This window comes from Triturus cristatus, chromosome 1_1, assembly GCF_964204655.1.
Source record: "Triturus cristatus chromosome 1_1, aTriCri1.1, whole genome shotgun sequence".
NCBI classification, from domain to species: Eukaryota; Metazoa; Chordata; class Amphibia; order Caudata; family Salamandridae; genus Triturus; species Triturus cristatus.
Window position 1 is genome coordinate 840,513,754 of NC_140579.1, and position 144,179 is coordinate 840,657,932.

Sequence of the window (144,179 nt, forward strand, 5' to 3'; positions counted from 1 at the left end):
CTGACATATTTTTACCCAAGATCCTCAGTTACCCATAAGATGCATTCCGGGTTTTTAGCTCGAACACAGATATACCTGCCTGTACCACCTATACCTTTTGACAATCAGCGTACAACTTATGCACCAATTTCTGTGGCTTGTGAAAATGCATCCGATTGGGTCACTGTACCTTCTAGGAGCCACAGAAATGGTTTTAGGAGGACAGACTACCGGCCACCATTTACCCCGTTGGAAGTTGCAAATAGATTTGATGCCTTTTCAGGCTTTGATGATTGCGATTGACAGGGGGGGTTCCTTATTAATAAGCCCACCACTATGGAGCATCAGGATGAGATCATTGAGTCAATTTCTCTGGTGCAAACGTTTTCACCAGAACAATCTATTCATCCTGTAATTGCTCCTTCTTTTTCCTTTGACCAGCATGTACCGTCCCATAAGCCTGTATCTGCACCAGAAGCTGGCTCTGCCATGACTAACGACCTCTTTGGTTCCTTGCATAATGATCCAACTAGTCGAGATCTAACGACTACCCACGTCAAAATTCTTTCTTGGAATGTGGCAGGACTTAAGAGCAAATTACCCATTCCTGAGTGGGGCTCTTTTATGGCCCTTCACGATATGTGTATGCTACAAGAAACCTGGGCACTAAAAAATAGTTCAGCCCAGGGATTTGCTACATTTGATATTTTGGCCAATAAGGGCGAGAGGGGCAGACCTGCGGGGGGATTGTCCATATGGGCTGGCACGCACTTGGGAGTCAAGGCAACACAAATTAGTACTAATTCGCCAGACGTTCAGTGCGTATTGCTATCTATACCAAATGGGTCAAATATCGCCCTGTTTAATGTATATTCAAGACCAGTCAGGCGGGGCCTTGTGTCAGAGGTTATTGAAACTTTGTTGACCCTTATTCAGTCAATGGACCCTTCTAATGTGTTAATTCTGGGTGGTGATCTCAACTGTCATTTCGAGCCACTCATGGATTCAAATATGGGTGGCTCGGATGACGTTGATTCACTGTGGGCTATCCCTCAACCATTGACTTCTCGGGTCAAGGCTTGGACCCCTTTAGTTTTACAATTGCAGTCATTTGTGCTTACAACCTCATTACGAGCCTGTAATGGGAGGGTCGAGCCCGACAGACCAGGGAAAGCAACATTTTATCGGCTTATTCAGTCCTCAATAATTGATTACATTTTCTTGGAGGCTAGGCATTGGGATAGGGTGCATGAGTTCAGAGTTATTGAAAGAAGTGACAGTGATCATAATGCCTTGGTACTCTCACTCAAGATGGGGAGCTTCGGGCTTAAATGCCAAATTTCGGATGATCATTCTGCCACTGTGCCTTTAATCATAACAAACTGTAGGCGCAGAGTTAAATGGCCAGATTTCCAGATGTCCGCTAGCAAGCTTGCTGCCTTATATAAGACTATTATCCCATTTATTGAGGAAATGGGGAAGTTCGGTCATTTAGGCAGGGCATCTGAAATTCATATCAACTTGGTAGCAGCAATCAAAGATACTCTCTGTCCTGAGAGAAGGGTTACTCGCCCACGGACTACGCCTCTCCAGTGGTACAATGCTTTATGCCGGGCTACTAGAAAGGCACTCTTTAGAGCTTTAAAAACCAACAATAGGGAAGCCGTTAAGGCACATCGTTCTGCGTACAAAAAGGCACTTAGTGACGCAAAAAAGGAATGGGAAGTTGCTAAATGGGAGAATCTGGGTTCTGCACTTGGTAACAATAATTCCAAACTATTTTGGACCGTAGTAGCAACTGGACTCAGTGGGCATACCCCGGTTCTTGCCCCCAACATCGCCCCTTCTGTTTGGGAAAGCCACTTTTGTGCCCTTTATGGCACTTCTGAGTCTGGTGGGATGGTTGTTAATACCATTGAATCTCAGCAATCCCATAGTGCTAGTGGAACTGAAGAGTATGTACGGCCAATTGCCGTCCGCCCATGTCTTTCCACAGATGAATTAATCACCCTGCGTGAGGTAGAGATTGCACTAGGAAACTTGCTCCCAAACAAGGCTCCTGGCTTGGATAAACTACCAGGGGATCTGTTTGGGACGCAACCAAAAATCTGGGCCCCCTATTTAGTCACCTTATTTAATGGTATCCTGCAGGGGGACGATCTCCCGCCCACTTGGTTAGGAGCAGAAATTGTGCCGATCCTAAAAAAGGGCTGTCCTTTAACCCCCTTCAAATTATAGACCCATCAGCCTAATTGATACATCACAAAAGCTGATGGGGAGGGTTATCCTTGATAGGATCCTTGGGTGGATCGAGGAAAAGGGGATACTTTCCACACTTCAGGCAGGATTTAGGTCTGGCACTTCTACTCTGGACCAGATATTTCGCCTGCAGGTCCTGTACTGGAAAACAGCTAAGGTGGAGGGTGGCAGCCTCTACCTTGTGTTCGTGGACCTGCGGGCTGCCTTCGATCTGGTCCCACGTGGGAAACTCTGGAGAGTGCTTGCGGATATGGGTCTTCCACCCTATTTGTTAGCTATTCTCTCGAGGTTACACCTAAATAATTTTGCGCAGGTAAGGTGTTTTAAAAGGAGATCGCCAAGGGTGCGTTTTGGCACCTACCCTTTTCAGCCTTTATATCAATGGCCTCATAAAACACTTGAATGGAGTGATTAATAATGACGCCCCTAGACTGGCTACAGGTAGAGTGCCCGCTCTGATGTTCGCGGACGACACACTTTTGTTGTCCAGAACATCATCGGGCATTCAAAATACTCTTGATGGTTTTGTAGAGTTCTGCCATCTCCGGGGGTTGGAAATCAATATAGGAAAAACAAAGTTCATGATTTTCAACCCCCCTAAGCGCACACGTCCTAATCCAGTACTTTATAGTAGCCCCCTGGAAAGGGTTAAAACATTTATCTATTTGGGCGTTACCCTTACAGAGAAATTTGATTGGCATAAGCAGATTGCTAGATCCACGCTTAGGCTCACTCAGTTAGCGGGGGGACTAAGCAAAGTTTTTAAGGAATCCACCTTCAGGCCAGTCTCCCCCGCACTTAAAATATATAGCCACCAAGCAAGAACGGCAGCAACTTACGGGGCTGAACTCTGGGGGCACAAGCAGATCTTGGATCTTAAAAGGGTGGAGCAGTCTTTTGTCAGAAATTTAATTGGTCTACCGGCTAGTACGCCTTTGATCCCTCTCAGATTCGATCTTGGGTTGATTCCAATTGAGGAGATCATAAGCGCTAGACCAATTATGTACTGGAAAAGGTTGTGGTCTGTTTCAGAATTGGCTGACTATAGAGTGGAATTTTCTGAGATTTGGCCTATTCTTAGACATAAAGCGATCCCTTGGCTTCAGCATATCAGTACAGCTTGTACTCGGCTTGGCTTCTCCGGACTATGGGATAGTCCGGAGACTAATTGCATTGGGATATCTAAGAATATACTCCTTTCTCATATTCATATGCTAAACCATCAGATGTTAATGAGCTCTACATCATTAGGTAGGCTATCATCTGAGTTCCTCTTAATAAAAACAGAGCCTAAGGCCGAGGAATTCATGGATTTAATTGAACCTCCAGCTGCCTGTAAGCTGTATATCCAGCTAAGACACGGCACCCTTCCCATAAGGTCTTTCACTTCTAAATGGACCAAATCAAACACTGTAGCTTGCCCTGCATGTACCTACAATATTGAGAATATCTCTCATGTTTTGTTTTTCTGTCCTGCCTATTCTGCACTTAGAAAACGTTGGTTGATCCCTATTTGCAGGAACTTGGGATTCCTGCATTTTACACAGGCTTGCAGGATATTGACTTACGATACCCATCCTCCTATTGTGTTTGCAGTTTCTCGCTTCCTGTTGTATATGTGGCGTAGTAGGCAGAACTTTTTAACTTAACTGTTGTATTTATTGCTTTATCTTTTTTAATGTTTCTTGTACTTTTTATGGTCTGTAGACCGAAATAAAGTTATTACAACAACAGTATAAGAATCAAGGGGGAGGAGGGTGTTGTGATGGTGCTCAAAGGCCTCTCAAAGGGTATGTCTGCTAAGTGATGCCAGTCTACCTGCTGTCCCTAGCGCTCCGTGCAGCATCAAAGGTGGTTTCACATGACCCTGAAGGCCTCTGAAGCTTACCCTCATTTTATCACTCTAGAACTGGCCATACCAACTCTTGCATCATCCAAATCTCATCTAGTTTAGATGTAGCTAAATAATTGTCTTACGATATCAACACCTTGCATCCAGTGCTATCATTAAAATGCTGTTGCGCAGCACCTAAAAGTCATAGGACTTGCTTTCAACCACTGCTTTAACTTCAATTCTTTTTTATATGAAATGTTCGTACTTTTCCTCAATGCAACAACTTGACATTAAGTGCATATTAGTATGGCACGCAATTGTAAAAGAATTGGCCCAATGTGGTGTACACATGCTTTTTATGGGGCATAATTTTTATATAAGGACTGTTGGTATATTCAGATATCAACCAGAGCAACTCTCTGACCCCTAAGGTCCATAGTATTCTTGCTAGATTCTCCACCCCAATCATACTTCTGGGGACATCTGCTATCTTCATAGCAGGTTTGTCCAACAATCTACAGCACTCAAAGCCTGCCTTCCACTGACCCAAGTTGGGAGCACAAAAGGCTTTATAGGTGTATGCTATGTCCCTTTTGGTGAAAATCAACCCTTAGCCTGATAAAACATTTTGACTAGAGGTTTGAGAAGCTCTTCTGCTATGTTCAGTAGAGCCCAGAGAGTGGAAAGGCCAATCCACACCTGTGTAATTCCCGTGACGGTATTCACCAACTCACCACAACATTTTTGCAGTGAATCACATTCACACACGGAGTGCAATAACTCTCCCTAGCCCTGCACCACATAACAGGCAAGCTGGAGATGCCTCAGATGTCTCATCTTTCAAAGGAATTCTGTAGTAAAAAGTACTTGATTTATTGAACTGTATCCGTTTGGTGAATGTCAATAAAAAATATTTTTTTAAAAGGTACTTGAAGTTAGAATTTAAACTGTATACGTCTGAATGTATCCACAATGGCACTTCCCCCCCTAAGAGCAATAGGGCCTCCTCCCATTCGCCATCCTCAAGCCTCCCAGGTCATTCTCCCAGCTATGCCTCAAAAGTGGAAATGTATCAGGTGAGTGTATTACAAATGTTTTATAGATCAGAGAGATCTTCTTGGTGGACACAGGGGTGAGTTTAGCTTCTGAGGGGTTGAATGCGGAGATTTCATCTTAGTTAGTCAAATAACGACCTACTGCTTGTCCTAGTTGTAAGTAACAGAAGAACTGTGTTTTCAGCAAACCGAATTTCTTTTGAAGGTTGGTAAATTCTTTCATGGTCAGGATAGTTAATATGTCCCCAAGGGTGGAAATACCCAGTGTATTCTATTCTTCAAAGTCTTGAAGTCCAACTACCTCTGAAATGTAGGAGTTTACCCAATAGGAGTGTCTGCTCCGTAAACATCTCCTGCCATCTCATTTCTCGAGTAGTTCTTTCATATTGTGTTATGTTACGTTAAATTTATTTTGTATAGCGCAAAATCACCTTCAGGCCTCTAAGCCCTTTTTAGGTCTCGCCTGAGCCAGCGCTTTAGCGCTGCTCTCGCGAGAGCTTTTGTAAATAGGGGATCTGGAAGTGCAAACGAGTTCTTTCAGGCCTCCAAATACAGTGCATGTGCGCCGGGCGCGCGCACCATTTGGCAGCCTGCACACCATTTGCTTTCACTTTCGCGGCCGCTTTGATGTTTGATCGCGATCACGATCACTTTCACGGCCGCACGGCCGCTTGTTCAAAATAACCGTCATGTAGCTTCTTCCAAGGGCTGGCCGCATAGATTATACTACCTATGTATTTAGATTGTACTAACTTCGAGGGATTTATGTTATGGACTTTCTTGTTTGATTGCATTCTAAGATAGTAATGCATTGTCCATTAAGTGCGCATCTGTATATATTATGTGCATATGTCGGAAAAGTATTAGAGGGAGGACTTCCATTCTTTTCTTGATTACATCGATGGATCACATGGCTTGATTACATTTCTGATTCCAACTCCAAGAAGAATTAGTTTACAAAAGAAATTCATACGCTGACAGTAGGCGTTTGCGTTTTTTGTTGCTTTTCTTTTTTTTTTTTATGACCTAAGAGCCAAGTCCAATGCTCATTTTGAAATAAACCCAGGCCCAATCGACAACAACGCCCTTACTGTTTATCAGGGACAGCTAAATGAAATCCAAATGGCTATTGCACAAAAGCACAGAGCTTTGGTGTTTGTTATAGACATGTTTTCAAATTTCCAAAAACTGATTGAATACTCGTTACAATGATTGTATTTGAAGCAAATTTCTTGGTTCATTGGCAAATAACTGAGTGGCTATAACACGAACGTGCCAGCTGGGTGTGTACTTACCATCAAGAGGTGAGGTACTGTAGAAGGATAAAAGACGCATGCCCCAGCTCACCCTTTGAAGGGCTCAGATAACCTCCCTTGGAACGTTTCACTAAGACTGATACCCCCCCCCCCCCCCTTCCGCCCCCCATGAAGTGTTGGGCGTGTGCTCCGCTGCACGCCTTCCAGATAGCAACACAGCCAAGGATAAGCTGCAGTCACACCTGGCATGGCCTGCTTTTCTCTCCCGCCTGTGTCCGCTGGCCAAGGCCCCCTCGCAGGCCTTCCAATAGCAGTAGCAGGGGGTACTGAATGATCTTTTGAAACGATAAAATATAAACGAACTATTGGGAACTGCTAGGCTGCGTTTGTTACAGCGCATCTTAGTTCTAAATTCTATGACTGTGTATCTTTACAGGCTACTGCATGGCTGGTATGGGGGGTGTACTTTACTGCGAGTTATTTTGTTTGAATATGTAGCCCTTTGCCGCTCTGACTTTTTAACTGCACACGCATATCGTCATCTCTGGATTACCTTTCGTACAGAACGCTTAACACATGCATGTACATTTCCTCCTTTGAATGTGAACCGATACCACAGTGGGCCGTCATTTTATTTCCTACCATTTACTATGATTCTTTAATGCGACATGAGAAGACACGTTTTTTTAACCGGCAGTTGGTAGTTTACGACACGAAACTTGACGCCAGACTGGGCAAGTGGATTCGGGTCCCATATCGAAAAAAAAAAAATCAATGTCGGGTTTTGTAGACATTACCCCCAAGACAGCAAAACACAGCAATGTCTCCTAAAGAGTACAGTGACTACAAACTAATATGAACGTCGCTCCCTTTTCCTAACGGTGTAACTTCTCACACACACACACACACACACACACACACACACACACACACACACACACACACACACACACACACACACACACACACACTCTCTCTCTCTCTCTCTCTCTCTCTCTCTCTCTCTCTCTCTCTCTCTCTCTCTCTCTCTCTCTCTCACTCTCTCACTCTCTCACTCTCTCACTCTCTCTCACTCTCTCACTCTCTCACTCTCTCACTCTCTCACTCTCTCTCACTCTCTCTCACTCTCTCTCACTCTCTCTCACTCTCTCTCACTCTCTCTCACTCTCTCTCTCTCACTCTCATATCCTTGTGGGGACTATGTGTGAATACCTGCCTTGTGGGGACTAACCTTTCCCAATGTTTTTACAACACACTAATAACAGAAAAATGTTAAGAAAAAAATCAGGATATAGGATCCTGCTTCAAATTTGCAAATATATTGTTTTTTAATCGTGCGCACAGCACCATCCATGTGGGGACTTGAACATGTGCTACCATCCTTGTGGGGACCTAGTCCGTAACACTATTTTTGATTGAATACAGTCGAAGGCACATGGCTAAATGTTTATTTTATCAACAATATACACAAACAACATTATAATCTATTCTTATATGAATTGTTGCATATATACTAGGGGTATACATTAAGACAGATTATGTTGATGTGCCAGAAAATATCTTATAATGCTTAAAGAAAGAGACTTAAAGCTGTATTTTACCTATTTATTAGTGCCTAAAATCTTAGGAGATAAGGTAACTAACACAAAGAAATTTACATATCAAGTGGAACCCAGAGCTTGATTAGCTGCTTACATTTTTCCCAAAATAGATGTTCAAGTCCCCACAGAGATAGCGGGTGAAGATCATTGTGTTTAAGTCTCCATAGAAATAGTGTGTACATTCAAAGCTTAAATCCCATTATAAAGAGTGTGAAGCTAATGATGTTCAAGACCACACAGAGGTTGTGTGTAATTATAGGAATGCTTAAGTCCCCACAGGGATAGTGTGTTATCATAGAGATGTTCAAGTCCCCACAGAGATGGTGTGTTATTATAGTGATGTTCAAGTCCCCACAAAGATAGTGTGTTATTACAGGGTTATTCAAGTCCCCACAAAGATGGTGTGTTATTATAGCGATGTTTAAGTCCCCACAGAGATAGAGCATGAAGGTGATTGTGTTTAATTCCTCATTAAAATAGGGCCCGATTCACAAAGGTAAACTTAGACAAAAAGTCTAACTTTACTACTTTTACCAGTATTGACAAAGGTAAATTTAGGCCAAGAGTCTAACTTTACTACTTCTCAATATTTACAAAGCCCCATACAGAGAATGTGAAGCTGATGATGTTCAAGTCAAAGCAAACACAAGGAGATGATAGACGGAGTGCTGAAACTTTTCAGTCACAGATCTGGGTTGAATCCATCTTCGTTCTTTAGCTCACTTCACCACCCCACTTCACCACCCCAGTTAAGACCCAGCTATATGCAAATCAGTCTTGACCCTGTACCTCATGGGAACAGTCCAGCCCAAACTGCCAAGCCAGGTCTTCCCTGGACCAGAAACAAGTATCCTGGGACCGGTTTCAGGTAACACCCCTCATTAGCCAGGCTAGCTTGAATCCAGTGGCAAAGTGAGCAAGGGACCCACGTCTGGGCATACCCTGCCAACTAGGGCGAACAAAGCAAACACAAGGAGATGATGGACGGAGCGCTGAAACATTTCAGTCACTCATCCCCAGTCACAGATCTGGGTTGAATCCATCAACGTACTTTAGCTCACTTTGCCACCCCAGTTCAGCTATATGCAAATCTGTCTTAACCCTGTGCCTCATGGCATCCCCTGGTGCTTCAAGTCAAAACAGAGCTTGTTTTTAATTGCAGGAACGCTCAAGTCCCAACAGAAATGATATGTTTTTATAGTGATGTTCAAGTTCCCACAAAGATAGTGTTTTATTATAGCGATGTTTAAATCCCCACAGATTTAGTGCATGAAGATGATTGTGTTTAAGTCCCCATTAAAACAGGGCCCAATCACAATGGTAAACTTAGACAAAAAATATAACTTTTCTACTTTTCAGTTTCAACAATGTAAACTTAGACCAAAAGTCCAACTTTACTACTTATCAGTATTCACGAAGCGCCATACAGGGAATGCGAAGCTGATGATGCTCAAGCCAAAACAGAGCTTGTGTTTAGTTACAGGAATGCTCAAGTCCCCACAGAGATGGTGTGTGACTATAGTATTACCAAGGTTGCCAAAGAGAATGTGTGTGATTATAGACATGCCCAGGTCCCCACAGAGATAGTGTGTGATTATAGAGATGTCGATGTCCCCACAGAGATAGTGTGTGATTATAGACATGCCCAGGTCCCCACAGAGATAGTGTGTGATTATAGAGGTGTTGAGGTCCCCACAGAGATGGTGTGTGACTATAGTATTACTACAGTAGCCAAAGAGAATGTGTGTGCTTACACACATGCCTAGGTCCCCACAGAGATAGAGTATGATTAAAGACATGCCCTGGTCCTCACAGAGATAGGGTGTGTTTATAGACATGCCCAGGTCCCCACAGAGATAGCGAGTGATTAATAGGATGCACAGGGATAGCACACAGTTATAATGCGTGATTATGGTAATGTACAAGTCCTCACAGAGATATTGTGCGATTATAGTGATGTTTATGTCCCCACAGTGATAATGTGTGATTACAGTCAAATTCAAGTCTCCACAGTGATGTGTGTAATGATAGGTATGTTGAAGAACCCATACAGATCGTATTAGTCTGGTGGCTTATTAAATGGAGTAATCCACTTGAGGGATATGTGTTTGAATCCTGGTGTTACCACTCAGCCTTTATTCCTTCCAAGGTCTATACAATAAGTATTATTTACTTGGATAGCAAAAAACATATGGTATTCAGCAACAAGACACCCTCAGGTGTGAATGTGCACTTTATATATGCACATTAGATGAGATGATGTGATAATAGTGGTACTCAAGACACCACTAGAGATAGACTGGAATAATCTTCAAATGCAGCATTAACTGATTTAAACTGTGTTCATCCAGGAATGTTTACACTTCGTTAAAAGTCCAAGTATCAGAGTTTTCATTTTCTTTTCTAGCCCCCATCTTATCAACTCTAGTCTCCATTAAGAAGATAAAACTGTATTTCTGATTGCAATAAACTCCCCATACTGATTCGTTCTGACACTTTAGGATTATTACAATAGAGAAATTGATTTAAGAACTGGCGCATCTTTATAGTTTTTGTCTCTATAATTCAAAAATGAAATGGCCCTCTCCTCATAAAGCTCTTCTCTCTTTCAAAGTATTCCTTATACCTGCTCTTGGGGCCCTTTCTAGGCTCACACTCTATAAATACCTGTATAAATATATGTCCTCACGAATGCTGCTCTTGAATGAAATTGGATAATTCCAGAGATTTGAGTGCTGGTCCATTCTTCATGTGAAAAGTGGTATTTTTGGATTGTTGGAGGGGTGATGTGGCATCGCCTCAAACATATATCTATCTATCTATCTATATATATCTATATATATATATATTCACTGAAAAAACCATAGGTTTCACACATGTTATAGTTAGCTGTACATTTTACTGATAAAAAACCAATGAAATTCCCCCGTTATAGTTACTGTAGGCAACTATAACTCACGCGACCGCAATCCTCTGCTGATGCTAATACTGTATTTAGACACTTATTTGCCCATGTCTTCTTCCATTAAATTTTAGCTATACATATATTACAAATATTTTTTTTTCATAAAGACACATATGTCATCAGCAGAGGATTACGGTCGCATGAGTTATAGTTGCCTACAGAAACTATAACGGGGGAATTTCATTGGTTTTTTATCAGTAAAATGTACAGCTAACTATAACATGTGTGAAACCTATGGTTTTTTCAGTGAATTTGCAAGGTTTTTTAAATGCTAATTCCTAACTATAACGTGTGTGAAACCTATGGTTTTTTCAGTGAATTTGTACGGTTTTTTAAATGCTAACTTACTTTACGCCATTCGTGGCGTGCGCGCCCAGTTAACGCAGTTCGTTCCGTGCGCACACAGTGCGCTTCGCGCACCGTGCGCGCACAGTGAGCACGCGGTGCGCTTCGCGCACCGCGCGCCCACTTTACGCAGTTAGTGCCATGCACGCACGGTGGTCACGCGGTGCGCTGCGCGCACCGCGTGCCCTCATTATGCGGGATGGGCCATGTACGCACGATGCGCTTCGCGCACCGTGCGCACATGGGGGACATATTATGCGCATCGTTGCGAAATGTTTTGTTTATTATTTTCATTTAACATATATGCCATGCACAAATGGTGCCCTTCGGGTACCATTTGCACATGGGGTGGGGAGAGTGTGCATAATTTTTTTGTTTTTTTTAAAATTTTTACCGTACGCGTACGGTAAGCGTAATCGGCGATTTTTCGAAAAAAAAAAGGTTTTTTTGGGCCTTGGGGGTTGTTTGGGGGCCCGTATATCACTGCTGGGTGAATATTATATCAATATACTGCCCCTTTACACATTTTTGGGCTTCATTTATGCTGCCCCACTCAGAGTGCGAGAGAGAAAATGGCGGCCGCCGCTTCCTGGTTTCGGCCGATTCGAATGTTTACTAAGATCTAAGAGCCAATCAGAATCGCGCTCGCGCACGTCACCGTACGCGTACGGTAAGCTTACCGTAAGCGCACGGTAAGCGCACCGTAAGCTGTCACAGATATATATATTGATTTAAAGGCTATTTTCTCAGAATCTACTGAACAGATTTACACCAAACCTACAAAAGGCACTTCCTTGACCTGAGGACTACATCTCTGCCAAATTTCAAGTAATTCTGTTCAGCCGTTCGGGCTGTAGCTGTGTCTAAAGGTCCTATGGAAAAATGCATGGGAAAAACGCGTTTTGGGACCCCCCTTTTATCTCAGCCCCCGCTTGACGAATCCCCCCGAGACTTTCAGGGTAGGAGCGGAGCGTAGCGCCCCACCTATTTTGAAAAATTCGCGAGGATTCGTCGACCGGCGCAAAAGTTATTCAAAATAGAATGTTGCGGATTTCCTATGGAAACGTGGTCCTAACTATAACTACATACTGGCGACCGCCAGTAGGTAATATATATATATATATATATATTCACTGAAAAAACCATAGGTTTCACACACGTTATAGTTAGGAATTAGCATTTAAAAAACCTTGCAAATTCACTGAAAAAACCATAGGTTTCAGACATGTTATAGTTAGCGGAAATTTTACTGATAAAAAACCAATGAAATTCCCCCGTTATAGTTAGTGCAGGCAACTATAACTCACGCGACCGCAATCCTCTGCTGATGCTAATACTGTATTTAGACACTTATTTGCCCATGTCTTCTTCCATAAATTTTTAGCTATACATATATTAGAAATATTTTTTTTTCATAAAGACACATATGTCATCAGCAGAAGATTGCGGTCGCGTGAGTTATAGTTGCCTGCACTAACTATAATGGGGGAATTTCATTGGTTTTTTATCAGTAAAATTTCCGCTAACTATAACATGTCTGAAACCTATGGTTTTTTCAGTGAATTTGCAAGGTTTTTTAAATGCTAATTCCTAACTATAACGTGTGTGAAACCTATGGTTTTTTCAGTGAATTTGTACGTTTTTTAAAATGCTAAGTTACTTTACGCCATTCGTGGCGTGCACGCCCACTTAACGCAGTTCGTTCCGTGCGCGCACGGTGCGCTTCGTGCACCGTGCGCGCACGGTGAGCACGCGGTGCGCTTCGCGCACCGCGCGCCCACTTTACGCAGTTAGTGCCATACACGCAAGGTGGGCACGCAGTGCGCTACGCGCACCGCGTGCCCACGTTACGCACCGTGCGCACATGGAGGACATATTATGCGCTTCCTTGTGATAGGTAATCTGTTAAATTTAATTTGTAAGTGATGACAATAATATGCCATGCACAGAGAGTGTTTTTTTTTTTTATTAAAATTTTTAGCGTAAGCGCACCGTACGCGTACGGTAAGCGTAATCGGCGAAATTTTCAAAAAATAAACATTTACCGTTTTTGGCCTTTGAGGACTCAACTAACATGGCTATGTGCATGGGCGCTGTCTAAACAGCCCCTTTATATGTTTTTTGCCTTTATTTACAGCCCCCCCCTCAGAGTGCGAGAGAGAAAATGGCGGCCGCCGCTTCCTGGTTTCGACCGATTCGAATGTTTACTTAGATGTAACAGCCAATCAGAATCGCGCTCGCGCACGCCACCGTACGCGTACGGTAAGCTTACGGTAAGCGTACCGTAAGCTGGCTCAGATATATATATTGATTTAAAGGCTATTTTCTCAGAATCTACTGAACAGATTTACACCAAACCTACAAAAGGCACTTCCTTGACCTGAGGACTACCTCTCTGCCAAATTTCTAGTAATTCTGTTCAGCCGTTCGGGCTGTAGCCCTGTCTAAAGGTCCTATGGAAAAATGCATGGGAAAAACGCGTTTTGGGACCCCCCTTTTATCTCAGCCCCCACTTGACGAATCCCCCCGAGACTTTCAGGGTAGGAGCGGAGCGTAGCGCCCCACCTATTTTGAGAAATTCGCGAGGATTCGTCGACCGGCGCCAAAGTTATTCAAAATAGAATGTTGCGGATTTCCTATGGAAAAGGGGTCCTAACTATAACTACCTACTGGCGACCGCCAGTAGGTAATATATATATATATATATATATATATATATATATATATATATATATATATATATATATATATATACACATAAACCTTGTTTAACAAACTTTAAACATTTACTGTGTTTAGGAGCACAAAGTGGATTTCCAGAATGGAGCTAGCAGTCCTTTGTGCAGGAGTAGAAAAAAATCAGGTTGACAGTGGTACATCCACCATTTTATGGGAAGACACATTCTCAAAATGTGCCCAGGTGAAACATGGGAAATTTTCACAAAGTTGAAACATCTATTTGTTCAGCCTTTTATATTTGGAGTGTAAAATAGATATTCTTAAACAAGGCTTAAACTTTCTCAAAAGTGCCAGCTACAAAAGACTCTCAGCATTGATGGTCTCGCTATTTGAAGGGCAAATCATATACAAGAGTCTTACAAATTGTATTCCTGAACTGAGTAATGTAAGAGTAGAGAAAGTCACTTTGCTGACATACTGCTGTCTTTTTCATGGGAATAAAAACCTCAGAATGTGCCTACTTTAATTATAGGAATATTCCACAATGTTAACAAACATTTTTGAGGAGTGAGCCCAAATGTTGTACTTTGGTGTGTGTGGGGTATAAAACTAGGCTACCTAAAACGAGCCGTTGAATCCTTTGTTCAGGAATAGAGAAGGACAATTTGATAGTCATGCACTAGCTGTTTTTGTGAGAAAAGAAACCTTAAAATGTGCCCAAGTTAAAGATAGGAGTCCTTCACAAAGTTGAAAAACGTGCTTTTGGCAGTGGGCATTTTATACATACAGTCTTAAACACTAAGGACCTCATTTATGAAAAGTGTTGCATCGCTGCGTGAAAGCAGCTATGCAACACTTTTCAGTGCGCCCTCCTTGCGACATGATGGATGTGCCGCATTTATTGTACGGCACAACCTGTCGCGAGAAATGGCAGATACGTCAGGAATCTGACTTACGTGTCGGCGCGAAACTCACGCATTGCTGGAGTTGTGTCGTAAGCATGATGCAACTCCAGCAATGCATGGGGGAAACCTATTCGCATTGCACTGTGACACCCTTATGCCCTCTATGAGGCAGGTGTAAGGTTGTGACGCAGTAGCGTCCTAGAACTGGCACAGTGAAATCTGATAGATATCACTGTGCCACTTCTACAAGGCTTTTTGTGGGGGGACACCCACTCTACATACATTATAACTGACGTATCACTTTGTAAATATGGTGCAACATGGCACATTATTTATGCCGCTCAGCCTCACAAAAAGTGATACAACGGCGGGCAAAAGTGTAGTAAGGGGCTCATCAATAAGCTCCTCATTTTGCAATTAGGTTTGTGGTCCCTTTGTGCCGGAGTAGAGAAAATGACTAATAGTTCTGTACCTACACTTTTCATGAGATAAGGGACATTTTCAAATTGGGTACATGTTAAATATGGTGAATGAAACAAACATGGATTTCAAAATATCATGTGACATATATAATGAAGAAAATTGTAATTAATATTGTGTACTTTGGTATACTTGTAATAAATATATATATATATACACACACACATATATATTTATAATACTAGTAAAAATGTCATTTTTAAAATATAGTTTGCAATTTTAAATGTGTAATTGAATTTTTACATACAGTCTTAAACACTAAGGGCCTCATTTATGAAAAGTGTTGCATCGCTGCGTGAAAGCAGCTATGCAACACTTTTCAGTGCGCCCTCCTTGCGACATGATGGATGTGCCGCATTTATTGTACGGCACACCCTGTCCACCCTGTCGCGAGAAATGGAACATGGATTCCAAAATATCATGTGACATATATAATGAAGAAAATTGTAATTAATATTGTGTACTTTGGTATACTTGTAATAAACACTGTGTGTGTGTGTATATATATATATATATATATATATATATATATATATATATACACACACACACACATATATTTATAATACTAGTAAAAATGTCATTTTTAAAATATAGTTTGCAATTTTAAATGTGTAATTGAATTTTTAGAAGGCAATTAGATGGATCTGGTGGCTCAGTGGACTAATGTGTCCACTGCATGGCCCTGTGTTCAATCTCATGGTAATAGATTCAAATCCCGGCGGCTCCACTCAGGCTTTCAACCATGAGGTCAATAAAATGAGTACAGGCGGGTTACAATAAACATCTGTTAGTGCAGAGGTGCCTAGGGGTTAATGTGCGATCTACAAATACCTCTGCTAAGTAGATTGTAATTTAGTAGCGGGATATTGGGTTTTTGGGGGAATATGGTGGGAGGTTATTTACATTTTAACTAATTATTTTTTAATTTTAAGTAATGTAAAGTAAAATCAGTATATAAATGGCTAGTATGCAATGTTTTAATTCTTTAATTGTTCTTTCATTTATTTGGGTTTAATTTCAGATTTATGATTCATATTTTGTATAGTATAATTAGTTATAGCTAATTTAGCAGCATATCAGTTTGTAGGGGAATAGGGTAAGAAATGATTTCAACAAAAATAGTTTTCTTGATTATTTGTTATTTAAATACTTAATTCATAAATCAGAATTTTGTCATTCAATATTTAAAATGAAAAAATATTTTTATTTAGACTATCCAAGAAATAATTAGTAATATATATCAGCAAGTGTATATTACATTTATTATTTATATATGTTTCATTTATTTTAATTTTATTATTGTTTTATTTATTTTTTAATTTATCTTTTTGGTGTTTGTGGTTTTTCCGGTAGTAGTGAGAGAAGTGAATTCTACGTATGTTTATTTAAATATTTCATTTAATTATACGTTTATTTTGCATATTTATAATAAATTGTGCATTTTATTTCAATGTATACAATATATATTTTCTAGTTTAACCATGATTAATCATTTTATGTTTTTAGGTATTTAAATATTTTTTTTAATGACTGTATTGGAATGGTATATGTAGCCTTTCTGAAGTCCAACACTTTCCCTAATGTTGCTTAAATTGGAGTGGGAACAGTAAATATAGTCCATCCAATTCCTATGCTTTCCTTAATATTGAATTTGACATTGTGTGCAAACTAAGAGCATTCTGCTTACCGCAAGGCTGCGGTGATTGAGGCTTGTGGCTCTCTTTCCGGACTCACTGTCATTTTCGGTCCTCTGGGCTCCCGTAGGCTGGAGTAGGGATGCCATCTTGGCCTGCAGTGCTCTAGTCACGCAGGCTATAAAAAGAGAAGCCTGGCGCGACCACGCGGCTGGCGCACCAAAGGCAAGCCCTGTCTGTGCCCCTCGTCGCCGGGATGGTACCAGGGGCCAGAAACCCTGCCGATTGCAGGCCAGGTCTGGTGCAATATTCTGCAAATAAGCCTCACACTAAACCACGAGCGCAACTGTCTGTATTCGGTTCAGGTGGAGCTGCGACAAAATTCCTGCAAGAGATGCTTCTTTATGCTATGCCTGATAATGGTAAACTCCCCTGACAACCCTAAGAAAGGCCAATTTTTCCTATTAAATTGTCGCTCCCTCCCATAGCACAGATTTGAAATTGCAGACCTGATTGTGGAGGGACAGATGACTGCCCTTTTCCTAGTAGAAACATGGCTTCATGCGCAGTCCGCCCTAGACATTGTAGACGCGGTTCCTAGGGGCTATGTAATAACCAGACTGGATAGACCTCTGGGGAGGAAGGGCGGGCTGGCGGTTATACACAAGCATCAGCTACAAGTGCTCTCTCAATGGCCTGTTGATTTACAGGCCACCGGGAGTAGCTGCCACGTTTATCTCAGCACTTCTGGTCATGATTCTGTCGTTTACCATTCAGCGGTGAATTTTGAGGGTTTAGTGTGGGTGTGGGGTTCTGGGTGGAAAGGGTTTTTTTTAGGGTTTAGGGTGGGTATGGGTTTTATGGGTGGCAAGGTAATTTTTATCATTTAAGATGTGTGTGGGATTTTTGGTAGCAAAGGATTTTGTAAGATTTACAGTGGGTAAGGGAAATATTATGGTTTATGTTGGGTATGGGTTTTTGGGTGATGATGATTTTTATTAGGGTTTAGCATTTGTATGGGTTTTTGGGTGGTAAGAGAATTTTAAGGGTTTTGGGTTGGAATGGGTTTCCGAGTGGAAAGGCATTTTTAGGGTCTAGGGTGGATATGAGTTTTTGGGTGGCAAGGGAACTCTAAGAGATTTGGGTGGGATTCTGTTTTTACATGGTAAGGGAATTTTTAAGGTTTAGAGTGATGATAGGTTTTTGGGTGGTATTGTTTTTTTTAAACATGTTTTAGGGTGTTTATGGGTAGTTGAGTGGTAAGGGTTTTTTTAGGGTTTAGGGTGTGCATAGGTTTTGGGTGGCAAGGGAACCTTTAGGGTTTAGGATGGGTATGGTTTTTTGGGTGGTAATTAATCTTTTAGGGTTTAGTGTTTGTGTGGGTATTTGGGTGGCAAGAATATTTTTAGGGTGGACATGGATTTTTGACTGGCAAGGGATTTTGAGGGTTTAGGATGAGTATGGGTTTTTGAATGGTAAGGGATATTTTTTTTTTTTTTTTTTTATTGGCATTTTCAAAAACAACCAAAATACCATACAATACAACCAGCTGGCATAGAAATCAATATAGGAGTGAACAAATCACAATCTCACAATTGCACAAATATGCATAACAAAAAGAAACATGTGTCTCAGTAACCCACCCCCAACATAGAAATCAACGGGCGACCTTCGCCCAAATAATATTGTAGAAGACCAAATGTGACGATCATAAGAGCCGACTTCATGAAACATCCCGGAGAGGGTCAAAAAACTCAACCCCGACAGGCCCTTCCCACCTGATCTACTAATGGCTATGCCTCGGGGATGGGGCCAGCTGGCGTCAACGGGACATGACCATCTCCCGGCAGTGTCTCAATCATGGCCTCCCCCACAGTCGACTCCTGCTGTCTTTGGAGCCATGCCAAAAATGGCTCCCATATATCACGGGGTCTGGAAGGCATTGGCATCAATTCCCAGAACACCCCCAATTGTGTGTACCCATACGTGACATCTCAAACCCAATCCCTAATGTCAGGCACTCGTCTTCTGCCACAATGAATCGCAACTTGCCTTTTCGCAAACAACAACAAAAGAGCATGCAACTTACGCAGTTTGGGTGGTGTGTCTTTAACATATTCCAAGAGTCCCAGAGCAGGGTAGGGGGCCAACGATATATTCAGGATAGAATTTATGGAATCAAAAACCAACGCCCAAAATCTAGCAATCTTGGGGCAGTCCCATGCTATATGCAAAAATGCAGCTGAGTTGCGTCCGCACCGCCAGCAGTTATCAGTGTCACAAATACCCATGTGATAGAGGCTAACTGGTGTTCTATAATGCCGATGCAAATACTTAAAATGTATCAGCCTCAGTTTGTAGTTTGGGGAGAGTTCAGTCAGCTGCCCACAGCAGAAGCTCCATTGTACATCAGAGGTGTCGCGAGATCTGCATTCCAGTTATTGAATGACGGGGGAACCACCAACGGGGCAGTGTCTTGCATGCGTGTATATAATTGCGTAATAAGTTTACGTGGGGATGGAGTTTTCAATAATTTTTCCAAAGCAGGTAACTGCGGCGGCACCTTTGGGAAGCCGTCCCATAAGGACCGACATGCTGCACGCACCCTGTGGTACAGAAAGAGTTCCGCAAATGCCACCGGTTTGCCCTCAGTCGCCTCGGGGGTAGGTCTGAACTCGTCCCCAGGGTGTAAGTCAGCAAAGGTGATAAGGTTCATCTCCAGAGCTCGCGATTTACTAATACTGTCCTGTATGCAAGGCAGCATTGGATTCTGCATCAAAGGAATCGAAGGAGCAAACAGCACCGGTATTCGTGCACACTTGCGCAACTCCTCCCACACCCAACACAGCGTTCCAGCAGAATCTATAGCTCCTCGGGGGCGGCGGGCTTTCTGATATAATGCCACATTAAGTGGGATGGGGGCTGTAGGAGAGTAGGGTCTGCTATCCTATGGTCACCCCAAATTTTTGCTTTTTGCTTCACTGGTTTTTGACATATTGAGGCTGTGGGCCTGCTAATCAGACCCCCAGCCTGCTGTTCTCTCTAACTATATTGACACTATGCACCCTAGGTGCATAACCAATTGGAAGTGGATCACCCTGTGAGCCCCTGTACCAGTGTACACTAGGTACCCAGGGCATTGGTGTATCTAAGGCCACCAAGGGCTGAAGCATGTATTATGCCACCCAGGCTTGGCCTAACAAATTTGACACAACTGGCTGATCACTCAGCTGGGGTAAGTTGGTGTAACCACCTCTTACTTAGGTGTAGTATACTTATACCTAACCTTAAATGGGACACATGTTAACCTATAAGTCACTCCTATGGCAGGCCTTAACAATCCTGAAGGCAGAGTGCTTGGTTCCATGTGAGATGGTGCTCTGGCATGAGCTGAGCCTGTCTGCAGTGGTCGGAACAACTTCCTTCTACCGTTTCCAGATATCGTCATACCATATACTCTTAAGTGCATTATGAACCTCGAGGTTAAATGCTATCTTTGGTTTGGCTTTATCAAAACATGTCGAGTAAGGTGTCATACGAATTGGAATACTAACCCCTCGCCAATTCTGGCGACGGGGTTAGCATTCCACCCTTCTAGAGGGACACGACATGTACAGTACCTGAAACCCGGGTAAAATCAGACATAGCCTCAGCTCCACAAAATGGATGCTGCCACCACAGACACAAGTCTGCCCTCCTGCTGCTGGGAGTCCTTCCAGCCTGGGAGACGTGGACCAAGGGTTTCCTGCCAGGGGAGGTGCGAGCACCACCCCAGACAGGATTTTGTGTATTGGTCAGGTAGGGCTTGAAAGAAACCAGACATGCCTGAGGCTCACAAGGAGCCTCGGTGCATATGCCAGTTCAATCTGGTCCTGGGGCACACCAGCCCCGGACCTGGGGCGAGCTGGACAAAGGATTGGGGGTGTAACCACCCCCCTTCCTGGTCCCACCCTTAGGGAGGGACCTAGCAGGTAGTCCGGCCCCTAGAATCCGCTTAAAGGTAGGAGCTGTGTCCTAAGACTTCAGACATCCTGGAATCAACTTAACTACAAGAAGAAGACGGGAACTTCGACGCTCTGCCGCACAGAGGACTGAAGAGAATCTCCCCTGTGGTCAGGGAGTGACCACCTTGCTAACGCAAGCACCATCCAGCGAATCAACATCTGCTTTGCCGCCGCCTCCTGCCGGAGCCCGAGCCCAGAGACTGACAAGACCTGGACCTCCAGACCTCTCACCGCCCGATTCACAGTCCCTGAAAAGAAGGAACCCGTGGAGGCACCGAGACACGTGGAGCCAGCCATCTTGAAAAGACCACGACAAGCTGCAAGCGTGACAACCGAGGCTCCCTCCAAGTTGTGCTTTGGGTCCTGAGAAGCCCAACACCCGAGCAGCAACTGCACCAAAGGTGAGCCCTCCAGCATCTCCACGATCTGCGTGGGGCCCTTCTGCATTTTGCCACTCGACGCGCCTAACCGGTTGCTGGCCCGTTGGCTAGTGGCCATCTTGGCGATGAACTTCAAGAAATACACCGCTGGTCTGGTTGCTTCAGACTGGCCCTTGCTCCCCTCCAAAGGAGCAGTCCCTCTGACCTTGCTGGTCAGAGCAATCAGCCTATTTTGTTCTCCACATCAATTGCTTTTGCCAAGGCTTGTTTGCTTCGATCAAGTCGCCGACACCGCCGACAGCGAGAGCCTGCGTGGGACAGCTCGTGACCTGGCTCCTGGACGTCGTCAACTTTCAGGGACCACGTGGCTGCAGAGACAAGCTGTACTTTTCCTCCTGTTTGCACCCGACATCGCCTGGTACCCACCTGGTGCCACGCTGGTCACTGGCTAGTGACTGTGAACACTGTCCCCTCTGCTTACAGGTCTTCTACAACTCCGATCCACCCTTGGATCCACCGCATCTCTTCCGGGCCGACCGCCTGCAGCACCTTTGTCTTCAGGCTCCATTGAACATATAGAAGAAACCCGACGCACTTCGAGACCTATGCACCCGCTTCCTGTGGGTGAGGTAAAGCTGGCACTCCGGTGCCCAAGTGTAGAGTATCGTCTCTAGTGTCTGTGTTTCCAATCTTGAGTTCATAGTCCATCCGGAAGATCCTTTTTTCAGTAACTTTGTAACTTTTACGCACCCATTGAAAACCTATGGGAGCTCGCGTGTGACTATTTGCTCTGCACACGCAACCCGTGGACCTCCTGGTCACTAACTAAAGTTAGCTCCTTGTAGGCCCAGCGATTCTAGAGGCCCTAGGCCTTTTCCCTTTTCTGTTCGTGGTACTTATACCACTATTTTAGTATATGGTTCAAGCGGCCACCAGGGCCTATCCATATAAAGTGCAACTTCTGTGTATTCTAACGTATTCTTGTTTAACGATTTGTGCTCCTGTGCTCATAAAGAGTCTAGGGGTTACTTTGAGAAATAAATACCTATATATTTTGAATATATATCTGTGTGGTGTCCTTTCATTGGTATAAAAGGGGGTTGCATTTGGTAAAACAGCCTGCTTAACACGCTTTAATGAGTTTAGCCTCAAAGACTGCTTAGCCTACGCTACCACTAGGGCAGCTAGTCCGAAAAGGTTGACTTACAACCACACCATAAGGGTTGCTTGGCATGGTACAAGGTGGTCACTTTAACTAGTGAACATCATATACCAGGCCAACTTCTCACAGGGGCCACCGCAGCAGTCTCCACTGCCACGTGTGGCTGAAAGGGGGTGGGGTGTACCCAGAAATGCAAAAAGCGTGCCTGCGCACAGAGCACATATAACTGCATGTCAGGCGCACCCAGGCCACCCTGCCGCAGCGGGAGGGTCAGCAGGTCCCAGGAGGCTCTAGCCTGACCGCCCACCCATGCCAAAGAGACCAGCAGGGACCTCAAGGATTTGAAAAACTGCCGAGTGACGGGGATCGGAATATTCACAAATAGGTACAGGAATTTTGGTAATATTACCATTTTGGCAAGAGCATTCCTGCCAGCAAGCAACAGAGGCAGTTTAGACCACACTTTGACCTTATCCTCTAACCATGTGACTGCACGACCATAGTTTAATCTCCACACCTCCTGCATGTCCCGACTTATCCAAATCCCTAGGTATTGAACCTCATCCGCCTCCCACCTAACGGGAATTCCGATGTCACGGGTGGGGTGTTGTCTGTCAATGGAAAAACCACCGACTTGGCCTAATTAATAAAAACACCAGACAATCCTCCAAAGCGGATGAATTCTCTCAAAAGGGGATCAAGGTTCTCCTCTGGATTAGTGATGTAAAGAGTGACATCATCTGCGTAGAGTGAAATGAGCAATCTTCTAGAGCTGAATCCAATGCCCCTTGCGGTATGATGTTGTCGGATGCGGGCCGCCAGTGGCTCCATCGCAATTGTGAAGAGCAAGGGGGACAGTGGGCATCCCTGTCTTGTGCCCCGCAAAATTGGAAATGGATCAGAAAGCAGGCCATTTACCTGTAGGCGTGCGCTAGGTAATGTGTATAGCAGCTGTATGCTCTGTATAAACAGCGGGCTAAATCCCATACTACCCAGAATCGCGAATAGATACGGCCATTCGAGCGTGTCGAATGCCTTATTGGCATCTAAAAATACAACCGCAGCTCTCACGTCGGGGTGTAGATAATGTAACACCGAAAAATTAGTTCTTAAATTATGGGAAGTAGACCTCCCTGGAATAAATCCCGATTGGTCGGGAAGGGCCACCATCGGCAGTAGAGGCTGCAATCGATTGGCAATGAGCTTAGCCAGGATCTTGACATCCACGTTTATCATGGACAACGGCCGGTAGGAATCCAAGTCCTCCTCTGGCTTCCCGGGCTTGAGGAGAGTAATGATAACCGCCTCCCTCATGGATGGAGGCAACATCCCCCCCTCCAATGCCTCCCCGTAGACCGCCAGTAGTCGGGGTGCTAATTTGTCAACATAGGCTTTATAGAAGGCAGTGGTCAGCCCTTCCGGTCCCGGGGCCTTACCCAGGGGAAGCTTTTAATCACTTGTGCTACATCTGCCTCTGTATACGGGAGGTCCATATATGCTCTATGAATATTATTGAACCAAACTAGAGCCATGGACTCGAGGAAGTCCTTCAGCTCCGCAGTATGGGTACCTTGCCGTGTGGTATATAAGCTAGTACAGTATGCAGAAAACTCAGTTAAGACTTTGTCTGGATCTCGAACAAGTTCTCCCCCGCGAGGTCCGGACAGAATGGATAAATGTGGCCAATCTAGACGGCCTAAGCAGCCCAGCTAATGTACGCCCTGGTCTATCCCCTTCACCATACCTACGCGCCTCCGCATATTTCCCCAAAAATGTTACTTCTCTTTGAGCTTCTTCCGCAAATTCCAGCAGTTTATCTTTCAGAGTTTTCGTGATGCAAGGCTCGTTTGTAGAGTAATATTGTTCCTCAAGCTGTCTGATTTGGGATTCTAGGGATAACAGCGTGCCCCGGAGAGCCTTCAATACATTGGCCCCTGATTACCACTTTGAATGCCTCCCAAAGAGAGGCTTCAGTTGTTACTGAGCCCACATTGTTATCAAAATAGTCGACAATGTCAGCCCTAATTTCTTCTTTAAAGGAGTTATCCATCAAGGCATGCGGCGGTAGGCACCACACAAACGCCCGAGGACGTGACCCTGGGAGGGACAACCGCAATAAACAAGGGGCGTGGTCTGATAGGGTACGCGGCAAGTGGGAAACCGCCGTAGTCCATGCAGCCACATCCCTAGAGACCAGCCAGTAGTTCAAGCGGGACCAAGCTCTTTGGTGGTCGGACATACACGTGCCATCCCGCACCAGGGGGTGCCTGTCACGCCAGATGTCCACTAACCGACCCTCCGCAAAATGTTCTGCAGAGCGGCAGTAACAGTTGGGTGTAACGAGCGGTCCGCGCCCTTCCTATCCATAGCATCGTCCAGGATTGCATTATAGTCCCCGCCCCATATTATTGTGTCACAGCCAGTCATCACAATTCTAGACCATATGTCCTGAAAAGGTTCGGTAGAATCAGTGTTTGGACCATAAATGGCCACCAATACCAATGAGATCCCTCCTAACACCCGGTGTAGCAGGACGAATCGCCCCTCAGAATCCCTGTACTCCCCGCCCTCATGCAAATCCAACCCCTTCCTCACCAACACTGCCACCCCTCTAGTATAATTGGAATAAATGGCTGAATATACATGCCCCCACCTGCTGTGCCGCAACCTCTGCGATGGTACAACATTTAAATGCATCTCTTGCAATAAACAGATATCAATATTATGTCTAGATAGGTAGGCATGCACAAGTCTGGCTTTCCTGCCATCATTCAACCCTCTGTTCCACGTTAAAAAATGTAGGATTACAGCGTGAGTCTAACTATACTGGACCAATTATTGCAGTGTAAACCACCGAGACACAGTAACACCTTAACATAAGCTGTGAGTGCGAACCAGCGTCCTGTGATCATACCGGCATTAAACAAAGTAGGAACGCCTACCCCCCGCCCAACACCCACTCCAACCCCCCAATCAGGTTGTAGAAGACCCCCTCACAAACAGCCAAAGGCATAACAGTCGTTCATAGGAAAAAGGGGAACTCCCCATGGGGGCGTAGTGGCTTCAGCAATTTCCCCTGCTCGCACAGGGTGGCTGGGAGTTCTGCAGCATGCATTACAGGCCCATCTCAACAGCCCCAATTAACCTGAGTGCCAAAGTGCCATATAGACCAAAGCCCATAACAGTGTATACACAGGTTCCCACTCGCGTGGACCCATACCCATCCTAAACCCTAAAATTTCCCTTTCCACCCAAAAACCCATAACCACCCTAAATCCTAAAAAAGCCCTTATCACCTAAAAACCTATACTCGCCCTAAACCATCAAAAATACCTTACCAACAAAATTCCCACACCCACCCTAAACCCTCACTATTCCCTCGGCACCCAAAAACCCATACCCACACTAAACCCTAAGGCACACCTTAGAATCCAAAAACCCATAACCACCCTAAACCTCAAAAATTCATTATCACCCAAAAACATTTACACATCCTAAACCATAAAATTTTCTTTGCCCCCCAAAAATCCACCCTAAACCTTAAAAATTCCCTTGTGACTCAAAAACCCTTACACACCGTAAACCCTACAAAATTCCTTGCCACCAAAAATCCCAAACCCATCCTAAACACTAAAAATCCCCTTCACCCACATAAAACCCATACCCACCCTAAACCCTAAAAATCCCTTACCACTCAAAAACCTACACACACCTTAAACCCAAAAATGTTACTTGCCACCCAAATCCCACACACACCATCAAGCATCCCTTGCCAACCAAAAACCCATGCAAACACTAAACCTTAAATGATTTATTACCACTCAAAAAACCCATATCAGCCCTAAACCCTATATGTTGCCTTGCCACCCAAAACCCATGCCCACCCTAAACACTAAAATAATCCCTTTCCACCCAAATACCCACACCCAACCTAAACCTTAAAAATTCCCTTACAACCCAAAAACCCATACACACCGTAAAATCTACAAAATCCTTTGCCACCTAAACTCCCACACCCTCCCTAAACAATAAAAAATTCCCTTGCCACCCAAAAACCACGCCCACCCTAAACGCTAAAAAAAATCCCTTTCCACCCAATACCGACACCCAACCTAAACCTTAAAAATTCCCTTGCCCCCAAAAATCCACACCCACCCTAACCCTTAAAGCCCTTATCGTCTAAAAACCTGTACTCATGCTAAAATCTAAAAAATACCTTGCCACCCAAAAACCCATACCCACCCTAAACCCTAGAAATTCCCTTGCCACCCAAAAACCCATATCTACCTTAAACACTAAGGCAAACATTACAACTGAAAAACCCATCATCACCCTAAAACAAAAAAATCCTTATCACCCAAACACTCATGCCCAATCTAAACCTTAAAAATTCCTGTGCCACCCAAAAAATCATACCCATCCTAAATGCTGAAAATTCCATTGCCACCCAAAAACCCACACCCACTGTAAACCCTAAATAAATCCCTTACCAACCGAAAACTTATACCCACCCTAAACCCTAAAAATTCCCTTGCCACCTAAAAACCCATACCCACCCTAAACCCTAACATTTTTCTTGCCACTCAGAAACCCATACCTACCCTAAAAATTCCCTTACCACCCAAATACTCACACCCACCCTAAACCCTAAATATTCCCTTGCCACCCAAAAAAACAATAACTATCCTAAACCCTAATAAAATCCCTAACTACCCAAAAGCCCAGACCCACCCTACACCCTAACCATTCACTTGCCTCCCAAAAACACATACCCACCCAAACAAATCCCTTGACAGCCAAAAACCCATACAAACACTAAACCCTAAGTGATTCATTACCATCCAAAAACCTATACCTACCCTAAACTCTAAAACATCCCTTACCACCCAAAAATCCATACCCACCCAAAACCCTAAAAATTCCCTTGCCACCCAAAAACTCATACCCACCCAAAACCCTAAAAATAACTTACCACCCAAAAACCCTTACAAACTCTAAACCCTAAAAATTAATTACACCCCAAAAACGAATACCCACCCTAAACCCTTACCACCCAAAAACCCATACCCACCAGAAACCCTAAAAAATCCCTTGCCACCCAAATACCAATACAGATGCTCAACCCTAAAAAATCATTACCACCCAAAAACCCTTACCCACCCTACACCCTAAACATTCCCTTGCCACCCAAAAAACATATCCACCCTAAACCCTAAGACATAACTTACCCCTAAAAAACCATTAGCACCCTAAACCCTAAAAAGTCCTTATCAACCAAAAACCCATATCAACCCTTAAATATAAAATTTCCCTTACTCCACAAAAACCCACACCCACCCTAAACCTTAGTAATTCTGTTGCCACCCAAAAACCCATACCCACCACAAACCCTACAAAATCCCTTGCCACCAAAAATCCCACACCCACCCTAAACACAAAAAATTCCCTTGCCACCCATACAACCCATACCCACCCTAAACCCTTAAAAATCCCTTACCACTCAAAACCCTACACCCACCCTAAACCCTAAACATTCCCTAGCCACCCAAAAACCCATATCCACCCTAAAAAATCCCTTGCCACCCAAGAACCCATACAAACACTAAACCCTAAATGATTCATTACACCCAAAAACCCATACCCACCCTTAACCCTAAAAATTCCCTTGCCACCTAAAAATCCATAACCACCAAAACCCTAAAAATTCCCTTGCCACCAAAAAAACCATACCCATCCTAAACCCTAAAAAGATCTGTTACCTCCAAAAAATGCTTACCCACCCGAAACCCTAAAAAATCTTTTGCCACCTCAGAAGACATACAAACTCTAAACCCTTAAAACATCATTTCCACCCAAAAGACCATACCCATCCTATACCCTAAAAATTCCCTTGCCACCCAAAAACCTATATCCACCCTAAAACTTAAGACATACCTTACCACCCATAAACACCCTAAACCCTAAAAATTCCCTTGCCACTCAAAAACCCATACCTACCGTAGAAAATCCCTTGCCACCCAAAATCCCATACAAACACTAAACCCTAAAAGATTCATTATAACCCAAAAACCCATACCCACCCTAAAGGATCCCTTGCTACCCAAAACCCATGCCCACCCTAAACCCTAAAAAATCACTTACCATGGAAATACTCATACACACCCTAAACCCTAAAAAATCCCTTACCACCCAAAATCCTATACCAACCCTAAACACTAAAAATTCCCTTGCCACCTAAAAACTCATACCCACCCAAAACCCCAAGAATTCGCTTACTACCCAAAAACCCATACCCTCCCTAAACCTTACAAAAAATCTCTTACCACCCATAAAATCATACCCACCCAAAGCACTAAAAAGTCCCTTGCCACTTTAAACCCATACAAATGTTCAACCCTAAAAATGCATTACCACATAAAAAAACTGTACACACCCTAAACACTAAAGGTTCCCTTGCAACCCAAAATCCATACCCACCTAAAACCTAAAAAATCCCCTATCACCCAAAAACCCATACCCTTCCTAAACCCTAAAAATATCCCTTACCACCCAAAAATCCATATTAATCCTAAACCCTAAAAAATGTAGTACCACTCAATAGCCCATGCCCACCATAAACCTTAAAAAATAGACATCCCTACCACCACTGCTTTCCTCTACGGGTAACTACAGGGTATGGTTGCTTCCCTGTTGAGCCTATGACCTTGAGTGTATGTATGCCACTACAGAACTAGGTATAAGAGATGCTGCCACAGTAGTTGGCTATACTGTGCATCTATTTTCAATCACTACTACTTCTCATGTTGTACCTGTTTAATGTGATGGAAACTTCACTGCTAAAGGCTAAATCCATCCTAAGTGCTGCTGTAAGAGCTGTATCCTTTCAAATAGCAAGGAAGGCTTATAACAGTATACAACCCAGCTTCAGATGATGCACTTATTCATTGTCTGTGATGGTTGCAATGTTGCTTTTTTGATAAACTAATCTGATTGTCAGGCACGGTTGCACTGCTCCATCACTCTCTTTTTTATTTGTATGGTGAATAAGGTCTTAGCAATGTGTTCCATACCCCTAACTCGTTACAACAACTTGACTTTGGGAAAGCATTGGAGCTGAAAGAGTATAATTTACTATTCTAACTCCAGACTGTGCAACAGTAGGAAAAGTGTTAGACCTAAAGTCTAACATCAATCCAACAATGCTTCCCTCAAGGCAAGTCATTGTAACGACTTGCGAGGTAAATTAACTCATTATAAAGATTTGTTTGTGGTTCAAACCATCTTGTAAAGGCACAGCGTGGTTTGAGCCGCACAGATAGGTTGTTTCCCAGTTATTCTATGTGCCTGTGAGAGAATCATGTGAGACTGCATTCCTCCTGCCTCTGCTGTTCTTCTGGGTGTTTAAGGGAGCTTGGTTTGCTGTTGTCTAGAATATTTAATTGTGCATGAGGGATGTGTGAACCTCTGCTGCATGTGCTGTACCCGTTGCTTGTATGATGAATGCATGCCCTGCTGCCTATTCTGTGCCAGCTCCACTTGTGCAAGAAGCTAACACTGCTGCAGTTCATCCTGTGCGCTTGTTCCCAGTGTAAGAGAGCCTGCAGTAACACTGCCAATACTGTGTAACTATTCCTAGTTTGATGGAAGGTGGCACAGTTGCTGCCTACGATGCCGATTTCCTATGTGTATCAAGAAACAAAGCTTGCTGCTCATGCCCTATCTTGATGAACACAAGGGAAGCTTGAACTGTTGCTTGTAGTGCTTGTACTATAGAACTGTACTACGATGTAACTTTTCTGTGTGTAAGGAAAGCTTTCACTACTACAGTCTTTGATATTCATAACCTGTATGTATTCAGAAGCTTCTGTTGATGAATGCATTCTATTCCCGTACACAGAGAGTAACTTACACTAGTGTTTCCCAAACTGTGGATCGCGACCCACTGGCGAGTTGTGAGCCGATTTTTGGTGGGTGGCGAAAGACTAAGCAATAACCAAAGATGTCTTTAATTTCAGTATTTATATTGTCACGATTGCTGTGCTTCAAATACAGAGGTCAAACGTCAACATATGTCTTCTGACAAATTACTGCTTTTTTTAACATGTGGATTTGTGTCTACAACCTCCTTTCACTTTGCAGTCAGAGAAAGAAAAGTAATGATAATTATGTGACAATCTGGCAGGGGTACAAATAGTGTGAAAGAAAATACACCAGGCCAGCCCAGAAAAACTAATAAAAAACCATATAGCACACCACTGGCCGAGCCGATGTGCAGTTCACACCATGGCCCCTGGCCTCCTGTCTAGCGCAGAAACATCAGTCGCACATAATGGTGCACACATTATTTCCACCTTGCCTCCTCCTTCTGCTAGCTCGACGTCGACCTCAATTCAAACCGACCCTCCTCAAGGAACCGTCACGCACATACTGGTCGAATCTACGAGGGACGATGAACAGGCACAGCAAAACCTGCTGAGGGGGACTTCAAACTATTGGGACCTTGCAAGAAATCCTAGCATATCCCAACACATGAAACCAACTGTAGGAAAAAATGTCACATGGGGGCACAGCCGCAGCACCCCACTTTACACACACGGGGGGACCAGCCATAATCATGTGCCCAGGACCCCAGCGTTATGGGACCATAAGGAAGCAGGCCATCCAGAATGTGAAAGCTTAGCGTTCCAAATTCAGCCACCAGGAGAACCTTCACATCCCTGCATTAAAGGCGACGGGCAAACGAAGGCAGAAAACCCCTCAGTCGGCCTAATATTCACCCCTCACTATGTCTCTAGTGGGCCTGAAGACATTTTGAACAGAGGGAACTTGTTAAAACTATTTCAACACATATCATCCCTCAAGCATCTAACCTCAGCGGAACTGCATTCAGTAGAATTTGCCCACATACCTGGGACAAGGGCTCCCGTATCCACAATTACAAACTGGGATTTAACAGCCACTAGAGACGCTATTTTCAAAGAGGCCTCTACTTAATAGGGCATAGAACTCAAGCCCACTCGGCTAAGAAAATATTCTCATGTCCTAATTGAGGACCACAGCTCTCATCCTAGAGGATGTATACTGAAGGGAGCTTGGGGTGCTACCCATGATTGGCTAGTTAGTACATCACTGGCAACCAACCCATTAACGATCCTCTGTGGCGAAAATAATCGGATCATTAGCTTTCAATCTGCAGCCCTGAACTACGAGGGAACAACCACGTACTCAGCTATCAGGGGCAGTGACTCCTTTCACGCTACCTAGCGCAAGGGAACCTTTTCCCAGGTCAATCACAGTACCCATTCAGGCAGGGAAATTGCCATCAAAAGATCAACTCACCATTATCTCCTGGAATGTGGTGGTGTTGGCTTCAACACTCCGCTGCAAACAGGGGAGCGACTTTTTAAACAGCAAAGACATCATCTGCCTCCAAGAAAGCTGGTCACTGATCCCCATGACAATCTACGGGTTTTATGAAATTTTTCAATCGGCAACACAAACAAGTCTATTTGGGCAGCCATCAGGGGGCCTGTCGATCTTCTTAAAACAGTCGCTCATAGGTTCGATCTCCTTACCCAGGCAGGTCCACAAGAGCGTCCAAGCCTTGCCTGAGGTTGCTGGCGGCTGTGTTGGTGTCGGTGGTGCTTGTCGGTGGGTCTTGGGTGAGGGCAGTGATGAGCTGGTTTTCCGTGACCTTGTTCCTACCTCAGCTGGACCAAGGTCCCGGAAGAACAGCTCATCGCCGCCCTTGCCCGAGACCCACCGAAAAACACCACCGACACAGCCGCCAGCAACCTCAGGCAATGGATAGACGACTCCACCAACACTCTCGCCCGATCAAAATACCCTCAAACAGACGCACCAACAGAAAGGCCAGCTGGTTCACCACTGACCTCCAGGAATCCAAGCAGACTTGCTGAAGACTCGGGAAAAAGTGGCGCAACGAAAAGACACCGGACAACCACGCAGCCCTAAAGAACGCTAGCCGCATGCACCACCAACTCATGCGAGCCACCAAAAAGACCTCCTTCAAGGAACGTATCGACAACTACGCACACAACAGCAAAGAGCTCTTCAACATCGTGAAGGATATCTCCAACCCCAGCTCAACGACATTCCGTCGTCGCAAGACCTATGCGACTCCCTAGCCACCTTCTTTCACCGCAAGATCACAAACATCCATGACAACTTCAACACCCAGACCCTCCCCACAGCCGCCAACACTGCAGACTCACCGCCCCACAGCCTCACCAACCAACAGCTCTCCTGGACCCACGACGACGACACCATCAAGACCATGAACACGATCCACTCCGGCTCACCATCCGACCCCTGCCCCCACCACATCTTCAACAAAACAAACCGCATCAACGCAACCCAACTTTGGAAGATCATCAACAGCTCTTTCAAGACCGCCATCTTCCCGGAAAGCTGGAAGCACGCCGAGATCAACGTCCTACTCAAGAAACCCACAATGGACCCAAAGGACCTCAAGAACTTCTGGCCCATCTCCCTTCTTCTGTTGCCAGGGAAAGTCATCAAAAAGAACGTCAACAGGCAACTGACCCACTTCCTCAAGGAGAACAACATCCTGGACCCGTCCCAATCCGGATTCCGCAGCAATCACAGCACCGAAACCCCCCTCATCGCTGCCACAGACGACATCAGGACCCTACTGGACAAAGGCGAAACCGCGGCCCTCATCCTCCTGGACCTCTCGGCCGCCTTCGACACCGTCTGCCACCACATCCTACGCACACGCCTGCATGACGCAGGAATACGCGACAAAGCCCTGGACTGGATCACCTCCTTCCTCACCGACAGAACCCAGAGTGTCTACCTCCCCTCTTTTCATTCCGAGGCCACCAAGATCCTGTGCGGCGTGCCCCAAGGATCATCCCTCCGCCCTACCCTTTTCAACGTCTATATGGCATCACTCGCCAACATTGTATGCTCGCACAACCTCAACATCGTCTCCTACGCCGACGACACTCAACTGATCCTCTCACTCACCAAAAACCCCGCCACAGCCAAAACCAACCTCCATGAAGGAATGAAGGCCGTCGCCAGCTGGATGCAGACCAGCCACCTGAAACTCAACTCAGACAAGACAGAGGTCCTCATCCTCGGATCCACTCTCTCCGCCTTGGACGAATCTTGGTGGCCAGCCGCCCTGGGAGCCGCACCCACACCCACCGATTACGCACGCAACCTGGGGTTCATCCTGGACTCATCGCTCTCAATGACACAGCAAGTCAACGCCGTCTCCTCCTCCTGCTTAAACACCCTCCGCATGCTCCGCAAGATCTACAGATGGATCCCCACCGGAACTAGAAGGACGGTCACACAGGCCCTCGTCAGCAGCAGATTGGACTACGGCAACGCCCTCTACGCAGGGACCACGATCAAACTCCAGAAGAGGCTCCGACGCATACAAACCGCCTCCACACGCCTCTTCCTTGACATACCCCGCCACACCCACATCACTGCCCACCTGAAAGACCTGCACTGGCTCACAGTCAACAAGAGGATCCTCTTCAAGCTCCTCACCCATGCCCACAAAGCACTACACAACGCCGGACCATCATACCTCAACAAGTGTCTCACCTTCTACACCCAGAACCGCCAGCTTCGCTCCGCCGACCTTGCCCTCGCCACCGTCCCATGCATCCACAGGACCTCCACTGGCGGAAGATCCTTCTCCTACCTCGCTGCCAAGACATGGAACACCCTCCCCACACAGCTGAGACAGACCCAGGCCCTGCTGACCTTCAGGAGACTTCTCAAGACCTGGCTGTTCAAGCAGTAGCTGCACCGCCACCCCCGCTCAGCGCCTTGAGACCCTCACGGGTGATTAGTGCGCTCTACAAATGATTGATTGTTTAGCCAGCGAAGGCATAAAAAGCAGCAAGAAGACTTTCTCTCAGATCATCATAAATTGCTATCTGAACCCCCTCAAAATACCAAAAGCACGCGCCATGGGGACCCTGTGTTCGACCATCAAGCCAATCATCGAATCACATCCCACACATGAAATTGTATTAGTAGGCGACTTCAACACCAAATTCCTGGGACACCGTCACAATGTCGGACAGAGGAATAGCGAACACGACCAATTTAACAATCTACTTACCATATTTGGTCTAAAATCGGCAGATCGGTCCCCGACGGACGCTCGCCCCACGTTTAAGAAAATCTCCACAATCAATTACATCTTCTTGTTCAGTGGCTTAATTAATCATCGACATCATAAACCGCACAGAAAGCAATCACAACCCGCTGGCAATAAATCTGAATTTAAACCACCAGATTGCTGACATATGCCAGGAGCTAGGCTATCCCATAGACGATTAACCAATGAACGTGGTAAAGCTAATCAAGTGTCAACCTTACCACTCGCTCCTGGTGGCTAAATGGCTTGACAACGTAAATTCTTGACTACAGGATCATCCAGGGAATCCTCTCCTATTAAACTGGGATCTGATGGCCAGAGTGTTGGGAGCATTTCTTCAGGGCCATAGGGGTTTCCCCAAGCGATTCCAACAACTCCCAAGATACACAAACAAACTTTTGCTGGAATAAAGCATTAACCTCACACTGAAGAACTTGAGGAAGAAAACCCGCCTGCTCAAACTTAATCCAACATACAGAAATCTACTGGCAGTCAAGAAAGCACGGAATGCCCACACAAAAACGATCTAGGCCCTGAGACGTGCTCAGCAAGAGGAAGAATGGAAAAGGATCTTCTTAATGCTCAAAGAAGGATCCTTAGCTAGATTCTGACAGTATGTGAACACAGCGGTCCCGGGACCTGTGTGGGAGAATCATGTGCGAACCCAGTTTCTGGCACAGAATCACTCAGCTACCACGATCACAGTCTCATTGAATGGAGAAGAACACCAAATCCTGATTAAACCGAAGGAAATTGTTAAACTAATAAAATCTATGAATTCCAGCGGGGGCCCAATTGGGCTCCCTGCGGGGATTTTCCAATCTGCCCCAGAGGGCTGGGCAGCGCTACTTACCCCATTATTTAACAGTGCATACACCCTTGGTAAAACACCTGAATTTTGGAGGGGCTCAATACTTTGCCCGATTTACAAAAAAGGAGACCGTTTAAATCCAAGCAACTAAAGTCTAATAGCCCTGTTAGATCTGGATGCTAAAGCATATGCAAGTATCCTTTTGGAAAAACTGGAAAATGAGGCAGAAGAAATTTTGTTGCTCCCTTTCTTTCAAACAGGCTTCCGGGGCGGAGCCACTACAACCGACAACATAATTGCTCTATCTGCCCTCTGTCACCAAGCCACCCAGCCGGACCAACCTCCACTCTTTTGCTGCTTCGTCGACGTAACAGCAGCCTTTGACAAAGTCGAGAGACAACTTCAAATTGGGGTATTTCATCTTCACTTCTAACAGCCATAATATCCCTATACTCGGAAACCAGGGTACAGGTGAAAACATGCCCCACATCTCTCTCAGCTAAAATCTGTATGACCGGAGGTCTGAAACAAGGTTGCATGCTGGCTCCCCTCCTTTTCAATCTGTACACGGCAGACCTGGGAAAAGCTCTCGTCAACAGCAGCCTGGCCCCCGACTAGGCAAGCGATCTTTACACATTCTTCAGTACGCCGATGACATAGTCATCATGGATCACACCAAAGTGGGCCTCCAACAAGCCCTGACCAGCTTACAAGAATACAGCACATCGAATTACCTTACCACCAACTCAGAAAAGACCAAGATTATAATAATAGGCAGGCAAAAGCACAAAAAACATATTACGTGTACCATAGGCTCCAGGATAATTAATCCAGTGCAGAAATACAAGTACTTGGGGGACTGGTTCACAGAAACAGCAAGACCCACTGCCCATAAAAAGGAACTGACTAACAAATCGACTGCCATAACATACGGTCTGATAAAATTGGACAACAAGTTAAAAAGTCCCTCAGCAGTGGGTACCAGAAAGGGCAATCAAGCTTCTCTTCTCCCAGCACTCTTGTATGGGCATCAAGCGTTTCCTGGAGCATGTTCAAAAATCCTAGTGCGGGCTCAATGTGTGGCCTAAAAAAAATCTTTCTACTCCCAAAACACCTTTCCAGGGCGAGACTTAGGCTGGAGCTCAGGCTGGTTAAACAATCATTAACCCTTGAGGCAGACTTTCTAAAATATTATATTCAAATTCTAAAATCTCTGAGGGAATCCTTAAAGAGCTGCCTCAGAGACACAGTCGAAAAAACTGGCTCGCAATGGAATAAGCAGTTTACAAGAGCTATGGCCTTCATTAAAGTAAACAAACCAGTACTCGCTCTCCCCTGCCTTTCATACGCCACCTGGAAATCGCGTATATCAATAAAGTCCAGCTAGTCTCGTTCCAGCAAGACCAGGCCACATTAAAAAACTTATCTTTCCTGACCCCGCAGAATGACTCACATTTTGTAAACAAACCTCAGCCCTACCTTACCGCCTCACTTAACCCTAAAACCAGGAGAGAGATTATATGCATGCAATTGCTGCCACTTCCAATTACGAATTTCGGCAGGGCCTGGGCAAACCAAAGCACTGAAGGAGCATGTTGACTGTGTGACTACAAATGTGAATCACGGCTACACCTCCTGTGCTGTTGCCCGACCTTAGCCACAGAAAGGAGGATCCTTCTCAGAGAACTATGCCTGAGAGAAAAAGTAACCACCTGCCATGAGGCCTCTGCAGTATGTTTCGCACAAAAAGAACCTCACATCCTGGCCCACTGCGGAAGATTTGTACAATCCATCAGGGGTGCAATGTACCACGGAACTGCCCCCCACACCAGCCCTCGTAAGGTCCAAACGCTGATACTGGACTATTTTAAAAAACACAGGACCTTGAAAGAACACTCTCCAACACAGTTGAAAAGCACAAGCACTCAATAAGAGAAAGAGTATCAGAGTGCAGAATGGTAATAAAATAAGTCCTGGTGACTTGAGGAGCCAGACAGCTGTTACTTTCACAGGGGACCGGACAAAACAACGGGCAACCGCAAACATTTGAAGAAGCACCAAGTCAAACGTTAGGACTCAACTATTGCACCTTACCAGAGTTCTTAACTTCTGTGAATTGTGTTGTCTTTTTCCTTTAATGTTTTCATTGTAATGCAGTGGTTTTAATTAACTTATGCAAATAAATAAATTCAACTCTGAGGAGTGATGGAAACAAAGATTTTTAAAGGATCAAAACAAATCAAGACCCTTTACTTGGTGATGCACAAATGATAAATATTCACTGAAACCCGATGTCCACATATCATTTATGTGCAATATAGTTCTATCAGTAAAACTGTATGTTTATGCAAATTTAATGAACATTTAATGGAAAATGTACTGTTGGTAAATGACAGTGCTCTACGACCCAATACTTTAGTTAGATAAAAACATCACCCCGCCCCATGTCTGTTAAAGTTAGGTAAGTCGCGAAGCTTGTCATTCTAAAAATTGGGTTGTGGTTCTGAAATGTTTGGGCAGCACCGCCTTACACCTCCAATGTGCTTCTGTTGAGTAGTTAAACAGCTTGAACTGCTGCAACATGTGCTACACATGTTTTTGTCTAAGGAAAACATGTGCTGCACATGTTTTGGTCTGAGGAAAACATGCTCTTCTGCTGTTTGTACTTAATCTGAATGTGGGTTAGGAAAGCTTGCATTTTGCTTACCACACTGTAAATGCTGTGTGTGGGTGTAAGACACTTACAGGGCTGCTGCATGCTCTGTGCCTGATCTGTGTGTATTAGGGAAGTTTGTACTCCTTGCGCTTGAGAAAAAATGTCCCACTTCTTGTGTCTATTTTGTGTACATTCAAGCTTTCACTACGTATGGCCATGCTGTACATGCTCTTTGTGTGAAAAGAAGTTGGTACTACTATTGTCTATATTGTTCCTGTTGCATATCCGAGTGACTCTTCCATTACTGCTGCAATGGTGCACCTGTTAGATGTGTGTTGGGGAAGTTTCAGAAAACCTTTTCGTTAGATAAACTACAAGGCTATTTGGTTGGTCCATAATTGTACTATATTTATAAACTGCAGCAAAGAAAAGTTGGCACTGTAAGACGATGCCTTATACGTATTCACAAAGTACATTTGCGAGGTATAAATGCACCTTTTTGGCAACTTCCTTTTCAGAAAATGGAATATCCACTATGCCCCAGGAGCGAAGGGGAGTTTTAATGATATTTAATATAAGTATATACAGCACATATAAGTCAATCAAGTCTTGTGATAGGTGCAATCATTACACTATCCACCATTGACCTCAGAAAGATGAAAAGCCCTGACAGCAGGTCTCAGGTAAGCGCATGTACCTATTGTACCACTCTACCTGCCATGCAGGGAAATGCACCCTTCGTTTGGCATGGAATCCTTTAAGTGCAAATTAGCCTTTAGTATTCATTTGTGATATATAGTTAAAAAAAAATACCTATATTTCAACTTCCTTCGTTTCCAATATGTGCTTTTTGAGGCATTGAAGCACTGCTGTTCCATTTAAAGGCATCACCAAATAACTACTATTTTTTCTAGCTCTTTTAAAATTAATCTTTTACTTCAAAGGTTAACCAGTGTTTCATGAATGTGACAATCACATTCTTTGCAAAACATTTCAATAGCACATTAAAACATGTCCCTCTATCGCGGCAGTGAAAGTGTATTTTTTTTAAGTACTTCAAATTTGACTGTGCTGAGGGGCCGTGAAGAGGGACTAGTCTGCATGCCCCTGCCTGTGTACTAAACAAAATATATTGTTCAGAGAGTGATTGTTTGCTGTTAGGTCTTACTTCACAATTTAAGAGACAACTGGCATTTTACTTATCTATTTCCCCTTGAAAATAAGACAAAGAAATGCGTTTTCACCTCCTCTTTTAAGTAACAAACCGAAAATAAAAGAAAATGCATTCAGGGCTACCTGCGTTTCTTATGTCCCCCTCATCACCATTACAACAAGGACGGGAAACCAGACTTTGCATTTCACGCAGAGTTAAGACAAGACCCTGCAAAGCAGTTGTTCTCAAAATGTAAGAATGAAGACCTCCACCCTTCTCTGAACAGCAGCGCAGACAGCACTGGATTAACACAATGGTTTCCAGGGCTCCTACCTGAAGAGGTGTTAACGCATGCAAATTACGGCTTTTGTTTGGCCTTTCTAAGGCTGGAAACACAGGTCAAAGTCAAAGGTGGAGGCCTGCACTGAAGGAACACCCCGCTCCCTGCCCCTAGAAACACGCTTTGGGGCTGCAATTTCAACATTTGGACAGGCAAAGAGCTGACAGCGAGCATCAGTGTAATCAAGCAGGGAAATTGCAAACGGAAGAGTTAAGTTACTTACTTTTAACTCTTGTGCAGCTGTGAGAATCCAAGAAATAGTTAAAGCCTGTTATTTAATGGCGTTAGGTGTTCATTAAATTCTAACTTATAAAGCAATGCATGAAATGATTTATACGGTCCAATGCGGCTAATTCACCTGGCGGTCCTTATTCACCTTAAGTGTTTAATTTTTTATTAACCGGTTTCTTTTTGTAATTATCGTTTATAAAAGAAATGCAAACTAAACATAACTGGTTAAACCAAATATTGTTTTCAGAATATATCCCATAAATACCAAGATGAAAGTCTGAAGTACATAACAGACTAAGAAATACATTTTAGTGTATTTGCCCTGTACTTACACGTTTTTAACATAGTTAAACATCTAATCATGATTAAAGAATATAATGTAACAGATTTCTCCAAACGTGAGCAGGATGACAAAACACCCTCCTGGGACATTTTGACCTATGCACTACTGCAAAAATGCCCGCAAATGCAAATTGTGCTGTTTAAGCAATACCACTGATTAGTTAAAATTCAGATCGCTCCTCCATTAGCACTGGAAAGTACCCCCAGGTTTTGGTGAGTGGTTTCTGTTTTTTCTATTTAAGGAATGAGCATTAATATTATGTGCCATGTGCATGTCAAAACCTGTCTGAGCGTGTTGCTTCCTATTTCATTGGAAGCAGATGATAATTGGCTGCAAATAAAAAACAAGCATTGACAAAGCCAATATGTCTCGCCTATGAGATATATAGTGTAGTGGACTCACCTTGGCAGTTTGAGGATGATTTTTGCGTTCAAAATGGTTTGGGGGCACTTGAGGAGGGGGGTGGTTCTGGCATAGAGGGTGTTCCCATAGTCAAGTCGATTAGTGATGAGGGCTTGTGTGACGATTCTACTGGTGTCTGTTAGGATCCATCTGAAGATCTTACGGAGCATTCTGAGGGTGTTGAAGCATGTAGCAGTAGCCGAGTTGACCTGTTGTGTCACGGAGAGCCCACTGTCGAGGATGATGCCAAGTTTGTGGGTGTTACTCCAAGGGTGGAGGGCCACCAGATGTCATGTGACGGTGAGGGGGGTCCCCCGAAGAGATCTGTGCTCTTGTCGGTGTTAAGTTTAAGGCAGTTGATTCTCATCTAGTCGACGATGTCAGTCATGGTGTTCTGGAAGTTTGCTCTAGTGGTGTCTGTGTCTCTGGCAAGGGAGAGTATGAGCTGGGTGTCGGTGTATGAGATATTGTTGAGATCGAGGCTGCAAGTTATTGGTGCTAATGGCGTCATGCAGAGGTTGAACAGTGTGGGGCTGAGAGTGGAGCCCTGGGCACTTTCAAGGAACCATAAAACAAAATATTGTCCCTCTGTATCAGGAGTCTCATGTGATTCCTACTGCTTTTTGCCTGCTTCTTCTTTAGGTGCATATCTGTGAATACCACTATGAAGTCACCCTTACTGCCATATCAGATAAGCAGACAACAATTGCAAACTGTTTTCTTAATTTTTTCAGTGCATGAAATAAAGAAGTGACTGTTATTTTCAAGTCCCCACAAAGATAGTGTGTGTTTACATGGATGTTCAAGTCACCACAGGGATAGTGTGAGATTATTGGGATGTTCAAACTGCCCAAAAAATATAGTGTATTTATTATGATGTTCAGGTCTCCATAGAGATAGTGTGCAAGGTTAGTAGAGTTCAAGTCCCTACAGTGATAGTGTTTAAATAAAATCTTCATGTCCCTACACAGATAGTGTGTGATGGTAAGGATCAGGGGCGCAACCAGAGCCAAATTTCGGGGGGGGGGGGGGCTGATTCTTCCAGCAATATGCAGAGTGGCGATGCAGGAGCTCAAAGAAGGGGTGAAAACATAACAAAGCCTCGTTAGCAAGGAAATGGTCTTTTAAAGACCTGTGAAGTACTCAGGTGCGGCTGTGTGCGTGGCCGGGAAGCTGTCTCAGCCAGGCTGACACACACGACAGGGGGGCTGAAACCCTTTGAGCCCAATGGGCGTTGCACGCCTGGTAAGGATGTTAACATTCAAGCTGAGATTATAGGCATCTTCAAACCTGTACATACATAGTTTGTAATTATAGGGAAGTTTAAGTCTTAAAAAGATTGCACATGAAGTAAATTATGTTTTGGTCCCCACAGAGATAGTGTGTGACTATAGGATTGTATAAGGCCTTACAGAGATTGTGTGTGAGGGTCACCACGTTCTAAGTCGCGGCAATGATAGTGTGTGAATATAATGTTCAAATCTCTCCGCAAATAATGTGGCTACCGATATGTTCAAGTCCCCTTAGAGATAGTGTGTGGTTGCAGGAATGGTCAAGTTCCCACAGAGATGGTATGGTTTACTGGATGTTCAAGCTGTCACAAAAATAGTGTGTTTATTAGGATGTCCAAGTCCCTAAAAGATAATAGTCTTCAAGTCCTTACAGTGATAGTGTTCAAATATAATCTTTAAGACCCCACTCAGATATTGTGTATAAGTAATGATGTTCACATTCAAACAGGGATAATATTTGGTTATAGGCATGTTCACATCTGCACATACATAGTGTGTGTTTATAGGGGTTTTCAAGTCTTTTGAAAATTCTGTGTGAAGATAATGATGTTGAAGTCCCCACAATGATAGTGTGTGACTATAGGAATGGTCAAGGCCTCACAGAGGTGGTGAGAGAAGGTAATGATGATGAATTTCCCACAAAGATAGAGCATGAAGATGATGTTCAAGTCTCCACCCAGATAGTGTATGTAGATAATGATGTATAATTTCCCAAAGAGATAGCGAGATTATAGGAAAGTTCAAGCCCTCACAGTGATTGTGTGTGAAGGTAATCATGTTCAAGTCGCCAAAGATAGTATGCAAAGATAATCTTTAAGTCTCCACACAGATAATGTGTGATGATAGGCAAGTTCAAGACTCCACATAAGGGCTAATTACGATTCTGGCAGTCCATGGACCTCTAAACTCACGGGGGCGTGGTTGTCTTCTGACAGACCTATTACAACTACGGAGGTCGGGCCAACCTGGGACCGCCGCAACCGCCAGGGATCAGAGATAACTGGCTGCAGTTTTGAGGCCACATTATGCTTGACGGGACCGCCACAGTCCTGCCAAGCATATTAAGAGTTTCCTCTACACTTCATGAAAACCCATGGCAGAGAGGAAACAAAGGGGGCCTTACAGGGCCCCCTGTTGCCTCTGGGCCTGGGTATGCATGCTGTGTGCATTCACCCAGTACCTGCACACAGCATGAACTGCAGCAGTCCATGTTGTTCAGGTACTGATTTTGACTTTCCAAGTGAGGTGCGTATTTCATAGGCACCACAGTGGGAACTCCAAAGACCCGCACACCAGACTAGAAACCTCCTAATTTGACGGGCGGTTATACCATGGGTTTGGCGGTGCGGGGTGGTCCCGCTCCAGCACCGCCAAACCATTAATCAGGCCCATAGAGTGTGATTACATTGGTGTTCAAGACCCTATCAAAATATTGTATGGAGACTCTTATGGTCTAGTCCATACAGTGACAGTGTGTGAAGATGATACCCGAGTCCCCAGAGAGATGTGTGAATCTAGGCCTGTTCATGCCTCCACATCTTTTACCTTCCAGGTCATCTCCTATGCGGACGACACGCAAATTATAATCTCCATCTCTAATGATTTGCAGCTGGTTACTCAAAAGTTAATCAATGTATGACCAGCATAATATGATGGATGAAGGGCAACTCTCTTAAAATCAACACGGGTAAAACCGAAGTATTGGGTTTTGGCCCTCAATCCTTGATCTGGTCGGCCGCCTGGTGGCCCGAAATCTGCATCCCTCTTCCTGTCCCTGTGACAATGGCCAAAAATCTGGGAGTCATTTTTGATGAGGGCCTGTCTTTTAATGCCTAGGTGAACCGCACAGTTAGTACCTGCTTCTATATTCTTGAAAATTCTGACGAAAGTGCAACCGTACATTCCCTCGGAGATACATCGGCCCACCATCATTGCTCTAGTCACCTCTCGGTTAGACTATTGCAATGCATTATACCTCAATGTCAGCATAGGCTCTCTGAATAAACTTCAGGTGGTGAAAAACGCTGCGGCAAGGCTTATTCTGAACATCCCTAAACATTAGTCCGTTAGGGATGGACTCCGTGCCTTGCATTGACTGCCGATTAGGAAGCGCATCACCTTCAAGGCTCTGAACTTGGTGTACAAAGCCATGCATTATACAGGCTCATCACATCTTAAAACTACGTTACATTGGTACACACCAGGCAGAAACTTGAGATCCTCTACCCAGAAAAAACATGTCTCTCCTAGATTTCGTAGGTCCAAATGGGGTGGCCGCTCATTTTCTGTGGCGGCCGCTAAACTCTGGAATTCTTTGCCCCCCTCTATCACTGCGGCGAATTCACTTGAGTCCTTTAGGAAGATTTTAAAGACCTGGCTCTTTGCCTCTTAGCTTGGTGCTAATCTCTCTTTCTTCCCGCCCAGCGCTTTTATACCGTTTGGTTTAGTGCGCTTTATAAATATTCATCCTATCCTATCCACTCCACAAAGTTTGTGACTATAGTGGTGTTCATGTCCCTACTGAGATAGTGTGTTAAGGTAATGCACGAGTTCCCACGCAGATAGCATGTGAAGATAATCATGGTAAGTCTCCATTTTGGTAATGTGTACAGATGCTTGAGTCGCTACACAAGCCGTGTGTCAAGATAATCACGTTGAATTCTAAGCAAAGATCATAGTGTGTAAACAAAATGGAAGATTTTGAGTGACTTTTTCAAGTGATCACAAAGATAATGGGTGATATCGGGGATGTTCAAGGCAAAAGAAGATAGTGTATAAAGATAATTATGTTCAAGTCTAGAAATAGTGTGCCATTATAGTGATGCCCAGGCCTCTTCAGAAATAGTACTGACAGTGACATTGTGTTATGGTTGTCACGTTGAAGTTCCCACTGTTATAGTGGGTGAGCCTGATTCACAAACATTATTTTGTTGTAGGTAACGTAGTACAACAGTAGTACTACTTATTTACTACTAAATGCAATTTACAAACCTACATGACAAGACCCCCGCCTTGCCTGTCCTCTCATGGAGAGATAACTGCGCATATATATTTACTACTTAGTACTACATTTGGGAGACCAAGGGGAGTGGTTGGAAAATGGGGAAAATCTACTACGAAATGCTAGTGGTTTAGAGAGGGTAATGAGGAGTTTAGAAAGTGGCAAGAAGGGATATAAGGAGAGGCATGCAAATGCAAACACCAACTCACAAAACAGTAAGACCATTAGTATTCAGAAACTACACTTCTAAAGTTACCTGAGCCCTAAAGGTCTCAAAACAGTAGGAGTAGTCAAGTCTAGTCTTGGTTCAAATCTAGCTACACACAATGCCACTCACCGGTACCATAATACATTCCCATTGAAAATAATAGAGGTGGGGAAATAATATAACACCTAATAGAAATAATGTTAATAATGACATTATTTTTACACAAATTTCACTTGCAAACAAATGGAACAAGGTGGTCTCCACCAGCCCTAAGAGGCCCTTCATAAATGCAGAGAAAACTTCTCCCAACTCTGCAAACTGTCCTGTCCACACTCCAAATGTGCAGGCTACTCACAAGGTCATATTTAAGTGCCCCAGGTCCACACCTGATACCAGCATTGATCAGGTAGTTAGCAATCATAAAGGCTCTAAAACCTCAGCTGAAAAGATCTTAAATCATTAAAAATGTTGGGCTAACCTTTTGGACACACTACAGGCAAACGTTGATGCCATGAACTTTCATTCATCCAGGCTCGATATACAGGTTGACCTCTTAAACACTATTGCTGTATTCATCTCGGGAATAAACAACAAGTTGCAGGCACTAAACAGGCTGATATCCATGGTACAGAGAGACGCAAGTTTCATCACGTCACTGCACCTAAATCATGGAAAAGGTGAGTACATTGTCCTATTTCTGAAGCAGCTTGGTAAAGGAGATAAAGGAAAGCTCTACAACATTGATACTTAAAGTACGTCCCGGGGGCTTCATACACCCCGCAGACCTTTACATGTGCCCACCTGGTATGCAGCAGCATTGGGAAACTGTTTACTCGACTCAGCACTAACAATAAAAAGATGTTAAATAAAGAGGCAAGCATTTATTCAAAGGTTAATTGGTGTTCAAGAAAGAAAGTAACTAGGGATTCCTGGCCTGCTTAACTTTAGGAACCCCTACATTCTTAAAGACATTTTCCACTCCCACCCTGACAATAAAGCCAACAGTTAATCTAGAAGCCAGTCAGTTGTAATGTGCACTCTTTGAACAACATTATAGTTTAGTAAATCAAACACAGGAGAAGGTTTTGTACAGTGCAGATCCTGAAGTCATGTATTTCAAGGTCTTCTTATATGTGATAATGAAAAAAGGAGGGAAGTGAAATAAAACAATTGCCTAGGATCACACAATTTGGCAATGTTTGGAACCCGGAATTGATCCCAATTTTTCCAGTGTCAAATTGTTCAATTTAGCCATTAGATGTATATGCTTTGCTTCCCCTACACTCACCTGGCATTAAAGCGGCCCTCGGTCACATCATAGACCAAACCTTTTGGCCCCTCGGAAAATGTTTGAGAGTACTCATGCTCAAGACAAATGGAAGCATACTACATCTCCAAGGAAGGCATCAGCATAAAGGCAGGCCAGCCCTTCAGCAAAGTAATGTCGCAGAAGTAGCTGTGCGTTGTGTGAGCATTATTTGCCCCTCAAACCTAATTTTATAGAGTCAATGGATGACCCCATCTACATTTTGAGCTATCACAGACATTTATCTGAAATCAACCACCTCCCATACATATCAAGCACAAGGGCACACCCAAATATCTCATCTGTTTTCATTAGTGGTGTCCCGGCAAGAGAACCACGATAATAAGGGTATCCAACTAGACAATTAAGAGGCCTCAGTGCAGAGTGAAATAGGTGTAAGAGCTCCAACTAATGTTCAAGCTTGAACTCTTCAACGATAGGGGGCAATAGTACAAGGGTAAAACGCTCACATTGCAACAGAAATCTTCACAAAGCCAATTGGGTGGATGACCAAGAGAGAACGCAAAAGGCTACGTAAAAGAAGGAAAGGTGAGCCTAGAACAGCAGCCCAAGCGGAGATGCCAATCAAAAGGCAGCTGTTCCCAATATCCACCAAGAACCGGGCCTGACCGGATGGGCCAGGCACACTCAGAACAATTTCTCTCCAAATAAATCAGGAGGAAGGACTGGACACAGGGGGTTACCAAGGCATTACAAACCACCTAGTGGTCTGTGGCAGTCTACTAATGCTAGACCAGCCATGGGCCAGGATGAAATAGTCTAGAATATATATATCTGAGTCATCATTTTACAATTGATAAAAGCCAAAGAGGGTCTGACAACTGCATTATATACTGTGATCAGAAATAGTATATTGTATAGTAATTGTATTGTAATTGCATTTATATAGCACCTACTATCACTGACGAGGCGTCAAAGGGTATTTTCGGCGAGTAGCACGCTACTCTGGGACCCCTAAAGGATTAGTGTTGAATTAGTATAGTGAAATATGAAAGTAATTGGAGTGATGGATAGGTTAGTCAGTTATTTGGATTCAGAAGGATAGTGGAGGGATAGAAGAGGGAAAAAATGGTTTGCATTTATATAGCGCTTGTTACCCCTGATGGGTGTTGAAGCGCTTTTTTCGGCGAGTAGCACGCTACTCCGGAACCCATAAAGGATTAGTGGTGAATTATTATAGTGAAATATGAAAGTATAGTAGAGTAGCCGCGTAAGCGCTTTTTCTTTTCCTCACCCTCTACATTATTAGTGTTGACCACTCACATGAGACACGCAATAAAAATAAAAGTGCCATGATGTGGTTAGCTCTGCATGCGTCATTTTGCTTTTTAAAATGTTTTTATGTCAATTTCATACATGCAGCAGTGTTCCACATTGCAAAAAAGACTTTGACAAACCCAGTAGCTCTCTCGTAGGTGCCACCTATTGGCTTTGCCAATGTTTGTTACATTACCGTTCTTCACCCTCCTTTGGGAATGTCAATAAGCTGTTTTAATTTGTAAAGGTTTGGGAACAGTTTTAAAATTAATCAATTCAAACAATTTAAATGTAATTACATATTATGGAATATTCTAATATATCTTTTAAGAACGTCACTTAGGGGCAGATGTACGACCAGTTTTTGCAGTCACAAATGGGAATTTGGCCCCATGTACAAACCATATTTTGTGACTCGTGAACCTATTAGCGACTTGCAAAATATGGTTTGTGACTCGCTATTAGGAAGGGGTGTACCAAGGGCGTCCCTACCGAATAGCGAGCCTCATAACCAATGTATGATTGTTTTGCGACCGCATTTTTGCGGTCGCAAAACACTCGCAGTTTACCTCCATTTTCAAAAGGGTGGTAAGCCACTCATAAACGGGGGACCCCTCCCCCTTTGTGAATGGGTGCGAAAATATTTTTTAAGAGCGGGCAGTGGTGCCAGGGAAATAAAACTGAAAACTTTAATTTTTCTTTTTTAAATTCATCCAGTTTTCCTTTAAGAAAAACGGTCTGCATGTAAAAAAAAAAAGTGGTCTGCTGACCCCCGCAGGCCACAATCCCTGTGATTGCTAGCCAATACCAATGGGGACGCAAATTGCGCTTGCCTCAAGGATATTGGTGAGGCATGCAATGTGCAACCCCATTGGGAATCGCAAACAGTGTCTGAGACACTGTCGTACATTGCATTTTGCGAATCGCAAATTGCGAGTCGTAATTTGACACAATTTGAGACTTGCGAAATGCAAGCGTTGTACATCTGTCCCTTATGTTCTAAGAACATGCCTTTTATGCTAAAATTTAATTTCCTATGCAATGAGTATAACATTGCTACAGTTGTCTGGTGAAACATAGCCTTAGCATAATGCAATGCTAGTTACTCACTTATCTAGCCATCATCTAAAAGAACGTATTCCATAGTGCATATTAATATGTAATCAAAGGCAAAGCAACACAAAGACTGAATTACTGATACAAGCATTAAAATGGAACAATAGAAATCGATGCCTATAGGGTATTTGCATAAAACGATCAAATCCCTTTATATTGTTGTATGGTGTAGTGCACCATCATTCTTTACTTGCAGATAAGAATAAAACTGCAATAGTGAAGTGTTCTGGGATTTGAAACAGACCCAAATTGATTTTAGCAAAGTTTATAAGACCACAAATAATTGTCAGAAACAAATAGTCTAAATTCAACAGCTTCATGTAAATAAATTTTTTCTTAAATAGATAGAACAAAGGTAATTTGCATTAAAAAACATTTTAACACAGGTTTTAATTCAGCTTTTCCTTTGAAAGGTCTGTGATTTTTGCTGCTAGCATGTGTTCCTAGTGAGCAAAGTGTGTTTAAATGCAAAGTGTGTTTAAGGCTGCAGTACCGCCTCCTGTCTACAGGGGCAGAGCTGAGCAAAAATATAAACACACTTTACGAAACACAGGTCCCCACAAGGCAATTTTTAAAAAAGTTGTAAAAATTGACACACATGTTCCTGAAGTCATTTTTTATCATTTAGAAGACATTGCCTTGTGGGGACTTGGGTTCAGGTCCCCACAGTGCAATCAAGTCCCCACAGCGTGAGTGTGTTATCACACTCAAGTCCCCACAAGGATAGTAACACACACACACACACACACACACACACACACACACACACACACACACACACACACACACACACACACACACACACACACACACACACACACACACACACACACACACACACACACACACACACACACACACACACACACACACACACACCCCCCCCCCCCCCCCATCCTTGTGGGGACTAACCTTTCCAATGTTTTTAAAATACACTAATAACAGAAATATGTTAAGAAAAAATTCATGATACAGGATCCTGCTTCAAATTTGCAAATATATTGTTATTTAATCGTGCGCACAGCACCATCCTTGTGGGGACTTGAACATGTCCTACCATCCTTGTGGGGACCTAGTCTGTAACACTATTTGTGATTGAATACAGTCAAAGGTACATGGCTAAATGTTTATTTTATCAACAATTTACACAAACAACATTATAATCTATTCATATATGAATTGCTGCATATATACTAGGGGTATACATTAAAGACAGATTCTGTCAATGTGCCAGAAAATATAAAATCATGCTTAAAGAAAGACCCTTAAAGCTGTATTTAACCTATATATTAGTGCTTAAAATCTTACGAGATAAGGGAACTAACACATAAAGAAATTAACATATGGAACTAAGGAATATGGTCAAGTAGAACCCAGAGCTTGATAAGCTGCTAACATTTTTGTCAAAATAGATGTTCAAGTCCCCACAGAGATAGTGGGTGAAGATCATTGTGTTTAAGTATCCATAGAAATAGTGTGTACATTCAAAGCTTGAATATCATTATAAAGAGTGTGAAGCTAATGATGTTCAAGTCCACACAGAGGTAGTGGGTGAAGATCATTGTGTTTAAGTCTCCATAGAAATAGTGTGTACATTCAAAGCTTGAATATCATTATAAAGAGTGTGAAGCTAATGATGTTCAAGTCCACACAGAGGTTGGGTGTAATCATAGGAATGCTCAGGTCCCCACAGAGATAGTGTGTTATTATAGCGATGTTTAAGTCCCCACAGAGATACTGTGTTATCATAGAGATGTTTAAGTCCCCACAGAGATGGTGTGCTATTATAGCGATGTTTAAGTCCCCACAGAGATAGTGCATGAAGGTGATTGTGTGAAATAGAGCCTAATTCACAAAGGTAAACTTAGACAAAAAGTCTAACTTTACTAGTTTTCAGTATTCACAAAGGTGAATTTAGAACAAAAGTCTAACTTTACTACTGTTCAATATTCACAAAGCCCCATACAGAGAATGTGAAGCTGATGATGTTCAACTCGAAGCAAACACAAGGAGATGATGTACGGAGTGCTGAAACTTTTCAGTCACTTACCCCCAGTCACAGATCAGGGTTGAAACCATCATCGTTATTTAGCTTCCTTCGTCACCCCCAGTTCAGACCCAGCTACATGCAAATCACCTTTGACCCTGTGCCTCGTGGCACCCCCTGGTGCTTCAAGTCAAAACAGAGCTTGCGTGTAATTACAGGAATGCTCAAGTCCCCACAGAGATGATAGGTTTTTATAGTGATGTTCAAGCCCCCACAAAGATAGTGTGTTATTATAGCAATGCTTAAGTCCCCACAGAGATAGTGTGCTATTATAGCGATGTTTAAGTCCCCACAGAAATAGTGTGTTATCATAGAGATGTTTAAGTCCCCACAGAGATGGTGTGTTATTATAGTGGTGTTCAAGTCCCCATAAAGATAGTGTGTTATTATAGCGATGTTTAAGTCCCCACAGAGCTAGTGCATGGAGATGATTGTGTTTTAAGTCGTCATTAAAATAGGGCCCGATTCACAAAGGTAAACTTGGACAAAAAATGTAACTTTTCTACTTTTCAGTTTCACAAATGTAAACTTATACCAAAAGTGTAACTTTACTACTTTTCAGTATTCCAAAGCCCTATACAGAGAATGCAAAGCTGAAGATGGTCAAGCCAAAACAGAGCTTGCGTTTAATTACAGGAACGCTCAAGTCCACACAGAGATGGTGTATGACTATAGTATTACCACGGTCGCCAAAGAGAATGTGTGGTGTCATAGACATGCCCAGGGCCCCACAGAGATAGTGTGTGATTATAGAGATGTCGATGTCCCCACAGAGATAGTGTGTGATTATACACATGCCCAGGTCCCCACAGATATAGTGTGTGATTTTAGTGATGTCGAGGTCCCCACAGAGATAGTGTGTGATTATAGACATGCCCAGGTCCCCACAGAGATAGTGTTTGATTATAGAGCTGTCCAGGTCCCCACAGAGATAGTGTGTGATTATACACATGCCCAGGACCCCACAGTTATAGTGTGTGATTATACACATGCCCAGGTCCCCACAGATATAGTGTGTAATTTTAGAGATGTCGAGGTCCCCACAGAGATAGTGTGTGATTATAGACATGCCCAGGTCCCCACAGAGATAGTGTTTGATTATAGAGCTGTCCAGGTCCCCACAGAGATAGTGTGTGACTATAGTATTTCCATGGTTGCCAAAGAGAATGTATGTGATCAGAGACATTTTGAGAAATACATCTTCATGCTGAATCATTGGAAATTAGGTGGAAGAGTTGTGTAATGTTGGGCCAAGGAAGTTAAGACAGAGGCAGGTTCAGATTAATGCTTTGTCCCAAATACTCAAAGTCCATTTTTACCCTTTTAAGATTTACTACACTCATGGATATTCTCCCGGTATGATTTTTGAAGATTGATGGTTATATAATCTGTTTTGGAGGAGTTTGCCCCCAGTCTACTCTCTATGCAGATCAGCAAAAAGTATTCAATTAAAAGTACTAACCCTCTGATGGTTTTTGAGGCAAGCAGTATATCTTTCACAAACAATAACAGAGAGACTTTGCTAAATGCATGTATTGGAGATGCATTAGTAAGAACTATGCAACTAGATCAAATAAATAAAAGGAAAATAATCGAGTAAGCATGTATCCCTGCTGCAACCCTTTATTCATGGTGATGTATTCTGCCAGTTAACCCTGACTAGCCCTCCACACCTGGGCATAACTGTCAATGAGCAAGTAGATTCATGTTGATATGTTACTTGGGACCCCCCTCCTCTCCAAAACTGACCAGAGTTTTGTTCGTGGGACTAGCTCAAATGCAGGTTTTAGGTTCACAAACGCTACACAACCCTATTATACTCTGCAACACTTCACTTTACAACAGTCTTCTCTACACTTTGACATTTTACACTTGCCCTCTATACAACACTCTACTCCACTGCTACACACTATTCCACTCTATGCCACTCTACTCCACTCTATGCCACTAAACAAAACTATACTCCACTCTACAACACTCTATACAACTCCAGCTAGGCCACGCCACACCACTTTATTTCACTGTACTCAATGAAACACTACTGCACTCTACTTCATTGTACTTCACTACTCCACTGAACACCACTATATGCCACTCCACTCGACAGCACTCTATGCCACTTTACTCTACTACAATGTATGACACTCTACTCCACTGTAGGCACTCCACTCTACAGCACGCTCCTCCAACATATGGCACTCCGTTCTACTCCACACTACAACACTATTCAACGCTCCACTCTACAGCACTACACCTTGTTACTCCACTCTGCCAGTCCACTGTATGACACTCTCCTGCACTCTACACAACACTACTCTACACCACTCCACTCTATGCCACTTCACTTTATGCCCCTACACTGTATGCCATGCCACTCTATAACACACCACTCTACTATATGACATACCACTCTACTCTACGCAGCTCCACTCTACTCTGACACACCAATGCACTCTACTCCACTTCTCTCTACTCTACAACACACCCCTCCACTCAATCTACTCCACTCTATGCCACCGTACTGTACACTATTCCACTCTACGCCACTCCAGACCGCACTGTACGACACTTCATTCTACAGCATTCTGCAACAGTCCACTGTATGACATTTCTCCGGTCTACTCTACGCCACTACACTGTACGACATGCAACTCTATGGTGCAACACTCCACTCTAATGTACGACATGCCACTCCACTCTTCTCTACAGCATGACACTCTACACCACTCCACTCTAAACCTCTACGTTACACGCCACTCTACGCCACTCCACTGTTTACAACTCCACTGTACGCTATCCCACTCTATGCCACTCCACTCTACCCCATTCAACTCTTTGCCACACCACTGTATGCCTCTCCACTCTATGCCACTCCACTCTGTAACACTCTACTCCACTGCATGCCACTGCACTCTACAACGCCCCACTCTAGGACACTCCACTGTACAACAGTCCACTGAAAAACACTCTACTCCAAACTACTCTACGCCACAGTGGCACCAGAGATGAAGGAGGTGAAAATCTCCGTGCAGTCTAGTCCAAGTCCAAGCATGGAGCATAAGGAAGCAGCTATGATTAGTGCAGCAGGTACAGTGGTACTGGGCAGGGTGAAGAGCCAACAAAAGCCTGATCTTGACATAAGGAATTAGGGTACTGCTACTGTATTGTATTTTACAGTGATTCATGTGGGGTGCTGAAGCACATTTTTGGACAGGTAGCATGCTAACCCATGAGGGAAGGCGGGGCTGGCAGAGGATGTATTTATTATCATTCTATGTGAGAAGTGTTTTGATTTCATGGATGAGTGACCAGAGAGGTGCTCTTTTCTTGTCTTGGGGCATAGTGCGTATGAATGGAGCAGGATCCGTGAGAGATCGGCATGCAAATTACAATATAGTTAGAACTAAAATAAATAGGCAGCACTCGCCTAGTCAGATGGACAGGAGGGTGATGTGTGCAAATACACTATAGAGAGAACCAGAGAAGGCCTAGTAATCCTTTTGGCAATGTCTGCAAGGCAGACATCCTGTCAAGTGTGTAAAATGATGCCTGGGCCAATCTTCCACTCTCCCTAGCGGGGAGAATAGCAATTGCCAAAATGGTGATCCTACCAAAACTGCTCTACCTGTTTGTCAATATACCGATTCAGCTCACACAACATTTTTTTTAATTCAGTTCACTCCTTACTGATCTCTATGATATGGGCTGGCAGACAGGCTCGTATCTCAACGGAACTACTGACACTGCCCCTGTCTCAGGAAGGGATGGGCGCCCCGGATATCCAATTGTATGCCTTCTGTGCTCGGCGCAATTCCTACACTTCTGTGTGCACCTGACCCCCTTCCAGACGCATACTGCTGTGGAGCTGGACGTGGCAGCGCCGATCCAACTTTCGGTGGCATTATATCAGTCAGGTAGAAGCCTTCGTGGGGAAATAGATAAGGTGGAGACATTGAGGTGGGCATGGGACAAATTACGGGTCAGAGCGCACCTTAAACTCCTGTATGCCCCATCTATCCCCCTAGTACACAACCCGATGTTACCAACCATGGGAGATGGTACAAGTAGGGCACTATCTCTCCGATTGGGACTGCGCACTTTCATGGACCTATACCCGGGGGAGTCATTTAGAGCTCCTCTGGAGCCAGAGGAGGGACGTCCAGTCCAATTTTCAGAACAATTCTTCTATCACAAACTTAAAGCCATGTGCAGAGCATTACACAACACATTCCCAAGTCCACCCCCACACTGCTAGCGCTTGAAAATGTTCTTAAGGTTGACACCTCGTAGATTCATTACCAGACTCTACAATAACATGCAAAACACGGCCCCTTTGTTACCGACCATAGCCCTGCAAGCATGGAATGTGGACCTTCCCACTGAGCTATCTGAGGAGCAATGGTCATGTTGTTGCAATCAGCTCACGGCACTGTCACCGAACTATAAGCTACACCATATTCATTTCAAATTTATACATAGATTCTATAGAACTCCTGCTCAACTTCACCGCATGGGATTTAGGGACGATGCCAGCTGCTGGAGATGTGGATTTACTCCAGCAACATTTTCGCACATGGCATGGCTCTTCCCCAAACTAGCTGACTTTTGGACCTCCGTTTTTAAAATTATACATGACCTACTGGGCACGGCAAATGACGCAGACCCCCTGTTGGGCTTATTGGGATATGTAAAGGAGACACCACAGGGACTCCGGAAATTACACGCTCTTTTGTTATTAGTGGCCAAGCATAGAGTTGCTATACATTGGGAGAGGAGAGGGTCCCCGACTGTGAACGATTGGATTTATGATGTAAAATTTAGTCAGGAACAGTTATCAACCTTCTGGAAGCCGACGCCCTCAGTATCCCGGCCGCGTGACATATGGGGCCCCTTTCTGGAGTGGGCCCGCACATGACAACAGGCAGAACCGGATCACCCAAACACACCTGATGCACAACCCTTCAGCACACTATGACAGGGCGTTTGCCGCTAGCACTGTAAGCAGGAAATGTTTTTGTACATATCAGGGGAATAATGCATTCACAATGTGTAAAGTGCTTTGGCTGGATTTACAGGGAAAGTTTCAAGGCAAACTGGATAATAAGCTTGTAAAGTTATACCATGTTAATTGCACAACGATACATCATGGGGTGATGTGGAGCAACAGACCTCCAGCATTTTTTGTATGTTTGGTATTATAAAAATGTAAATAAAAAAATAAATAAAAAAAGTGTGTAAAATGATAGCGTGTACACTATTTGCTTAGTCTGTTTTTGTTTAATTATGCAAAAGTTCAGGAAAATTATGCGAAATCATATAAAATTACACAAATGCTTTGCAATTTTGCAGTAAAAACATAGCACGAAAAAACATAAGTGGCATAAGGAAAAGGCTCTCATGTTCTGGACATTTTGTATTAGTCCCATGAATTTGCGATAAACTTTTGCCACAAATGCCACATAGTTATGTGAGGTGGCACTGGAATTTTTATAACAAGTGTAGCAGGAAACTCTAGAAATTACATGACTCAAGCAGCTTCATTTAAATTTCAACCGGGTCTCAATATTATGCCAAATGGTAATGATGGGAGTTGGTGCTATGAGAAGTAGCCATCCACCTATTTATTTTTAAAGGCAGAGAAACTCCCTACTAATGTACAATTATATGTCATTAACGATAGAGAAGAACACCATGAAATGTGAAAAAAACAGTGTTATGGGTTTTTGGTTGTGAGGTTTAGGGTGGGTATGTGTTTTTGGGTGTCAATGGAATTTCTGGGGTTTAGGGTGGGTATAGGTTTTTGGTGGTAAGGAATATTTTAGCGTTTAGGGTGAGTATAGGTTTTTAGCTGATAAGGGCTTTTTTAGGGTATAGGGTGGGTATGGCTTTTCGGGCAGCACAGGAATTTGTAGGTTTTAGGTTGGGTATGGGTTTTCAGGTGATATGGGCTTTTTTTTAGATTTTAGGTTGCATATGGGTTTTTTGGTGGCAAGGGACTTTCTAGGGTTTATGGTGGGTATGGGTTTTTGGGTGGTAGGGTATTTTTTAGGGTTTAGGTTGAGCATAGGATTTTAGGTGATAAGGACTTTTTTAGGGTTTATGGTGGGTATGGATTTTTGGGTGGCAAGGGAATTTTTAGCGTTTAGGGCGGGTATGGGTTTTTGGGTGGCAAGAGAATTTTTCAGGTTTAAAGTGGGTGTGGGTTTTTGGGGGGCAAGGGAAATTTTATGGTTTAGGTTGAGTATGCGTTTTTCAATGATAAGGAATTTTTAGGGTTTAGGGTGGTTATGGGTTTTTGGGTTGTGAGGTTTGTCTTAGGGTCTAGGGTAGTTATGGGTTTTTGGGTGGCAATGGAATTTGTAGGGGTAGGGTGGGTATGGGTTTTTGGTGGTAAGGTATTTTTTAGGGTTTAGGGTGAGTATAGTTCTTTAGGTGCTAAGGGCTTTTTTAGGGCTAAAGGTGGGTATGGGTTTTTTGGGCGGCATGGGAATTTATAGGATTTAGGGTGGGTATGGGTTTTGTGTGGTAGGGGATTTTATGTTTTAGGGTGGGTATGGGTTTGTAGGTTATATAGGATTTCTTAGTGTTTAAATTGGGTATGGGTTTTTGGGTGGCAAGGGAATTTTGAGGGTTTAGGGTGGGTTTGGGTTTTTGGGTGTCAGGTGAATTTTTAGGGTTCCGGGTGGGTATGGATTTTTGGGTGGTAAGGTATTTTTTTAGGGTTTAGGGTGGGTATAGTTTTTTAGGTGGCGACTGCATTTTTTAATTTTACGGTGGTTATGGGTATTCGGGTGGAAAGGGGTTTTTAGGGTTTAGGGTGAGTATAGGTGTTTTGGTGGTAAGAGCTTTTTTTAGGGCTTTGAGTGGGTATGATTTTTGGGTGGCAAATGAATTTTAAGGGTTTAGGGTGGGTGTATGTTTTTGAGTGGTTAGGGATTTTTTAGGGTTTACGGTGGGTATGGGTTTTATGGGAGGCAAGGGAATTTTTAAGGTTTTGGGTGGGTGTGGGTATTTGTGGGACAAGGAAAATTTTATGGTTTAGGGTCGGTATGGGTTTTTGGGTGATAAGGAATTTCTAGGGTTTAGGTTGGGTATGGGTTTTTGGGCGATAATAATTTTATTATGGTTTAGTATTTGTATGAGTTTTTGAGTGGAAAGACATTTTTTAGGGTTTAGCACTTGTATGGGTTTTTGGGTTTCAAGAGAATTTTTACGGTTTTGATGGGTATGGAGTTTTGAGTGGTAAGCGATATTTTAGGGTTTAGGGTGGGCGTGTGTTTTTGGGTGGCAGGGGACTTCTTAGGGATTTGGGTGGGTATGGGTTTTTGGATGGCAACTGAATTTTTTAGATTTACGGTGGGTATGGGTATTTGGGTGGGAAGGGATTTTTTTAGGGTTTAGGGTGGGCCTGGGTTTTGGGTGGCAAGTGAAACCTTAAGTGTTTATGGTAGGTTTGGGTTTTTAGGTGGTAATGAATCTTTTTGGGTTTAAAGTTTGTATGTGTTTTTGGTGGCAGGGGATTTTTTAGGGTTTATAGGAATATGGGTTTTTGGTTGGCAAGGGATTTTTTAGGGTCATGGGTTGGTATAGGTTTTTGGGTGGTAAGTGGATTTTTAGGGGTAAGGCTAGGTGTATGTTTTTGAGTGGTAAGGGATTTTTTTTAGAGTTTAGGGGTTTATGGGTGGCAAGGGAATTTTTTGCGTTTAGGGTGCGTGTAGGATTTTTGGTGTCAAGGGATTTTGTAGGGTTTAAGGTGTGTAAGGGTTTTTGGGTGGCAAGAAATGTTTTAGGTTTTAGGGTGGGTATGGGGTTTTAGGTGATATGGGCTTTTTTAGGTTTTAGGGTGCATATGGATTTTTGGGTGAAAAGGGATTTTTTAGGTTTAGGGTAGGTATGAGCTTTGGGTGGCAAGGGCACCTTTAGGCTTTAGGGTGGGTATTGGTATTTGGGCGGTAACTCATTTTTTAGCGTTTAACATTTGTATGTGTTTATGGGTGGCAAAGGATTTTTGGGGGTTTAGGGTGGGTAAGGTATTTTGGGTGGGGTGGGAATGGGTTTTTGGGTGGCAATGGAATTGTTTGAATTTAGGATGGGTATGGGTATTTGGGTGGTGAGGGGTTTTTTAGGGTTTAGCATTTGTATTGGTTTTTGGGTGGCAAGGGATTTTTAGGGTTTAGGGTATGTATGTGTGTAGGAGAGTAGGGTCTGCTATCCTATGGTCACCCCAAATTTTTGCTTTTTGCTTCACTGGTTTTTGACATATTGAGGCTGTGGGCCTGCTAATCAGACCCCCAGCCTGCTGTTCTCTCTAACTAAATTGACACTATGCACCCTAGGTGCATAACCAATTGGAAGTGGATCACCCTGTGAGCCCCTGTACCAGTGTACACTAGGTACCCAGGGCATTGGTGTATCTAAGGCCTGCCAGGGGCTGAAGCATGTATTATGCCACCCCAGGCTTGGCCTAACAAATTTGACACAACTGGCTGATCACTCAGCTGGGGTAAGTTGGTGTAACCACCTCTTACTTAGGTGTAGTATACCTATACCTAACCTTAAATGGGACACATGTTAACCTGTAAGTCACTCCTATGGCAGGCCTTAACAATCCTGAAGGCAGAGTGCTTGGTTCCATGTGAGATGGTGCTCTGGCATGAGCTGAGCCTGTCTGCAGTGGTCGGAACAACTTCCTTCTACCGTTTCCAGATATCGCCATACCATATACTCTTAAGTGCATTATGAACCTCGCGGTTAAATGCTATCTTTGGTTTGGCTTTATCAAAACATGTCGAGTAAGGTGTCATACGAATTGGAATACTAACCCCTCGCCAATTCTGGTGACGGGGTTAGCATTCCACCCTTCTAGAGGGACACGACATGTACAGTACCTGAAACCCGGGTAAAATCAGACATAGCCTCAGCTCCACAAAATGGATGCTGCCACCACAGACACAAGTCTGCCCTCCTGCTGCTGGGAGTCCTTCCAGCTTGGGAGACGTGGACAAAGGGTTTCCTGCCAGGGGAGGTGCGAGCACCACCCCAGACAGGATTTTGTGTATTGGTCAGGTAGGGCTTGAAAGAAACCAGACATGCCTGAGGCTCACAAGGAGCCTCGGTGCATATGCCAGTTCAATCCGGTCTTGGGGCACACCAGCCCCGGACCTGGGGCGAGCTGGACAAAGGATTGGGGGTGTAACCACCCCCCTTCCTGGTCCCACCCTTAGGGAGGGACCTAGCAGGTAGTCCGGCCCCTAGAATCTGCTTAAAGGTAGGAGCTGTGTCCTAAGACTTCAGACATCCTGGAATCAACTTAACCACAAGAAGAAGACGGGAAATTCGACGCTCTGCTGCACAGAGGACTGAAGGAAATCTCCCCTATGGTCAGGGAGTGACCATCTTGCTAACGCAAGCACCAACCAGCTATTGAACGTCTGCTTTGCCGCCGCCTCCTGCCGGAGCCCGAGCCCAGAGCCCGACAAGACCTGGACCTCCAGACCTCTCACCGCCCGATCCACAGTCCCTGCAAAGAAGGAACCCGTGGAGGCACCGAGACACGTGGAGCCAGCCATCTTGGAAGACCGACGACAAGCTGCAAGCGCAACGACAGAGGCTCCCTCCAAGTTGTGCTTTGGGTCCTGAGAAGCCCAACCATCGAGCAGCATCTGCACCAAAGGTGAGCCCTCCAGCATCTCCACGATCTGCGTGGGGCCCCTCTGCACTTTGCATCTCGACGCGCCTGCCCGGTCCCTGGCCCGTTGGCTAGTGGCCATTTTGGCGACGAACTTTTAAATCAACGATGCTGGTCTGGTTGCTCCAGACTGGCCCTAACTGCTCTCCAAAAGAGCAGCCCCTCTGACCTTGATGGTCAGAACAATCAGCTTTCTTGAACTTCCACGACTCCTGCCTTTGCCAAGGCTTGTTTGCTTCTTTCGAGTCGCCGACACCGCCGACAGCGAGAGCCTGCGTGGGACAGCTCGTGACTCGACTCCTGGACGTTGTCGACCTTCAGGGACCACGTGGCTGCGGAGACAAGCTACGCTTCACCACCTGTTTGCACCCGACATCGCCTGGTACCTACCTGGTGCCACGCCGGTCACTGGCTAGTGACTGTGAACACTGTCCCCTCTGCTTTCAGGTCTTCCACAACTCCTATCCACTCTTGGATCCAACGCAGCTCTTCCGGACCGACCGCCTGCAGCATCTTTGTCATCAGGCTCCATTGAATCGATAGAAGAAACCCGACGCACTTCGAGACCTATGCACCCGCTTCCTGTGGGTGAGGTAAAGCTGGCACTCCGGTGCCCAAGTGTAGAGAATCATCTCTAGTGTCTGTGTTTCGAATCTTGAGATCGTAGTCCATCCAGAAGACCCTTTCTGCAGTAACTTTTTAACTTTTACGCACCCATTGAAAACCTATGGGAGCACGCCTGTGACTTTCCTCACTGCACACGCAACCCGTGGACCTCCTGGTCACTAACTAAAGTTAGCTCCTTGTAGGCCCAGCGATTCTAGAGGCCCTAGGCCTTTTCCCTTTCCTATTCGTGGTACTTATACCACTATTTTAGTATATGGTTTGAGTGGCCACCAGGGCCCATCCATATAAAGTGCAACTTCTGTGTATTATAACATTGTCTTGTTTAACGATTTGTGCTCCTGTGCTCATAAAGAGTCTAGGGGTTACTTTGAGAAATAAATACATATATATTTTGAATATATATCTGTGTGGTGTCCTTTCATTGGTATAAAAGGGGGTTACATTTGGTAAAACAGCCTGCTTAACACGCTTTAACGAGTTTAGCCTCAAAGACTGCTTAGCCTACGCTACCACTAGGGCAGCTAGTCCGAAAAGGTTGACTTACAACCACACCATAAGGGTTGCTTGGCATGGTACAAGGTGGTCACTTTAACTAGTGAACATCATATACCAGGCCAACTTCTCACATTGCCTCTTAAACACAGAAACACATTCTGAAATTTAAAACCTCTTTTAGCATAAAATGGAACAGGGTGTAATTAGCATAAATTGGATAGCCAACCAGGTCTAAGTCTATAAAGTTGGTAAAAAGTGCCTTGCGGATAAAGAAAAGTGCTGAAGATAATGTTAAGGCACAGGTTACTCTCCATGTGAGGTTGGCAGTATCTGAGAGCAAATGAAGGAGATTAATTAAATGAGTAACATTTGGAAGAAGCAGAACAGTACAGTTCAACAAAACCAGCTCTTTCTGACATTGTTTTAAGAAGCACTTGATGGTCAACAGTAAAAAATGCAGCCACGAGATCCATTTAGAATCTGAGCACAGGGATGCTTTGAACATGACTATTCTTCCCTCGCGTTTATAAGAAGTGTCATATGCCCCTTCCACAGCCTCGATAATATTTAATTCACAGTTTCACAATTTCAGAATGTAAACATTTCCGATGTTAATTATTTATTACAAATTAATGCTGGTACTCATTTATCTTAAACAACTAACAACCATTGACAAAGAAAATAGTACTGGCAGGTTTTAGGTGTATGTCAGTTGTTGTGTTGTATATAAGGATACACTAACATCTCAGAAAGAAACCAAAATGCTGGTCGGGTGACACCATGGGAAAGAGAAATGTATTTTACATTTCCCTTTTAAGAGAGCTCCCACTTTTTTCATCCCACTTTCAAACCTGTCTGCACATATTTCCATATGACTCATTGCAGCCAGCAGGTGTGGGTGCTTCCAGAAACCTGGTTAGAGCATTTTCTTCCAAGTCGATACTGCATGTGGTGCAAGTCGCTTGGCCTAAAGTTGTAGCACTGTACAATTTTCAGCAAGTTAGGCTACTGGAACAGCCTCTACTCTGAGCTCACAAAGCAACCCACTGGAAGACTAGAAACCATTCAGAACTCAGCAGTCTTACTCTCCACAACATCCCACATAGTGCTCACATCATACCACACCACACCTCAAAGAGCTCCACTGACTCCTGATCCACAAACACACTCATTTCAAACACCTCACACTCTCAATGAAGGCACAAGACAACTTAGACACTACGTATCTGAATAGTTGCATCTCCTTACACCAACCAGACTAGACACCACTGTTCCGCATGACTCCAATTTGCATACATTCCACGCATTCGCAGAACTAGGATGATGGGCGTTCTATTACATCACTCCTAAAGTGTGGAATGACCTCCCACTCCACATCGGAGCTTCCTTCTTTCTTTCTTCTGTTCTTGAATTCTGCCAGAAGCTGAAGACCTGATTCTCCAATCAAGCAAATTAGAGGTGGGTCAGGACACTGACATTTTGAGTCAGGCTTGAACCTGAATCCTGGCTCTGGCTCAGCTTGAGGTTCTGTTATAGCCTTGATCCAAAAAACAAGCTGTGGGCTTTTGCATGCCTTCCTCCCTCTTCCCAGGATGTGGTGTAATGGCCAGAGCTGTAGACTGTGCAACTGGGTATCCAGATTTAAGCCTTGACACCGGACCAATAGTAATCCATTTTAGTGATGCAGTCCCTGTTTACATTTCACATTTTTTAGCATGAAAAAAACACGTGAAATGTAAACAGGGACTGCATCACTAACACTACACTCCAAGTGTAATTTAGTTTTGCCAGATGTTATTTTTCTGTAGGTTTTTTCATGCAATGTAGAATTCTTGTCTAGTGCATACTGTGCACTGAGTCGCCCATAGCTGTCTGGGTGAATTTGGGTTGGAGATGGCAATTCATAAAGGGGCACAGTTGAGGGCTTCATAGTTGAAGATGAAGGCAGTGAGAGTTTCTCACATTGCATGACATTGGGTCATAAATGTGTGCATATTACATGCTGATCAAATGCTTGGTCTCTGTGCAGCACACAGAGCGATGGGAACAAGTGTTGCTTTGTTGGGTTGGCCTGCAGTTGCTGCTTCTGTCTGTTGTCAGTGGAAAGGATGGACTTTTGCCTTGCTGTGGTATCCTATTTAAGAAGATTCTCCAAGGGCTTGAAATAGAGTTTTCCTCCTGTTCTGAAGTTTCAGGGACACAAAGATTTTACCAGCACCTGGCTTCCTCTGCTGGACTCCTACCAAAAGGTGCTAATTCCAGTTCCTGGGTGAGCGTTGCTGCCAGTGATGCCGCGACATGCACCGAGGCCGCAGGCACCTGTTTGTGAAGTACATGACCCATTGCCCTGATTGCACCCCAGCTCAGACACCTGCCAACACCTGCAAGTTATTGTTCTTCCCGACACCAGAGCTCGCACTGATGCCTGACGTCGCCAGCGCCTGCATCTCGTGATCGTGGAGCCAATGACCGATGAGGGTGACTTCACGAACGCATCGACACCGACTGTTGAATGCAATCGATGCCTCAACATCGCCTGACCTCCCTGCCAGCCCAAACTCGGTGCCTCGTGGACTCAACGCCTCACCTCCCTTAAGACAGTAAGGAGCCGGCCCTCGCCTTGGCCCATCAACGCTTCACCTCCATGATACTGTGCACCATCCACTGATTTCTAAGGTACCGTTACTTAGGGATCAATGTGACTCCGTGACCGGCCTGTGCACCTTGCAGTCAGCGGCGTGCTTGGGATTTGTGCCTGTCCCAATGTCGTAATAGCCCCAGTTGGAGCTATATGTTGTTACAACATATGTTGCTGGGACTACCAATGGTGGCTGGCGACCTTGGGCACTCCTCCCCAACCAAAAAACGCAGTCAAAGATTTAGGGGTCTTGATTGATACCGCCTTCTCTTTTGAGGCTCATGCAAAACAAGTGGCCGGTACCTGTTTCGGCCTCCTGCACGGCCTAAAACCCATTCTGGGGTTCTTTGATGCTCCTACCCACCAACTGATAGTGCAATCAGTTGTTCAATCCCGCCTAGATTACTGCAATGGTCTTCTGCTTGGTGTAAATAAAACAGTTGCTGCAAGACTCCAACGAGTACAGAATGCAATGGCACATACTCTTTTTGCCCTACCAAGGCAGTGTCATACCTCCAATCTCCTTCATCATCTTCATTGGCTGCCAATTAAATAGAGAGTCCAGTTTAAACCTCACATAAGATTTTACACGGCCAGGGTCTCCAAATCTTGCAGGGACTATGCACCCCTTATGTTCCAACGTGAGCATTGCGCTCCGCTGACCACCACCTGCTGTGCATTCCACAGGTCTGCCGGTGTAGAGCAGGGGGTCGCTCCTTCAAAGCTCAGGCGCCTGCGCTATGGAATTCTATTCCATTGGCTACCCGCTGTACTCACGATCATTGGGCATTTAGGAAACTGATTAAAACTTGGCTTTTCTCCTCTATCTAGCCTCATTTCTTCTGGTTACTCGTTCTCTAGCGCAGGGACGCCCTGTTGCTGGGGCAGCCATGCGCTTTATAAATGACCCTAACATAACATAACATAACAAGCGTTATTTTTGCAACAATCATTCAAAAAGTGATATCTTTATATATGTGTGCTGGATTTTTGTCGTTGTTTGGTTTAGATTAAGTTATTTTATTTTTCTAAACTGGTGTGGTGTCCATCTGTAGTATTTTCACTGTGTTACTATGTGTGTTATGTACAAATGCTTTACACATTGCTCCTGAGATAACCCTGTCTGCTCATGCCAAGCTACCAAGGGGGTGAGCAAAGGTTATTTTAGAAGTGTAATCCCCCTTCCCCTGACTAGAAGGAAAGGTCCCTACTTGGACAGGGTACAAACCCGTCAACGTTATCCTTTAGTTCTCCTGAGTCAGGACGCCCCTCCCTTAAGTATGACATAAAATAGCATAATTTACTTTTTACATCTGCATATTTCGATTATGGCGTCATATTTTTTCATGTAATTGTAAATTCTATTTATATATTGCTTACTACCCTTGATGAGGTGTTGATGTGTTTTGAGGCAAGTAGCACACTACCTAGGGGTCCATGTTTAGAGTTAAATAGATAGCAGATTATTAATTACAAGGCAGTAAAACAGTTTTGTTCATGTCTCTTTTTCGTATACTCAGTGTCACTGTAATCATGTGATTGTGCGGCCATTGCATAATTCGCACAATTATAGACTAGCTGTATTTTCCATATAATCCTTCATCTGCTGCATAACCTGTGGATTTCAACAAAACAAATTTCACCACAAATGGTTAAAAAGTTGCTGGAAATACAGCGACACGTGTTGCCTTGCAGTAAAGGCCCTTTCCAAAGTCTGACTGATTATCTTTCTGTTGCTCATCGCTAAATATAGGTGTTAAACTGTTACTCATGAAGTGCAACCAATGCCCAGACCTATGTTAACAAGTGTAAAAATAATGAAGTAATACTATCACAAAACAGCATATATTAGCCACATAACTTGTCCCATAATTTACTCAACCCTGCTGCTTAATTTGGCTCTGACTATGCTAATAAACTTAGGGGCAGATTTACAAGCCCCTTGCGCCTCATTTACGCCGCCGTTGCTTCACTTTTGTGACGCAAATCCTGCGCCATGGTGCGGGGTACTTACAACGTGACGCATCTGGGAGATGCGTCACGTTGTAAAGCCCTGCGCCACATGTAGGCGTTGCTGCGCAGGGGGGGGGGCGTTCCGGCGCAGGAACGCCTCCTAAAAGTAGCTGAGTGAAATCTACAAGATTTCACTCAGTCACTTTTAGGCCCATGCTGCGTCAAAACCCTGCGCCTGCCTGAAGCAGGCGAAAGGATTGACGCAGCATTAACAAAATAGGGCCCCCCAGAGCATTGCTGGAGCTGCGTCGCGCTTGCGACGCAACTCCAGCAATGCGCCACATTTACGGCACAGATGCGTCACGCATCTGTGCTGTTTTTTGCCCCATAGTGCGCCGCATTGTAAATGCGGCGCATCCATGGTGGCGGAGCCATGGCACACAGTAACTGGCGCATCCCTGCTGAAATGCAGGGATGCGCCAGTTATTGTAAATATGCCCCTTTGCACTGTTCCAAATTTACTTTTACTACGATGGCATGGCATTACACACAATATATTAGTGAATTATGAGAATAAAAAAGTTAGCAAAATTAACAAAAAACATAGCAGCAAACTACATTTGTTGAAAGGCCTTGTTCTTATTTAAATGAAAACACACATGTTAATGTCAGAGGCCACATCATGCCTTAACAATGAGAAAGAAAAGGAAGGCACACACCTCTACAGAGACAATACAACAGATTTACTATTCAATTTGACCAGAAGACAGTAGGCTCACACGGGGTAAATCTGCAAGGTGCGCCTGTCCTACATGTATTGAGAGACTTACATTTTGATGTTGAGACAAAAAAAGAAATACAGAATTGATTTATGCGTAACATGCCCTTTATCAGGATGCTGGTTGTTTTTTTGTTTTTTTTAATTAAAAAATATCACATGAACGTGAGATAAGTGCCCAGGACCTAGAGCTGCACCTTCAGCACCTCCCCCACGGAGCTGTTGATGTGTTCCATTCAGTGCTACGGCTTTGGCTGCCACGCCTTGAACGCAGCTTCAGGGGGTGCTTTTTAGCCCCCCAAGGCTTCCACACTGAGTGTATGGGAAGGGTCGGGGATGGGCTCAGCTCAGAGCCATTAACTATCTGTTCTTACACAGGGGCGATTACTCTTCCTCTCGATTGCAGTCCGCTTTCAAACAGGTGCACGTTTTTTGTTAAAAGGTGAGAGAATCTGCGTTCGTTCTTTACTGGGGTTAAACATATGAGAGCAGGAAATAAAATATCACTCTTTCATGTTGGGAAAAAGCAGCATTTGATTATAAAATTGTTTTTGTGCATTGTGCTTTTATTTAATCCCTTTAACTAAAACAGTATCTTTCGTTTTTTATACTTAAATCTACACATGTACACATAAAACATTTCTGCGCCTTTAAAATCCTACATGGCTTCACGGTTGTAATTGTTTAACTGGTTGTATATTGTGGCTGTGCACTGCAGAGACTAGGTTTGCACACCTCAGCCCTTTCATTATGCTTCTCTGTAGAAAGGTGCGCTCTTAGAAGCAGGGCCCATCCCCCAGTCTGGGTTAAGAGCGGACGGGCCTTTTGCGATGCTAATTTCCCCTTTGTTATGTGTAGAGGTGCATTTGCATCTCTGGCGGGGCATCCTGAAACCCTGCCTGGAGTTTGCTCTCAAAGCAGGAAGGATTCACAGAAACAGCAGAACATTCAATACTTTTCCAAAAGGCCTCTCAGAGTTTGGAATGAAGCTTGCCACGCACATCTTTTAAGGTCTTTTAAGCAGTTAATGTCCACGTGCCTAAAACGTGTTTAATGTAACTGGTGCTTATGTAAAGTGCACCAAAAACATTTGGGTCGGGTTCACCTATATAAACTGCAACAACAAAAAAAAAGCCATAGTGCTGCCTCATCAGAAATATCAATAATAAATACTGCACTATATGGTTTGTCAGGCCTCTTTCCTAATGAAAAGACCTACTCCAATATACACAATAATGTAGACACAATTGGGATGCGCAAAATAAACAGGCGTATATTTTGTTGTATAAAGTGTGGATATATTTTTTGTATTTTCTGTTGAGTTTAACATAGGGCTTACACAAGCATTTCTGGTGCACTGAGCCAAGCACCTGTTTCTGCGGGCCTGTGCTGAGTAAAGAAACCTCCTTGACGCCAGATTTCTCTCAGTTACTGCATTATTTTTAGATATTATAGCTCCGTAACAGTAGTCAAAGGTTGCCTATATCTGTTTCTGAGCTGTGCTGTCTGAAATTAAAGCAACTAGCCAGAAAAATATCATTAAAAGGCCCAGAACCTAAGCCTGGGACATATTTATCATCATATCATGCAGCGCAGCAAGTGACTTTGCTGCGCTGTGTGATAGGGAAAAGGCAGGAATACACTGTATTTAACATTGTGCGGAACCACTTCTGCTTTTCCCTGTGCTGGTGCACTATGTGCTGCCTAGCGCCAACGCAGGCACTCTTGCACCATGGTGCAAGGGTTCCTGCATTGCTAGCATGATAGTTTTTTTTGCAGAAAGGGGCCCCTTCCTGAGCAAAAACAATCCCCTGAGGCATTTTCCTCTTTCCATGTGTGCTGCAGAATGCAGAATAAAATGAGGGGAAATAAACATATTTCTCTTCGTTATGTCTCACCTGGGGAGGCATAGCCGTTTTGACGCAATCCCAGGTCTACCACTTATAGTAAATCTGGGAATGCATCCAAATCCATGGGTTTTGCATGGGAACAGCTATGCACCACCCATGGAATGCCTCCCTGGGGCAGAGTTACTCTTGATTTATCAAGTCACTTAGAGCCATGGAAGGGTGCCTTCTATGGCTTAACGAATTGCCTCTGAAGCGTTGCGTCAAGTTAGCACCCCGTTGCGCGACCCTTGATAATTAAGTGCAGAACAGACTGTAGGAATTTGATTTGAGTACCTATTGCTTTGTTGATGTAGCCGGAGGAGTGGTGCCATGGGATGCACAATTGTGGCACGCCTGCTCCCGGTCATACATTTTGAGCTCACAAAATATATACATGTAAACACAAAATAAACACAATTATCAGGTGCACTGCAATTGTGTCAATAACTAAAATCGGGGACCAGACCAAGACTCTTTAAACACGTAAAGAATGAAAAATAGTTATTCTCCTCATTCTGTCTTCATGTTTTCTAAAAGAATAAAAAGAGCTGTGGATGAGAGCATCCAACAAAGAAAAATAAATTACTTTGAGGGCTATTTACTTTATCCTGCTCTCTTTGTTCAACACTGAATGGACAACAGAGAAACATGTTTGTCAACTTGTTTTCCCTTGGTGAGCACATGAATGGTTGAGTGATTATGTGCATAGACTGATAAATGAATAAGTGAGTGAATATTACGATAAACGGGTATAGATGAATTGCTGGATAAATGAGTGAATGGATGAATGAATAGGCAAGTGGGCACATGGATTGACGTGAGTGCATGAATTAATTACCGAGTAAAGGGATGTATCAGTTATTTGGTGCATCAATGGTAAACAGGGGGATGAGGGAGCACTCGTGGGTCATCTTGCTGCAGCCCACAATGTGCCTGCTACAGGATGCCCTGAACTCACAGCCACTTTACAGTTTCCACTGAAATACATGGTATATTGGAGAGGTTTAACACTACGCATCTAAAAAGAATGTTTGAAGGATATCATTTTAGGAGAGACTGAGCGCAGTTTCTTCTTTGGCAGGTGTCTAAGGAGGTTGAAAGTTTCACATCGATGGGGGCCTCCTTAGGTTGGGGTCAGGGCCTACCAGAAGATTGCAAGTAGGCACCTGCAGTGGTCGGGGATGCATCCGGCAGTGAAATCGCCTTCGGTAGGTGTCCCGGTCTAAGCTCCGGGTCGGTTTGTGCCAGTCTCTTGGATTCTCGTCTCCCCTGCCGGCATGCCACGTAGATGGGTGTTTCACCCTTCCCGGACCATCTCACCCTCTACACCCTAAGCACAAGCACCCTGCTGCTGCTTTCCTCCCTCCTCACTCCCTCCAATCTACCAGGTTTCACCTCTCCACTTCACTTCAGTTTTCTTTTCCTGCCCTTGCAGTGCACCTCACCGGGCGCAGCAGCCTCCATTGATGCTGGTGGGCAACTGATCCCATGTGATCTTTCATGGGGTGGTGTGTGTGCAGGGGATCTCCTATTGCTCACCCTCGGAGATGCCATAGGTGGGTCCCGTACTTTAGCTGGCCGACCCGCTGTGTGACCTTCACACAGTACTGCACTGTTGTCTCCACTGGGAGCCCTGCTGGTGCTCTGCTGTCCCCCTCCATCAGGGATAGGGTTCAGGGTGTAGTCGTCAGCCAGTCACCTCACGTCACTGCATGCCCGTCTCCGGGACACGAACTGGTGAATTGCAGTATTCCCTATGTGCCCATTGCCGTATTGCCTGCAGTGTCGCTTTCCTGGTGCTGATCAAAGGGCTGTTTGCTCCCCGTATGCAGAAGCTACAGCTATCCCGCCAAGTTCTTTGCCCCCCTGGAGTTTTCCCCTTCACTCATGGTTGTGTGGGCCTCCGGGGCAACAGGATGCTGGCATCATGGGCCTCAAGCACCGGAGCTTGGCAATCCCAATCATACTGCCATCTTCATGCATCTCTGGCCATAACCCCAACTTGCTCATTCTTGCTGAAGTAGTCAGGATGGGTGTGTGGCATACGTTAATGGACTCAGAAAGGTTGCAGGTCTAGAAACAATTGCTTTGCATTATCATCTTTAAACAGGCAAAAATATTGAATTACAAAGCCACTAGTTTGTTAAAAAATGGTCGTGTGTGTTGGTTGTGCTGTGAAGTGGCAAGGGTAGTGAAAAACATGAATCTTGGGAGGAATAGAAATGTACTCCATCATAGTTACTGCAACAGTCTGAACACATCGATATAGGATTATTGTGATACCTACACCACCTAAAGATCATCAGCACAGGCAAGAAGGAAGAAACAGAGTGACAGCTTCAGATCTCATTTATTTTGTACCAGTCCCTCTTTAAGATAAGGTGACACATAAAAAGAGCAATCTTAACCATAGAAGTTGAGATATTTCTAAATTTTCAGCTCCCCTTACAAAGACATACAAATCCACCAAGAAACTCAATGCGTGTTTTAGACTAAGAATTGTTTAGGTGTAAAAGGCTCTCTTTAAAACACCAGGTGATGTGGCTACAAAGTGGAAGAAAGGGAATTATACATTTATAGATGAATAACAGTGAATACCAGGGATGAATTCACCATGGGTACCTGAGTGATATCAAGTAGACAACAAGAGTGAAGCTCAAAACTACAACGTAGATCAGTGAATTGTAAGTGCGCTACTCACCCGTGAGGGTCTCAAGGCACTGAAGGGGGGGGGGCAGATCTGTTAGCCGAAAAGCCAGGTCTTGAGGGTCTTCCTGAAGGTGTTCAGGGACAGGCGCGTCTGATGTTTGCCGGGAGCTCGTTCCATGTTTTGGCCGTGATGAGGGAGAAGGATCTTTGCCTGCACTGGCTCTGTGGATGTGTCGGGATTCGGCTAGTGCAAGGTTGGAGGATCAGAAGTTTCTCTTGGGTACGTGGAAGTTAACTCTGCCATTGAGGTATTTGGGTCTGATGTTGTACAGGCATTCGTAGGTGTAAGTGAGGATTTTGAAGGTGACCCTTCTCTCCACGGGGAGCCAGTGGAGACTTTGAAGGTGATGGCTGATGTGTTCGTGCTGGGGGATGCCGAGGACGAGTCTGGTGGCGGTGTTCTGTATTGTCTGGAGTTTTCAGAGTAGGGACTTGTTCATGCCGTTGTTTCCATAGTCTAGTCTACTTGTGATGAGTGCATGGTTGGGGGTCTTCCTTGACTCAGGGTGTGGGATCCATTTGAAAGTCTTGCGGAGGATGCGGAGGGTGTTGAAGCAGCTGGAGGTGACGGCGTTGATCTGTCGGTTCATGGTGATAAATGAGTAGAGTATGATTCCTAGGTTTCTGGCGTGGTCCGAGGGTGGTTGGTGGGCTTCTGAGGGTGGTTGGCCACCAGGTGTTTTCCCATGCTGAAGGGGTGGTACAGAGTACGAGGACTTCCGTCTTTTCAGCGTTGAGTTTTACCAAGCTGTTGGGCATCCAGGCTGCTACGTCCAGCATTCTTTTCTGGAAGTTTAGTCTGGCGGTGGTGGGGTCTTTGGTGAGGGAGAGGATGAGCTGGGTGTCGTCAGCATAGGATACTATGTTGAGGCCGTGTTTTCGGACGATGGTGGCGAGGGGGGCCATGTAGATGTTGAAGAGGATCGGGCTCACTTATGATCCCTGTGGGACTCCGCAGGTGATTTCTGTGGCATCGGAGAGAAAGGGTGGCAGTCTAATTCTCTGGCTTCTTCTGATGAGGAAGGATCGGATCCAGTCTAGGGCTGTCCCTTGTATGCCAGTGTCGTGTAGTCTGACGAGGAGGGTGCGGTGGGAGACTGTGTCGAAGGCTTCTGAGAGGTCAAGAAGGATGAGGGCTGTGGAGTGGCCTTGGTTGAGGATGTTGCATATGTCGTCTGTGGCGGTGAGTAGGGTGGTTTCGGTGCTGTGGTTGCTTCTGAATCCTTATTAGGCTGGGTCGAGTATGGCATTGTCCTCGCTGAAACATGTCAGTTCCCTGTTGATTATTTTCTCTGCAACTTTGGCTACAAAGGGGAGGAGCGAGATGGACCGGTAGTTCGTGAGGTCCATGGGGTCAGCTGTGGACTTCTTGAGCAGGGGTCTGACTTCTGCATATTTCAACTCGTCTAGGAAGGTGCCTGTTTCGAGGGTGGTGTTGATGGTGCTTTGTAGTTCGTGGGCGATGGCAGCAGCTCTGTGGTAGATGTGTGGTGGACAGGGGTCAGTGGGTGCCCCTGAGTGAATGCCTTTCATTGTCGAGGCGGTGTCTTTTGCCGTGATCGGCGTCCAGGTGGAGATGGTGGGCTGGCTGGTGTGTCTAGGGGGCGGGCCAGCTGTGGCATCTCGTTGATGGTCGATGAAGTTGTCGTAGAGGTTTTTGATTTTGAGGTGGAAGTAGGTTCCGAGCTTGTTGCAGAGGTCTTGCGATGTCAGTGGATTCGCTGCGAGGGTTGATGAATTCTTGGATGACACTGAAGAGTTCCTTGGAGTTGGTGCAGTTGGCGAAGATCTTGTTGTGGATGAAAGTCCTCTTGGTGGTTCTGATCCGGTTGTGGTAGTCCGTAATGGTGTTCTTGTAGGCGGTGTGGTTTTCGGTTGTTTCTCCAGTTCTTCTTGAGGCGTCTGCAGGTGCGTCTGGCCTCTTGGAGATCGGAGGTGAACCTGGAAGCTTTCCTGGGGCGTTGTTTATCGGGGTTGCATAGCAGGGCGAGCTTGTCTGCGCAGATGGAGATCCAGTTGTGGAGTTTCTGCGCAGATGGAGATCCAGATGTGGAGTTCCCTGGCTGCGATGTTGGCTTCTGCTGCCATGGTGTGGTTGTCTCAGGTGCGGGTGGAGTTCAGTTGCTCATCTGTGACCTTGCTCCAGTTCCTTCGTGGTGGGTGTGGGGCATGTTTGGGTGTCTGGGGCTTGTCAACGGTGAAATGTACGCATTGGTGGTCGGTCCAGGGAGGTTGCATAGTGTGGCTGAAGTGTACGCTGTTTTCTGTGGCAAAGATGGGGTTGAGGGTGTGTCCAGCCCTGTGGGTTGTTGTAGTGAAGAGTTGCTTAAGTTCGATGGTGGCGAGGTTGTCCCTGAGGGTGTTGGAGTTGGGGTCACTGAGGTTTTCGAGGGGGAAGTTTAGGTCTCCGATGAGTATGTAGATCATTGAGGCGATGGCATGGTGTGCGATGAGTTCAGTAATGGCGGCATCGCAGGGGGCCCAGGGCCTGGGGGGCTGTAGATGAGGGTTTCGCGAAGTGTGGAGCTGGTTTTGATGTGGAAATGTAGGTGTTCGGTGGTGGGGAAGGTCTCACTGGAGGTGGTGAGGAGGAGGGTGTTCTTGTGGGTGATAGCGAGGCCCCCTTCCTGGTGGTTTGGGGTGTCCTTCCTCGGGACTTTATATCTGTCGGGATGGCGGTGTTGATGTCAGGGTCGGAGGTTGTGTTGGTCCAGGTCTCCGTGAAGAAAGCAATGTCGGGCGAGAGGACCTCCAGTAGGTTCCATATCTCCACGGCGTGTTCGTGCATGGAGCGCATGTTAAGGAGGATCCAGCTGAGGGTGTCGTTGGTATTGTTGTCGGTGGATTTGGAGGCCGGGGTGGTGTTGAAGGTCTGGCGGCAGTGGAAGCAGGAGAACTGGCTGTGGGTGTTTAGCGTGGCTTGGAGGCAGTCTCTGCGTCTTCCTGTATTGAGTGCGTGGAGGGCGGCTGAGCTGTAGTGGTGCGGGGAATGAGATGCAGGGTCCCTGGCGCTGGTCGCGTTCGGGTTGCAGACGGGCGCAGATGCTGACCAGGGTCAGAGGTCTTACTAGCGCTCTCCCGCAGCAGCCGCCATTAAGTATCGGAGGTGGGAGGGACGGCAGCGGGGAGCGGGCGTAGACAGGGGGCAGGGCCACAGGGCAGCAGTAGCGGGAAGGGAGCGGGAGAGACTGGGAACTGGGTACTACAACGTTGAACTGAAAATGACACTACCAATGAGGCAAAAAACACTGAAGACAGACAGTACCAGCAATTACGGATGCAGCAAAAATTAAATGACAACTCAGACAGTACCAGCAATTACGGGCGCAACGCAGCAAGGAGGCAGAATCAGGCAGAGCACACAGCAGCCTCGAACACCTCACCGGAGGGGGCAGGAGGGATCAGCGGCGACGCAGGAGGAGCAGAGCTGTGGGGAGAGCGTAGGCCTGAGACCAGGGTCAGAGGTCTTACAGGTCATCCCTGAGGTTCACTTTTACCCATCTCTAATTTTATGTTATGTATGACTTCCAAAACCATCTACCCTTGCTATCTATTTCCCCAGATGGATAACGGAGTAATAGGTGGATCATACATAACATGGTCTCTCCTCCCTGTCTCAAATGTAATTTGCATCAATGAGTGTTCCTTGGGTTTTGATGAAAATTTCTATCTACTTACATTGGTAGACATTGATTTGTGCCAAAACTAAATGCTAGTGTAATGATAATAAATGCATTAATTTCTCCCTATTTTCTCAACTTTGCATGAATGCACACATGCAAAGGGGGAAAAGTCTTAGTGCATAGTTTTTGTACTGAAAGGGCTGCCTTCCGGTACAAAAGCTGTGCTTTAGAAAAGGCACATACCCTTTTGCTCTATAAAGCAAGGGTATGTGTGTTGGAGCGTGGCAGCCAAACATGCACTAGCACTGATAGAAAAAATGAACATATTCCATGGTGCATATTAATATGTAAACAAAGGCAAACAACAAATACTCCTAATTCTTGGTACAAGCTTTGAAAGGTAACAATAGGAATTGATTGCCTTTAGGTTATTAGAAAATATCTATCAAATCAGTATCTATTCTATTACAGTGTAGCGCACAATCATTCTTTAATTGCAGATAAGAATCAAACGACAATAGTTAAGTATTCTTGGATTCAAGTCTGATGCAAATTGCTTTTAGAAAGTTTTAAAACCAATTTTCAGACACAAAAAATCTAAATTCAATAGCTTCATTTAAAATAAAGATTTATTTTAATAAATAGAGAAATGGTTAAATTACATGAAAAATATTTAGATAAGCTCACAGGTATGCAGCTTTTACTTTAAAAGGCTGTCCTTTCTGCTGCTGGTATGTGGTTCCAGTGAGCAAAGTGTGTTTAAATGCAAAGTGTGTTTAAGACTGCAGTACCGCCTCCTGTCTCCAGGGGCAGAGCTGAGCAAAAATATAAACACACTTGATGAAACACAGGTCCCCACAATGCAATTTTTTAAAAAGTTGTGAAAATTGACACAGATGTTCCTGAAGTCATTTTTTAACATTTAGAAGGCACTGCCTTGTGGGGACCTGGGTTCAAGTCCCCACAGTGCAATCAAGTCCCCACAGCGTGAGTGTGTTATCACACCCAAGTCCCCACAAGGATAGTAACACACACACACACACACACACACACACACACACACACACACACACACACACACACACACACACACACACACACACACACACACACACACACACACACACACACACACACACACACACACACACACACACACACACACACCCCCATACACACCCATACACACACACACACCCCCATACACACCCATACACACACACACACACCCATACACACCCATACACACCCATACACACACACCCCCCCCCCCCCTTGTGGGGACTATGTGTGAATACCTGCCTTGTGGGGACTAACCTTTCCTAATGTTTTTACAACACACTAATAACAGAAAAATGTTAAGAAAAAATTCTTTATACAGGATCCTGCTTCAAATTTGCAAATAAATTGTTATTTAAACGTGCGCACAGCACCATCCTTGTGGGGACTTGAACACGTGCTACCATCCTTGTGGGGACCTAGTCCGTAACACTATTTGTGATTGAATACAGTCAAAGGCACATGGCTAAATGTTTATTTTAATCATCAATATACACAAACAACATTACAATCTAAGCATATATGAATTGCTGCATATATACTAGGGGTATACATTAAATACAGATTAAGTTAATGTGCCCGAAAATATCATATCATGCTTAAAGAAAGAGACTTAAAGCTGTATTTAACCTATTTATTAGTGCCTAAAATCTTAGGCGATAAGGAAACTAACACATAAAGAAATTAACATATGGAACCAAGGAATATGGTCAAGTGGAACCCAGAGATTGATTAGCTGCTTACATGTTTGCCAAAATAGATGTTCCAGTCTCCACAGAGATAGTGGGTGAAGATCATTGTGTTAAAGTCTCCATAGAAATAGTGTGTACATTCAAAGCTTAAATCCCATTATAAAGAGTGTGAAGCTAATGATGTTCAAGTCCACACAGAGGTTGTGTGTAATTATAGGAATTCTCAAGTCCCCACAGAGATGGTATGTTATTATAGCGAAGTTTAAGTCCCCACAGAGATAGTGTGTTATCATAGATATGTTCAAGTCCCCACAGAGATGGTGTGTTATTATAGTGATGTTCAAGTCCTCACAAAGATAGTGTGTTATTACAGTGTTGTTCAAGTCCCCACAAAGATAGTGTGTTATTATAGCGATGTTTAAGTCCCCACAGAGATAGTGCATGAAAGTGATTGTGTTTAAGTCCTCATTAAAATAGGGATCCATTCACAAAGGGAAACTTAGACACAAAGTCTAACTTTACAACTTTCTTCAGTATTCACAAAGGTAAATTTAGACCAAAAGTCTAACTTTACTACTTTTCAATATTCACAAAGCCCCATACAGAGAATGTGAAGCTGATGAGGTTAAAGTCGAAGCAAACATAAGGTGACGATGGTCACAGATCTGGGTTGAATCCATCATCGTTCTTTAGCTCACTTCGCCACACCAGTTCAGACCCAACTATATGCAAATCAGTCTTGATCCTGTGCCTCATGGGAACAGTCCAACCCGAACTGCCAAGCCAGGTCTTCCCTGGACCGTAAACAAGCATCCTGGGACCGGTTTCACGTAACACCTCCTCATCAGCCAGGCTAGCTTGAATCCAGCGGCAAAGTGAGCACAGGACCCACATCTGGGCATACCCTGCCAACTTAGGGTGAACAAAGCAAACACAAGGAGATTATGGACGGAGTGCTGAAACCTTTCAGTCACTCACCCCCAGTCACAGATCTGGGTTGAATCCATCATCGTTCTTTACCTCACTTTGCCACCCCAGTTTAGACCCAGCTATATGCAAATCAGTCTTAACCCTGTGCCTCATGGCACCCCCTGGTGCTTCAAGTCGAAACAGAGCTTGCGTTTAATTACAGGAATGCTCAAGTCCCCACAGAGATGATATGTTTTTATAGTGATGTTCAAGTCCCCACAAAGATAGTGTGTTATTATAGTGATGTTTAAGTCCCCACAGATATGATGCATGAAGATGATTGTGTTTAAGTCCTCATTAAAATAGGGCCCGAATCACAATGGTAAACTTTTTAAAAAATCTAACTTTTCTACTTTTCAGTTTCAACAATGTAAACTTAGACCAAAAGTCTAACTTTGCTACAGTATTCACAAAGCCCCATACAGAGAATGCGGAGCTGATGATGCTCAAGCTCAAACAGCGCTTGCGTGTAATTTACAGGAATGCTCAAGTCCCCACAGAGATGCTGTGTGACTATAGTATTACCACTGTTGCCAAAGAGAATGTGTGTGAATATAGACATGCCCAGGTCCCCACAGAGATAGTGTGTGATAAAAGACATGCCCAGGTCCCCACAGAGATTGTGTGTGATTATAGAGATGTCGAGGTCCCCACAGAGATAGTGTGTGATTATAGACATGCCCAGGTCCCCACAGAGATAGTGTGTGATTATAGAGATGTCCAGGTCCCCACAGAGATGGTGTGTGTTTATAGAGATGTTGAGGTCCCCACAGAGATGGTGTGTGACTATAGTATTACCACGGTTGCCAAAGAGAATATGTGTGATTAGAGACATGCCCAGGTCCCCACAGAGATAGTGTGAGATTATACTGATGGTTAAGTCCCCACATTGATAATGTGTGATTACAGTCATATTCAAGTCTCCACAGGAATGTGTGTAATGATAGGTATGTTGAAGAACCCATACAGATCGTATTTGTCTGGTGGTTTATTAAATGAATTAATCCACTTGAGGGATATGTGTTTGACCACTCTCTCACATGTTTGAATCCTGGTGCTACCACTTATTCCTTTCAAGGTCTATACAATTGGTATTATTTACTTGGATAACAAAAACATATGGTATTCAGCAACACGATACCCTCAGGTGTGAATATGCACTTTTTATATGCAAATGAAAGTATATGATGTGATAATAGTGGTGCTCAAGCCACCACTAGATATAGACTGGAATTATCCCATATATATGAATACCACTTCAAATGCAGCATTAACTGATTTAAACTGTGTTCATTCAGGAAGGTTTACACTTCCTTACAAATCCAAGTATCAGAGTGCTCATTTTCTTTTCTAGCCCCCATTTATCAACTCTAGTCTCCATTAAGAAGATAAAACTGTATTTCTGATTGTAATAAACTCCCCATATTGATTTGTTCTGACACTTTAGAATTATTACAATAGAGAAATTGATTTAAGAACTGGCACATCTTTCTACTTTTTGTCTCTAAATAATTCAAGAATGATATGGTCCTTTCCTCACAAAGCTCTTCTTTCTTTCTCTCAACCATGCTCACACTCTATAAATACATATATATTTCCCCTCAGGGATGCTGACTTTGATTTTCAATAAAGTCAAAATAGTATTCATAAGAACCAGTACATTTAAAATCCAGAAAGCCTGCAGTTAGGAATTTCTGAGTCAGGAATTAGTAATTTCTTTGGCACAGTATTCCAATGCATTTTTGGATAGTGTTCTTTAGATAGTGGTTGGAAGTACATCCTATCTTTGTATTGCACTTCAAAGTTAAGTAACATTAGCATTGACCAAAAATTTCCTCACCACATAAAAACACATGTCCACCCAAATCCCTTAGGGTACGCTTGCCACTTAAAAACCCATACCCACCCTAAACCCTAAAAATCCCTTTCCACTCAAAAACCCATACCCACCCTAAACCCTAAAAATCCATTTCCACTAAAAAACCCATATCCACCCAAAACACTTAACAGTTTCTTAAAACCCAAAAACCCATACAAATGCTAAAGCCTAATAAAATCATTATCGCACAAAAACCCATACCCAACCTAAACCATACAATTTCCCTTGCTCCACAAAAACCCACACCCACCAAAAACCATAAAAATTCCCTTGCCACCCAAAAACCCATACCCACTGTAAATCCTACAAAATCCCTTATCACCAAAAATCTCACACCCATTTTAGATGATAAATATTCCCTTGCCAACCATAAAACCCATACTCACCCTAAACCCTAAAAAATCCCTTACCACCCAAAAACCCACACCCACCCTAAACCCTAAAAATTCACTTGCCACCCAAAAATCATACCTATCCTAAACCCTAAAATAGCTCTTACCAACCTAAAAACGATACCAACCCTAAACCCTTAAAACTCCCTTTCCACCCAAATACCCATACCCATCCTAAATCTAAGAAATTCAGTTGCCACCCAAAAACCCATACCCACCCTAAACCCTGAACAATACCTTACCACCCAAAAAGCCATACCCATCCTGAACCCTAAAAATTCCTTTGGCACCCAAAAACCCATACCCACCCTAAACCCTAAAAAAAGCCAGTATCCCCTAAAAACCTATACTCACCCTAAACCCTAAAAAATACCTTACCACCAAAAACCCATACCCACCCTAAACCCTAGAAATTCCCTTGCCACCCAAAAATCAGTACACACCCTAAACCCTAAAAAAGCCTATATCACCTAAAAACACATTTCTGTTGTAACTTGATGGCATAACCTTTTCCCCCAGAAACAGTAAAAACGCGTATAGCATTAGGATGGGTATGGGTTTTTGGGTGGTAATTAATTGTTTAAGGTTTAGTGTTGGTGTGGGCATTTGGGTTCATAAACATGGTGATCCACCCACAGGTAGGTGCGATATGTCAGAAACTCCCGCAGAAAATATGTATCCCACAGTCGTGGAGAATATACATCAGTTGTTTAAATACCCCTCACACACCAAAAGGGCCCTTGGTGTCATGCTTCATCATAGGGGTCTTCCCGCCCCTCTACGGGACGGGGCGTGCTACGACCTACGTTTGCGTGGGAGCACTGTTATTAGTGAGACGACTATGTGTGATGCGAGGGTGTGAGAGGAAGGGTCAGGAGTGGATGGAAAAGTGAATTAAAAAATACCTGGCTCTTTGGTCTAAAGAAATTTATTATACCGTTTGAGCTGGTATCAGTGAAAAGGTGAGGGGGAGGAGGAATGGATGCCTCAATGAGCTGTGCCTCCTAAGTGTGTCGACATGTTTCGAAGCTTCCCCATGCTTCTTCTTCAGGACCTTAAGGATCCCTTCCTAAAACTCACTGTGATGTGTAAAAAGGTAAAAAATGAATGAAAGAATGAAAAATGAACAAGGAAGTAAATAACCTCCTTAGGTAAGTAATGCCTAAATAGGTCTTGTATGGTCCATTAACCTAGAAAAAACAAACTCAAAGGGGAGATAAAAGCCATATTCACGTAGCTATATGATCAATCCATCGTGAGCATTCAGTGATTTGAAAAAGAAGTGATATAGTAATCTCCTCTTAACGCTATCCATAACGTTATCACGTGGTCTGTGGTGAAGATAATGGGTGACAGTATACACAAACATAAGACAGAACATACACGTAACATAAAGCACAAACTCTATTCAGAAAGGAACAACGTTCCTATGATCCTAAAATCCCAAATCAATAGTTATCCATAACAGTGGGAACATGTCAAAAAACAACATACTTGCTGTCAAGAGAGTAAATAACCTCATGAGCTCGTGGACCGAGTGGTGGAAGTGCCAAATCGGCTATCTACATGGTGGACAAAAAGTAGAAAGAACATTCCCGATGAGACACAAGAATTACGTTGAAAAGGTCCAAGTTAGGCAACCCCTCGACGTAACGGCTATGCCGTACTTACAACTCCCGGGATCAATGTCCTGCCAAGATAACCACCCCGGTCGGCTCCGTAAATGATACTGAGCGGGTGGGAGGGAGTTTAAATATAGGCTTCAATTAAGGTAAGCGCGCGAAAATCAGTGTTTACACCGTTGCGCGTAGATCCGCTGCCTCTGCCATCAATGACCCGGAACCGGAAGTAAACCGGCCGGGTCAAAGAGTGCGTGAAACGGGAATTAAATAAAGTTATTCAGAGCCAAACACTAACGTGCCTATTCAATGAAACCGCGGACAATAATCCTAAGGCTGGTATATACAAAAAGTGGGATATAAAAATGAATTCCGCTTCGGTGAAAAAAGTTATCGCCGAAAAAAAATATAATAATAAGGGTAGAATTACATACAACCATGTTACAATGAACCAGGTCTAGGCATAGTAAGTTGCCACTTGATCGGAAAATATACTTCAAAGGGGGTTTAGGAGAAATACACCACCCGCTGTAGCCAATGGCAGCGAGCATCAACCTTGGTTACAGAGAACCAGGTATGGGCACAATGGTACTTAAAATTATAGTTAAATGGTGGCAAAAAACACGGGAGATGACCACAAGAAGGACAATCTCTCTAAAAAAAGTGGGAGGAAAGAAGGCTGCACAAAACAGGAAATAGTCAATGTTACATGAATAGTCAATAGTTGAAAATCACAAATGGAATTGATTCCATGGTATTTCGTCATTTAGTCCACAGATATGGGTTCCAAGACGGAAAACCCAACGCTGTTCTTTTTTAAGAAGGCCATGTTCTCCGTCCAGTTGTTCGATCACTGTCCACTGCAAATCATCAATACCATGACTGCTGGATATGTAGTGACTGGACATCTTAGTGGTACTCCTCCCACACCTGACATTACTTCGATGTTCACCGACACGTATCTTGATTGGTCTAGTGGTCCATCCCCACGTATTCAAGACCACACGGGCAGGTGATTAGATAGACCACATTTTTGCTATTACAATTAGTAAAGCTTCTCTGGTCCCACTCATCACCATTCCTGAATTTGATGTGCTTTCTTCTTTTCGTGAGGTAGCATGTGCTACAGTTACCACATGGGTGATGTCCCTGTATTGGTGGTAGCAAGCCTTCAATTATAGGCCTTGGTGTGTTCCTAGGTCTGGTGTGGACAAGCATGTCTCTGAGGTTTCTACCTCTTTTGTGTGCAAACATCGGTTTAGTGATATTTAGACCGCAACTATTTAGAAGTCGCCAATGTTTGTTCACTATCTTCGTGATTTTGTTGGAATGCGTGTTATAAGTGGTTACACAAATGGGTCTCTCTTCAGCCTGAGTGACCACTTTGTCTTCCAATAGGGCTTCTCTGTTGTTATTCCTTGCCCTCTTAAGGGCTTTGTCAATGACTCTGTCGGTGAATATGGCTTTTATCTCCCCTTTGTGTTTGTTTTTTCTAGGTTAATGGACCATACAAGACCTATTTAGGCATTACTTACCTAAGGAGGTTATTTACTTCCTTGTTCATTTTTCATTCTTTCATTCATTTTTTACCTTTTTACACATCACAGTGAGTTTTAGGAAGGGATCCTTAAGGTCCTGAAGAAGAAGTATGGGGAAGCTTCGAAACATGTCGACACACTTAGGAGGCACAGCTCATTGAGGCATCCATTCCTCCTCCCCCTCACCTTTTCACTGATACCAGCTCAAACGGTATAATAAATTTCTTTAGACCAAAGAGCCAGGTATTTTTTTATTCACTTTTCCATCCACTCCTGACCCTTCCTCTTACACCCTCGCATCACACATAGTCGTCTCACTAATAACAGTGCTCCCACGCAAACGTAGGTCGTAGCACGCCCCGTCCCGTAGAGGGGCGGGAAGACCCCTATGATGAAGCATGACACCAAGGGCCCTTTTTGGTGTGTGAGGGGTATTTAAACAACTGTTGTGTATTCTCCACGACTGTGGGATACATATTTTCTGAGGGAGTTTCTGACATATCGCACCTACCTGTGGGTGGATCACCATGTTTATGAACGTATGACTGGGGGGAAGTATCCACCTCCACCACTCGTGTGAGTGGTACCTCTCTACTCCCCACTTTGTTCCTCTTCATGGGCATTTGGGTGGCAAGAATTTTTTTTAGGGTGGGTATGGGTTTTTGACTGGCAAGGGACTTTTGAGGGTTTAGGATGAGTAATGGTTTTTGAATGGTAAGGGTATTTTAGGGTTTAGGGTGGGTGTGTGTTTTTGGGTGACAATGTAATTTTTAGGGTTTAGGATGGGTTTAGATTTTTGAGTGTTAAGGGATTGTTTTGGGTTTAGGATAGGTATGTTTTTTTTGGGTGGCAGGGGTATTTTTATCATGTAGGCTGTGGGTGGGATTTTTGGTGGCAAGGAATTTTGTAGGGTTTACGGGGTGTATTGTTTTTTGGGTGGCAAGAGAATTTTTAGGGTTTAGGGTGGGTGTGGGTTTTTGGGGGGCAAGGGAAATTGTATGTTTTAGGGTGTTTATGGGTTTTCCTGTGATAAAGAATTTTTAGGGTTGAGGGTGATTATGGATTTTTGGTTGTGAGGTTAGTCTTAGGGTTTATGGTGTCTATGTGTTTTTGGGTGGTAAGGGAATTTCTGGGGTTTAGGGTGGGCTTTGGTTTCTGGTGGTAAGGTATTGTTTAGGGTGAGTATAGGTTTTTAGGTGATATGGGCTTTTTTAGGGTTTAGGGTGGGTATGGGTTTTTGGGTGGCAAGGGAACTTCGTAGGTTTAAGGTGGGTATGGGTTTTTAGGTGATAAGGGATTTGTTTAAGGTTTTAGGCTGGGTAAGGGTCTTTAGGTGAAATGGGCTTTTTTTAGGTTTTAGGGTGCGTAAGGGTTTTTGGGTGGCAAGCGAAATTCTACGGTTTAGGGTGGGTATGGGTTTTTGGTTGGTAAGGTATTTTTTAGAATGAATATGTTTTTAGGTGACAGGGTTTTTTTTAGCGTTTAGGATGGGTAAGGGTTTTTGGGTGGCAAATTAATTTTTAGAGTTTACGGCCAGTATGAGTTTTTGGGTGGCAAGAGAATTTTTAAGATTTAGAGTGTATGTGGGTTTTGGGGTGCAAGGGAAATGTTATGGTTTAGGTTGGGTATGGGTTTTTAGGTGATAATGAATTTTTAGGGTTTAGGGTGGGTATGGGTTTTGGGTGGCAAGGAATTGTTTAGGGTGGGTATTGGTTTTAGAGTGGCAAGGGAATTTTTAGGGTTTAGGGCGAGGATGGGTTTTTGAATAGTTAGAGATATTTTAGGGTTTAGAGTGGATATTAGTTTTTGGGTGGCAGTTGAATATTTAGGGTTCACGATTGGTGTAGGTTTTGGTGGCAAGGGTACCTTTAGGGTTTAGGTTGGGTATGGGTTTTTGGGTGGTAATTAATCTTTTAGGGATTAGTGTTTGTGTGGGTATTTGGGTGGCACGTCCCTGTAGAGATCGTGTGTGATGTTAGTCATGTCCATGTCCCATAAAGATAGTGTCTGATGATAGTGATGCCCGGGTCCCCAAAGAGATTGTGAGTGATGATAGCAATACCCAAGACCCCACAGTAATTGTGTGTTAGTATATTCATGTTCAAGTACATAGAGATAGTGTGCGATGATAATCATGTTGCAGTCACTAGATGACAGTGATGCCTAGGTCCCCACAGAGATAGTGTGTGATTATAGCCATAATCAAGTCTCTGTAGAGCTCATGTGTTATGACAGTCATGTCCATGTTTCACAGAGATAGTGTGTGATGATAGTGATGCCAATGCACCCCAAAGATAGTATGGGATGATATCAATACCCAAATCCCCACAGAGATACTATGTGATTATAATTATATTCAAGTACCCGCAGAGATAGTGTGTGATGATAATCATTTAGAAGTCACTAGAGATGGTATGTTATGATAGTGATGCCTTAGTCCCCACAGAGATAGTGTGTGAATATAATCATGTTCAGGTTCCCACTGAGATAGTGTGAGGTGACAGTCATGATCAAGTGTCCTTAGAAATCGTGTGCAATGCGAGTCATGAGATCACATTTAATTTTAAAACTCCTAATGCTTTCCTTTGAACAGTTAACCTTGTCACAGTGAAACTAGCTTTGGGGTACTTGTCACTGTAAGGACTTGTTTTACATTAAACCTTTAGATGTCCTACCTTTGAATACCATGCACCGGGCCATATTGGGCATTAAGGCTAAATTATAGGTGACTTAGTAATATTTAAAAGAAGGGTTTAGGTCTGTCAAAAGGGGTTATTTAAAGAGGTTAAATTTGTAGTTTAAACCTGCACTGCCAGGTTACTGGTGGCAAGCGTCAGTCATGTTTCTCATTCTCACTCTAGTAATGGCACATGTGCTACAGTCCACTAGTGACATTTAACTTTATAGTAAGTTAAATAAGTCAATGAATTACTCTGAGGCCCAGATTAATTAACACAATGCACAGGCCTTGTGTCACTTTTATGATGCAAACCCAGCTCAAAATTTTGGGGTGGGATTTGCAATCCAAACCAAACCAGAATTTGCATTGCAAAGTCTCCCAAAGTAACAGAAAGCTGTGCTATGAGCTACTTTGATCTACTTTGCATAATGGGCTGTTCCAAGGGTGGTATATGGGCATTCCCATGCATAACCAACCATGGGTTTGGACACAAATCTCTATCTACTAACATTCGTAGAGAGGAATTTGCCCCTCATACATACACCTCCTCGAAGCAGGCTTAACAAGGAAAAATATTTACATTTACCTTATTTTTTCCACTTTGCATGTGTGCTTCTTTGTACAGCACACATAAAAAGTGGAAATAGTTTTAAAAGAAAGTCAATGTACAGAACGGGTTCCCTTCCTTTGCACAGCCTATGCTTTAGAAAATGCACATACCGTTGCACTATGGCGTAAAGGTTGTATGATTTGATTCCCAAAGATAGGAATTCCTTGGATTTTTGCTTACAAATAAGTTATGCCTACGTAGGTGTAATGAAGTGGTAATAGGTAGGGAAGAAATATAGGGGCTTATCTACAAGCCCTTTGCGCAATATGTGCGTCACTTTTTCCATATTAAAAGTGCTTTTTCCCTACCTATTACCACTTTATTACACCTACTTAGGCATAACAGTTTTTTTTTAAAATGTGTAACAAACGTAACACTACACTGTAGTACACATATAGGCACCTATTATGATGTCTGTCAGAGTGTCCTCCAATCGACACAGTCTTGGTGTGGGAACCGACCAGCTGTAGGTTGGTGGTTCCAAACACCATATTTCGATGGAATGACACATGGTGCGGTCGCTAACTCCCATTTCTCCACAGGAGCTTGTGCGCCGAGCGGAAACCTCCCGCAGCACTAGCTCCGATAGAGAAATGGGAGTTTGTGTAAATCCCTGCACCATGTAGCAGGCACCACATGATGCCTGCCATACAGTGCACGGATTTACAGGGGAGCACCATAGGTGCCCCCACGGCCCCCAACCCTTGGCCACAGGGAGAAAGGAGCCCTGCTAGGGAACCCAATGTCACTTTTCGACCAGCTTTCCATGTTGAAAGCCTGACATGGAAAGCCTGTCGGAAACCAACATCATAATCCTGACCGAGGGAAAAGCCATCAGCACAGGATTATGGTGGTTTTTCGACTGGCCGACGAGCTCCATGAGCCCGTCAGAAGTAAGCCGGAATGACCCGATGGTTTGAAATTGACTGCCGTAATCCTAATACGGCAGTAAGAATTCAAACAAAGGATACTGCTCGGAAAGCCTCCGACCTGCGGTCAGAGGCTTTCCGATCGACCTCCCAATAAGGGCCTCAGTATACTACAGTATATTTTTTATTTTTTACATATTAAATTCTTTACAAATAATGTACAGAGTACCTCAGTAAGACATACAAATTACCACTCTACATAAACATTTTAAAAAACGTTTTTGGGGTAAAAAAGTATAAATGCACTGTATTACATTAAATTTCACTAATATAGTGTACTACAGTGTATTTTTTAATTTTGTTTTTATTTTTCCTGTAACTACTGTGGTACGTAAACTGTTTTAAAAATATAGCAACAATTATAAATACATTTTTAGTACCTTTATCCACCTTAATATAGTGGGAATAGGTAGGGTACAACAATAAAAAATTAATTCTTACGTGTATCTAAGGCCCTAACACAGAACGGAGCCAAAGTGTGCTAAAAACTACATGGATGCCGAATATGTTTTATAAACACAGCCATTAGCCAGTCATATGCTACCTTGTTTTCACAACGTTATACCGCAAAGTTACCATAGTGTACACCAGCACAATATATAAGTAAGTATTGGTAGTGTTAAAACTTTAACACTACTTAAATTATTTACACCTACTACTTTAATATTTACATTCTTTAATCTTTGTCTGGGCACATTACATCTACATCCGTTCACCCACTTTCACTCTACATCTGTTAAAATACCACACTCCGCTCTCTGCCACACCACTCTGCACTCCACTTAATGACATCACAATTTATGTTACTCCACTGTATGCTAATCTGTTGTAAACCAGTCCACTGTACCCCACTTCAATGTACGCTACTCCACTCTACATCACTCCACTGCACACTATTACACTCTAAGCCATTCTATTCTATGACACTCCAGTCTATGCCACTCCACTGTAAGCCCCTCCACTCTACGCTATTACACTGTACACCACTCCACTTTATGCCACTCCACTCTACACTATTCCACGTCACACCACTTTGTCACACCACTCTAAGCTAATCCATTGTACGCTACTACACTCTATTCTATGACACTCCAGTCTATGCCAGTCCACTCTATGCTCTTCTACTCTACGCTATTACACTGTAAGCAGCTCCACTCTTAAGCCAGTACACTCTACGCTATTCCACTCTGTCACTACACTCGATGCCACTACACTCTACGCCACTCCACTCTACGCCACTCCACACTACTCCACACTACTCCACTATATGGCACTCCACTCTATGTCAGTACGATGTATGCCACTACAGGCAATGCTATTCCACTCCACACCACTCTACTCCATGCTACTCCAGTAAATGCTACTCCATTCTATGCCAGTACACTCTAAACTATTTCACTCTGCATCACTCCACTCTATGCCACTCCACACTACTCCACACTACTCCACTATATGGCACTCCACTCTATGTCAGTACGATGTATGCCACTACAGGCAATGCTATTCCACTCCACACCACTCTACTCCATGCTACTCCAGTAAATGCTACTCCATTCTATGCCAGTACACTCTAAACTATTTCACTCTGCATCACTCCACTCTATGCCACTCCAAACTACACCACTCCACTCTTCACTATTACACTAAATGTCACTACTCCATACCCTACTCCATTCTAACCCCACTCTAGTCCTCAATTTCTCCAGACGGATATTTCAGGTGTTAACACCTCGAATAACTGGCAAATTGGTTATCAGGAACACTAGCCCTGGCCTTCAAGGATTCCTGCACAACTCTGTGGAGCAATACTTGTAAGTGTGAAGTCCTGGAACAATGACTGCATGCTTCATTTCTCTTCTTATACTCATAATCCAGACAGGGATTGTAGCCTCCTCATCTGTACTTTGAAACTAATTAGGCCTGACGATCAGTTTGTGTATCCAACTTTGTTCAATCCAGACACATTCTTTGTCTTTGGGTGATGGTAAAGGAAGGGTGGCACTACCTACATACTCCTAGAACACAGGTGCAGAAGAGAGAACAGCCTTCGCAGGTGCACTTCTCAACTGCTTGGGAGTGACATCTGGAGAAGAACAAAAGTGCTGACACAGGACAGGCCTTGTAGTTCCAAAGAAACTAAGAAAAATTCTAAAGAGCAAACTGTCTCCATTCTCCCAATCAATAAGTATAGGAAGTTAAACAAAACACTTTGCTCGCCTGGTAAGCTACATACACTTGTACAAGTTTGTATAGCATGTCTTTTAATGGCTATCCATGATGAATTCCATAGGGCCACTGTCAAACGGAACATCTGGCTCACACTACCAGACACCAGCTCCACTTACACATGCCACATATAAGCTTGAAGAAGCAAAAGTCCCGGGGCCAGATGTATGACCGTTTTGCAGTCACAAACGGGTAATCAGCCTGTTTGCAACCGCTAAAAGGGTGTTGGTATGTACAAATGCTATTTAATAGTGTTTGCGAGTCGCTATTAGGAAGGGGCGTGCCAAGGGCGCCCCTCCCTAATAGCGAGTCAGAGTAGTATGTATCATTGATTTACGACCGCATTTGCAGTCGCAAAACACTCTCAGTTTACCCTCTACTTCAAGTAGGTGGTAAGCCACTCACAAACGAGAAGGGGTCCTCAGGAGACACTCTCCTTTTGTGATTGGCAGTAAAAATATTTTTTAAGAGCAGGAAGTGGTCCCACGGACTACTGCCTGCACTTAATAAATGAAACCAAAGCATTTCATTTTTCTTTTTTAAATGCATCCCGTTTTCCTTGACGCAAAACGGGCTGTATTTTTTTTAAAAACAGCTTTAATTAAAAGGTAGTCGCAGACACGGTGGTCTGCTGACCCCAGCAGGCCACCAACTCAATGAGAGCTGGCCATTCCCAATAGGGTTGCAAATTGCAACCTGCCTCATGAATATTAATGAGGAAGGTCATTTGCGACCCCATTGGTAATCACAAGCAGTGTCGAAGACACTGTTGTACATTCCATTTTGTGTGTCGCAAATTGCGAGCCACAAAACATCTCAATTTAGGACTCGCAAAATGGAATGGTCGTTCACCTGGCCCCTAGTTACATGAGGCTGGGTAACACTTTATCATGGCAAGGCTAGTAGACAATTTACCCATGGCCAGTAGTTTGCAGGCAGGGCTAGGCCCACACAGCTGCTCAGCGCCGGAATACCCTTACGGTGCGTTTAACAAATACATATACACCACTGCTACTTTCAGGTGAAGCTCATAGTAGTCACACTCGCTAAAGAGGGCACGTTTGCTGTCCTTCACCAGATTACAGACACCTGCCCAGGGCTGCAGTGTCACAAACTAAAAAGAGTCACCAGTGTCCACACTTAAGTATTGTGTGTAATGAGGCAGGAAAACAGTTAGAAATGCAACACTAATTCCTGCGCTCCATGCATTTGTCCCCATGAAATGCGGTTCTCCTCAGTTTTCCTGGTGGCAGAATATCCTCAATAGTGTCTTCATCCTGCTTGTTCTCTGCATTTTAACAGCTACCGACTTGTACAATAGCATGAAAGTGTGTTCACTTAGCTCTGATATATTTGTGTCACAATCTGTACATTTTTTGTTTTCCAATATTAAATGCAGTTCCACAAGTATTAGAAAGAAAAGATAAAGCCGTTCAGCTACCATTTTCGTTTTAGTGTCACCTATTTTCATAGCCTCTTTCAGATGAGGCAACATTTTTCCTAGCAGAAGGAAAACTACTGTAATGTAGTTTCGCCAATAAAGTTCTGAGGTGTTCTTATTTTGTTAAAGAATAATCCTGCTGAGCTCCCACAGCCTCGAAGAGGAGCTGACCTTGTACACTCCTACTTCATGGGATTTAATATAAATAAGGAGCAGCTAATTCAGCTGTGGGCAGGTTATTTGAAAGGTACCAGAGAATTACCTGTTTAAAAATAATGTGAATATCGCCAAAAGCCATGCGTGAAAGGGTCTCTGAAAGTCATGTATCCCTTTCATTGAAAGCATATCCTTGGACAGGAGAAGTGGTTTCTTTAAAAATAAAACGTATATTTTTCACAAAAACTGTGTGCCTGTGCACATAGAACTTTGCATGGCATTTAATTGTTGCGTGAAACATAGCTTAAAGCTGGAAGCTTTGCTGAAGGAGCGCTTCCGTTCAGGTGTCTCTGTTCTTTCTTTTCTCAGGCAGCCATGCAGCAGCCGGCTTTCAACTATACAAAGGTGTGTTCTGTTACACCTAGGCCCATCCCCCAGTCTGGAAGTCTGCACCGCCTCTCTAGTCATGCCAATGAAGCTTTTGTTATCCGCGAATAGCACCTCTCTTGCTGTCTGTTCTAAACAGCTGATTTGGGTGTGTTCTCAGTAACTAGAAACACTTAGCCCCACAAAAATATGGCTTCTCGGGTCAGGCTTAACGTGGAAAAATATTTACATTTCACAATATTTTCCCCGCTTTGCTTGTTTGTTGCATTGTATGGAAATAAAATGAAAATAGTATTTGTAAAGCGCAGCTACTACCCAAGGATGTCTAGTTGCTAGCTTTTGAGGTGCAGATAGAAATTAATGACCTTAGAAATTACTAACAACCAGGTTTTTTATTTTTTTCTGAATTCCCCCAAGTTTAGCTTGTTCCTAATCATAGGGGGTAAAGAATTCCACAACCTGATGGTGCTGGAAACAAAACTCTTCTCACCCCATCTGACAGCTTTGTATTTGGGGTTGACAATATTGCCACTCAATGAAGAGCATACAGAGCTGGATGGGACACAGGGTTGAAAAATCTGTGTTAATTGAGCTGGACCACGGCCATGTGTAGATCTGAAGGCTATACACAAGGCTTTGAACTTAGTCCGCTTATCAACTGGCAGTCAATGTAGCTGGACTAGAGCCTGATCCGCAGATTTATGTCTAGGAATACCTAGGAGAAGATGGGCAGCAGCCATTCTGAAGCGTCTGTAGCTTATTTAAGCCTCTTTTTTGTGAACTTGTGAAAAGGACAATACAGTAGGCAAGTCCGGATGACATGAGTGCTTTGACTATTGTTTTCCATTGGTATAAAGGAAAGGCCCTTACTGAGAACTTTGGGATACAGAAGCACGAGGAGGTAATGTGGTTGACATGATAGCACACATAAAAAGTGGGAATAGTTTCAAAAGATAGTTACTGTACTGACGGGGTCACCTTCTATTACAAAACCTATGCTCTAGCGAATGCACATACCCTTGCACTATGGTTCAAAGGTTGTATGATTTGGCACAATGCAGTCAAAATTGCACTAGCTTTTGGGGAAACAAAAATGTGCTATGTCCTAGTAGATGTGGAGCAATTTTCTCTCTTCCTTTGACGCAATGCAACATAGTGTAGCAACTTTGTAGGCTGCTCCACGTTGTGTCAAATATTGGTGAATCTGGGTATGAGTCTTTTCACACATTGGCATTGAATTGTATTGCAGTATTAATATATTGCTTACTACCCCTAAGCAGGCCCTGAAGCGCTTACCTACCTGGGTCCGTGTTATGCATTGTGATTGTTTGCACCCGGCGCACCTTTTAAAAGGTGCGCGAGGCACAAACAATCACAATGCATCATATTATGTTGTATGTGCTGCCTCCAGGGCAGCCACGACCTCGCGCTGCCCTGGGGACAGCACATTCATGTGAAAACACAGAGCAGCTGCTCCGTGTTTTCACAGTGCAGACAGCATCCGCCTGCACTTTTACAGGGCAATAGAGATCCCCTTGAAGGCGGGTGCAGTCAGTGACTGCACCAGCCTGCAAGGGGATGTTTGGGGTGTCCATGGGATCCCCTTTGACTCCACTAATGTCAACCTCAATTTTAATCTGGGATTTAATAGCCCACAGTGTATCAATCAGAGCAACCCAGCCATAGAGGCTAAGGGGCCTCATTTATGAGAAGTGTCGCTTAGCTGTGACAAAGCAGCGGTGTGACACTTCTCAGTGCACCCTCCTTGTGACACCAAGGATGCACTGTATTTACAGCACCGCGCATCATGTCGCAAGGAGTTACAGATACTTCAGTAATACTGACATATCTGTATGTGCAAAAGCAGCACATTGCTGGGGTGTGTCTGAAAACAGACGCAACTCCAGCAATGTGTCCTTTCACATGGGGCAAGCTCCATGTGAAGGGCCTTCGTCACCCTTACGCCTGTTATGAGGCAGGGGTTAGGTTTTGACGCAATGGCGTCCTAGAAGTGGCACACTGAAATCTTATAGATTTTAATGTGCCACATCTATGAGGCTTTGATGCAGGGGAACGCCATCCCTGCATACATTATACCTGACGTAGGTATAATGTAGAGCAGGGGTCTAGATGCATCACTTTGTAGATATGGGGCAACGTGGTGCATTTTTTACACTGCAACGTCACAAAAAGTGACACAATGGCGGCATAAACGTGATGCAAGCGATCATACATAGGCCCAAACTGTTTTTTATGGGAACTCATAAAATACCTTGGATTTGCTGGTTTCCTATAATGTATTATATACACCAACACAGCTAGCTTATTTTGTACTTTATCTTTCTTCTTTGTCTTTTTCCTAGGAGCCACAGCCTCCAGATATTCTTATGACTTTTTTTGTCCCTGCTCCCCCTCTAGAATTACTAAGTACTGTGCACTTGGCTTACCCCAACAAAGTTCAGTAAATAAAGGGTTAACAATTTAAATAAAGGGAATATATTTTCTGTGTTTCTTGATGCGTGACCACATGCCAGCGAATGTTCTCACTGTAGTCCTCCATCTTATCAACCTGCAGTGTACAATCAGTCTGGGCTCAGTATGTTTTGTTTAAACACTACACTGGCTGTTCTGCCCTAGATTTTGACAGCTTTCTGTGCTGGCAGATACCCAGCACTCTGCAAAGATACATGTTGTTGTACTTTAGAAACCATAGTTCAATTGCTTAGGGAATAAAAAACACAATCTCTGCTCCCCTCTAAAAAGGTGACTTGTGGGTGGTTTCAGAATGCATGAGAATTTTCTATACATGAGTGTGTTCTCAGACATGAAAGCCTTCCTTCACTACCGAAAACTAACCATCTACTCAACATCTTGCTCGTATAAGTAAAATTCCAGGCTCTTACGTAAGGACCTTTTAATGCATTACACTATATCTGCGGTTGAGTACTCGTCTCCTTTATCACAGAGATGTTGTCCCTCCAGGTCAGCGTCACAGCTTCTGAGGTGATTTCACCGGCCTTGTCAAGTTACTAAAATATTATCTCAGTTCGTGGTCTGCCATTACTGACACTCTATGTCATTTCTGTATTATGAAATAATCTTCCTATTTGTGATATGGGAACAACTGAATAATTTCAAGCGCAGTCAGTTTACATATTCGATTAAATTAACAACTTGAACTTCACCTAATGCTCCAGTCTGCAAAAAACTTGCATTTTTGCTCAGCCAATACTGAGCGGTACATATACATCTGGATAACGTTCAGGCCGACATTCGGGGAAGTTTGCTTATTCTTCGGATTAGATTGCACAAGGTGTGTGGAACTCATCTATATATTTTTTTAACAACATCCCATCGTGTTGGCGGCCGACTGTCTGCTGTCTGATATTCCCTTGCTGAATACACAAAGGACAGGATTCTCTGTGCTCGGGCTAGGTGAGAATTTTGAACTCTGAGGCCCTTTGAGTTCGTGAAGCCTTTCTCTCAAACAAAAGATGAACAAGCATTGGCATAGCCAATAGGTCTCGCCTTTGGGACCTTATAAGTGTTTAGCTATGCAACAGTTGATGTTGCACCAAGGATATTGTGCTGCATAATTAAATACTTATAAGGTCCCAAAGGTGAGACCTATTGGCTATCGATGGCACTAATCTCCAGCTAAATTACACTCAGCTAAACTTAGTCCCGATTGTTTGTTGAGCTGTAGAACACCAGACTGTGACATAGTTCATATTCTGTGGGAATGACCCAATATTTGCACATTTTGGCTTCAGATTGAAGACTACTTAAAGCACATTCCTCTATTTACTTCTCTCTCACAAAGCATTTATCACTTTTACATGATACTTCTGAAAAAACGCATCTCTACATTCATGCCTTTAAATGGCTTTCCTCTGCTCTGTTTAGCTGCAGTTAATATTTTACGTTATTGGAGAACCAATGTTAAACCAACTCTTCATGCCTGGCTTGCAGATATGTTTGGCGGGCTCACTTTGAGGAAATGATGTATAAACTGAACAACAATTTACATCAGTTTGATACTATATAGAGCCCTTTCTTAAGTATACAATGAGTTTGATTCTTAATTGTATTTCACTGTAATAAAACATTTAAATTTTGATGTTTCAACTTATCTTCTTTGTACGTTACTGCAATACTTGTGATCTGTTTACTTATGCTCTTTTTCTTTCCTTCTTTGTATTACTTCTGCTTGTGTTTCATATTGTACCTTTGACACTTTGTTTTTGTGCAGATATTTGTTTACCGATTGTGGTTTGATTGTTCCCAAAATTTAATAAAGAATTGAAATACAACAAAGACGTTAAATGTTGCAGTTAACAGCAAGATCGTCGGGCGCTGAAAGAGCATGGGGCTTGAAGAATAATGACCCCTCTGCCCGACCCTCCACGGGCTAATCACAATCCGTCTAAACTGCAGGCAGAATTCACACCTTGAACTCTACAGAATGTTGCGAAGCCCGTTGCACTGTGGGTTTTACAACTAAATGCAGGTAGGGAGCGTCAGACGGCCACAGAAGACGGTCACAAGACGCAAGGACTAGACGAGCAAAATAAGAAGACACCCCTCTGCGGACTCTCTCGCACTACCCCCACCTTACTGTGCATCTCCGGCAGAGGCTGCCGAATGCTGATGGGTGGGGCGGGGAGGAGCCAGGCAAGATATGAAACTCGTTTTAAGATCCGCCTTAATATGTAAAGGGGAAGTGGAGGAAGAGGTCGGTAGCTGCGCAGGTCAGGTGTCCGAATCCGTTTGGGCTTCAGCAATAGACACATTCATATGACATTTGTGCAGCTCCGCGCCCCCCAATTTAATGTACCTCGGGACTCACATAATAGAGCGGAATAAAAGAATTCCATTGGTCGTAAGTGCCGCCCAAGAAAACACTGCATGACATGGACCACGTGAACACCGTCAGCCTAATCACCTGCTCCATACAAATGACCTGAAATTTTAAAAAAACAGAACCAAGCAGAAACACAACACTGTGCGCCAGCGAAAGGCATGTGGTGTTTCTCGTCACCGGAGCCAACAGCGGGTGGCGTCAACATACTGTATAGCTCTATGGATTTGTATATTCATGTCGTCGTCACCGGGGGTGTGGCCGCCACTGCACAACCACCGATCCTGTCCTGTCAGAAGCACGCCCTTCAACTTGGCCTGCCTTGCTCCCCGCCTCTGCCGTTCAGTGCACCGCTCTAGTGCAACTCCGGCACTGCACGTCTGCGCGGGTGCCAGCCAAGTAAACACACACGTATTGAGAATACGTATGAAGGGCGTGGGTGCAGCCCCTGTGCGCCCCGGGGGCCCTGCAGACTGCAGAGGCAGTGTCAGTGGCACTGCAGGGGCAGAGGGTGAAAGTAGGGGATAAAGGATGGATGAGAGAGACGAGAGCGGGAAAGACGAGAGGGCAGGGATGGGGAGCTTCCATGTATTTACTTTGGCAATACTTGTTGTGCCAATAAAGTAGATTGTATCATGTTGTGTATGTAATACTTGTTGTGCCAATAAAGTAGATTGTATCATGTTGTGTATGTAGGCTAGGGCGGGTAGAGGAGAAAACAAGCGGCCTTCATCGTCTTCACCGTCTACTCATAGCAGTGACCACTAGATGGCAGTGAGTCAAAGGGAAATCAGCCACATAAAAAAACGAGAAGGGAGGGGGGAATGCCAGCAACAGAGGAGCCCGCGAAAGTGAAAGTGATCGGATTACGATCGCTACGGAGTTAAGACACATGGCGCTGCGCGCGTGCACGTTCACGTGCACCGTAGCTTTAGGCCACGGCAGCACTTTGAGAAACCCACATATAAAATGTCTCTTCGAGCCTTTGGCTCGCGAGACCTAAAAACAAGGGCAGGGCGATGGGACATCTGCCCTCTAACTATAGATATGCTAATGCGATAAATTAGCCCATGCTTGTGTGTACTATTGCAGTGGAATGATTGTGAAAAGCAGCCCCTTCCAGTTTAAGTACTCTTACATTTTCTACTTGCAATGGGCCTGAGAACAGCCGCATTTCAAAGTGAGCCTTAAGTGCATTTGAACCACAGTTTAAGTGTCCATTAACTTACATAGCGTTTTTTTTTCAAGAAAACAGTCACCTAAATTATTTGGCCCTGTGGTCACATTTAAAGGGTGTGACAAGTGTGTTTTTATTTACACAACACGTTTAAATTTAACCTACACGAGTAATGCAAATGATCAAAACAGAAAAGAGACCATTTTTATTCCTGCAAATGAAATCTGACTTGCTTGTCTAATGGTAATCAGTCTTCCCTAGGAAATCGTCATGAACACGGAAATAATAAGGGAGAGCGGTGTCCACTATCATGTAAAAGCTTTGCCAGAAATGCATTTCAGTATTTTAAACAACACTAGCATACTATAAGAATCGGGATCCAGCACACCTTTATGGAAAATACATGGAAAATATAACCACGTATCCAATGATAGCAAAAAGCAAAAGTTCTTCAGAAGAAAAATTCACATAAGAAATAAAATCATCCTTGCGTCAAAGAACCTGCTTCTAAAAAAATAATAAACAAATGCGTTGCAATGTCATTTCAGGTCCAATTTTCACCATTCGTTGGAAAAAGAAAAGCAGAGGTTTATCCCTTAAGCAAAGTGTGTTACTGTATTGTGATTTATACAGAATTCTCCATCCCCCACACAAATCCTAAAGGGCTTTCTGCATGCTCAGACTGCTTTATTTATACAGTACGTCATACCCCTGGTATGGCTGTGAAGAACACTAAGGAGGAAATGGTTGAAACTAAGTTGTTTATAGATTAGCCTATAAGCAGGGCTCGAGTCGGGGTACCACGCGGGTGGACGGCGTCCCCCCACTTATTTTACCAGGTTTTAACGGGTGGATGCCGTCCCCCCTGCCCAAAAGCTGGACTTCACTCTTTGGCCTCTCTGGAGCGAGATCAGAGCTTATTCAGAACGTCTGTCTACCTGCATTCACTGCGGGGGGATTAAACGCAGCCTCCGCGAGGTAGGGTGCAGACCACCTTTCATCTAAAGGCATATGAATACCCATGAGATTCCTGTTGTGACGTCACTTCCGGTGACAGCGTCCCCCCACTTCTCGTCACTTCCGGTGACAGCGTCCCCCCACTTCTTTTTTTAGGACTTGTGCCCTGCCTATAAGGAATATGTTTTGATATTTCTGAAGTTTGAAACACTATGGTGGCAGCAGAGAGTGCTCAATATAGCTACACATTAACCATGAAGTGTAGGGGCGAGTGTTCGGATGGATGGAGTAAAGTATAATGGTACTCTCTAATTTTAATGTGGACACTTTCAACTGTACAGCCTACCGTTGGTAGCCATTAATTAGGGCAACCAGGGTTTTGTAGTCTACCAAGTACCATCAAATGACCCTTTCCATGTGAGGCACTGTGCGCCAACACAGGAATGCTATATGGAGTTCACTCAGGAGCGATAGTGGATTCACCCGGTTGATGGTGATGATTCCCGGCTGTGTTCTCGGCAGCTTCGCGGCCCCGCGGTTTTGGTGAGGCGAGAACGGACGCCAAGGACTGCAGCGGCTGCTGAATTTTTGCCGCGTTTACATTTCTAGACGCGGCGGCTGCATTCCCGGCCGCGTTCTCGGCGGCTTCGTGGCCCTGTGGTTTTCCCGCGGCTGGAATCAGAGAACTACTCCCGCCGGCTGGATATTGATTTGCAGGGGCTCGGAGCCAGAGAGAGTTTGGTTTTTGCTGTTTGCTGGTCGGCTGTTCGGCTGGGAGTGGAGGATCTGGCCGGGTTTCACCTGCGGCAACAGCTGCTTGGAGGTCCTGCATGGTGTTGGGGCCCAGCGTTTAGAAAAGTGGAGAACTGGAAGAGGCGTGGTTTTTCTCCGACTAACAGACAGACGCGCTACAATAAGAACAGATAAAACGTGAGATTGTGATTTTTTTGAACCCTAGAAATTCTGGAACATCAGCTAACTGGAAAGAGAGACTGAGACTGGAGGAGGATGGCAGGAGGGTGAGTCTTGATACGAGTTTCTCTGCTCACCTGTTACCTGTGAACTGCTGGTGGTGTGCTCCTAACCTGTGGCGCTTCTAGGCGGCTGCCAAATCCCTGTCTGTTGTGCCTTCCCTCCCGCTGTCGCTGTGGGTTCTGCGGCGACCGCTGTGTGGAGATCGTGCAAAACTAAGGCACCCAGGCTCCTTTTCTGCACATTCCGGAGGCGGACACCCTGCGTTTCGCGCCAGAAGGCGCTTTAAAAATATCACCGCCCCCCGCATCGCGGGACCGCGCGCGGGCGGCGCCGGGCTAAGCCCGGGCAAAGGGCGGGCCCTCTGTACCCCTCCGGAGCCCGAGGGAGGCCGGGCTGGGCCCACACCCTAACTCTTGGTTTGAACTGATCCTATTTAGGTCACATCTGGTATTGTAATGATTATGTAGTATTTGACATTGATATATTGTGCTGTTGTTGTGGAATCGGCAGTATCATTACCCTGTAGCTGCAGACTCGCCCCTGTTGTATTACCATGACTGAAGGTACTAGTAAGGGGACTCTTGATGGTTATGTTTTTAAAGTTATGTCCGGAAATGATCGGGAAGCCACTCTTGAGGATTTAAGGGCGAGGCGCCGCCGCTCCATTGAGCATATTAAAAATACGCCTCTTCCTGTGGCTCCCCTTCTTGCAGATATTTCTCCGGATATGAGTGTGCTGTCTCAAAAGGAGGTTTTATGTACTTCTAGTAATGTCGGTTCCCCAACACTATCCCGGAATTTAATTTCTATAATCGAGTCACCTAAGGACATGTCCGCAACTGGGTCATTTGTATCTCTTAATTTATCCCCTGAAGTAGCCTTATCTAATGGGCCACCCTCTCAAGGTATTAAACCCCCACCTTGTAAGGCTAATTCATCCAGGCACCCTAAAAAGTCCGGACTAATCCCTAGAAAAAGGAGGAAGGTAGATCCTGAGCAGCCAAAGAACAAAACATTCAAAAGTATTTGTAATACTGATTTGGTCTCTAACGACAATAGTTTTATACTCTCTGATGTTATTCCACAGACCAAAGTTACGCTCGCTCCATGTCCCGCAAAAGTTACTACTACTGCAGAGCTACGGGCTCAGATTGACCAGCTATTGAAAGCCTTCACGTCACCTATCATTGAGAGTTTGAAATCCATTAATAGAAGGCTTGAGAAAGTAGAGTCGGTAATAGAGTCTAACAGGGAATTAATTAGGAATTTTGTTAAACCAATTAAAGCACCCCCCATTATTCCTTCTCCTATTATTCCTTCTCCTATTATTTCTTCTTCTGTTACATTACCTCCTCCTGTTGTACCATTAAAACCTATTTCTCAAAACCACCCAGATGTAAGTAATGTAACTCATAATAACGAAGGAAGAACTAATCTCCTGAATTCAATGCAACCTCCTATTTTAGCTGTAGAAAGAGCTTCATCAGGAGGGACAAATCCAACATCAAAAGGCATATTGTGTGATAGCAAAGTTAATAATCCAATTCCCATTTCACAGACGCGTAGGTCTTTTTGTATTGAACTACCACCAGAAGCTGTGCCCTTGGTGGTCGTTCTTGCTGGTGTTCCAACCCTAAAGGACGACGTAACTGAGAGTTACCTCCAGTTAAAAAATAAAGTGATTCATTGGCTTGGCCAAAATCGCCCTCTTCCATCATACATAAATGGGGAAATTTTACATGTGCGGCGTTTACCTTGGCTGGGTCACACCCCAAAAAATATAAACGGGGACATTATATTAGTTAATTTTAGAGATCCTCGAGCGGTGAACCATATCCTTAATTGGCACGAAAATCACGTGAAGTCTTTTATTACTACTTGGGAACTGACTTATTTTTATCCTCGTTCCCTCTCAGCTCCCATTTTTAATTCAGGGACTCCACTTTGCAGTCGGCTTAACCATCCCATACCGCTCAGAAACCGATACGAGGTATTAGCTAACCTTGAAGATGTAGATTGACTTAACTACCCCAATGGTTTGTCACCAACCCCCGTTGAACCATCTTTTCCTGTCTCTTCTCCACTTCCTAGCGAGCGAGGAATACAAGCTTCTGAAGGCAGAGTAGTTACCTGTACCAATCATCTTATAGTTCCGGTCTCTCCACCTTCAGCCAGTCTCTTGGCCCACTCTGAGAACACATCGAGGAAGTTATTGTCCTGGAATATTGCAGGGTTGACTTCCAAATTGGAGTGTGAGGATTGGTTACGTTTCATTAACAACTTTGATGTATGCTTATTTCAGGAAACATGGTCATGTGAACCATCCTTTGTGCAGGGTTATTTAAACTACTTTGTTCCTGCATTAAAGGGCTCAAAGGGGAGACCCATGGGGGGATTAACTATTTGGGTTCGACAGAGTTTAAAGTTGCTCACTAAAACTATTGACACCAACCATAGAGACATCCAACTCGTTAGGATAAATTTAAATAAATTAGGGTTTTTGGATATCTATAATGTCTATGTAAGGTGTAACAAGGGAGAGAGGACCGAGGTTTTATCAGCCTTGGCCTGTCTCCATGATACTTATTCTTTAAACCATAATATTGTTATAGCGGGAGATTTTAACAGAACATTTGAACCCCTAATTAGTGACGGTGACCTCTTTGGTGATGAAGAGGACCGGCAATGGGGTATCCCCAAATTGGAGCTCAAGCCGGTTGTGCGGTGGTCTGATGATGTGATTAGTATAAATGCTCTTTGTTATGAGAAGGGTCTAAGAGCCCTAAATGGAAGGACCTGTAGTGATAAGAATGGGACAAGCACATTCGATAATGGGCGATATAATAGCAGGATTGACTACGTCTTATGTAGTTTAAAACTATGGCCCTTGACTAGTGATATGGAAGTTGTTTGGCGAATAGAGAGCGATCACAACCCACTGTGCGTAACCCACAAATGGTGGTTGTAGGAGAGTAGGGTCTGCTATCCTATGGTCACCCCAAATTTTTGCTTTTTGCTTCACTGGTTTTTGACATATTGAGGCTGTGGGCCTGCCAATCAGACCCCCAGCCTGCTGTTCTCTCTACTAAATTAAAACTATGCACCCTAGGTGCATAACCAATTGGAAGTGGATCACCCTGTCAGCCCCTGTACCAGTGTACACTAGGTACCCAGGGCATTGGTGTACCCAAGGCCTGCCAAGGGCTGCAGCATGTATTATGCCACCCCAGGCTTGGCCTAACGATTTGACACAACTGGCTGATCACTCAGCTGGGGTAAGTTGGTGTAATCACCTCTTACTTAGGTGTAGTATACCTATACCTAACCTTAAATGGGACACCTGGTAACCTATAAGTCACTCCTATAGCAGGCCTTAACAATCCTGAAGGCAGAGTGCTTGGTTCCATGTGAGATGGTGCTCTGGCATGAGCTGAGCCTGTCTGCAGTGGTCGGAACAACTTCCTTCTACTGTTTCCAGATATCGTCATACCATATACTCTTAAGTGCATTATGAACCTCGCGGTTAAATGCTATCTTTGGTTTGGCTTTATCAAAACATGTCGAGTAAGGTGTCATACGAATTGGAATACTAACCCCTCGCCAATTCTGGCGACGGGGTTAGCATTCCACCCTTCTAGAGGGACACGACATGTACAGTACCTGAAACCCGGGTAAAATCAGACATAGCCTCAGCTCCACAAAATGGATGCTGCCACCACAGACACAAGTCTGCCCTCCTGCTGCTGGGAGTCCTTCCAGCTTGGGAGGTGTGGACAAAGGGTTTCCTGCCAGGGGAGGTGCGTGCACCACCCCAGACAGGATTTTGTGTATTGGTCAGGTAGGGCTTGAAAGAAACCAGACATGCCTGTGGCTCACAAGGAGCCTCGGTGCATATGCCAGTTCAAACCGGTCCTGGGGCACACCAGTCCCGGGCCTGGGGCGAGCTGGACAAAGGATTGGGGGTGTAACCACCCCCCTTCCTGGTCCCACCCATAGGGAGGGACCTAGCAGGTAGTCCGGCCCCTAGAATCCGAATAAAGGTAGGAGCTGTGTCCTAAGACTTCAGACATCCTGGAATCAACTTGAAACTAAGAAGAAGACGGGAACTTCGACATTCTGCTGCACAGAAGACTGAAGAAAATCTCCCCTGTGGTCAGGGAGTGACCACCTTGCTAACGCAAGCACCATCCAGCGAATCACCGTCTGCTTTGCCGCCGCCTCCCGCCGGAGCCCGAGCCCAGAGACTGACAAGACCTGGACCTCCAGACCTCTCACCGCCCGATCCACAGTCCCTGCAAAGAGGAGACCCGTGGAGGCACCGAGACACGTGGAGCCAGCCATCTTGGAACGACTACGACAAGCTGACAAGTGCAACAACCGAGGCTCCCTCCAAGTTGTGCTTTGGGTCCTGAGAAGCCCAACCCTCGAGCAGCATCTGCACCAAAGGTGAGCCCTCCAGCATCTCCACGATCTGCGTGGGGCCCTTCTGCATTTTGCCACTCGACGCGCCTAACCGGTTGCTGGCCCGCTGGCTAGTGGCCATCTTGGCGACGAAATCTATGACAAACACCGCTGGTCTGGTTGCTCCAGACTGGCCCTTGCTCCCCTCCAAAGGAGCAGTTCCTCTGACCTTGCTGGTCAGAACCATCAGCTTAAACTCCTTGCCTACAACAATTGCTTTCGCCAAGGCTTGTTTGCTTCGATCAAGTCGCCGACACCGCCGACAGCGAGAGCCTGCGTGGGACAGCTCGTGACTCGACTCCTGGACGTCGTCGACCTTCAGGGACCACGTGGCTGCAGAGTCAAGCTACACCTTCCTTCCTGTTTGCACCCGACATCGCCTGGTACCCACCTGGTGCCACGCTGGTCACTGGCTAGTGACTGTGAACACTGTCCCCTCTGCTTACAGGTCTTCAACATCTCCGATCCACTCTTGGATCCACTGCATCTCTTCCCGACCGACCGCCTGCAGCACTTTTGTCTACAGGCCCCACGGAACAGATAGAAGAAACCCGACGCACTTCGAGGCCTATGCACCCGCTTCCTGTGGGTGAGGTAAAGCTGGTACTCCGGTGCCCATGTGTAGTAATACATCTCTAGTGCCTGTGTTCCAAATCTTAAGTTCCTAGGTCATCCGGAAGATTCCTTTGGCAGTAACTTTGTACTTTTTACGCACCCATTGAAACCTATGGGAGCACGCGTGTGACTATTTGCTCTGCACACGCCACCCGTGGACCTCCTGGTCACTAACTGACGTTAGCTCCTTGTAGGCCCAGCGATTCTAGAGGCCCTAGGCCTTTTCCCTTTTCTGTTCGTGGTACTTATACCACTATTTTAGTATATGGTTTGAGTGGCCACCAGGGCCTATCCATATAACGTGCAACTTCTGTGTATTCTGTGATAATCTTGTTTGACGATTTGTGCTCCTGTGCTCATAAAGAGACTAGGGGTTACTTTGAGAAATAAATACATATATATTTTGAATATATATCTGTGTGGTGTCCTTTCATTGGTATAAAAGGGGGTTACTATTGGTAAAACAGCTTGCTTAACACGCTTCACGAGTTTAGCCTCAAAGACTGCTTAGCCTACGCTACCACTAGGGCAGCTAGTCCGAAAAGGTTGACTTACAACCACACCATAAGGGTTGCTTGGCATGGTACAAGGTGATCACTTTAACTAGTGAGCATCATATACCAGGCCAACTTCTCACATTGGTGAGCAGCGGTTGGATTTGAGCTTGCTGTGTTTTACCATTGTAATCTCTTGGTTACCAATTGAAAGATCACATAGGTACCTGTAGGTACATATAAAACAAGATTAGATATACATAAGTTCTACTGAACTTAGTTGTTGTAGAGCAAAGGGAGTAGCACACCCTGACTACAACTACTAGATAGGTTTAGTAGGTAAACCCAAGTGTAGGTAGATTGCAACACATCCACCCACACTTAAGAGCAATGGCCGGGGCAGAGGGGTCCACTGTACCCATCTCTGTTGAGAGTGACCCCCAGAGGGCACCATCCAGCTTTGCTACCCTTAATCAGAATGAGCTCAGGCATTTGGCAACTCTTAGAGGCCTTAAACAGCCCAAGAACCCAAACTCTGCTGAGCTCAGAGAGCTCTTACAGAATGATGAGAATCAGAGAGCACTCAAGAAAGCTTCCCAGTTAGCCCCCTTAGGGACAGGAACAGGAGGCCCCCCTTCTAAAGATGCCACTGAAGTACCCCTTCCCAATAGTCACCCCTTAGATGGGATGCCTACCACAGAGGATGAGAGTGAAAAGGATACTGACAGTAGTGAGGATGAAGGGAGAACTAGCCCAGTGCCAAGTGTTATACTTGGCCCAGCTAAACCAAGGCTATTGGGGACTGACAGTGGGTTCAACCCACTGGATCTCCCCAGTGGACTTAACACAGGGCTGGGAAGGCAAAGGAATCGCTCAGGTGACTCCAATGCTTCCCATGGCTCTAGAGGCTCTCAAGGTCACTCCAGGAGAAGGATGACCACCCCTCAGAGGAGGGAACATGAGGCCAAGATGCAAGAGGCCCAGCTGAGGATCAGGAAGCAGGAGCTAGAAGTAGCCCTGATGGAAGAGAAACTTAGCAAGGCTAGACAGCATAAAGAGAGTGGGTCTATACCCACTGGTGGCAGCATTGTCCCTAAGGACAAAGATAGGGTTTTCGACAATAGAAACCTGTCTAAGGTTGTGCCCCCCTACAAAAGTGGGGATGACATCCACAAGTGGATAACTGCTCTTGAGAGAGCCTGCAAAGTACAGCAGGTTCCTGAAGATCAGTGGGCAGCAATCCTCTGGCTCTCCTTTGAAGGAAGAGGCAGAGACAGACTCCTCACTGTTAGAGAAGAGGATGTCAGAAACTACAGAGTCCTGAAGAGTGTTCTAGTTGATGGGTTAGGCTTAACCACTGAGCAGTACAGGTTAATGTTCAGAGACACCCAAAAGACACAGACTCAGGACTGGTCTGAATACATTGAATGTGCCACTAAGGCTTTGGAGGGTTGGTTGCTGGGAAGTAAGGTATCTGATTTTACAGGATTGTATAATTTGATGATGAGAGAACAGATTTTAAATAACTGTCAAAACCAGCAACTGCATCAACACTTGGTTGACTCTGATCTGACCTCTCCCCAAGAATTGGGAAAGAAGGCAGACAAATGGGTCAGAACCAGGGTTAAGCAAAAGAACCAGAACCAGGGCCAAGGGGGTGATCAGAAGAAAACAGACCAAAAGGGTGGAGATCAGAAACCTAAAGACCAGAAGTCTTCAACAGGGCCCCAAACTACTGCTAAGGAGGGTGGGTCCCAACAGTCCAAGAAGAAGAAAGAAGGTCAGAAGAAACCCTGGTGCAATCATTGTAAAAATACAACTCACTGGACTAGTGATTGCAAAAAGGGTGGAGCCCCCAACACTGTTGCCCCTAAGGCACCTGCTCCCAGTACTACTGTTAGCAGTGTTGGTCCCCAGACAAAGGGTGTAGTGGGAATCACTATGGGAACTGAAGGAGATTCTGACTTAGACAGAACCCTTACACAGGCAGTCTTGATCTGTGATGGGGACATTGATTTGTCCCTGACTGTGAGCCCCAGTAACCTGGGCAAGTACAGACAGACTCCTTTAATTAATGACAAAGTGGCTCAAGCCTACAGGGACACATGTGCCAGTGTCACTATGGTGACACCAGGCTTTGTGGATCCTGGACAGTACATACCAGGTGAGAACTACCTGGTGACCAATGCCAGCAATGCCACTACTTCACATAGTGTGGCAGTTGTTAACTTCTCATGGGGAGGGGTAACTGGCCTCAAAAGGGTTGTGGTTAGTGCAGACCTCCCAGTAGAATGTTTGTTGGGCAATGACCTAGAGAGTTCTCTATGGTCAGAAGTGGAGTACAGGACTCATGCAGAGATGTTAGGTATATCATCACATGTCCTTGCTGTGACCAGGTCACAGGCCAAAAAGTGCCTCACTGAACCTCAGGTCTTGGATCCTGGAACAATGGACCAAGTACCTACCAAGAAGAAGAACAGGAGGGTCAAGGCTGTGCCTTCCCCCCTGCCTCAGAGTGATGATCAGCCTTCCCAGGAAGCTGACCTAGAGGACCCTGAAGGAACTGTCCCTGAAGAGCTTGAACCTGATCAGGTTGAGTTTCTGGGGACAGGGGGACCTTCAAGGGCTGACTTGAGGCAGGCTCAGTTATCCTGTCCCTCTCTTGAACCCCTCAGACAGCTGGCTGCTGCTGAGGCTGCTGGGAATGCTCAAGGTACCCATAAAGTGTATTGGGATGAAGGGCTCCTTTATTCAGAGGCTAGAGACCCCAAGCCTGGTGCAACCAGGAGGTTGGTTATACCTCTGCAATTTAGGGGCTTCCTTCTTACCTTGGCCCATGATATTCCTTTAGCAGGACACCTAGGCCAGAACAAGACCTGGGACAGACTTGTCCCTCACTTTCACTGGCCTCATATGAATGAAGATACAAAGGAGTTTTGTCGCTCCTGTGTTACCTGCCAAGCCAGTGGCAAATCAGGTGGCACAACAAAGGCCCCCCTGATACCACTACCTGTGGTGGGGGTTCCCTTTGAAAGAGTGGGAATAGACATAGTGGGTCCCATGGATCCTCCCACTGCATCTGGGCACAGATTTATACTGGTGGTAGTGGATCATGCCACCAGGTATCCAGAGGCAATTCCCCTTAGGACCACTACAGCTCCTGTTGTGGCCAGGGCCCTGCTGGGAGTATTCTCCAGAGTGGGGTTTCCTAAGGAGGTAGTATCTGACAGAGGTACCAACTTTATGTCAGGATACTTAACAGCTATGTGGAAGGAATGTGGTGTCAACTACAAGTTCACCACCCCTTATCACCCACAATGCAATGGGCTTGTTGAGAGATTCAACAAGACCCTAAAGGGTATGATCAAAGGATTACCTGAAAAGCTCAGGCGAAGATGGGACATCCTTCTACCCTGCCTTCTGTTTGCTTACAGAGAGGTCCCACAAAAAGGAGTTGGCTACAGCCCCTTTGAATTGTTGTTTGGGCACCCTGTGAGAGGCCCACTGTGTTTGGTGAAGGAAGGATGGGAGTTACCTCTCAAAAAGCCTAAGCTAGACATAGTGGACTATGTACTTGGTCTCCGCTCCAGGATGGCTGAGTATATGGAGAAGGCATCTAAAAACCTTGAGGCAAGCCAGGCCTTACAGAAAGCTTGGCATGACCAAAAGGCTGTCTTGGTTGAGTATCAGCCAGGACAGAAGGTATGGGTGTTGGAGCCAGTGGCCCCAGCAGCACTCCAAGACAAATGGTCTGGACCCCATACAATCCTGGAAAAGAAGGGAGAGGTCACCTACTTGGTGGACCTAGGAACTCCCAGGAGTCCCCACAGGGTACTCCATGTTAACAGGCTTAAAGCATATGTTGACAGGGCAGACATGGGCTTGCTCATGGCTACAGATGAGGGACAGGAGGAAGAGAGTGACCCTCTCCCAGACCTGTTGTCTCAGAACCCTGAAGATGGCTCAGTTGAAGGAGTGACCCTTGGAGGCAACCTCACTGCCCATCAGCAGACTGAATGTAGACAGGTTCTACAATCATTTTCACATATGTTTTCCTTGATACCTAGTCAAACTGACTGGTGTACCCATGTTGTGGACACTGGTGACAGTCTGCCTGTAAAGAACAAACTTTACAGACAACCTGACCACGTCAGGGACTGTATAAAGGCTGAGGTACATAAAATGCTGGAATTAGGTGTCATTGAACCCTCAGAGAGCCCCTGGGCTAGCCCAGTGGTTCTGGTCCCCAAACCTCACACCAAAGATGGCAAGAGAGAGATAAGGTTCTGTGTGGACTACAGAGGACTCAATGCTGTCACCAGGACAGATGCACACCCTATTCCAAGGGCAGATGAGCTCATAGACAAACTAGCTTCTGCAAAGTTTTTGAGCACATTTGACTTGACAGCTGGCTATTGGCAAATCAGGTTAGCTGAGGAGTCTAAGGCCAAAACAGCATTCTCAACCCCAGGTGGGCATTATCAGTTTGTGGTGATGCCCTTTGGTCTGAAGAATGCACCTGCCACCTTCCAAAGGCTGGTGAACCAAGTCCTTACTGGGTTGGATGACTTTTGCGCAGCATATCTTGATGACATTGCTGTCTTTAGTTCCACCTGGGAGGATCACCTGATCCACCTGAAGAAGGCTCTTGAGGCTCTGCAAAGGGCAGGCCTCACTATCAAGGCTACTAAGTGCCAGATAGGGCAGAGTAAGGTTGTGTATTTGGGCCACCTTGTAGGTGGGGGCCAAGTTCAACCACTGGAGAGTAAGATACAGTCCATCAAGGATTGGTCCCCTCCAACCACCCAGACTCAAGTTCGAGCTTTCTTGGGCTTGACTGGGTATTACAGGAAGTTTGTTAAGAACTATGGATCCATTGTGACTCCTCTTAATGATCTGACATCCAAGAAGATGCCCAAAAAGGTTCAGTGGACAGTAAGCTGTCAAAAGGCATTTGATGACCTGAAGGAGGCCATGTGCTCTGCACCTATCCTGAAAAGTCCTGACTACTCCAAAGAGTTTATTGTCCAAACAGATGCTTCTGAGTTGGGTGTGGGAGCTGTGCTGTCACAACTTAATGTAGATGGTCAAGACCAACCCATTGCTTTTATTAGCAGAAGGTTGACCCCCAGAGAGAAGAATTGGTCAGCTATTGAGAGGGAGGCCTTTGCTGTGGTGTGGGCCCTGAAGAAGCTGAGGCCATACTTGTTTGGCACTCACTTCAAGATTCAGACCGACCATAAGCCCCTCTTGTGGCTAAATCAGATGAAGGGTGAAAACCCCAAACTGCTTAGGTGGTCCATTTCCCTACAGGGGATGGACTTTACAGTGGAGCACCGGCCAGGTACTGACCATGGGAATGCAGATGGTCTCTCCAGGTACTTCCACTTAGGACATGAAGACGAGACTGGTCAAGGCTAGTTTAATGTCCCAGCGTTTGGGGGGGGGTTGTGTAGGAGAGTAGGGTCTGCTATCCTATGGTCACCCCAAATTTTTGCTTTTTGCTTCACTGGTTTTTGACATATTGAGGCTGTGGGCCTGCCAATCAGACCCCCAGCCTGCTGTTCTCTCTACTAAATTAAAACTATGCACCCTAGGTGCATAACCAATTGGAAGTGGATCACCCTGTCAGCCCCTGTACCAGTGTACACTAGGTACCCAGGGCATTGGTGTACCCAAGGCCTGCCAAGGGCTGCAGCATGTATTATGCCACCCCAGGCTTGGCCTAACGATTTGACACAACTGGCTGATCACTCAGCTGGGGTAAGTTGGTGTAATCACCTCTTACTTAGGTGTAGTATACCTATACCTAACCTTAAATGGGACACCTGGTAACCTATAAGTCACTCCTATAGCAGGCCTTAACAATCCTGAAGGCAGAGTGCTTGGTTCCATGTGAGATGGTGCTCTGGCATGAGCTGAGCCTGTCTGCAGTGGTCGGAACAACTTCCTTCTACTGTTTCCAGATATCGTCATACCATATACTCTTAAGTGCATTATGAACCTCGCGGTTAAATGCTATCTTTGGTTTGGCTTTATCAAAACATGTCGAGTAAGGTGTCATACGAATTGGAATACTAACCCCTCGCCAATTCTGGCGACGGGGTTAGCATTCCACCCTTCTAGAGGGACACGACATGTACAGTACCTGAAACCCGGGTAAAATCAGACATAGCCTCAGCTCCACAAAATGGATGCTGCCACCACAGACACAAGTCTGCCCTCCTGCTGCTGGGAGTCCTTCCAGCTTGGGAGGTGTGGACAAAGGGTTTCCTGCCAGGGGAGGTGCGTGCACCACCCCAGACAGGATTTTGTGTATTGGTCAGGTAGGGCTTGAAAGAAACCAGACATGCCTGTGGCTCACAAGGAGCCTCGGTGCATATGCCAGTTCAAACCGGTCCTGGGGCACACCAGTCCCGGGCCTGGGGCGAGCTGGACAAAGGATTGGGGGTGTAACCACCCCCCTTCCTGGTCCCACCCATAGGGAGGGACCTAGCAGGTAGTCCGGCCCCTAGAATCCGAATAAAGGTAGGAGCTGTGTCCTAAGACTTCAGACATCCTGGAATCAACTTGAAACTAAGAAGAAGACGGGAACTTCGACATTCTGCTGCACAGAAGACTGAAGAAAATCTCCCCTGTGGTCAGGGAGTGACCACCTTGCTAACGCAAGCACCATCCAGCGAATCACCGTCTGCTTTGCCGCCGCCTCCCGCCGGAGCCCGAGCCCAGAGACTGACAAGACCTGGACCTCCAGACCTCTCACCGCCCGATCCACAGTCCCTGCAAAGAGGAGACCCGTGGAGGCACCGAGACACGTGGAGCCAGCCATCTTGGAACGACTACGACAAGCTGACAAGTGCAACAACCGAGGCTCCCTCCAAGTTGTGCTTTGGGTCCTGAGAAGCCCAACCCTCGAGCAGCATCTGCACCAAAGGTGAGCCCTCCAGCATCTCCACGATCTGCGTGGGGCCCTTCTGCATTTTGCCACTCGACGCGCCTAACCGGTTGCTGGCCCGCTGGCTAGTGGCCATCTTGGCGACGAAATCTACGACAAACACCGCTGGTCTGGTTGCTCCAGACTGGCCCTTGCTCCCCTCCAAAGGAGCAGTTCCTCTGACCTTGCTGGTCAGAACCATCAGCTTAAACTCCTTGCCTACAACAATTGCTTTCGCCAAGGCTTGTTTGCTTCGATCAAGTCGCCGACACCGCCGACAGCGAGAGCCTGCGTGGGACAGCTCGTGACTCGACTCCTGGACGTCGTCGACCTTCAGGGACCACGTGGCTGCAGAGTCAAGCTACACCTTCCTTCCTGTTTGCACCCGACATCGCCTGGTACCCACCTGGTGCCACGCTGGTCACTGGCTAGTGACTGTGAACACTGTCCCCTCTGCTTACAGGTCTTCAACATCTCCGATCCACTCTTGGATCCACTGCATCTCTTCCCGACCGACCGCCTGCAGCACTTTTGTCTACAGGCCCCACGGAACAGATAGAAGAAACCCGACGCACTTCGAGGCCTATGCACCCGCTTCCTGTGGGTGAGGTAAAGCTGGTACTCCGGTGCCCATGTGTAGTAATACATCTCTAGTGCCTGTGTTCCAAATCTTAAGTTCCTAGGTCATCCGGAAGATTCCTTTGGCAGTAACTTTGTACTTTTTACGCACCCATTGAAACCTATGGGAGCACGCGTGTGACTATTTGCTCTGCACACGCCACCCGTGGACCTCCTGGTCACTAACTGACGTTAGCTCCTTGTAGGCCCAGCGATTCTAGAGGCCCTAGGCCTTTTCCCTTTTCTGTTCGTGGTACTTATACCACTATTTTAGTATATGGTTTGAGTGGCCACCAGGGCCTATCCATATAACGTGCAACTTCTGTGTATTCTGTGATAATCTTGTTTGACGATTTGTGCTCCTGTGCTCATAAAGAGACTAGGGGTTACTTTGAGAAATAAATACATATATATTTTGAATATATATCTGTGTGGTGTCCTTTCATTGGTATAAAAGGGGGTTACTATTGGTAAAACAGCTTGCTTAACACGCTTCACGAGTTTAGCCTCAAAGACTGCTTAGCCTACGCTACCACTAGGGCAGCTAGTCCGAAAAGGTTGACTTACAACCACACCATAAGGGTTGCTTGGCATGGTACAAGGTGATCACTTTAACTAGTGAGCATCATATACCAGGCCAACTTCTCACAGTGGTCCCATATTACCCAGTCCTTTGGTCACACTGTGCTGATACCTCCCAAGATTATTCCCACCAATGACATGCGCAGATTAAGGTGGGAAAAAATATCGACTAACCAACAGACCATTGTTAACATTAGCAACCAGGTTGACCAAGCAATATCAGCTATAGAGCATTCTAAATTAACCAGCCCTGATATGGACAAAATATCAGAAATTCACACTTCCCTTTTTTCTACAATTAAAACTTATTTCCTTATACCAGTGAAAAATAAAGGAGCGAGAGCCCCAAAACTTGCTAAATGGTATAATGAACAGTGCAGGGCTGCACGACTTGCTCTAGGTAAAGCCATTAAAGGCGGGCAATCAATTGCAATAAAATCTGCAAGAAAAATTTATAAAACCAGTATTTTCATGGCAAAAAAAGCCTGGGACGAGTACCACTGGTCTGAGTTAAAGGCTGCCAGTGATAAGAAGGATTCTCGGTTATTCTGGCATATTGTTAAATGGGGCAGCTCGCCTGATCCCCCATGCAATAATGTTCCACAGGAAGAATGGGTGAAATTTTTTGAAAATCAGTATGCTGAGCCTAATATTGTTGCATCAGGGCCAGACATTAGTGTAAATCAGCTTCAAGACTATTGTTTTGATACTGACGAAATTATGATGGCCATTAGCTCAGTAGCCCCGGGCCGTGCTCCCGGTCTCGACGGTGTTCCAGCAGATGTATTTATAAATGATAAAGATCGCTGGTGCAAGTATATCCATCTTCTTATAAATGCCATTGCATGGGGTGCTGCGGTGCCAACCTCTTGGAAGGGTGCTGTAATTATACCTATCTACAAGAAAGGTGATCGATCCCAGCCGGGCAATTACAGACCAATAAGCCTAATTGATACTATCCAAAAGGTTGTCGGTCGTGTGATTGCCAATAGGCTTCTGGACTGGGCGGAGGAGACCAATGCTCTATCACCCTTTCAGGCAGGTTTCCGAAGGCTTACAAGCACGGTGGACCAGGTATTTCGCTTTACTATGCTCCAATGGCGGACTGTTGTTCTAGGCGAGGGTAGCTTGTATGCCGCTTTTGAAGATCTGCGGGCTGCCTTCGACCTTGTTCCACGCTTTAAGCTATGGCTAGTCCTTAAGAAGCAGGGACTACCTGGTGATCTATTATCCTTGATAATGAGACTCCACGAATCTAATTTTGCAAGAATTCAGTGGGGAGGATTAGGTTCGGTTACAGCGGACTTCCCAGTTGAGCGGGGAGTCCGACAAGGTTGCTCAATGGCCCCCGTACTTTTTACTCTGTATATTAATGAGGTTGCAGATCGTATGCTCTCTGCTCAAGTGGATGCTCCCTTCTTAGCTGGGATTAAGATCCCCATTTTAATGTTTGCAGACGATACGCTTATTTTATCTAAAACCCCCAGTGGCTTGCAACGTGCTTTATTTATCTTTGATCAATTTTGTGGGGAGTATGGATTAGAAATTAATTCAGCCAAAACAAAACTTATGACTTTTAACCCCCATCGTAATTTTAAATCTAAAATTACTTTAAATGACCGCCCGCTAGAAGTTGTGAATATTTTCACATACCTAGGTATGCATATTTCTAGCGACAAAAGTTGGCGGCGTCATATTGACATCGCCACACTCAGACATAGGCAATTGTCTGGTGATATTTGTGCTGAGCACAGAAAATCCTTAACTAAACCAGTTAAACCTGCCCTACAGGTCTATGAAGCAAAGGCCTTAGGCTCCGCCCTATATGGTGCTGAGCTCTGGGGCTTTGAGAAAGTGGTTGTGCTTCAATCTTCTGAAAATTAATTCTTTAGGGCTATAACGGGTGTTCCTAAAAGCACCCCTCTGCTCCCTCTCAAATATGACCTGGGTAGAAGAGCAGTTTCAGATCTGGTTAAGCTTCGTCCAATTTTATATTGGCGTAGGATATGGACGACCCCTGTGCTCTCTCACTACGCTGAGGGTTTTCTAGACATTATAAGATCTGATGTATTCCACAAAATTGGGTGGTTAAAAACGCTTAAGATAACCTTGACTGAGCTTGGTCTCTGTTCACTTTGGGAAGATCCGGAGAGAGCAATTTTTCCAACAAAAAGTGCTCTAAAAGATATCTATTGGGAGAGGGTTGCCTCTTGGCATTGGAGTAGCTCCAGTGCGGGGTCTATGACCGGAGAATTCTTGGAGGCTATGTTGTATCCCTGTTTAGAACCATATTGGGACATTATAAATAAGCCTGGTGAAAGAAAACTCCTTTTTCAACTTAGAGCAGGTGCTCTTCCCCTTAGATATCTGACAGCCAAGTGGGAAGGTGGACCCTGTGGTTGCTGCCCTACTTGTGGTTCTACTAAAGAAACAATCGGCCATTTTTTGTTTTCATGCAAAGCTTATGCTGTTCCAAGGCGTATTTGGTTGTCCCCGATGTGTAAAAATCTAGGGACCACCAACAGCACTGTCGCTTTGCGTATTATATGCACCAACAATTTGATTTGGATTTCAGTTGCCACCGCAAAATACCTAGGGTGGGCATGGTCAATACGACAGAGATTTTTAGCCACTTCAAAAAGAGACTGCTAGTCATTGACTATTCTCTTGCCTAGACAGGGATTGCTAGTTAATTGACTATTCTCTCGCTTAGATAGAGATTGCTAGTCATCTGACTATTCTCTGTTTACTTATTTACTCGTCTGCATTTTAACCATTTTTAATCTATTTTAACTTTTTTAATTTATACAGCACTTTTAAACTTTCGGGATTGATTGATTTCTACTATTCTTTGTGTAGATTATTATCTTGTTGAAATAGGATTAGCAACCAAGCTTGTAATTTATATTCAGTATGTCTGTATTGAGGTATTATTGTTCTCATTGTATTATTATTTTTGCTTTTATGAATGTTCTTCGAATAAAGCATATTTGACTGACTGACTGACTGACTGATAAGCCACCAAGAAATATGGAGTAAACCCAAGAACGACAGGGTTCCAACTCATTGCACATGCAAGTGAACCACTAAGCAAGTGATATATAGAATCTACCCAGAAGCAACAGAGAACCAGCTCATTGAAGGTGCTGTTAAAACACAAAGGGATCGTATATGGCATCTGCCCGTACCGACGACCCACCCATTGTGAAAGCAGCACGGGAGCATTATCTAATGTTAACCCAAGAGATTCAGAGGATCAGCCTATTGGAGGCACTATTGAAACCATCACCAATGATAATTACATTGATAATATAATAGTTTATTTTTATTGTAGCGATGTAAAATGTTTTGCCTTCTTGACAAATTGCAAAATTTAATTTTCTTGTCAGTGGAATAGCTTCACAGGATTAACATTCCCGATGTAAATGCATTAAATGATTTGTCCAGAGCACCACTGCGATGTGTCATATTAATCCCTTATAGGGCTATTCAAATACTGAACTGTAATATAGCAAAAGAGTAATGTTCCACTAGATTGAAGTGAATTACCATAGAGTGCAGTGGCATAGAGTAGATTGGCGTACAGTGGAGTGAGGTACAGTGTAGTTTCATACAGTAGAATAGCATATAGTGTAGTAGCATAGAGTGGGATAGAGAACAGTGGAGTTGCGTAAAGTTATTAATGGAGAAAATACAGAGGAATTCCTATCTCTAGTAACCCTAACTATGACTGCAGAGTGGATCCCGTAATTCACTAGTTATAGTTAACTTAGGTAACTGTAACTCATGCCCTAAAGTAACTATAACTCATGACACTTTCATGCAGTTCTTCTACCCTTGCATATTACATCACTCATGACATCATTGTGGCATGCCTTATTTCTAGGCAGGGTTCTAACTAGTTTAGAATCATATATATAAGAAAGCGGAACCAAATCATAATCTCGTAGAGAACATCCAGTAGTAAAAGCAGAAGCCTGCCAAATAGATTTGAACTCTGAGAGTGATGACATTTACACCTATATGTTTCTAACCTAGTTAGAACCCTGCCTAGGAATAAGGCATGCCACAGTGATAGGACACAGTTGAAAGTTAAACTTTACTGTAATAGAAGGGAGGCTAAGTCTCTGAATTTAGACATGATCTATATGGATGAGCACTTCTAAGCATCCGGGGTGATTTTTGAAAACTGTTATTCTTCCCTTTATACATATCTCTGGAAGTTATTATATTGTTGTGTGGTCCTGAAGAAGGTGGTTGGTAGTATCATATGCCCACACCGAAACGTAGGTTGACCGCTTGTTGTAAAACAGATCCCAGCCCACACCACCACAACGGATACAAATTCAATCTGTGCTTCCGCCGTTGCTTGTTCTTATATATGTGTTGTTTGCTGAAACGTGGTATGATTGTTGAGTATGGTAGTCTTGGAGTTTGAATGGATGTTAGAGTGGGAGGATTGGTTACGAGGGCAGCACTTTGCAATGGTGATATTTTGTTTTTATGGGAATGATAAAAATATATATATATCTTTGATATAACAGTCATGTTACCATACATGGAAAGAATTGTCAAAATGTATTTGTAGACTTTCTAAATATGTATGCTGTTTTACACTCAACAATTATGAAATATTAGATATTTTGAAAAAATATATAATAAACCTGATCTTACAAAAAATCATATATATGTAGTATTTTCCTAGTGGAACAGAACCAATAGCACTTAGAAAGCACAGTAGAAGAAATACAGATCAAGAGGGTATCTTTCTCTCTTCAAGGTTCTTGCCATCCTACCTTTCTGGAAAGCTAGTAGCCGCAGATTGCATCTCTGGGGATTGTCCGACTGGATTCTTCAGTCGGTCATCAAATTGTTTCACCTTGTCCGACAATACCTGGACCGTGGTGCACAGCTCCTGCTCTTCCAAAGTTGGGTGCAGCACTTTCTTCTCAATATCTCGTAACCACTCATTGACCTTGCGGAGATCCATTTGCAACAGGTTGACTTCCATGGAGATGGAGTCTATTTTGTGTTCCAACATTTGCCTGGATTTCTCTATGGCTATGAGAATATGGTTTAAAATGTAAATAAAAATAAAATGGTCTAGAACATCTCTGAGGGCAGACTTTCCCTACCCTCCACCCATCATATGGTCAACATACTGGACCTGGTAAATTGGTCTATCCACGTCTGGTGCAAGCTTTTGGATTTGTTGTTGCACCCCATGATGTGTTTGCAGTTCTGCTCCTCTTCTACTGTGGCTGCACAGCCTCAATGCCCAGTGCCTCCTAAATAGAATGCCTTTCCCAGTTCAGTTCTGGGCAACTCAGCACATGGCCATGTGAAGAGGTGGGCTTACCAGACAGTCCTGCAGCTTCCTGGCTTCCCAGTTAACGCACTCCTCTTCAGAAGCCCCAAGCCCACCCAGCCACTCTGCACCTGCTCAACTTAAGTGCAGTCTTTATGTGGGGACCAGCTTCTTTGGCCCGCCACTGCCCACCACAGTCAGCGCTGAGGCCTCTCCTGGCAACCATGCAGCCAGCAGAGGAGGCTGGCCCACCAGACAGTCCATCTGATTATGGGCTTCCCAGCCCCTTCTCCCAGCTTCAGAGGCGCCAAACCCACCTCGCTGCTTTAGTCCACTCAACTCGGTCACAGCTGCAGTCTTCGTTACAGGAAAGGCTTATTCGGTCCAGCCCCACTCTCGCAGCCTGTAGCCAAGCCATCACCTGGTCGCCATCATCACCTGTCTTGCCAGTCCACCACATGAGCACACCTTGACACAGTGCGCTGCAGCAGCCACCACACATGGGGTCCGGGTCCTCCCCCATTGCAGCAGGATCTGTGCTCTGCAACGGTCGGTCCATCATGGACTCTCATCAGTTCATTCTCGCTAACCAAGTGCAGCCGCCAACCTGTTGTGGACACTTGGCAGCAGGACTCTCTCCTCACCTTGGGCTAACTGATCACTTTGGTGCAGCAACTGCTAGTTGCCCAGGCAGCAACTGGTAGTTGCCCAGACTTCCAGAGGATGGCATACGGCTTCTATGGAGCCTGGAACTAAAGCGTACTGTCTGTCATCTTGCTTGGCCACCCCCCAAAATGATGCCTATATTAATGCTTATAGTTACCATATATACCCAACTAAATGACAAAATTGCATGATGAATTGTTTGCAGTTTGAATTTTTGTGACAAAGAGCATATCAAATTCTACTTTTTATTCATAATAAAATTCATAATACGGGTGAACGTTCCTAAAATAAATTTGCATACCAATCTGTAGCATCCCTATATATAACAAGTGACACACAAAACTGATATCCTTTCACAAACATGACAGCTAAATGATAACAGCATGGCACTCTGTAATCCCAATGAAAGTTAAAGGCCTGGAGTATGATAGCCAGGTGCTGAGTGAGATAAATATTGCATCCAAAACAATCTGACACTAAGGCTTGCGGAATTTATCTAGTGCAATTATCACTTATTCTGAGTTTTTTCTGTAAAAGGCACCATAAGAAGTTGCCTTTGGAGCTTAATGCACCTAAGTTCACATGGCTCAGTATTTACCGGGCACTCCCCCTCCCCCCATTAAGTATGGGAGATTTGACCTCCCCAAAATATATCTGGGAAACAATGCAAGCGTGTGGTAGTTATACAAAACTCATAATTCCCATAAGTGCAGTAAAAGAACACACATATACTAATTGACCTAAATCTCTAATTTGAAAATTTTTGGAAAATGAAATGACAGCTCTGTGACAAACATCATGTCAACTGCAATTTCCTGTGCGTGACAAGTTTTTGAGCATCCCTTTAGCTCAGATTGAATACCAATCTAACATCTACATACTCATAAGTAACACAAGAAAAACTACATGATAGATTGTCACAAACATTACAATCTGTAATCCTTCTGCTTGTATATATTTAACATCCACATGGATGACTAAATCTCTCATTTTAAAGCCATTCACAGAGTAGCATGATAACTTTTTGCAAAACGATTCAGTCCCTGATCAGGGAAAGTAAGCCTTATATTATCACCTATATCATACTATATTCTCTGGGCCCTATTTATAAAGCCCTGCATCACATTTACGCCTCCGTAGCATCACTTTTTGTGTCCTGTGGTGACGTAAATAATGCTCCACGTTGCGCCATATTTACAAAGTGACGCATCTAGGCAGATGCGTCACTTCGTCAACCCCTGCGCTACATTATACCTGCATCAGGTATAATGTATTTAGGGTGGGCGTTCCCCCGCATCATAGCCTCATAGAACTGATGCATTGAAATCTATAAGATTTCAGTGCGCCAATTCTAGGACGCCATTTCGCCAAAACCTCCCGCCTGCCTCATGTCAGTCGTAAGGGTGATGCAGGCCCTTTCACATGGGGTTTGCCTCATGTGAAAGGACACATTGCTGGAGTTGCATTCTTTTTTGCAGACACACCCCAAAATGTGCCACTTTTGTGCATACAGATACGTCAGTAATACTGACGTATCTGTCACTCCTTGCGACATGATGCGCCGTACTGTAAATACAGCGCTTCCATGGTTTCGCAAGGAGGGTGCACTGAAAAGTATTACATCACTGTTTTGTCGCAGCGATGCAACACTTCTCATAAATGAGGCCCTCTTTTTGTACAAACATTCTAACCCGCTACACACCATGCCTGAACATAACCCTGTGTTTTATCAACTTTTTCAGAGTAAATTTGCATTTTTAATTCTGTGCCTCTTCCTAGGAAATGTGCACATAAGTTGCATTAGAGTCTGTGTAATGTGGAGATTTATCCTAACTAATACATAGTGTAGCGCTATTTAACATTTACAGCGTGTGGACAGATGCAATGCAAATATGTGCTGCACGCGAAAAAAATACACATCACAAAACAACTACTTTTGCAGAAAAGATGCTGGAAAGACGTGCCAATGAGGTTTGTTTATGCATTTCTTAAATACAGATTTGCGTTATAAGTTTTTAATTCGGATTGCTTATCTCATGGCCTTTAATTATTTTCGTATGTTAGACACAATAGATTAATGTTAACAAAACAAAGAGAAATGTAACCTGACAGTTGTTTAAAATATGTTTTAAATGGTGTTTAGCTTCCCTTTTCGTCTCAGCGTTTCTGGCAAGTTCGAGCAGAGTTTGTCAGTGAAATACAAAATAGTGACTTTCTAATTTATACGTACTGTCGGTTAAGTGAAATAATTTTTCCTTAACTCTGGGGTATACCAAAATTTGTATCATACCAAATTACATATTTTGTTTCTAAAAATATGGCCTAACACCAGTGCCCTCGTTGCAGCTCCCATTCCCTCGCAGATACTAAAGCCAGAAAGTCGGGCATGTCTATGACCCGCTCACTTTGCACTGTAGTATAGAGGCCGAAGACCTGTTGCTTCTAAAAGTCTGCCAGTGCTTGGGGATTCAGAGATGTCCGGGGGATGGTACCTGTTGCTCAGCAACCATACATATGTTAATGTAATCGTTTAGCACGTGTTGTGTGCTATTGATGCAGGTGGGGAGTGCCGTGCAGCCCAGATCAGGTGGAGAAATGAGGCACAGCGCTTTATCTGCAGTTGCTCATGCTGTGACTGGGGCTCTCAGAGGAAACCAAAGACCTTAAAATGTGAAAACGGAAAGTTCGTCCAGCATCATGCAGTAAAAAACCTTGAAAGTGTAAAATAATTGAAACACATTTGTTTCTGGCAGCATATTTTCACTAAATTGAGTAGGGTATCTGTGCAACCAGCAGAGAGTGACAATACATCCACAATGCAAATGTACTTAAAATAAACTTACGGAAGGTTTAACATCGCCATAGAAATATTTATATTATGCTTGTAAGACTTTAAAATGATTGCTTCCTTATAAACCGAGCCCTTATAAAGTATTTCATATAAAGAACTTCCCAACTTCAGTTTTAATTTGGATTGCGCATGAAACTGCAGTGAAAAACTGAATCAGAATTCCAACTGTTGTGGTAAAACCTCACTACTGATTTTTACCCACACACGTTTGGCCAGGAAAGTCCTAGCTTACAGCAAAAGCAGCCCAGACTGGAGAAAGATGTGTTTAAATCGGATGATTTAACACCGATTCTGGTGGTAATTCTTACTTCGAGGAAAAACCTGTAACACTGCAGTTTAAAGGTGCTGTTTTCCCCGCACATGATCCACATAATGAGAACCATAGTGTCCGGTATTTCTGACGTGAGCCTCTTTAATTGCATAACAATTGCATAGTTAGACAGATCTTTTAGGGAGGCAATGATTGAACCACTCATTTTTGGCAGGATGGCTCTATGAGTTAAACGCTCGCCGCTGAGATATGCAGCAATCTGCAGGCCATGTGTTTGAGGACCAGCAAGGCCGATTCAGTCTTCCATTTTTCTAAGGTTTTTAAACTGAGAACCATGAAATTGGATAACAGCTTCACCTGTTTGTTTTACTGAACCAAGAATTGGCAGAAGTGTGGTTTGAAGCACTTCATTAATATGGAACTTCTTTCACTACGAATGAGTGACCAGCACACAAGTTATGCAGTGTCTTTTCAACTTAAAGAACAAAAATGGACACAAAGAATGTGTGCTCATTTTTGTCCTTCCCCCATTTAAAAAATATTGCAAATAAGATCCACTGACGTTTTGAGCATGCTTTTACCGCCTGATTTTTGCTGATTGGTGCAACACATGGAAACATTGTAAAAATTATTTTGTGCATTATTAACCATGTTGTGTCCATATCAAACAAGCCTCTATAAGAATATTGTACATTGTATAGCCATTATGTACTTGTCTCACTAAGGTGCTCTTCAAAATTCAAAACATACTTAAAAATATTATATGCAGGCAAAACCTAAAAAGAGGCAATGTGTTTGGGATTCTTCAGATTTCTGAGTGTCCTGTTAAAATCTTTGCTGCTGTGAGAATGGTGCCAATGAAATAACTAATGTTTTGAAAATACTTTCTGTGAAATATCTCAAGCTTTCTTAAAAGATTAGGTCATGAATATGAATTTGCATCAAAAGGAAACAAAACATTTTCATTATAAAGAAGATTATATTTTTTGCCCGGTCGTCATTGTATTTAAGTACTTAAGGTTTTGGTGCTTCCGGTAAGACATGTTACTACTATCTGTATTGAAAAGGAACTTGTTGGAAGAGTTGAGGAAGTGCTGCCACTGATCTGCAATGCACTTCATGCATAGCAAAAGCACCAATAGCTTCATATAAATAAAGTTTTATTTTAATAAATAGAGAAGCGGTTAATGTGCATGAAAAGTATTTAGATAAACACAAGTTATGGAGCTTTTACTTTTGAATGTCTCTCCTTTCTGCGCCTAGCTTGTGTTTCTTGTGAGCAAAGTGTGTTTAAATGCAAAGTGTGTTTAAGTCTGCAGTACCGCCTCCTGTCTACAGGGGCAGAGCTGAGCAGAAATATAAACACACTTGATGAAACACAGGTCCCCACAAGGCAATTTTTAAAAAAGTTGTAAAAATTGGTACAGATGTTCCTGAAGTCATTTTTTATTATTTAGAAGACATTGCCTTGTGGGGACCTGGGTTCAGGTCCCCACAGTGCAATCAAGTCCCCACAGCGTGAGTGTGTTATCATACTCAAGTCCCCACAAGGATAGTAACACACACACACACACACACACACACACACACACACACCACACCACACCACACCACACCACACCACACCACACCCCCCCCCCCCCCATCCTTGTGGGGACTATGTGTGAACACCTGCCTTGTGGGGACTAACCTTTCCAAATGTTTTAAAAATATACCAATAACAGAAAGATGTTAAGAAAAAATTCATTATATAGGATCCTGCTTCAAATTTGCAAATATATTGTTATTTAATCGTGCGCACAGAACCATCTTTGTGGGGACTTGAACGTGTGTTACCATCCTTGTGGGGACTTACTCAATAATTATCATTTCTGATTGAATACATTCACAAACAAATGGCTACATGTTATTTTTAAGTGCTTTACCTGTATTGTATGATGGTTTAGACACATATGAATATCTCTTTGTGTGCTAGGAGCATCCAGAAAATGAATTTTGATAATACATTTCTCAGTAGACAAATATTGTATATAAAGTCAACGGAAAGGGATTTACAGATATCTAGTCTATTGCTGAGTTCTCACAAACATTAAGGGAAAAGAAAACTCCAAATATTTAAATTCATTTAAAGGCCAACGAGCATGCAGTGTGGTCAGATGGGAAAGTCAAGTTGAGATTACCTAGGTTTTTTTTACATTAACTTCACCATCATCTTGGTATGGCTGTACAATAGTAGTCCCCAAAGATATGGCATGTGATTATAGTAATGTTCAAGAACTGACAGAGAGAGTGTGTTGTAACAGTCATTTTCAAGCCCCTGCAGAGATAGTGTATGATGCCCAGGTTCCCACTGATATAGTGTTTAATTACAGTCACTCTCAAGTCCCCATAGACAGAGTGTGATTATATTTATGTTAAAGCCCCTGCAGAGATGGTGTGTGATTATAATAATACTCAATTCTCTGTAGAAATAGTGTGTGATGATAGTTATGTTGAAGTTGCATGAGATAGTGTGTCATTAGAGTGATGCCCAAGTTGCCACACAGATAGCATGTCATTATAGTCATGCTCAAATCCTCCAAAAGATAGTGTCTGTTTATTATAGTCAAGCCCAGGCCCCTAGCGATAGTGTTTGGTTATAGTCATGTCCAAGTACCCCCTAGAGATAGTATATGATGATTGTGATGCTACATTTCATGCAGAAACAGTGTGTTATTACAGCAAGTCCCAGGTCCCCACAGAGATAGTGTGTGATTACAGTTATGTTCAAGTCCCCGCATAGATAGTGTGTAATTATAGTCATGGTCAAGTCTCCACATAGACAGCGTTGTGATAGTCATATTCAAGTCTTCCATAGTGTACGATGCTACTTATGCTGACGTTCATGCATAAATAGTTTGCCATTCCTACTGTACCCAGGTCCCCACAGACATAGCATTTAATTATAATCACTCTCAAGTCCCGATAGAGTGTGATTATGTTCATATCCAAGTTCCCCTCAGTGATGGTGTATAATTGTAGTTATGTTCAAGTCTTCACAGAGACAGTGTGTGGTTACAATAATATTCAAGTCCCCACATTAAAAGTGTTATGATAGTCATGTTCAACTCCCTATTTAGAGAGGGTTATGATAGAAATATTCGGGTCCCTGGTGAAATGGCATATATTAGTCATGCTCAGATCCCTGCAAAAATGCTATTTGATGCTAGTGATGCTGAGGTGGAGTCACAGATAGTGTGTGATTATAGTCATGCTCAAGTACTGCAGAGGTATTGTGGAATTAGAGTGAAGCACAGGTCCCCACAGAGATAGTGTGTGATAACACTCGGGTTCAATTCCCCACAAAGATAGTGTGTGTGGATTATATTGATGTCCAGATACCTTACAGGGATACTGTGTGAATATAGCCTTATTACTGTCCCTAAAGAGATAGTGTGTGATTAGAAACATGCCCAGGTCCCCACAGAGATAGTGTGTGACTATAAACATGTCCATGTCCCCACAGAGATAGTGTGTGATCATAGAGATGTCCAGGTCCCCACAGAGATGGTGTGTGACTATAGTATAACCATGGTCACCAAAGAGAATGTGTGTGATTATAGACATACCCAGGTTCCCATAGCGATAGTGTCTGATTATAGAGATGTCCAGGTCCCAACAAAGATAGTGTGTGATTATAGACATGCCCAGGTCCCCACCAAGACAGTGTGTGATTTAGACATACCCAGGTCCCCACAGAAATAGTGTGTGATTATAGAGATTTCCTGGTCCCCACAGAGATGGTGTGTGATTATAGACATGCCCAGGTCCCCACCGAGACAGTGTGTGATTTAGACATACCCAGGTCCCCACAGAAATAGTGTGTGATTATAGAGATTTCCTGGTCCCCACAGAGATGGTGTGTGACTCTAGTATTACCATGGTCACCAAAAAGAATGTGTGTGATCATTGACATGCCCAGATTCCCGCTGAGATAGTGTTTGATTAAAGAAATTTCTGGTTCCCCACAGAGATAGTGTGTGATTAATGATGTGCACAGGTTCTCACAGAGATAGTGTGTGATTATAGGGATGTCCAGGTCCGCCCAGAGATAGTGTGCGATTTTAGACATGCCAAGGTCCCCAAAGTGATTGTGTGTTATTATAGGGATGTACAAGCCACAATAGAGATAGTGTGTGATTATAGACATGCCAAGGTCCCCACAGAGATAATGTGTGATGATAGGAATGCCCAGGTCCCCACAGAGATAGTGTGTGATTATAGGTATGCATAGGGAGAGTGCACAGAGTAGGCCTGGGTGTAGTTCGTGGAGTTTTGCTACGCGGAACTCCACGAAGTTACAAAAAAACTCAGCGAAGTTCCGTGAGTGGCAGAGTGCAGTGCGAACTGCAGTTTGTGCTGGTATTCCTGCCGCTCGGATAAAAATTTTACCTGAGCGGCAGCTCGCAAATGTACCGTTCGCAATTGTGAATTTACCGTTCACGAGTGGGGAAAAAACGTTGCTGTACATAGCGAAGCGGAGTTTTCTGCACTTCGCGAGCTCCGCGGGGGCCTCCTTTACATAACCCAGTAACCCCGTCAGTGCTCTGGGCTCTATATGTATCATGAGTATTTCACTTATGGTTTTAAATATCTCTTTCCAATACACCACTACCTTAGGGCAATTCCAGGCTAGATGCAAGAAAGTTGCCTGATCCATGAACTCTGCACTAGGCCTGAGACCCATTCGGAACAACTGGACAGGTGTTCTGTAGTATTGGTTAAGGAATTTGAAGTAAATTAGCCTAAGCTTACAATTTGGGGACAGCTGTTCAAGCTGCGCACAGCAGAACTTCTATTCCTCTTCCATGATGGATGGGTGCAACTGAGCGTTCCATTGTTCCCTGCGGTTCAGTGTTAAAACTGGGCAGTGTGTCTGCATAGAGGTGTATAGTCTAGTGATAAGTTTTTGAGATGATGGGGTAGTTAGGATATTCTCCAAGGCCTGCAGAGTCTTTGGGGGGTCTGGAAAAGAGCTATGCATCCAGCGACAGAATGCCTGTATGCGATAATAAAGCAATGTATCTGAAAAGGAAGGGGGTGGTGTGTCAGTGGCCGCTTGCGGCTCCAAGAATCCCTTCGTCCGGTATAAGTCAGCATACCTACAAATGCCAAGTGTTCCATCCCATGCAATGGCACCTTGATTAACCTTCAGTGGTGGCATTTGCGGGTTTTTTTGTTAAAACAATTGAGGAAGCAAAGAGAATGTGTGTGTTGGCTCTCTTACGAAGGTTGTCCCAGGCCCATCTTAGTGTCTCAGTGGTATCAATAGTATGACGGGGGCGTTTATAGGGACGGTACAATGCCACCTTTAAAGGGGTAGGCGCAACTATGTCGCACTCAACCGCCACATGAGGCTGGAAGGGAATCTGGTTTACCAAATAGTATAAAAACTGCACCTGAGCACAAAATGCGTAAAGAGGAAAATTCGGTGCTCCCAATCCGCCCTGATTCTGTGGAAGTGTCAGTGTTTCCCAAGCAACTCTAGCCTGCCCCCCCCCGCCCACACTAGCGAAATTAACAATGAACGTAGTTTTTTTTTAAAAATGCTTGAGTGAGTATGAGAGAAACATTGACAAAAATGTCACGCAATTTGGGAAGGACGACCGTTTTAGCAATGGCTATTCTGCCTGCACGGGACAGTGGCAGTATGGACCAAAGTTTAATTTTCCCCTCCAGCCAAGCAATAGTGCGGCCCATATTCATGTTCCATATTTCTTGGGTGTCTCTACTTAACCAAATTCCTAAATATTTTACAGGGCCTTTTGCCCAGCTTAGCGGGTAATCTAATTCAAATGTGGTAGTGTCATCAGTAAGTGGGAACAATGTGGATTTCTTCCAGTTAATGTGTATGCCTGACAGCCCCCCAAAGTGTGTGATCTCTCTAAGTGCAGGCTTTAAATTAGTTTGGGGATGATTAATATATAAGGTGATGTCATCTGCATATTGCGATATTATTATCCCTCTGGATGAAAACCCCAGTCCTTTCTCTGCATGGTGTTGATGCAGACGTGCTGCAAACGGTTCCATCGCTATCGCGAAAAGCAGGGGTGATAGGGGGCATCCCTGTCTCGTTCCACGGTTTATGTCGAAGGCCTCTGTAATTTGACCGTTGACGAAGAGACTCGTGGTGGGGTCACTTTATAGAAGTCGTATTATATTTTGTATAGTATAATTAGTCATCCAAAATGTATTAGCATGTTGTACAGTTTGTAAGGGGAATAGGGTGAGAAATTAGTTAAATTGAAAATAGCTCTTATTTTTTATGTTATATAAATATTTAATTTATAAATCATTATATAATTATTGCCTTGATCATTTAATATGTGAAATTGTTTTTATTTAGACAATGTAAGAAATAATTAATAATATTTATAAACAAGTGTATATTATATTTATCATTTATTATTTTCATCTTTCTTTTATTTCTTTTATTTTAATTTTATTATTGTTTTATTCATATTTTAATTTATCTTTTTGGTGATTGTTTTTTTTTCTAGTAGTAGTGAGAGAAGTAAATTCCATGTATTTTTATTTCAATTTTTCATTTATTTATATATTTATTTTGTATATTTATAATACATTTTGCATCTCATTTAAATTTACACCATATATATTTGTTAATTTAAATATAGTTAATCATTTTATGTTTTTAGATATTTAAATATTTTTTATTTAAATGACTGTGTTAGATTGGTGTATGTAACCTTTCTGAAGTCCAATACTTTTTTTACTGGTGCTTAGATTGGAGTGAGAAGAGTAAATGTAGGCTATCAAGTTCCTACGCTTTCGTTATTGTTGCTTACTCGGAGTGGGGTCAGTAAAATTCACCCTTTCAAAGTCCAACGCTTTACTTATTGTTGCTTAGGATGGAGTGAGAGTACTAAATATAACCCTTTTGAATTCCAATGCTTTTCCTTCTGTTGTATTTATTGGGGTAGGAATAGTAAATCTAATCCCTCTGACATCCAACACTATCCCAGCTTTGCTTACATTGCAGTGGGAATAGGTAATCTAATCTCTCCAAAATTCAACAGTTTTCCTATTTTTGCTTAGGGTGGAATGGGAACAGTATACAGCTCAGAAGTTCAAAGTCTTCCCTTACTGTTGCTTAGACTGGAGTGGAGATAGTAAATTGAACCCCTCTGAAGTCCAACACTTTCCCTACTGTTGCCTAGATTGGAGTGGAACAAAAAATGTAGTCTCTCTGAAGTCTAACATTTTTCCTTGGGTTGCTTAAATAAGAGTGGGAATATTAAATCGAACCTCTCTGAAATACATACTTTTCTGTACTGTTGCTTAGGCTGGAGTCTAAAGTCCAATATTTTCATCGAGTTTTTTTATGTTTAGTAGGAATAGTAAATGTGTGACACCTTTCAAGTGCAACACTTTTCATACTTTTATTTTAATTGGAGTTTGCTAATTTATTTGTGCTGTTTCTTTTACTTGCTGTTATATATTTTAAATTATAAATCTTTTTATGTTTTATTGTTTAAAAAAATCTATTTTTATTTGAAATTTATATTTTTATATTATTCTCATTTATTTACCTAATTGTGTTATATGCTTTTAATATGTTTTTTATAGTTTTTTCATTAATGTTATTATTCATGTAACTACAAATTATCGCACTACTTAAAAAATGTGCTGTTCACCCTAAACTCCTATAAAATATACAGAAATTCATAAATAAAAATCTCCACCTATTACCACTTAAATAAAATGGTAATAGATAGGGAACAACAATAAAACCTAATGCTTACCTATAAGTAACACCCTAACCCAGAACGCAGTGAAACACAAACCGCAGAAGCCAGCAAAACTATGATAAAAACTACATGGCTGCCACTTACCTTTGGTAAACACAGCCGCTAGCCAATCACATATTCACTGCTCAGCCCCATGTACTGCTGTATACCGTGAAAATACCATGGTATAACGAGGCACAATATGGAAGTAATTTTTTTAAAAAGTTATAAGTTTAGCACTACTTACACTATTTACAGATACTACGCCACTCCACTCTACACTATTCCACTCTACGACATTCCAATTTATGTCAGTCTGTTACACACCACAACACTGTATGCTAATCCACTGTATGCTACTCCACCTCAGTCAACACTAGGCCACTCCACGCTACACCAATCTACTTTACGCTATTATACTATACAACACTGTATTCTATTACACTTCAGTCTATGCCACTTCACTGTATGTCAAAAACACAGATTAAGAGAAGGGTCTAAGGGAAATAATATTTAAAGACCTGCCCAAGTCCCAATCCCCTACTCTACACTTATACAACTACGACAAAGGACTTCACTGTATGTGCCTCCACTGTGCACCTCTCTACTGTATGCTATTCCACTGTACGCAACTCCACTCTGACACTGCACTCTACGCTACTCTATGCCATTCCACTCTGTACCGCTTCATGGTACATCACTACACTACGTTATTCCACTAGACACAACTCCACTCAATTGCACTCCACTATCCACAGTTGCAGTATACCCCACCCCATTCTGCCACAATACACCGTATGCTACTATGATGTAAAACACTACATTGTTCACCACCCCACTGTACATCACTGCACTCTAAGCTTCTACAGTCTTAGCCATTCCACTGTATGACCATGTACGCTACGCTACTCCACTGTATGACACTCCACTGTACATCACTAGACTTAATGCCGCAAAACTCAACACTACTCCACTGTACGGCACTCCACTCTGTGCTACTCCACTGTACTTAACTGTAGTTTATGCTATTCTGCGCTTCCCTACTCCACTGTATGCTGTTCCACTGTACGCCACTCCATTGTATGCCTACGCGGTGGTTGTATTGCAATTGGGCTGTCAGAGCCACAGACTCATTGTCGGACGGTCTCTTCCCCAAAACGATGGCGGTCAAACGCTTGTTCGACCACCATCATAATGAGGCCCATTATTATTAATCAGTTATGACCAACGACTGCTCTGGGGGTGGCAATGGATGTTGGAATAGTATAATTTACTATTCCAACTTCAGTCTGTGCAACAGCAGGGAAGGTGTTGGATTTTAAATCCAACACCTGACCCCTAGAGCGACTTGTGGAGTAATGGCATGCGTTGTAACAACACAGTTGTTGTAACAACTGCCTTGTAATGGCATGCAGTGTTCCGGTTTCATAGTAAACGATGTTTACCGTTACCAGGGATAATACACTAAATTAACAGCTTCACAGATCTGTATGCCATACATTAAATGCCAGGAGCCTCATTTACAAGTTTTAGGTGCGGTGCAGCGCTGCAATGTTTGCTGCTGTGCTGCCCTGCATCAAAAGGAAAGGGCAGGAATGCGCAGTATCCATGAGATACTGTGCATTCTTATACGCTTTCACTGCGCTGGCACACAAATGGCTGCCTTGCACCAATGCAGGCACCCTTGCACCATGGTGCAAGGATGTCCGCATTATAGGAATGATTGTTTTTGTGCAGGAAGGGATACCTTCCCTCCCAAAAATAATCAATGGAGGTATTTTCTTCTTTCTATGTGGGCTACTCTTTATGCCACCCCTGGACACATTCTCAGATTTATGGTATGTTGTAAATCTGGGAATGTGTCAAAATCCATCGGGGACACCCACCAAAAGGCCCATGGCACGCCTCCCTGACGCAGGTTGAAGCAACGCAGCAACTTGGCTGCCTTATATCTATGAGTAGCAAAACACACAAGATGATGGATGGAATGTTGCACATTGGCAAAACATTCACCCCCAGTCACAGATCTGGGTTTAATCCATCGTTATTTTGCTCACCACGCCACCCCAGTTCAGACATGGCCATATGAAAATCAGTCTTGACCCTGTGCCTCATGGGAACAGTCCAGCCCGAACTGCCAAGTCATGTCTTCCCTGGACCGGAATCAAGCATCCTAGGACCGGTTCCGGGGTTTCACCCCTGTTCAGCCAGGATAGCTTGACTCCAGTGGCGTAGTGAGCACGGGACCCACATCTGGGCATACCCTTCCCACATAGGGCGAACAGCAAAACACACAAAATGATGGACGGAATGTTGCACATTGGCAAAACATTCACCCCCAGTCGCAGATCCAATATAACTACGAGGCCATAAAAAGCCAGGCAGGGTAGCTTTGGGTGGCCTTGTAGATATGGGTTTGCATTCTGCGATGCTGGAGCATTAAAAAAGTGACGCTCTAGTGGTGCACGGGGCTTGTATATAAGCCCCCCGGTTCTTAGTTGCCATTCTACTCACAAACCCATATTATGCAATACCTCAATAACTCGGTACCAGCGATCTCCTACAGTAAAGCTGAAAATAGATGCTAAGTATACTAGTTCCATGACTAGAATGTACTGGGAAGTATTCATGATAGATACTGATATTTACCACCACTATTTTAAAACTTACAACTATTTCATTACATTTGGAGACTAGTTGTTCATTTTCTAAACTTGTCTCAAAGGTTGAATACGCCAATAGTCAAGGCTTACTTCAGAAGATTTTAAAGCGATTAGAACTCAAAACACTATGAATTAGAATCACACACATAAACTGAGATATATCTTTTAACATGAACAGATTTAGAGGAGGGGATTGAGAATTAAAGCCCCAAAATGCACCATAGTATCCCTGCTGCCAATAAACATTTCCTGATGTCACACACGCAGCATCTCTGTGCCTCTACACAGACAAAGTGTCCTGCGACGTGAAAATGGAAAGTTGGCCATCCTAAACACCATAATTGTAAATATACAGAATTCTTTAAAAGTCTGAGAACGGCACAAGTTAAGACTGTCCTATTTGATACATCTCATTTGTTTTCTTTTCATGCCGTTTAGAATCCCAAACTTGATTTGAAATCGTATTGAAAACTTTGTTCCAGTTACATGTACAGCATGTGTTGATGGCCATAGCATCCATAGCTGCAGCTGCCCATGTTTTAAGTTGCCTGGGGGGGAAGTGCACAGATCCTGTCAGTGCATTAGAGGTGATTTACTTCGTGGCAGAACAATATTTAATGTGGAAAGATAAGTAAACTGAAATATTTTTTACTAAAAGAAATGCTGATATTGGAGTGCTCTTGTAAAGCGTTAGTTTAGGAAAAACGCTAACATTTAAATACTGGAAAGGTCCCACTCCAAAAACCCATTTGGCACGCATTCAGCATTTGTGCATAAATGCGTACAGCACGTATTTATTTAAGCAAGAGTTACTAATATTGTCACTGCATCCTGAAAAACCGTCCTCACTTTGAAGGGAGATATAATTTCTTTTGTAGGATGTCTGCTTCCGAAGAAAGTTGGGCTTTATATGTAAATCAAAGACATGGTAACATAACTCTGAAAATGTTTATTTTTCTATGTAGAACAATCCTTAATGGCATGTTGCTGTGCTGTGCTTTTTGTCGAGGTGTCTTCATTTCACCTACAGACACTTTCCTAAAACTGTGTACCTTCCTGTCGAAAATGCGCTTTAAAAAGCTGCAGAACAACTTGGAGGAGAGGGAGGAAGGGGCTCGGCTGGAGCTGGGAGCGTCAAGACTTACTTTGTCATGTAGAGTGCCCCTGGCAGTGACCCATTCACACCTGCTCCCGGTCAGCCTCAGACATGACAAAAGACGCATTCACCTGCAGATCTACAGGAGGGGGAGGGGCGCCACAGAGGATGGGGCACAGATGAAGTTCATTCTTTTGCAGGGACGGGGAGAGGGTGCTTTAGATCTCAGAACTGGGAAAAGTAGTATTTAAGCACGCTAAAAAGCTGACTTTAAAATCCATTCCAAAAATCGATAGTAAGCCATTTTTAGGAAAATAACACAAGTGCATAAGTAGAAAAATGCAAATGGACGCATTTGAAATCTGTAACTAGTTTTTAAAAATAATACATATATACTCCTTCATTAAAGAGATGATGTTCCTGAAAAACATCTACTGCTTTTGCTTTGGTCGGGATTTTTCCATGATTAGAATTTAATTTGTAAAAAGTCTGGATATAAACGTTTCCCATCACGTACTGTAGAATTGGTTTCTGTGTGCAAGTTTCTAGCAAGTCTTTGCTTTTTAATTCGGAAGATTAGCCCTTAGAAGCTGGAATCTCAAACATTTCGGTTTTACTCTTTATAATCCGTACCTTGTAGTTTAGATTTTCTGAATTAGGACTACAAACCACAGAAAGCAAAACACACAAAACGACACAAGGCGAGTGCCTGCTAATAGATATCTTGATTACTCACAATCCACCTGCTTCTCAGCTTAGAATAGCAAGAAGATGCTATATTTGGTGAAATTACCCCTTTTAGCTAGGAATCGTATGTCGGAAACTAATGTCCATTAGAGGCAAAAGCCAGTATCTTTGACTAAAAAACATTTCAACCGCAGGCCACTGGGGATACAAAACAAAGCAAACCAGTTACAAACATTATATTTTACTGTTTGACCTTTGGCTCCTGCATATTTTCTTATGTTGAAAGTGTCATTAAGCTCTGGGGGCATTAAATACTCATACATTAAAGGAGATTTCACTCATTTCTTAATCCAGCAGTCCCTTTCTGATTTGGGCTCTTTCTCCTATTTAAGTGGCACTACTCCTCACTTCCATTTCAAATTGTGTACTTGTGGAAATTACTGTAGCCACATAAATGTCTAACATAAATTCCTCCCTAATTGTAAGCTTGCCTCTCCAGGTAACCTTTGCAGAAGGTGCAAAATTAACTTTCCCAACTTTGCCCCACTCAGAAAAACCCAAGATCCATATAGGACTTAAGTGTCAACGCCAGTCAAATCCTTAAATTACTCTTGCATGGCCTTTTAAACACACACCACTCTGCCTCACTCTCCCCCAGCCACCCCTTGACTGACATAGTTGTTGATGACCGGTCAGCCAGGCCCCCATGTTCTCTATCATCAGCAGGAAAGTACCCTCTTATCTCCTTAGGAGAGAATGTACCTCCATCATAGCTTTCTGCATGACAGTCTTCTGTTACCCGAATATGGTCGCCATTGAAGACTTGACTGTCCCCTTTCTCATCACTATCTCCCAGTCAGTGGTCAGGGACTGCCTTTCCCAATCAGATTTTTTTATGTGTGCCTGCAGGCATACATGCTGCCTCCCTCAGGATGGCAATGACTACAAAGATGAGAGCAACCGTAACCCATGGAAACCCATAGGTCCTCCTTTATGGCACCTGAGCTGCGTCCAAGTCTTCAGCTCTGTCTCTTCCACCAAGGGCCATCGGCACTGATCACCAGGAACTACCACCATATTGGGGTGAAGGGTCTCCTTACATTGGACCAGTTTTGCCTCCTCCCACAGACAGTGGGTAACACCCACAGAGTTTCTGCTATGTTAGGTCCCGGAATCATGCCGGAGGCCCTGCTCCTCCTCAGTGCAGGTAAATGGTGACCCACAATTGCTGGTCACTGTCTTCCTCAGTCAGTAGCTACCTGGTCGGTAGGTTTCTTGTCCAGCATTTACAGCTCTTTGGCCATCCATCACTGCCAGGCAGGTCACCACAGTCACCCTCCTTTCCAATCCAACACAGTTGGGACAATCGCATCAAAATTAAGTGAGGCAGTGCCAGACATTGGTAAACCCACATGCAGGAGATTCACTGCAAATATGACTTCATGCTCACCTTGTCCAAAGCCACAGGAAGGACCTGGCTTGGCAGTTCGGGCTGGACTGTTCCCATGAAGCACAGGGTCAAGACTGATTTGCATATGGCTTGGTTCAAACTGGAATGACATGGTGAGCAAAAAAACGATGGATTTAGGCCCAAATCTCTGTACTGGGGAGAATGTATGACATTGTTCTGCATTCTGTCCATTAACTGTTGTTTTTGCATTTGTCACCCCGAGTAGGACGGGTATGCTCAGACGTGAGGCTCCAAACTTCTCTTCCTCTGAAAATTCCTCACCAGGATAAAATCACCAGGCTGGATGTTGTATCTGGGACCCTCTGGTTCAGCTGTCAGGATATCCCTGACCTGTTGGTGAATAGACCGCAAACTTTCAGTTAACTGGCCAAGATAATCGATTAACAATGGGTACTCAAAATCAGAAAACCGTTGAGGGTGCCGGACGCCCCAGACATTTTGCTGGGCATCCGAACATGACCTCATATGTAGGGGTGGGCGGAATTTGCGAAAACCACTTCAGCAAATTATCGCGAAAATGTTAAAAATTATCGCAAACACGCGGAAATATCGCGAAGATGCGGAAGTTTTTTTCCCGCATGTTCGCGAGATTTTCTGCATGGTTGCGGCTCGCCAACTTACCCATGTGGTTGCTCGCGGGCGCGGCCATCTTGTTTTCAGTTGACGCGCGGTGCATGATCGCGAGAAGAAAGACATGATCGCGCGACGCATGACGTCACTGCGGGCGCGAACTGTCGCGAGACAGCGCAAATGGCTAAAAACAATACAACATCTCATGGAGAACGCGACCGGATCAAGAAAACTTGTCGGCGAACGCAGGGATTCAGGTAAGGCGATCGCGCGCGCGCGAGAATGTATTATTTTACAGTGCGAGCAAGAACCAAATTATCGCTAAGCTGCGGAATGTGGAAATGTTGACATTTCGCGCTTTCCGCGGAACGCGAAAATGTCAAATTATCGCAATTTCCGCAAACTGAACGAAATTTCCACCCAGGCCTACTCATATGGTGACAATTCTGTTCTAAAATGTGCTGTAGTTCTTGTTGACTGAAGAACTAGTGGTAAAGCATCTCGCCATTTTAACCCTGCTGACTGGGTATGGTTGGCAGCATGAAACTTCTGCTTCATTTGCAAACCATCACTAAGCAATCGGATAACTTTCGCATTAAAATGACTACCATTATCACTTCAAATCAAACAGGGCAAACCGAAACAAGGAAAAAACTCCTTCAGGAGTACCTTTGCAGTCGTATTGGCTGTATTGTCCTTAGTGGGATAAGCTTCAACCCATTTACTGAATGCACATCCAACCACCAAAACATACTTAGTTATTGCATCCATCCAGTTCTATGTAGTCCATTTGAAGGACCTCAAAAGGAAAAGTGGGCGGTGCAAAACTTCCAGGCGGTGTAGGGGTACCCTTTCCAGGATTATGCATCATGCACACCATACAGTACTTCACTAACTCTGCAGCTGTCTTAGGGGTATTGTCATTCTGCCATACAGAGTCTAACAACTTGCAGATACCCTTGGCCCTAATTTGGGCTGGACCATGGGCCATCGTAACCGCAGGGAGAACATATGCATCAGGTAACATCCATCTCTGCTTCTCCGACTTATTAATCCAACATCCTTCATTGTTCAGTTGTGCTGTACCTTCATGCCACACTGCTAAATCAACTTTGTGGCTTCACTTTGTATCTCTTTCACATCCTCAAGAGTGTCTTCGAACATAACTTCATGGACCCACCTAGCGGGACATGCTACAAACATTCTTTTCATTTTTGTCCGGGCCGTTTCCTTAGCTGTCTGATCCACAAAAGCATTTCCCCTACCTACATCATCAGTAACCTCCTTATGGGTGCTACACTTCACTATTGCCAATTTCTTAGGGAGTTTCAAAGCAGACAAAAGCCTCAATATGAGGTGCCCATGCTGAATCCTAGTCCCTTGTGAAGTAAGGAACTCTCTTCTGCCCAGAGTCGACCAAAATTATGGGCGACCCCGAAGGCATACTGGCTGTCAGTATAAATATTGACAACTAGTCCCTCGCTCACTTCACAAGCTCGAATAAGGGCAGTTAACTCAGCAGCGTGGCTTGGTTCAAACTGGAATGGCATGGTGAGCAAAAAAGCGATGGATTTAGGCCCAGATCTCTGTACTGGGGTGAATGTATGACATTGTTCTGCATTCTGCCCATCAACTGTTTTTGCATTTGTCACCCCGAGTGGGACGGGTATGCTCAGACGTGAGTCCCGTGCTCTCCATGCCACTGGAATCAAGCTATCCTGGCTGAAGAGGGGTGAAACCCCTAAGCCGGTCCTAGGATGCTTGTTTCCAGTCCAGAGAGGACCTGGCTTGGCAGTTCGGGCTGGACTGTTCCCATGAGGCACAGGGTCCAGACTGATTTGCATATGGCTTGGTTCAAGCTGGAATGGCATGGTGAGCAACAAAAACGATGGATTTAGGCCCATATCTCTGTACTGGGGTGAATGTAGGACATTGTTCTGCATTCTGTCCATCAACTGTTGTTTTTGCATTTGGCATGTACTGAAGCAAAAGGAGAGAAAGGACAGTGAGGCCCTCATTACGACAGGCCACGTTATTTCTGATGGGAACAACGATTGAAGCAACGTTCAGCATTGGAAATATGGGTTATGCATTACCTCCAAGGACCTGGAGTTGTCCCCCATGAAACTGTGTAGCACGAGGAATTACTGACCAATTGGATGTGGAGTTTTTAATGTTTTTAAATTTCCCCGGTCGCTCTAATTTCTGAGTAGCTGTTTCTATAGATGGCTCTGTAGGTAATGAAGTTAAGTCTTAAAGGCAGAGCATCGGGCAATTGTAAGTCAATAGAGCACTGGAAGACAGGAGAGATATGGTCATGTAGATGGATTCTTTGCAGTCTTCAGAGCAGACAGAACAAGGTCCCAGACTAGAGTCTTTGCATCATCAAAAGGAGAAAGGGTGAGTGAGATGCCAGAGAGGTGCTTGTGAGGTAAATGTGAAATGCAGAACACTTCATAATAGAGTTTGCATGGTGTATAAAACATTTTTTGTGACTTGGGTCATTTAGGAAAATAGGGAAAGGCTACAATTAATAGTCACTCCAAGGTTTCTCACTTTTATTAATATGGGTGGTACTGCACTAAATTCCTAATTTCAAATGTTTGTAGGCCAGTACTTCTTCCAATTGCTTCATGTTGGAAAAGAATCCCTGTTTTGGACCAGTTCAGTTTAGGATACATACTGAGCATTCAATTGGTGATTGACTTGGAGGCAGTGGTTTAGTCCTGAGGCTTCCAGGTCCCTCTGTCATTTCTACTTTAAGATGTAGCATGTTAAGTTGAGGGAATTGATTAATTTAGGTAGCGGTCCTAGGTAGGCATTAAAGAGCAATGATGTGATGAGTGGGTTTTAAGGAAAATTAATGTTGACATTGGGTGATGTGAATTGAGCAGAAAGATTATGCAGGGTTTATTGGAAAGGTAGGAGGAAAGGCAGTCACAAATACTTGCAATGATGCTACTATGAGGGAGTGGTGGTGAACTGTGTCAAAAGAAGCAGTTAAACCCAGCAGTGGAAATTCAGCAACTGTGCTCCTGTCCATGGTTGTCTTCACATAATCTGAAATGTAAATCAGAATTTAGTTGGTGCCTCTCCAGTGGTGGCCATCCCTGGCATTGTGGTTGTTGCCCCAGCATCATACTGGCAGCGATCAACATATTTTGTGACATCTTGGCCAGCCACTGCATTATTGCACAGTAGTGGCATTGTTTGAAATATTTTAAGCATCCTTGACATTGTGCTGGACATCACTGAGATGTAATGGGCACTTCAGGGAGAATATGTTCATGCAAGGGGTTTGTACGTTTGAGTACCTAAAGGACATGACAGGCTGTTTTTATAAAGCATGCTAGTATTTTGAGACAAGGATTGTGTCTTTCATTTCAGAAAAAGTCATTTTTCATTGGGCAATTGAGTTGTATATCCCAAATTGAAAGCATTTATTTGTTAGAAAAAAAGGAATTGGCCCAAAACGATATGCTTATGTTTGAGGACAAAATTGTGTTTACATAACACATTAAAAGTTGATATTTGAGTGATAAAGCTAGCTGTCTCAGAAAGACCTATTGCTGCTTTTATTTCCTTTTTTTCTAGAAGGCATTTGCTACTATGGGTGTTATTTCATCGGACATGTGGAGGAATTTCATTTTGATGAAAAGGTTTGACACTAATGTTGGTCACCTCTCCTGATGATTGGTGGTGGCCACAAGTGTGAATAGGATGGTCATTATAATTGTCAACTCAGATGTGGTCACTATTGTAACAGCTATAAAATGTGATGGTAACTCTGGATTATTTTCAGTACTCATAAGTAGCTTTCATTACAGAAAGTTTGGAGACTCCGGAAGAAGCAACATTTTTTTAAATGCACAGGAAGACTCAGCATTCAAATCTCAGGAAAATAAAAGTTTGTGGGTGTAAACCCCTGCAAGATGCAGTTGTCAAACCACCGGAGTATACTTGGCTTACGAAATCAGACTACTTAGTTTTATAAGCCCTCAAGAAGTAGTGACAGGAAATTCACTGGAAGACTTGGTATCCAAACCACCCCAGAGTTATTTGTCTATGGAGTTGCAGCAATGCACAAATAGAAAAACACTCCTTCCAAAACCACTACACAAAATGTCTAATTACCTCCCAAGTGGTGTAGGTGCAAATGACACAGCTTCTAAAAATCATCACAGAATTAACAGTCTACGAAGTTTCCATTGAAGCCGCATGGGTGCAATCCATTGAAAGATGTAGTTTCCATAAAAAACCATGGAACTGATTATTTAGTTGTCTATGGGCCATCAAGAAGTGGTGACTGGAAACCCAGTGGAAGACTTGACTTCCAAACCATCCGGTTTTGAGTTTTGAGTTTATGGAGTACACATAGGTCACAGAGATACACCCACAGAAAGAAACACCTTCCAAAATCACCAGAAAAATGTCTAATGAACCCCCAAGTAGAGCCGGTGCCAACGAGCCAGGTTCCAAAATTCATGACAGAATTTGGAGTCTGTGAAGCACCCATAGAAGTAGCATGGGCGCAATTCACTGGAATATGTCGGTTCCATAAATAACCAGGGAATAAAGAGTCTATAGAGCCCACCTAGTAGAAGCATAGGTGAAAAACCTCCCAAAAAATGCAGCTTCCAATACCACCAATTTACGAAGAGGTGGCAGGCCCTACGCTGATTTCAACACAATCATTGTTGTAGAAAGGAGTATAGTGTTCTTCCCAGGTACGGGAACTACTGTACTTCCTTCAGTTGTGTAGCAACCAAAAGGTAGAACTCCTAATACCCCTCTGTCTTCTAAAGATCATGATTTCTTGAGGTTGGTTTTTTTAAGCCGTTTATTGCGCAGTAGTTCTTCATAGCATATAAGCAGACTGTAAGCCCTTAGGTTTTCTAAGAATCAGAATGCTTGAGTCTGCGTTATGAAGAGATGTTTTCTGTAGCCCATATTGCTCCTAACCCCTCCTTCTTAACTCGAAAGCTAGACTGTGCATTGGCAGAAGGAGGAGGTTAAAGTCTACTGTAGAGAATTTCAAACTGGTCCCAGGTTTTTTTTATATTTCGGAGATTCTCAAATGTTCTTAGTTCTATCAGAGGCTCTTCGATGAAAACAGATGAAGCACAAAAATCTCATAATCAGTTGTGTCTATACCATTTAGGAAAGAAAGGTTCTCTGTAGCAGCTCTCGGTGTTGGCACGATGGCCAGTTTGATTTTGAAGTTGTGGCGTTACTTTAATTTGAGCCATTTTCATTACTCTAGCTGTTAACTACACCTAATAATGGCAGTGTTACGATTTTTACATCAAGCCTGCCAGACTGCTCAGCTGTCTGTTTGCAAACGACCTATTGTGGGCTTACATGGGCTTATAGTCAGCCTATTGATTACCATTGGTTAGCTCTACTGTCACTCTTATTTACTTGCTTCTTTTTCAATGGCTTTCCATGTTGCAGCTTTTTGATATTGTGCATGTCTCTCCCTTGGCGCTTAACCTCATTACTGTCTCTCTGACTAGCCTGCCTTTTATACCACTGGTTGACACTTGTTATTGCTTTTATTATTTATTTATTGTGTTGACTTTTGTTATGACTGACAATATTTATTTATTGTTCTCAGCATTTGCCATATCAAATACATACACAACTGATGATTACCCTTTACTCCACTCTACTACACTCTATGCCACTTTACTCCACTGCCTGACACTTTACTCAACTCTACAGCATTTTTCTCCAATCTGAAATGGTTGACTCCACTCTACAACACTTTACTCCACTCTACTCTACTCCACTCTCCAACGCTTTACTCCACTCTACTTCACCCTATGACAATTTACTCCACTCTGCTCCCCTCTACTTCACTCTATGACACTTTACTCCACTCTAATGCACTTTACTCCACTGTGCTACATTCTATAACACTTTACTTCACTCAATGATACCTTACTCTACAACACTTTACTCAAATCTATGTCACTTTACTCCACTCTACTCCACACTATAAAATGTTCCTCCACTCTACAACACTTAATCCCACATTACAACACCTTACTCCACTATACAACACTTTACTCCTATCTAAAACACTTTACTCCACTCTTCTCTGCTCCACTTTACGACACTTTGCTTCACTCTGCTCCACTCTATGACTACCCTGCTTCACTGACACTTTACTACACTCTATTAACTTTACTCCACTAAACTCCACTCTACAACAATTTACTCCACTCTACTCTGCTCCACTTGACAACACACAACACTTTTCTCCACTTTACATCACCTTACTCAACTCTTCTCCACTCCACAACACTTTACTCCACTCTAAGGCACTTTACTCTACTCTGCTTCGTTGTGTGACACTTTACTCCACTCTGCTCCACTTTATAACACTTTACTTCACTCTCTTGAACTTTATTCCATTCTATCTCACTCTACAACACTTTACTCCACTTTACTATACTCTGTTCCACTCTATAATACTTTACTCCACTCTACAGCACTTTACACCACTCTACAAAACTTTAGTTCACTCTACTGCACATTGCTCTACTCTATGACACTTTACTCCACTCTACTCCACTCTGTGACACTTTACTCCACTCTATTATACTTTACCCCACTATACAACGCTTTACTCAACTCCACTCTTACACTTTACAGCACTTTACACCACTCTACAACACATTGCTCCACTCTACTTTACATTGCTCCACTCTACTTTACATTGCTCCACTCTACGCCACTTTACTGCACTCTACGACACTTTGCTCCACTCTACGACACTTTGCTCCACTCTACGACACTTTGCTCCACTCTACGACACTTTGCTCCACTCTACGACACTTTGCTCCACTCTACGACACTTTGCTCCACTCTATGACACTTTGCTCCACTCTATGACACTTTGCTCCACTCTACTTTACATTGCTCCACTCTATTCACTCTATGCCACTTTACTGCACTCTAGGACACTTTACTGCACTCTACGACACTTTGCTCCACTCTACGACACTTTGCTCCTCTCTACAACACTTTGCTCCACTCTACAACACTTTGCTCCACTCTACAACACTTTGCTCCACTCTACAACACTTTGCTCCACTCTACAACACTTTGCTCCACTCTACAACACTTTGCTCCACTCTACAACACTTTGCTCCACTCTAATCTATTCTGCTCCATTCTACGCCACTTTACTTCACTCTGCTCCACTTTACAACACTGTACTCCAGTCTACTCCTCTACCCAACACTTTACTCCA